Below are 110,500 nucleotides of genomic sequence, written 5' to 3' on the forward strand. Positions count from 1 at the left end.
AAAGTCTGTAATTTTAGCAATTTCTTGATGCAGACAACACATTTTCACAATGCCTTCAAATGCAAGACAACATATGCCATGTTTCCCACGCCATGAAAAACTGGAGCACATGGGTTACTTCTATGCACATGAAGATTTACAACAAATATATCGAGGTTCTACTCTTATAGGAGTGTGTTTGGGTTTAGAACCATGCTTCACCTCTTCAGTGCCATATTGTACTGTTCTTAAGGCTCCTTATCTGTACATGGGAGGGCCCCTGGGCATTCCTGGCTGCATCCCTGGGACACATGGATTTCCAGGTGGGTAGCCTGGTATCCCAGGCCTCCTGGGCCCCGGTGGCCTTGTCACAGCTATGGATGGTGGAGGAGGGTTTCCTCCTCGGCTCTGTGGAGGGTAGTGGCCATTCAGGACAGGGTCAGGGTGCTGGGGTGTCTGAGAGGAGTTGGCTTCATCTGGCTGGCCTGTCTTTGATCCATTGCCATCCTGTCCTTTCTTGCCATCTGGAATGTGTTCGGAGGACAGAATTAACAAACGGTTGTGCAAGTCCAAAGCTCCCTGACAGGGAAATCCAGCAGCTGTCTGACTATCCTTACCTAGCAGCAGAAATTCTGGGCTTCCCCTGCTCAAACCTGGGGTAATCCACATTCATGACCTTTGTGCTGTATTTTCCATCCACTTTTTTCTGCAAGGAACTCATGGGGGCAAGTGGGCAATTTCTCAAGATGCACTTAGATATCGTCTATCAATGGTGATGAAGGCAGTAATTACACTTGGCTCTTCCCAAAGACAGTCATCTCTCACCTAGGTTTCCCTCCTAGGCTTGAGGCAGTTGAGTGGCTGTAGGGCATGAGAGGATGACGAGGGAAAGGAAACAGCCAGCAAAATCCCTCAGGACAGACTGACACCCACCTGCCTCAGCCAGGCTTCCTGATAAGAATTCCTTCCTGTGTTCTCACTACCTTCTCCATGTGAACATGGCACAGATGACAAATACTTTCCTACGTATTTCTGGGGTTTTGTGATAGGTAAGAAGGATCACTAACACTTAGACCAAGCTTAAATTGCTTTTTCCCAGCAGGACTGTGATTTTCAGTTCATTATATTTAAGCTTTTCACTTTGGTGCCGCCAGGTATGGAGTAATGTTGCAATATTTATTAAACAAGTCAAAGAAAGAGATTAGGCTAATACTTGTGGTTTAGTATTGTGAAGGTGTTTCAGGAGATTATAGCAGAGGAAGTAGTCAAGGCAGTGAGAAAGACTAGGATCAAACATACATGAGTTCCTCATTGTGAGACTTTCAAACCAATTCTTACCTTTGTTTGGACTGTATTCTTCTTGCTTGTCTCCTTTAGGCTTTGCCGGTGGCTGTTCTGTCTCAAATGGATTTTCCTCTTGTTCATTTGATTTTTGTGCCTTTTGTTTATTTCTTCTTTTATTTTCTTCAGCTTGCTAATGATAGGAAGAAAAAAGGCAACTTTCAGTGACCCGAACCGTTTCTTTAATATTTAGTAAAATGCAAAAAATCAATAATTCTCTATTCTTACACTTTGTAACTTCTTTTTAAGTTCCAAGTTAGCTTCCTTGTAAGATTTGGATGTTGCGTTGAGATAATAAATGCTCAGGCTAAATTTAAAAAACAATAGTTTCTTGTTAGACAATGGAAAGACTCAGAACATTCCTTTAGTAACCATTACAGCTGATATAATATAAGGCCTGTATCCTTTTCTAATTTATTGTGCTTAACCAGTATTAATATTTTGATATGATCTATGTCCTTCCTTAGAGTGCGGAGAAAGCACTGTTATTTCAGGGGGGGAAATGAAAAAAATTATTCTATCTATTAATATTCTACATTCAATCTTAAAGTATTTAAGAAAGAAGTTTCATTAAGAAGTGTTAAACTGTGATGTGACTTCTATAAAATAAATTACAAATGTTAAGTTGCATGACATACCTTAAAAATGAGTAAATCATATTTATGAAAGCTTCTGAACAAATATAGTAAGAAATCTGACATACTGTCAAGAAGAAGAACCAGAATTATTTTCCTTTTTTTATTATTCTTTCTTCTACTAAGAAAAAACATAAGAACATTTTCATTTTTTAGTGTATGTAATTTCTATTGTGACAATGCCATTAAATTACAGTAATTTCACAATTATAAGCCGCACCATTTTGACTAAAATTTTGGTCTGAACCCAAGGTGCAGCTTATAATCAGGTGTGGCTTATATATGGACAAAGAACAAAAAGTTGCTGTTTTAGTTTGGAGGACAGGTGTCTGCTGAGAAAGGTAGGAGCTTCTCGTTGAAATGGAGAATGTAAACCCCCTCCCTCCAAATTATTACAATTTTGAAATCAAGGGGCTTTCAGGCAAAAATATGGGAATTAAGAATAACAGTTCTTTACTAGTGAAATTAAATAGAAATACAGTACTACAAAGAAACAAAGGAACAAACCCTGACAAAATCAGGCAGGGTGTTGGTAGCAGTCCCATTAAATGGTGGTTGCAGTCCTCTTGCAATGACAGATGTGGTTCAGTTGAAGCAGTGCTCCTGTAGAAGGTGCAGTTTCCCTCTAAAGGTCCAGTGGTGATGTGGAGAAATCCCATTTTCCTCTGGAGTCCAGTGGAGAAAGGAGTTCCCTTAGTGTCCCAAAACCTCTGTTTTTATCTTGGTAAGAAATGTTGGGCTCTTCCCCCTGGCTGGAGTATGTCCCAATGGGATGAAGTAATTTTATCAGTCCCACAGTAGGACTCAATGGGCCATTAGCAGAAAATGACTCGCTGGAGGAAGGATGGGTTGTGAAAAGATAAAGAACAATGCCCCGCCTGGTGTCAATGGATGGCCCATTAGCAGAATATTTGCCATGGAGATAAGGATCACTGCCCTCACCCTGAACAGATGGTGCTAGAATAGATACCTTTTATCACACTCTGTATTGTAACCCAAAACTGTTGCGGACACCCAGAGCTGCAGCTTATAATCAGGTGCGGTTTATAATAGTGAAATTACTGTAGTTGTTTTCAAAATCCTGATATAATAAGAAAAAGTCTGCTATGGAGTCTTTAACTGACATAAGCAGTAAATAATTACAGTAATTTCACGATTACAAGCTGCACCTGATTATAAGCCACAGCTCCAGGTGTCGCAATTTTGTTCACAGCGAGGATCCGTGTGCAACTTTCACAAAGTTACCAATTAGTAGCAGAATCGCGCGATCACAGGCTTTACTGGCTCAGCCTCGCTCAGGGCAGCCACCAGGGAGCAGCCCCGGCCCCGCTCGCCACTGCTGCCGGGAAGTAGGGGTGCGGTGTGCGTGGCCACTGCTGCCAGGAAGTGGGAGAGTGGCGTGCCCGGCCGCTACCACCAGGAAGAGGGGGTGTGGCATGCCTGGGTGCTGCTGCTGGGAAGAAGGGGTGAGGCGTGCACGGGCGCCTGGCAGCACCACCGCTGTTGCACTTCCAGGGACTGGGGAGCGCCACCACACTTCCTGGGGCCGGGCAGCACCACTGCCGTGCTTCCTGGGGTCAGGGAGAGCCGCTGCTGCTGCACCCCCCAGGACCGGGCAGCGCTGCCGCGGCGCCAGCGCTGCGCTGCCACCCAGGGCTGGGCGGGCTCTGGCTCAGCTGGGAGCTGCTGCAGGCTCAGCCTTCTGGGTTGGGAAATTTCCAAAATTTGTTCATATATTGGCCACTCCTGAGTATAAGCTGCACTTCCAGGTTAGGAGCAAAACTTTAGTCAAAATGGTGCGGCTTATAATAATGAAATTACTGTAATCAACATATGCTGTTTCTCTGCTTTGCCTGATTTTGCTTTGTATTTTCACTCTTTCTTTTTTTTTTTTTTTCCTATTTATCTTTAGTGTCCCTACCCTTTATAGTTAAGGGTTAAAATAGAATATGGCATTAAGTGAACCTCGGCAAAATTTCATCTCAGTATTTAATATTCCTCATATAAAATCTTTCAAAATTTCTATTGTGTTCTGTAATCTTCTCTACATTTACTTGCAATGCAAGTAAATGCAAGTGTAAAGTTAAATTCCAGCTTATCTCTGTATAGAATTAAATTTTAGTTCAGCAGCATGCTAAATTACCTGATATAATAACCTAATGAAGCAGGTTAAAATGCCTTGATAAACCAGGACTCAATACGTTCTCTAAGAGGAAATATTCCAGGGTAACTTTTCTTAACCAGTTACTGAGTCATTCACAAAAGCCTTTACTAGCCTTATTTCACAGAGTCTCCAAAACCCTGTCTCCCACCCCTCTCTCAATAATATAGAGTACAGTCTTTATCCATTGAAGGCACTGAAGGTCAGATTCACTGGAAATTACTGAGAATAACTCTGCTCCATGATGTTCATGTTCCTCTTGAACTGGCTAAGGATTTATGACGTGCTGCTCTGCATACTGAACAAGCTGATAAATGTCAGAGATTGCAGATTCTCTATGGGCCTTTTCCATTTTCTATCTTTTGTGGCAGAAACAACATGTTTTAAAAGTATAATTAAGCAAAAAAAAAAAAAAGTCATTGATCAAAAAAGACATATCAACCTTTCTGCAAATGTACGTGAAGTAAGCACCAAGAAAAGACTAATGAATTGTTCAAGCACTCATCACTGGACAATCAACACTGCATTTCTTAGATATTCAGGTAGTGATGATTCAGAGTGAAAGAAACTCAGCAGACCTTAGATACAGCAAGATTGAGTAAATGTTCTATACGTACACCATCAGTAATATAAAGGGTAGGATAAGTCCAGGGTTAGAGGCATAACCAAATACCTTCCCAAACCAGGAAGGAAAGTCGTGCTCCAAAGTTTCTGATATGACTTCATACATTCTAGTCTTCCCACTATTAAACAGAGAAATTGAAAATATATATCACATACAAATATTTTTGCAACTATGAATATATAAGCTAATCACATCACATCAAACCTGGAAAAGGGATAGTATACAGTACATTAACATTATTTAAAACTTTACTTTCTGAATATTGTCCAAAGTAGTACTTATGTATTCTAAGGGGGAAAATAGACATCAAAATTCCTATTGTAAGATAATAGGTTTTACCAGGCTACCACCCAAATTATTCTTCAGTGAATCTGTGTATGAGTTGTGAACTCCATACCATCAACCAATGAATGAAGTGTTATTTGTGCTCTATGAAGACATGGGGGAAAAAATTCAAATCCTGTTTTTTTATGTTTGACAAACAAAAAATGGTCTGCTTGCAATTGTTTTTTGTTCAGTCCAATTCTTCTCTCTCTTTGGTGTGAACCAATGCTACACAAGTCAGTGACTGTGTTTCAGGATATTTTTGTTGGTGGTGCAGCAATCTAGTTACCTTCATATGTAATTGTTCCAGCTTACTTAGAAAGTTATTTTCTCTTAAGATTATTTTGCTTCAGAAGTATATCAACAGATGTTCTGAAAATCCTTTTGTGTTTATTTTGCCTTTTTCTGTGCCTCAGAGCACAGAAGTTTGTCATTTTTAACTTGGACAAGACTGGCAAAATGGGTTTCTGTTTATCAATTGTAATTACAGTAATTTCACGATTATAAGCTGCACCATTTTGACTAAAATTTTGCTCCCACCCCAGAAATGCGTCTTACACTCAGGAGCAGCTAATATGTGAAAAATTTTCTGAAATTTCCAACCCCGGAAGTGCCAGCCAGGGTGCCGAGCCAAGCACCTGCCAGTAAAACCTGGGATTGCGTGATTGTTACAAATTGGTTACTGTGCTGCGCGGCCGGTGCAGGTGGGCTCCATGCTGGCAGCATGGAGGGGGGGAGGGAGGCAGGGGCTCCATGCTGCCATCCCCGCGGCCTGAGGGGGAAGCGGGGGGGCCCCCGCCCCCGCCTGCTGCCACGGGGGCGGGGGGGGCTCCTTCCCCTCCTTCCGCTGCTGCTGTGGGTGCCAGCGGGCTCCGTCCCCACCTGTCACCGCCAGACAGCGCTGGGCCGGGGTGAGTGAGCCCGGTAGCAGTGGCAGTTGGCCCCAAGTGGCCCCGCCGAGCTGGGCCAATCGGCCCTGTCAGCAGCCCCGAGCAGGCCGAGCCGAGCCAGTAAACCCTGTGATCTCATGGTTCTGTTACTACTTCGCAACTTTGTTGCACCCGGGTTCTCGCTGCGAATGACAGAGTGGCTTATAATCAGGTGAGGCTAATTTATGGACAAAGAACGAAATGTTGCCGACATCCGGAGATGCGGCTTATAGTCTGTGTGGCTTGTACAGTAGTTTCACGAATACAAGCCGCACGGATTATAAGTCGCACCCCCGGTGCCTCGACAATGTTGCTGTCTTTGTCAATAGATAAGCCGCACCCCGAATATTAGCCGCACTTTCGTTCGTCGCGAGAATCCGTGCGCAGCTTTCACAAATTGGCCAATTAGTAACAGGATCGCGGCATAGCGGGCTTTACTGGCTCGGGGCGGGGCCAGGAAGGCTCGGCCCGCTCATGGTTGCCGACGGGGCCGGGTGGCCCAGCTCAGCGCCACGGCTCGGCGGGGCTGGCCGGCTGGTGCTGCCGCCGCCGCCGGGCTCGCTGGCCCCCCTCTCCCGTCAGCACCGCCCCGCTGCCGCGTTCGCTCGCCCGGCTGGCAGGGCTGCCGCCGCCGGGCTCGCCGCCCGCCCCGCTGCCGCTTTCGCTCGCCCTGCGCCGCGCCTCGCGAGCGCCGCGCCTCGCGAGCGCCGCGCCCGCCCCGCGGCGCTTTCGCGAGCGGTGGCGGCGCTTCGCGAGCGGCGCTTTCGCGAGCGGCGGCGCTTCCGCGAGCGGCGGCGGCGCTTCGCGAGCGGCGCTTTCGCGAGCGGCGGCGGCGCTTCCGCGAGCGGCGGCGGCGCTTCGCGAGCGGCGGCGGCGCTTCCGCGAGCGGCGGCGGCGCTTCGCGAGCGCCGCTCTCGCTCGCCCCGCCGGCAGGGCTGCCGCCGCCGCCACCAGGCTCGCCGGCCGCCCCCTCCCGTCTGCACCGCCGCCGCGTTTCCTCGCCCTGGCCGGCACTGCAGGCCCCCGCACCGCCGGGCTCCCCCACGCTGCTGGCCCCGATTCTGCTGGGCTTCCCCCGCTGCCAGGCAGCCCCACCCGCCGGCCTTCCTGCTTCTGCCATGCTCCCCTGCACTGCTAGCCCCAGTTCTCCCGGGCTCCCCCGCCATGCTGGCTCAGGCTCTGCCACCCTCCCTGCCCCGCCCTGCTGGCCCCGCCTCTGCCAGGCTTTCCCACCTCTGCCGGGGCCGGCCGGGCTCCAGCTTGGCTTGGGGCTGCCGCGGGCTCTCACTTCCGTGTTGGCAGCTTTTAGAATTTTGTTAATAGATTAGCCGCCCCGGAATATTAGCCGCACTTCCGGGTTTCCACCAAAATTTTGGTCAAATTGGTGCGGCTTGTATTCGTGAAATTACTGTAATTGTGAAATTACTGTAGTAGTTTTACTTCGTTGCAGGAATTGTTACCAAATTACCACCCGATTGTCCACTCACTGAAGTTTCCTGTCACTACTTTTCAGTTCTGGTAAAGAATTTATTACAAATGGGTCTTTTTCTTAACTTATTCTCAATATTTACATGGTTTCAAGTAATGTAAAAATTTGGAAGGTTGAATTCTTCAGACCTGTTCTTTCTCTCTACCTACCCTACCCACTCACAGTTGATGAGAAATTCCATCGTCTGTTCTCCTTATGCTCTCCAGCATGCACAAAGCTTTTTCTACTGTAATATTGCTACTCCTGGCAGATCTCTGTTGAATTACATATGTTGTTTTAATGAACAGACTAAAATTAAAAAAAAAAAAAAAGCCAAACAAACTAAAATTAAACCCCAAAAGATTCACACATTTCAAAAAGGATGGGACACTGGTACCAATCTAGGTTACCAGGAAAATGTTTTGGTTTTTAAATGTAGTGGCATGCTCTACCAGTATTTATTCACTAGCTATTCAACTGTAGCATTACCTATACTGAGGCTGAATGAACCTTCATCAGTTTCAAGTGTATTGAAGGTTTCACTTTTTGATGAAGAGCAACATATCTCTGCATATGACAGAGTAAAAGTGACAAGCATTATCCTTCTCATTTTGAAGAGTAATCTCACCATTTAATTAATATCCAATTCAATAACAGCTGCTACTCAGATCTGACGTCAAATATTTCCCTCAATATATATGTACTAGGACTCAAAAAAAAAAGTTAATTTGTATCTCTTGTTTTGTTATAAATTCTTCTCTAAATTCAAGCAATTTTCTGTCTCATCAGAATTTTTGTCATGTCTCCCTTTTAGGTAGCTGGGACTATTGCAATGACAATCTATGTCATTTTGCCTTTGAACAAATTTAATGTGGTGATACTTCTTCTCCTTTACAAAGTGCACTGGAGATCCTACAGATGACATTTTACACACAACAGTAATGTATTATTTAAACCTTTCATTGCAACCAGAATGTCTCTTTTACTGTTCTACTCTTGCTTTGCTAATATTTTATTCAAAAGAAATGTTAAAGACTTTTAAAATTTTTAAATTTTTTATCTTGTCTGTTGTCATATGATACAACTCGTTGTACTTGTATCTTATGTTACCTGGCAGGTAAAAAATGTTGAAAATAATCCTAGATTTTCCAAGTACTGTGCACGGAAGGAGAAAGTGTAGCAAAGTCTAAACTACCTTGAATGCAAGATGTGTTTGCAGGGCAGGCCTAGGTGTTTAGAAAAGATTGATGACTATGGAGACCTTGAAGACTTCAGGAACAAATTCAGCTTCATATGGTAGGTAGTACAGACACATAAAATTCTGTGAACTGGAGAGAGGCATTCAAAGACAACCACAGTACATTCAATCACACCCTCACACATTCTTCCTACAGGGCACACAGACATTTCCTAAAAGCCATCTCTTTCAAGTCCAGCAGGTCACTACTCCTTAAAAATAACTTTTCTTCAGTGCAGCAGTAGTGATAATTTTTTTAGACTGAAATTGACAAAAAGAAAATATTTTCTATTCTACACCTCAGATAAAACTTTCTAAAGAATTAGTCAGGATTCCAACTTCAAGAATTATCTACAATGAGAAATACATCACAATCAAACACCCAGCATATCAGGTGCTAATGCTTATTATAGAGGCATTTTTTTCATTTCTGCATCACTCACTGTGATGTGAGGAGGCAGTTCATTACAACAATTGCAAAAAATGGAGTTAAAATGCAAAAAACCTGAAGGGACCACAGTCAAAAGATGGTGGGATGGAGACAATAGTGTACACAGCAGGTAGTGTGGAGAGAAAGAGGATGAAAAGCAGCATGGCCATGTAGAAGTTATTGGATCTGGAAGCCTTGAAGACCCGTTCTTGGGGGACATTGCAGCACATCACTGCCCAGCACTGCAGGTACATCGATGTGTGGAGGCGGAACACGTTGATAGCTGGGAGACATGGAGCATAAAAAGATCCCATCCTAGAAGACAAGCAAATAAATAAAACAACCACAGTGTTATGGGACTTCTCTTTTCCCAAGTATGCCACACATTCCCTCTAACAATGTGTTTTGCACACTGTGCAATCAGAAATTCATATAGCCAACTTTATGGTGTTTTCTAACTGTTTTGCTCTTTTTAAAAGAGGTTGAAGGTGTACAAAGAGAATTATCTGCACGAACTTTTTGTTTCAAAGTCTTCTTTCTCTGCAAATTAAATGACAACTTGGTAAAATATTATTAATTCTTAATTTTTCTAGGTAGCGTATTGCTTGTGTTATGTGAAAAAAGGATACCAATTCCTACAGCTAGGTATAAACAAATAATTTCATTCATAATTTATTATTTTTATTGATATACTAGCACTTTTTTTAAGAAGGATATTTTTGCTTAATTGACATTTATTTTAACTGCTGTTGCCAGGGTAATTTAGTGCCTCATGCCAACACTTTTATTGATTCTGTTGAACAGTTTTTTCTTATGAATGGTTACATGATTATGATGACACCAAAAGAGTTGTCATGGTTTTTTTATTTTGATCACACCCTATTTCTTGTCTCATGCAGTTATTTTCATGGCCCAATTGTAGAGAATACAAGAGATCAGGAACCTGTTTCTTCCTTAATCCTTGCCCTTGTGATCAGGTGACAAGGTGATAAAGCTGTGCTGCTTTGCCCCTGAGTGCTTCAGACATTTTATTTAGACGCAGGAAATAAATTTACATTAGGGTTGGAAACACCTTCTGAGTACAGAAAAATGACAGGCTTTATTATATTAATATATCCCCTTTCCTCTTTTCATGTATCTTAAATGAAAAGATAAAGGGCTTTGCAAAAGTGATGTTTTTTATGACACAAGGAGCCTGATCAACCAAGTCGTATTAAATGCAAAAACAGGCCTTAGCAAGAACTGAGAAGCCAACAGTGCTTGCAGAGAATAGTTCCAGGGGAAGACTGAGCATCTTGCATGAGGATTCTACTTGCTGGTGGTTTTTACCAGTCATGCGAAGACCTAAAGTAGAATGAAAACCTACACCTTTTCTCCTCTACATCTAAGGACTAATGCAGCAGCAGTAACATTGTTTACTCATTCATGTGACCCCACAGATAGGTAAAAATGCATTTGCTTTAAGGTCTTTTTGCACAGGAATATGGGAAAAGAATAGTAAAGTATGCTGGAAGGCTAAATTTCAAAGCAAAGCACTACAGCAAGCTGTCAGTGAACACAAGTATAAATTCAATCTGTGCGGAATTTTACTCGTTGGTTTTACCAACTCAGTGCAAAATCCTGATGTATGTGGTCCAATAATTTCAGACAATAACTAGTTTTGAACTCTTCCAACTGATTGCAGTGCACCAGAGTTTGGTATATATTGCATATGTTTCAATCAAATTAAAGAAATGGGACATGATCAGAATTTTAGAAAAATCCTTCACAGATACAGGTAAATCCCACCATCCTGCAGACACAACATGCTTGCCGCACCTACCAGATCATGCCTTGGTTAAAGATCAGTCCCAGCACATTTCCACTTATATCAAACTCAGAATATGATGGCTGAAAGAAATGACATGGGTGTTTTCATTAGGTTTGCACAAAGGTTTAAAAATTAGTTAGAGCAGATGAAAACTCTCACTTTGAACAGTAGCAGCACACAGGTATAATGTTACAAGGCCTTCTGTTGCATCTTATCAGTGAATCATGAAATAACATAATTCAAGGCCACAAGGCCATCTTGAATATATTTGCAGCATTTTACTGAAAATCTTCCTATACATTTGCTCAGAGGCAGGTGCTAATGGAGAACTAAAAATTGTTCTGAGTTCTTGGTAAATTTTAAAGAAAAAAATTCAGAAAATTTCCGTTGGAGTGGCTACTGGCTGTCAAAATATTGCATCATCCAGTATAGCACCAGCACTGAAATTTAATATGAGGAATGCAATTTAACTGAATAATACCCAATTGAACTCTAACACTATTTTTCTTTTTTCTTTTTTCTTTTTTTTTCATATTTCAGTTATTGTGCTTTTGAAATTTTTTTCCTAACATTGATAGAGGTTGCTAATAATTTTCTTTGTTTAATATGATTATCTTATTTCTAATTTGAGGGCTTGATTCTAATTTTTCCTTTAACATTCAGAACTTTAAGAGCTCCATGGAATCTCATTATCTCTTTGTTTGATGAAGAAAGCCCTGTATCATACATTTTTATTTTCCAGTGTAGACACGTAAATACCACCAAAATTGTTTATTCTTTTGTTTCTGAAGCAATAATTTGACCCTTTGTTCTGATTTTTCAAATCTTTAATCACTTACCCATCTCTTCTTTCACCTTAATTATTAATATCATATTTATGAACATTTCCAGTTGTGAATACACTGAATCAAAGCAACAATTTAGAAGCAACACATGTTAATTTGTATTCATGTGCACCAGATCAAAACTTTCTGCTAAGAAATTGGTGGCTTTAAACTTTTTGTTTTTACCTGAATGCCTGTTTCAAATATATTATTTATACATATATAAATATCATTTATATATTTATGTACTATAGCTGGTGTTTTGCCTGATTCATCTTAATGATGGACAGAAAGACCATCAATAATACACATCTTCCAAGTAGTAATTATATTGTTAACTGATAGAGGGTAAGAGGGGCATGAGATGCAAAAATAACAATTCCTTAAAGGCTGAAACAAGACAGGCATTCTACTGAAGTCTTCAGTTAAAGATACAATTTTGACTTGTACTGTGATGTGCTATTGGAGTATTTGAAGTTCCTGCACTCTTTCTGTGTAATTTGGTTCATATACATATACATATGTGTGCATTTACAGTGAACTGATCTCTTCATGTCATATGTATTTATGAATCTGCTTGTATAAGGGGAAAAATTAATAGGTTGCTAATTCAACACTTGAAAAGCAAAGAGATATGTACAGGATAAAAAGAGATATGTACAGGATAAAATATCAAACGCAATATGGAGATATTAATAAGATCATACATAATCAGAAAACATACGACTATTCTTTGTAGCATAGGTGCTAGAATTAACAGAAAAAATAATTTTAAATCAAATTTTTAAACAAATAAAAAGAAGGACTTCCCACACAACATGCAAGTTAATCCCTGGGATTCTTCACCAAAGAACATTTTGATTGCAAAAGCATTTTTTTGGTAGCAAAAGGCTGAAAATTAATGAATATATATCCATGGCCACTAACCAAAGAGACGTAAGTATTGCTACTTCCTAAGAAAGGTTTTCAGATGAGCTATTTCCAAAAATTCAATGATTTCCAGTTTCAACTTCCACTTCCAGCTGTTGTTTCAGTCAGCTTACTGGAGCTGAGGACCATAATGGACCAGACCATTACAGACATTCCTATGACATTACTGCCAAGTAAAAACATCAATTACAAAATGGTTTTCAGGATCCCTTACAGGCAGATGTGTTGTTACCAATTTTTCTGCTCATGCTATATTCAAGCTCCTCCATTTGATTTTGATATTGAAATTTGATATCATTACCTCTTTCACCGCAACCTGACTAGTTGGTAGTATTTGTCTCCATCTCCACACTAGTTCTGTTTGAGGCAGAATGTAAAGCCTAGAAATGGTGAAATTTCATGGGAGTCAGCAAGTAGGAATGAGATTGCTGTACCAGAAACGAGATGTTTTTAACAGAAAGCACAAAAATTTCCTCTGTCTCTGGAAAACTGGGATTTCCCAAGATGCAGGTCTTTGCAATGCAAGAAATTATTACAGTAATTTCACCACTATAAGGCGCACCCCTTTGACTAAAATTTTCCCTCAAACCCGGAAGTGCGCCTTATAGTCCGGTGCGCTTTATCTGATGTACAAAGTTGCGACATTTGCCACCCCAGAAGTGCGATCCCGCCGGCATTGGGGCGTCCCCCGTGAGGGGTAGGCCCGCCGGCATCGGGGTGGTGGCCCCGCGGGGCGGACCTGCCGGCATCAGGGCGCCCCCCCCGCACGGGGAGGGGGAAGGCCACTGGAATCAGAGCGGCCGCCGTGCGGTGGGGGTGAAAGCCACCAGAATCGAGGAGGTCACTGCGCCGAGAGGGCAAAAGTCGCCGGAATCAGAGCGGTTGCCACGTGGGGAGGGGGCAAACAGCCAGAATCGGGGCAGCAGCGGCACGGGGCAAGCCTGCCAGCATTGGGTCACCCAGAGCGCCAGGGGACTCCTGGAGTGTGCCAGCAGTGTGGGCTCCTGGTGCGCCAGGGGAGCGCGTGACACCCGGAGTGCCAGGGAACTCCCGGAGCAGCGGGGCCCTGGGGACACTGCACGGAGCGGCGGTGGGCATAGCCCAGGCTCGCCGGGTACAGGTGGGCCCCGGGGGCCAATGGCTGCCGGGTTGAGGTAGGGCCTCGGCCAGCAACCGCGTGGGGGAAGTTGGGGGTGGAGCCTCACTGCAAAAAAAAAGTGCACCTTATAGTCCAGTGCGCCTTATAGTCCGGTGCGCCTTATGGTCGTGAAATTACTGCACATGTGTGAAGACGAAATTTTGACAAAAGAAGGTGAAAATAACAATGACAATGACTGCTTATGCAGAAGTGCCCTTGATAGTCTTAAATTTTGTAGCTCTTTTCTGTACTTCTCAATAAGTACAGAAGAGGTTTCAGGAGCTTCACAAACTTTGACAATAGCATGACTACTATTTAAAAGATGTAGAACAGCATCAGACCCCTGGAAGCATGAGTAGCAGGTAAATTTAACCTGGATCAGGACAGTGTGAATCTCAACTCCCAAGTGAAGAGTTCAGAGCCTGCTTATGTTATGGGTCTTACTAACTTTATATCAGCTAAACTAATTCTAATGAAAAAATATAAAAATAAAAATAAAGATAGATAGAGATAGAGATAGATAGAGATAGAGATAGAGATAGAGATAGAGATAGAGATAGAGATAGAGATAGAGATAGAGATAGAGATAGAGATAGAGATAGAGATAGAGATAGAGATTAGAGATAGAGATAGAGTAGAGATAGAGATAGAGATAGAGATAGAGATGATAGAGATAGAGATAGAGAGAGATAGAGATAGAGATAGAGATAGAGATAGAGATAGAGATAGAGATAGAGATAGAGATAGAGATAGAGAGATAGAGAGACAAATTTCTAGAACAGTATTTTTCATATTTTTCTCCACAAGAACTATGTATTAAAGACCAATCAATGAGATTGTATTCTGTGAAATGCTCATATAGTAAATGTGTGAAAAATATGTGTTCTTACAACAAAATAAAATTTGCTCTTTCAAAATAAAATAAATTTTAAAATTCCTAAAGTTGCTGAAGTCCAAAGAAGAAGACAAATAATAAGACACGGGCAAAATGCAAGAAAATCTAACACCATGTAGTTCAGGGATTTTGAAGCTGGTGTATATAACCAAAAGTTTATTCTGTATCATTGAAAGGAAAATGAACTTTGTTACCCAAGTGTGAAGCAATGTATAGCAAAGACCTTCAAAATCAGATACTTACGAATCCATACTCTAAGTCCCAGCACCAGCAGTAATTGAAAAACCTGACAAAGACGGCTCTCAAAAAATCACCAATCATAATTGTGATGTATGTTGTCATCATGTCGGAGACTGTCAGACGCACAAATTCCTGTCAGAACAGTATTATCTTTTAAGAATACATTTAAGCAATTAATAGTTACAATAATAATTAAATACTGCACTAAATCTATATTTGTGCTTATCCTGCTTCAACATAGACAAAACTGCTAACCTTTCTACATTAACTGGTTCTGTAATGATTCTGTAACATACCTGAACTATTGCTCCTCATTTTATAGAGGTATCCTTTGTTCTAATTTGTGCTCATATTGTCAGGTGAGACTTCCAGGGTATGATTAAACCAGGAAAGGCTTACAGCCAAGATCACTGCTATAACAGAAATCTGAGCTGATATCTTAAACAGCTTTTGATCACTTTGAATTTGAGAAGGTTATTTTACAAATAAATAAATAAATAAATAAATAAATAAATAAATAAATAGATAAATAAATAGTGAATGGCTTCTTTCTCAAGGAGTTTCAGTGTCCAGTGGATGTGGAGAGGAAGGAATAAAATCCCAATGCAAATTTTCATGCCTCTATTTTTATTTCAGGTTTTTTACGTTTCACCGAAGCCTGTTGTAGCAGGCCTTACCCTGACAACCCAAAAAGCTATTACTCCTCCTAATATGAAACTAAAGGTAAAATTATTTCAGTTATGAACTCTTGTATTCTCAGCTTTTTATTCAGCACCAAGGAAAAGAGAGGTGCTGATTTTTCTACCTATGTTGTCCCTGCTGGTAATTTATTCATTCAGGAGGACAGATTGTCAGAGTGATGGAGAAACAGCAAAATTAATTCAGTGTTCAATTAGTTGTATGGACAAATCAGTAACAATGAAGTAGGACCAAATAGAGGGAAAAGGTATGTTAGAAAATTGTTTGGAAACCACACTTTATACTAGTGGATCAATAAGAATAAATGTTCAACTGAATCAAATAAAAAATAGAGCAGATTTTCCACTAAACTTTTATTGTTCTTTTGCATTATTTTGCTTGGCTAAAGACAGAGATGCCTTCTCAAAAGCATACTGCTGTAAGAGCTGTCTTGCATACATGTCCCTTTTTAGCTACTCCTTTATTTTTTAAAAATTAGTGGGCAAGCAAGGCAAAGGTGGCATCAGGAAGAGGAAGATAAATTCAGAGGATGGAGGAAACGAGAGGGCAAAAAAAATGCTTTCAATTCTGTCAACTTACAGAAGAAAGATTTTCTAGTAAGACAGGATTCAAAGAAAATAAAATTATTTTTGTAAAACTTTTAGGTCAAGAGGAAGTCTCACATTTGCTTCTCCTCACATTTTCTCATGTAAATGACACTTGTTGGCCAAAATAAAGAGGATTTAAATATCATGTCCTGTAAGACTCTGTATGACCTATTTTCAAAAATGAGTCCAAGAAGCTACATTACCTGTCCTACCATTGTTTCCCAGCATGGCCCTCTGGGGACATCAGCAGGATCCACCTGTATTGGAGGAGCAGTTGAATTCTCTGGAATAGTACCATTGTACAGACTGGCTTCCCATATTGTCATGTTATATTTGACAATCTTTTCCTCTTCCAACTAAGAATAGAAATAAATTGGGGGGAAAAAATCAACATGAGCTTGTTATCAACCCTCAAGCTTGTCTATTCCAAAATTCCCATTGGGAGCTTAGGCATGGATTTAATTTACAGCATGGAAGGAAAAGAATGTCTTTCTCTTATGTGTCTATGACTGACTGGAGGTTCTCAATGTTGCCCAGCTATGTGTCAAACATAGTGAAGGAAGGTAAATATCTTGCCTTGAGGTTGATTTCATCCATTAGGGCGATAATGAAAGTGTAGAGATTGCCAAGAAAAAGAGCAAAGATTCTTCCCAGTTGCCATCTTAGAGCTATTCGAGGGTGGTAATTTTCCAGAGAACTGATTACATCAAATAAAGTTGGACAGAACATTCCTAAAAGTGACATAACTGTGTTCACCTGAGGAGGGGAGAAAAAAGATAACAGTGAAATGTTAGAAATAAATTCTTCTTTTATAATTGATCTGTGTGGAAAAATACATTTCTGTTACTACTTTTTATTAAGGTTTTAATAAAAAGTCAAATCCACTCTGATTGTCACAAGTTGTTGAAAACCACACACCTCCCAGTCTGCCTAGTTTGACTAATTTTTTCATCTTCATGACATGCTAGATAATTGCATCTGAACTGTGCTCTAACAGAGCTAGGTACTGCTGATATGGAGAGAGATATAAAAAAATTTACAAGATTAAGAGAGAAAAGGGGAGTCAGAGAGAAAAAGGTGTTTTCCACAAAGTCATCAGCAGCTCTTTATTATGTTGTGCACTTCAGGAACAGATGACAAAAAACATATTTACCATGGATTTATCTATTGCATAATTGCACGTAAACAGTGTTCACTCTTTTAATGAATCTAGTGAAATGACATTTTCTACAAATGCAGTTTAATAAGTTTATGAAGAATAGCAATTTTTTAGATATTGCTTCTTGCCTTGTATGTAAGAGTTGCACTTTTTTTTACTCTAAGTTGTACATGAGGTGCTGGGATGTTTTTTCTGGTCAAATCCCCTATTGATATATTACAGTAATTTCACAATTATAAGCCGCACTGAGTATAAGCCGCACTTCCAGGTGCCAGCAACTTTTCATTCTTTGTCCATGTATAAGCTGCACCTGACTATAAGCCGCAGGTTCCAATACAGAGTGTGATAAAAGGTATCTATTCTATCACCATCTGTTGAGGGTGGGGGCAGTGATCCTTATCTCCACGGCAGATATTCTGCTAATGGGCCATCCATTGAAACAAGGCAGATCATTGTTCTTTATCTTTTCACAACCCATCCTTCCTCCAGCGAGTCATTTTCTGCTAATGGCCCATTGAGTCCCACTGTGGGACTGATAAATTTACTTCATCCCGTTGGAAGTTGCTCCAGCCAGGGGGAAGAGCCCAACATTTCTTACCAAGATAAAAACAGAGGTTTTGGGACACTAAGGGAGCCCCTTTCTCCACTGGGCTCCAGAGGAAAATGGGATTTCTCCACATCACCACTGGACCTTTGGAGAGGGAAACTGCACCTTCTACAGTAGCACTGCTTCAACTGAATTGCATCTGTCACTGCAGGACGACTGCAACCACCATTTAATGGGACTGCTACCAACACCCTGACTGACTGATGGGGTGTCAGGTTGTACTCTGACTTTGTCAGGGTTTGGAGTTTGTTTCTTTGTAGTACTGTATTTCTATTTTAATTTCCCTAGAAAAGAACTGTTATTCTTAATTCCCATATTTTTGCCTGAAAACCCCTTGATTTCAAAATTCTAATAATTTGGAGGGAGGGGGTTTACATTCTCCATTTCAAAGAGAAGTTCCTGCCTTTCTCAGCAGACACCTGTCCTCCAAACTAAAACAGCAACTTTTTGTTCTTTGTCCATATGTAAGCTGCACCTGATTACAAGCTGCACTCTGGATTTGGACCAAAATTTTAGTCAAAATGATGCGGCTTATAATCGTGAAATTACTGTAATGATGCAAACCTAAGAAAATTTGATCTATAAAATAAGAAAAATGTGTGAATTTCACTCAGAAGGCAAATATATTCATGCAATTAAATATTAATATCCAATCAATGTTTTTTATTCACAAATATGTTCCTTTTCTGTCAATAGGAAAATTTTTAGCCAAATAATGTCAGTGTTGCTTTACCCACTCTTTTAGAGACACACTTGCTCCATGTCTTAATTCAGTTGCCTTAAAAGTATACTTTTATTCCAGATACAAAAGTAAAACTATAAGCATAAAGACAAATGTTACCTACTTTCTAGATTATAACATAAACTAATAAAACAGCCTTTGGCAGCCCGGTTTGTGTTAGCACAAATCTTTTACTGCACCTTTAAACTGAGAGAAAGTGGAATTCCTCCAAACTCTGTCATTTCAGAGATGGTGCTGCCTTAAATCAAGAAATTTCTACATAGTTTTTCCTTTCCCATCAAACTAAAATGTGACAACAAGTAACTTTATCTGCTCTCAACAGCTCTGTTTCTCTGGATTCCAGAGTTGGATTATTTCATATTTTAATGTTATTTTCCCAGTCAGGCTTTGGTGTTGAAAATATGGGATTGATTTTTCTTGTTTTATCATTACCCACCTCATAAGCTTTGTGAGGCTAACACCTTTCTGCCTTGCTTTAAACTGGGTGTGCACTTTACACTCCAGCTCAGAAGATAAACTTGAAGTAACAAACTAGTGTTACAGCATGCGCCAGTAGCATTTTTGCTAAGAAAGTAAAACCTTCCCAGGTTTTCATACACACACTGACATACTACGCACTGTCATAGCAAACAAATTCACCATCTTCACTATACACCACTATCAGGCAGGCCGCATCTGCTTTTGGGGAAAGCATTAGGCACCAAAAAGAAATAGCATTGGACTTTTAGACAGGGCAAGTGGAACTGGAAGGCATCCATTTTAACCTGTTGCTACATGGCAGAGTTGTGTCTATGAGGTCCCAAATAACTTTCTCTATGACCATAGATAATCACTCTTCTTGGGCTAGTCTCAGGAGAAAAGCAAGAAGAGAGCAGGTTCCTTGAAGAGAACCACAGAGTGTCTGGAAAACAATCATAAGAGCACAGAAGAAGAAATGTAAAGACCTCAAATGAAAACAAAATACTAAGGGATATCTGAAAGAAGCAAAGAAGAAATTTGATGAAGTAGGAAGCAGAGGAACATAAGCAATTCTTTTGTTAGACATTTCCCACCTACACTCAGAATATTTCAATTACTGGAGGAAAAGGGCAACATGCAAAGCAGAAGAACACAGTTTCAAACCACATCTATTATAGAAGTAGCACGAACTTCATTTCTTTCCCACCACCCGTAGTTCTCCAGACCTTCCAAGGCAAATTGCTGGGATCTTCTGACAACAAAAAAGATGAGGTAGCCACTTCCAGCAAGTGTGCATAGGGCTAAGAAGTTAGCAAGAACCCTTAGGAATCGAGTCAAATGAATATTTTCTTCTTTCCGGCTCTCCTGCTCCTCTACGATTGCTTCCTGCACTTGTTAAAAAGAAAAGAGTATTATGAATGCTTCAATGGTCAAGGCCCCACATCACTTCCACAATTGTTAGAAATCAGTTAAACAAATTGCAAAGATGCAAAAGGACATCTGGGGTTCATATTATATATAATATATATATTCATATATATTATGTATATGAATATATATATCCTAATATGTATATTATCTCATAAAATCTTGTTTAGGTTCTAACACATTCTGGGGTTTTGGGTCCCTAGGGTTTCCTTTGCCCTTGTTGGGTGTGTCCCAATGAGTCTTGTTCCATGTGTACTCAGGTGTCAAAAAATCCCATCACATTCTTTCAGCTTGCAAGGTGATACAAGTTGAGTGATACAGCAGGATAAATGTATGATTGTCTGCCAGAAAAGGAAATGTCGTGCTTTAAAAATTTGTGTGAAAAGAGGAAAAAGTTTTACTCTGAAAGTCTGCAACTCAGAAAGAACAAAAAGGTAGGTGAGATGAAGGAATCTCCCAAAAAATGGACTGCAGAGCAACATGCTTGCCCCCTATTTACCTTTGATCATAATTGGTAGATATTAAGACTCTGAGGCAACGATAATCTCCATTTTTCACTTTTGCCAGGTGAAAGAGATTTTGGTCTGGAGTGTCCTCATTGTAGGAAGTTTTGCTGCAGCTTCTGACTTGGGTATAGAGATCAGTTGCCCAGAGAAGCTGAACTGCATTGTAATAATTGCCTTGCATGGCTCTGCTCCTTCTACAACCTGTGTTTGTCACATAAGTGACAGGAGACTGCAGCAGCTTTCCAACAAATCTCCCATGACCTCCCCCAAGCCAAGACTTCACCCTTTCTTTCTGAGGTTGCTTGCTTGTTTGCAAGAATTACAGTAAAGCTTCATGAGTTTATTTCTCAAAATTAAACCTGTTTCTCAACTGATTTGTATTCTTTCCCAAACAGCTTTCAGCATGTGCTCTTCATAGGCAGGCAGGGAAGCTCACACAGATTCAGCACCTTCAATCAGTATTTCTCCAGTATTTGCTTTCTTGAAATCTACTCTTGATGCCTTACACTTGAGGGTAGTTCCTTGTTACTCCTGCAGCTGAGGAGGCTGGCAAGGGAGAGGGTGTGTGGTGGCTGCAGCACTGCTGTGGACAGGAGAGGTGGAACTGAGCAGAGCAGCCACTGCTTGGGGCTCCAGCTCCCGGGGTGCCACACTTGTCAGTGTGACTGCAATCCTAGCGTCCTCTTCATTGTCTCACAACACTTCACCTGCGTATTGCTTGTACATTACTGCATTGAAAGTTAAATCTTGTCATGCTGCATGGGTGTGTCCCAGCCACCCTGCAGCACAAACACTTCTGTAACATTCAATACAGAATATATCCCCGCCCCGCCACTGTTTCCACAGCCCTGCATCTTACATCTTGCCCCAGATTCCTTACACAATTACTCTTGAAATCAGTATACTCTATGCACTGGAAGGAGACCTAAGAACATTGCCTTGCAAAATGGGCTATATTTTGTAATTAACTTGAAAATAGAAACATTTTCTTACTGGAAAGCAAGTATAAACTAAATTCTGGGGCTGGTTCTTCTGATAAATAGCCCTATACCGATTATTTTGTTACTTTGTCTTACGATATCCCTTTCCTGTAACAAGAGACATTGACAACGTGAGGCTGGCAAGAGGAGAGCAGTATTTTTAAAAACGTTTTTCACACAAACACCATAGAAACTGGAAGCCATCAGAGATGAGAAAGGAAAATACTATTTTTACAATAGAATCAGTTTTCTAAAACTGTTGCTGTCAGCACCGAGGATATAAAAGATGCTAATTTTATTTATTTCACAATTAAAAAGAAAAAAAATCTGATGGAAAGACACAGAGACCCAGAAAGATATACAGATGCCAGTTTGAGTATACATTTCTGAGCCTCAGTGCACCAAACTCTTGACTGTTATTCCATCTGATTCTTACCAGTGTGAAGCCAAATCATGTTGCCTCTCCTTAGTAAACTCTGTTTTACCTTAAAGCTTGTTGTGATGGAGGCAAACTTATTATCTGCTGTCTCGGGATTTCCAATCAAGTAGTCCCAGCTTGTGAACATTTTCCAGCTGAAATTAAAACTAGTATCATCCCCACCACCGTCGTCATTTGCATTCTTTGCCATTCTACAAAAACCACAAAGACACAGGAGGACTTTGTTAGCACAAAGTTCTGCTGTGTGGACATGACTTTGAAATGGTTCCTAAATTCTAACTTCTTTTCTGAAAAACTCTACATCATTTTTTCTGTCAGTTATGCTTTATTAAATCTTTTTTTTTTGAAACAAGATGGAGATTTTCATATTTAGACAGTTTATGAACCCACCACACATATTTTGATGAGAAAGAATGAATGTATTTCATTAACCCCTCAGAGAAACTCTGCTGGATAAGAACCTTCATAGAAAAACAATATTGAGAACATCTCTTAAATAGAAAGATGCAGAACATCCTGAACTGCAATAGACTTTATTAGAGAGTTAACAAATAGAAAAAGCAGAAAAAAAATCCGACATGCAAAATATTCCAAAATAACAATAAACAAAACAAATACATAAACTAAATAAAACAAAATTAATATAACAAAGAATATAAGGAATATTCTAAAACAACAAGACAGAAGAAAACATAAAATAGCACTCATACAGCTATCTTCCCTATCACCTCTGATGCACATACAAAAAGGTTTATTACAGTGTCCAGAAACATAGTATTATTTCTTCAGAAAAGTATTTCTTCAGATTAAACTTAATCTTGTCTTCAAAGTTCTCTGCTTTAGAGGGGTTTTATTCATGCAACAAGCATAGCATTGCTTTGCATACTTTATCACCTAATTCAAGTCATTAAACCCAAGGAAAGAGTGTTCTGAGAAGGTACAAATCATGTACCTTATGTGATAGTCTTCAGTATTTCTGGTCAGGAAAAGGCAACACTTATTTCAAATCTCAATAATGCAGCAGAGTTATGTTATTAATATTAATGTGTTCTACGTACCACATTTTTAAAAGCCCAATAAAATACATGCTTGGAAATCTAGGATGAGAATAGTGGTAAATAATACATAAAATCTTTCTGAGATGCCAAAAATCAATACCAGGGGTGGTCATACCCAGAAGAGTCAGAGATCATGAAAGGTTCTTGGTAAAGTCTGCCCTGCTTCTGGTTTATAGACTAAGACATTTCCTTCTCAAGATTTTCTTATGAAATAATTCACATCCTTGTGACTAAGAATATAAATTCTTTGAGATGAGGAATGTTTGAGTTTTATGTTGTATATTGCAAGAGCTGAAGAGGTGAGCCCTATATCTAAATATTTCCCCTAAATAAAATAATAGCGCTTATAATCCTTTCTATCTCTTTCCCATAGACCTTTCTCAGTCCTCAGCCAACAGCAGAAAAATTATAGCACCTCCTGTTATATTGCTTTTATTTTCTGTGCTCACTGTGCTTCTTTCTGGAGAAATAGAAAAGAGCAGAATACTGCAAGAACTCTCAGATGATTCCTAAATCTTGGCCATCATTAGTGTCATATGGCCAGATTGAAAGTTAGCACATGCAATGTAATTTTTTTCTAATTTTATTCCTTCATTTTGGGCTACAGGGTTTTCCCGCTATCAGGAATACATTTTTGTCTGAGAGAGTGTCATTGAAATAAAATTGCCTGAGACTAAGACATTTCTAATCTTGGCAGTTGTTTTATCAAAAATATTTTAAAATATATTTTTAAAATGAATCAATTGCTGTTTTATTGTACTAGTTTGTTTCCTCTCCAAAAAGACATAAAAACTTTTGACTGATTTTTTTTTTTCTCTCAAGTTATTCTCGCCTTATGCAGGAAGTCAATTTGAAAACAGATCATGAATTTATCTAGTGCTCATGAAAGTGAGAAATACTGGCATTAGAACAAAATAATGGAAATACACTGACTGCATTTTTCTGTATATTTAAAAGTGTCTTTGAATCCTGAACTGCCAGCTCCTTATTTCTTTTGCTATGAGCTTTTTATAAAATCACTGCTAGAGCTGGCTACAACTGTGTTAGGTGGTCATCTTGCTTGAATCAAGGGTATTAAAGATTATATTAACTGGCAGCATTTACTGTGGACTGTGAGCTACATGCAGAATTATTAGCCACATGCTTCCCTCTCGTGTTCTTCCTTCATACAAGAGTTTAACTCACATAAAGTACCACTAAAAGTAGAATTACTGATTTTCCTGGATTTTAGCTGAAAATCTACTGGATGCCAAGTACTATGAGAAGATGGGCTGACAGATCTCTTCCTCACTTCAGGAATTCATTTTTATTGTTGAACTTCAGGAGAGAAGTGTTTTGCTACTTTCATAGAGATTTATTCTCACTTTCACAACACTGTAACACAACTTCCAGTGCAGAAAGACAGATAAACAAACACAGGTTGAAGGAGTCATAACTTTGACCTTGCACTTGATCTTGCTTTGTCGTGTACTTAGAATTAGCACATTTTTAAAACAACAATCTCCAGGGTCAACAGTAGAATTACCTGCCTTTTTTAATGTACTTTTTTGCAGAGCCAAGGAGAACTTACGTTCGAGTGACAATCATAAAGCTATAGCCAATAGACCCAACTCCAACAAGGAAATATGAAAGAGGCATCCTGAACTTGAGCCACCCGATTGTCCTCTGGTTATTATAATAACCATAAAAGAGTACAGAATACTGTGCGAGGCCCTGAAAAGTCAGAAAAAAATATAATGTTACTTTTCTTAATTATTAACATAATCAGTAAATGTATCAATAGTAGTGTATAAAAACATTCATTTCACTGAATTCAAATCAGTTGCAGATATCACTGTAACAAGGATCACAGGATATAAAATGTGTCCCTTTACTTAAAAAGATGTTGAATATTTCTTAACAACTTTAAAATCTTTTAAAACTGTTAATTAATAATCTGTCTACAATTTCATGAGTAAAAACTTCATCAACATACTTCTTGTAAAGAAAGAAACATGGTTTTACAAAATAAATTTTTCAAATTACTAGCAGATAAAATTTCATATTTTTAACTTAATTTGCATGTTTCAAAAATTTATTTGCATTAATTTGATATGAAAATCTCATATGCTTTCTTTGTGTAATAACAGCTGTCTGCTGTTCATTGGGTGATCATTCAGTATATGTGATAACTAGTAGGAAGGGACATTTTATGTGTGATTATTCAGTACATAGATCTGCTCATATAGACTTAACTCCAAGGCTCTCTAAAATGCTATATAAGTTCACTATATTTCTCAGCATTTCAAAGCTGGTCTTCTTTTCTAAATATCTTAATATTAATTACCCTCTCTTTCACTGATTAGACAGCTGATTTTTCAAAATTGTTTACTAGTGCCTTATTAACTGTAAGAAATTGCAGACACCTACAAGGATCAAATAGCTATAACTTCCTAGTAATCTCAGGTTAGTGCAAGAACTCATGTCCTAGAAGAGGAACAAAGCCAGAGCCTTTGCCAGGACAGCTCAGCACATGCACAGCAGTAACAATCCTCCAGCGCAATATGTAGTATTTGACCACACAATTGGAGGACAGGCCATGCATAATTTTGACAGTAATACCACAAGATGAAGGGTTGGTGAATTAAAAAACCGTTTGCTTCTCTTCTGTTATTCAGTCTCCCAGTTTCCTTAAAATTAGTAACATCTTTCTCTTACTTATTTTTTAAAAACATGAACTTGATTTATTGAAGATTTTAGTATACATGAAATGAGTCACAGGCTTATTTGAAAAACTTAATTCACAATTCTAAGCTGAAAATCAAATTTTGATATATGGCAACACAAATATTATTCAAAATACCTTGATCCACATATCTCATTTTCTACATCTCTGACTAGATTTGAGATGGGTAACAGATAAAAAGGTGCTTGTCTCTAATAAGGCAAGTATTCTAACAGAACACATTTCTTGCTAAGTACTAGTAAAACTTCTACACCAGTTCAGGACACATTCAAATTCAATAGTATGCATATAGCATGTTTTGGGTCACTAAAGCATCCTATAATTCCGTTTTAGCTCGAGTTTCAATATAGCCTAATGCAGCTCTGGAGGTTAAAATGCTTTTTTAGTCTCTGTGTTCTGCAAATCAGGGATAATTCCTGCACTGTGTACCATTCAGTTGGTTGATTCCATAGCACTTCACCATAAGATTATGCAAAAGTAGGTGGTTCTGAGCCTAAAATAAAAGACTACTTATTGAAGGTGTTATTGCAAGACTTGAGACTCTAATATTTTATGCCTGAATTATAATCTGAAAACTACATGTTAAAACTGAATTCCAGGTAGAATATATCAAAATCCAAATATGTTTCCCTTTTCCATGTCAGTAACGTGAATACAATTTCAAGCACAAAAGAAAGCAGAATAGGCAGGCTGAGCTCATCTTTTCTTTACTTGTTTTAGAGTCAGGTGGGATTCATGTGGCATCCTGCCAGTCCTTTTTCACCCTCGTCTTCTCAGTGGTGGGGTCCCAAGATATTATTCCATGGTATCACCTTTATACAGTCCAAACTCCAGGGATCCATGAGATTCCTGTGACTTGGGATAGCATGTGGATAAACACTTGCTCCCCTTCTCACTGTTTGCCACAGTGGGAATTTTTGTCCAGAGACTTATAAAGCCTTCACCCTTGTTAGGCCTGGAATTACCTCCTTCCTACTGAAGCATCTGTGCTTATCTCAGGTTCCATTATGTTGGCTTATCCTATGGGGACAGAGTTTCCTGCTGCATTTTTTGCATCCTTTCATAGGGTTTGGAGTTCTTTAGGTTTTGTTTAGGATAAAATATTGATTGGTGGTGTGTGATCATTTATTTCTAACTTACCTGGCAGCACACAGATGTTACTAGCAGATGAAAGATTTCCCGTGCTGTTTAAACAAAGATGTCATTGCCTTCAGGGAATACCTGTCAGCTTGACATGCCTCAAGAATTTTTTTTCCCCTCAATATTTCAGCGGATCCATCTCTTTCATTGTCTTATTCAATATTTATTATGTTTGCATTTGCTCCTTCTGTTAACTGCTACTTTGTTACTTATTGTACCTTCTTCACAAGTCAGTTTCTGTTTCTGACAATTGTTAAAAACTCTTCCTGTCTTTCCACCATGCCTTTTCTCAAACACATTTATTCTACAAGCTCTTTTCTGATCTTTGGTATAAAGCTCTTCTAGCCTATTCTCTTTATAAAATCTTCAAGTTACTAGAATTCCTTTTTTTCTCCAATATTTCCCTGATGTTTTTATTTTTCATTTTATAATTTCATTATCACTATCTAACTTCCCAGCCACATGTTTAGATTTATTCTTACTGTCACTCAAATATACTTCTGATGCACTAGATGCAATGTTATTTCAAGAAATAGTCACTGCAAAATGTTACATACACATGTTTTTAGAAAGATCTTCCAATCCTTTATCCAAGGGGAATCCATCACTGGCACTGTATGTAATCAAAGGGATAAAAAGTATGGAACTCACTGTTATTTTCAAGTATTTTCTTCTTCTTTTTTTTTCCTAATTCACACTGCATTTAAAATTCAGAATCTCAATCATATAAAAGCAGAAGACCAAATTCACACTTAAGAAGTAGAAATCCGGCACCCCAGAATGGCAAACCAGCTTTGAGGTATTTCCTCATGTGTCTTTGAATTGCTACATACACTGAGACTTTCTTGTGAATATCAAGCTTCATTATGCGTTTTATCTGAAAGAAACATCTATAGACAGACCATGTGAAAAAAAATGTAAATAATTATCTTGCAAATTATGTCCTGAAAGACTTCATATTAAATAACTGATCATTAAATAATGATGTGATTGTGAAAAAAGTTATTTGGATATGCAATATTGCAAGATTATGCACTTACACTAAAATCCCAGAGAGTAGCAAAATTCATAGCAGTTGCTTCTTCAGCTCTTGGGACAGTTTTTCTAGGCAAAGAGCCATATGGCTTACCCATCAAAGCCTGAAAACAAAAAATGAGAGTGATTTATATTTGAAAGTAAAATAACAGCAAAGAACAAAATGGACAGTGGTCTGTCATTTATTTGAAAGACTGGCTTTATGCTCCTAAACACCTTAATGAGAAAGACCTACTTCTACAATTCCTTTCACTGCTTCTCCACGTTACTGATTGAAACTGCACTTAGCATATGCATTCAGTGGTGCGTTCTAAATTTAAAGTTCCAGTAGTATCAATGGAGTGCCAAAATGTGCTTCTTACATCCAAAGGCAACACAGAAGTCCATCCATATTTCTCTAATGAGTGGTGTTTATCTTACAAAGACTAAAATATTTTTTCTTGCATTACAGATTTTATTGGGATGTTTTAAATGAAACATACAGGAAAACGCTAGGGAATCAGGTTTTGGATTCTGACAGTTCCCCTGCTGCTGGCAAACTGCTTGTTCAGGTACATCTCCTCACAGGGTCCTTTCCAGGCTCACCCTGAAAACACTTGGACATTTATTCTGTTTTGGCTTGTAAGGAAGATCACAGAACGACAGAATACACTGAGCTGAAAGGAAAGCACAAAGACTATCGAGTCCAACTCCTGGCCCTGCAAAAGATCATCTCCAAGACTCACACCACGTGCCTGAAAGTATTGTCTGAGAACTTCTTCGATGCTCTGAGACTGTGGCATTGTGATCACTTCACTGGGGAGCCTGTTCTACTGCCACCCATCCTCTGGGTAAAAAACCTTTTTCTGATATATAACCTAAACCTCCCCTAACACAACTTCAGCCCATTCCCTTGGGCCATGTCACTGGTCACCACAGAGAAGAGAGTAGGGCCCGCCGCTCCTCTTCCCCTCACGAAGAAGTTGTAGATTGTGATGAGGTATCTCCTCAGTCTCTTCTTCTTCAGGCTGAGCAGATCAAGAGACCTCAGCTGCTTCTCATACAGCTCCTCCTTGAGGCCCTTCATGATCCTTTGGACACTCACTAACAGCTTCATGTCTTTTATTGTGGCACCCAAAGCTGCCCCCAGCACTTGAGGTGAGGCTGCCCCAGTGCAGAGTAGAGTGGGACAATCCCCTCCCCTGCCCAGATGTGATGCTGTCCCTGATGCCCCCAGGACATGCTCAGCTCTCCTGGCTGCCAGGACACTGCTAGCTCATGTTCAACTTCCCACTAGGACCCCCTGGTCCCTTTTCTTGGTGCTTCTTTCCAGTATCTCATTCCCCAGACTGTCTATCCATCCAGGGTTACTCTATCCCAGGTGTAGAATCTGTCATATTCCCCTGTTGAACTTCATGTGGTAGCTCATAATTTGCTGAGATCTCTCTGCAGGGCCTTTGAGGGAGTCAACAGGTCCTCTCAGTTTTGGACCGCGTGTGAACTTGCTTAGCATCCCTTCCACTCCCAAGTTCAAGTCATTTATGGAGATGTTGAAGACCACAGGGTTGAGGATGGAGCCCTGAAGAACCCCACTGGTGACAGGTCACCAGGTTGATGTCACCCCTTTCACTGAAACCCCTCGTGCCAGTCCAACGAGCCAGTTGCTCACCCATCCCATGATGTATTTATCCAGCTGTGTGCTGCACATTTCTTCTGTAAGGATACTGGGAGAGAGACAGTACTGAGAGCTTCACTGAAATCCAAAAGCAGTGCATCCACTGGCTTTCTTTGATCATCTGACTGGGTAACTTTGTAAACATATAAAAGGATCACAGGTTTGATGGGCAGGACTATCCTCTCATGAAGCCATGGTGGCAGTGAACCACTGAATTATTCTTCATGTGTTTTACAGTACCTCACAGAAAACTCTTCCCATTAACTTTACCAGACACTGAAGCGAGACTGACAGGCCAGCAGTTTTTGAGGTTCTCCTTCTTGCGTTTCTTGAAAATCAGAACAATACTTGCCACCATCCAGTCAGCTGGGACATCTCATTCCCAAGACCACTCAAAAAACCATTGAGATGTTTTTGCAGTGACATCAGATGATGAACCCCATCAAAGCATATAGATTTATAGTTGGAGGGATCATGCTACTGAAATGTTGAGCTGGGAAGTTGTTGGAAATTCTAACCTGACTCTTTCTAATCTGCTTACTACAAAATGAGAAAGAAAAGAGGCATATAGGATATTGAAATTAGGAAGATGGCACAATAATTTTTATTCCACAAAAACCCTGTGTTTAGAAGGCAAATATGATGGCTCAAAAAACCCATGAGGTATTACATCTAATAGAAGTAATTCATGCCTGAGTAGTCCAATATCTGGTCTAAGTGCCACTCTTAACAGAGATGTTGCACAGTGCAAAATATGAGAGGTCTCTCCTGACTTGACAGTCTTGTTACAATTTATCAGCATGTGAGTAGTGCATCTGAAAGAGTCCTCTGAGACCCAAGATGCATCTTTCTATTGCAGTTCACGTTTAATTGAGATAGTCCCCCTGGCTTTTTGTTAGTTTCAGCTCCTCCAAACTTTATTCACAGAACCACCAAAAACAAACAAACAAACAAACAAACAAACAAAAAACTCACTCCCCCAGACAAAAACACAACTCCACTCCTATGTCATCCCAGACTTCAAAAACAATTTCAGAAGACAAACCTAAATATATTTTACATTTTCCTGTCCTGTCTAATTCAAGACTTCTTTCTGGAGGGATAGCTGTTCACAAAGGAAGCCCTTCTTTACAGGCTTAGTACAGTCTATTACTTACAACTGGAGCATAAAGTGACTAAAAACTGTTTAAAGCTCCACTTTTTAAATCTCATTGCAAAGACAGACATCGACACAGCAATCCTCAAAGATAATTTAAAAGACTCCCACCTCAGGCACCATTACAAGACCAAAGGTCAATCCAAAGAGAATCATATTTATTCCATACATCCAACGCAAGAATATGAAGTAGGATGCTACTGATGAGCCAAAATGACCTGTAAAAACATGAGATGTGATAAAAATGCAGATAAGCTAGTACTTTGATGTTATTTTATCTAAAATTTATTTTTAAAAATTTGTGTAAAATAAATAAAATCAGGAGAGGTTTTTACACATTTGGTTGATTCTAATTTTAATTAATTTAAAATTCTAATTCCAAATTTATTTTTAATTTTAATTTTTTCTTTATTTCCATAATTCTAATAACTTTTTGCGTATTGCATATTTTTATGTCTTGATCTGGCTGAAAAAAAAGAGAAACAAAAATATAAAAGTATCAGTTAAATTGAGTATTTAAGGTCATATGAAAGCTGTGATACTTGCTATTATTAAGTAATATCTAGAAGTATGTTTCAATTATTTTCATTTTTTTCTCTCTGATGAGGACTTTAAGCATTCTTGTCCTGCTAAGCCAGAACCAGTCCAATTTTAATGGGAAGAAGTGTAGAATTAGTCAGAGGGGAAAGTGTTTCCATGGTGATAAAACACTTGTCATAAGAGTGCCCACCAGATTTTTTCCAATAGATAAAAAACATTATCTGCAAGTGTTTGTACCCTTTCTCCTACTTTTCTGTTTATATGCTCTATCTGTGGCCAGGTGTGCAGGCAGTCCCATCTCTAGGTGGAGGATTTGACCTCACACACTCCAGGCCCCTGACCCAGTCCTGTGCACAGATTAGAGGCTACAGAGAAAGCACTGAGAACCAAGGGCCTGACTTCACCCATGCAAGTCAGGGCAAACAAAAATAAAAGCTCAAATTCAACTCCATCTTGTTTCAGCACAGTTCTGCTGGCTGTAAGAGAGCTGTCGATTAGAAAAGTCCCAGATTTCCGTTCTATTACCATTCATTTGCAGTGTAAAAAATGAAAAGTGCTTTCAATAGGTTTTTCACACAGTCTAGCTTGGGACCCTGGAGCACAATGACAGCAAATGAAAAGCAAATCTCTGGTCAGAGAGACTTATTTATATTATTATTTCCAAACACTTTTGCAGATAAATAACAGATTCTTTCAGTCTGTAATATGAAGTTAATATATCTTGTGTTATTTGGGACACATATATGCATATTTTACTGTTAACAGCTCAATCAGCAGGAAATTTAATACACTTAACAAAATATAAAAGAGGCCAACTAAGACACATTTATCACAGCAATGCAAAGGGAGGAACAAGCCATTCTGTCAAGATTTCAGCATTTTGAATCTACTTTATTCACAGTTCAGAATTAAACCATGATTTTGAAATTTTTTGTGAAGTGGCCAATCTTAGCAGTGATTGACATACTGAGAAGTCTGGGGAGAGGTATAAATCAAGAGACTTTGAGTTGGTCTATCTGGTTGTGAGATGCAGATTACCCAGTTAGAAACAAACTACAGCCTTTGGGGGATGCTATTGACTCAAAAAATACAGTGTAGGAAATCATGAATATTTCTGATTTCAGGTTATTTTTGTAGACCTCTCCATGCTCCACTACTTCTTTTGATCAAATCCTAATATCCTTGTTGTATTGGGAATACCTTCTTTTCATGCACTGAATTACAGTTCTTTTATCAGCTATCCTGATGAAACCTCTGCTATGCATTCTTCTGGAACATCTGCAGTGAGGCAGTGCATTGGAATTACAGTAATAAGGCGCACCCTTTTGACTAAAATTTTCCCTGGAACCCGGAAGTGCGCCTTATAGTCCGGTGCGCCTTATCTGATGGACAAAGTTCAAAAAAATTGCCTACCCGGAAGTGCGAGCTGCGAGCCACGGGGGGAGCCGGCAGGGCCATGGCTGCCAGGTGGAGGTGGGGCGGAGCAGGGGCGGGCACACCCCGGCCCTGTGGAGGCGGAGCCGCCCCTCCAGAGGCACACCCCGGCCCCGTGCAGGTGGGACGGCCCCTCTAGAAGCACCCCCCGGCCCCGTGCAGGCGAAGCCGCCCGTCCAGAGGCACCCACCGGCCCTGTGGAGGCGGAGCCGCCCCTCCACAGGCACCCCCCGGCCCCGTGCAGGCGGGACGGTCCCTCTAGAAGCACCCCCCGGCCCCGTGCAAGTGGGACGGCCCGTCCAGAGGCACCCCCCAGCCCCGTGCAGGCGGAGCCGCCCTTCCACAGGCACCCACCGGCCCCGTGGAGGCGGAGCCGCCCCTCCACAGCCACCCACCGGCCCCGTGCAGGCAGCATGGAGGGGCGGCGGCCATAGCCCGGCCCCGGAGAGGCAGCACGGAGGGGCGGCGGCCATAGCCCGGCCCCGGAGAGGCAGCACGGAGGGGTGGCGGCCATGCCCCGGCCCCGCCGGATGCAGGCAGGCCTGGGACCCCACGGCACCGCCCCTGCCAGGTACAGGCGGGCCCGGGGGCCGATGACTGCCGGGTTGAGGCGGGGCCTCGGCCAGCAACCGCGTGGAGGGAGCTGGGGGCGGAGCCTCGCTGCAAAAAAAAAGTGCGCCCTATGGTCCGGTACGCCTTATCTGATCTACAAAGTTGCGAATTTTGCCAACTCCCGGCGGGTGCGCCTTATAGTCCGGTGCGCCTTATGGTCGTGAAATTACTGTACCTTCATCAGCATAGCTATTGCAAGCCAATGCTTGTACTCACGAGCTTTATTATTTTTCCCCAATCAGGCAAGAACAGACACTTCTGGAAAGTAAAAAGCTAGACTATGGATGAGGGCAATTTAGCCATGACTGCCCTCAGCTGCATTTTCAGAGTGGGCAGGTCCAAACAGAGACCTGCAACAGGGAACACAGAAAATGTCACAAATGGACTGCACTAGCTGCTAACAAAACCAATCCAAGTTTCACCATATTTTGAATCCACTCTGAGTTGCAACATGTTCTGTGTATGAATTAAATAGTTTAAAGTAGACTTTAGCCGTCCTTTCCTACATGCACAGCCTCAACACACTAGGCATTGGCCTGAAGATTGGTGTGCATTTTATAAATTTCATCAGTGGAATAAGAATCAGCCTGCCCCAACACAGCTCTGTGTGAGGTCCTTTTGCACAGATAATACTAAATATCTGTTCTGTAAGGAAAAGAAGCATCTATTTTCAAAATATAAATACTTCATATGTTTGTCAACTTCTCTCTTAAACATCAAAGCTCCAACATCGGATTCACCTATTGCTAGCATGGGGATGCAGCACAGCAGAGCTTGATACCCTTTGCTCTGAAGACAGTCTCCCTGTGCTACAAGGACTTGCATCTTGAAGAAGGGAGCCTACCCGAGATAGCTCAGTGCTTCAAACTCTTGGTCTTTCTAGATAGCTGGAGGACTGGAAGAGTCAGACTCAACTGAGAAAGGCTCTTTATGTTGTAGTGGGAAGCATTTGTTGTAATGAGAATCTAAGTGGCAGACCATCACTCAGGTATCCAAGCACTTAAGTCAAATCTCCTTCAAATAAAGGGCTGCAATTTAAATTTGTCACTGGAACTGCAACACAAAGCTGACTTGTGACAGACCCATACTCTCAAATACACCCACAGTACTAACTACACTGCCTCGCTTATATATGGAGCATTAAACACCGATATTGTTCTCTTTGTGTTTTATGATGTGGCTGACAATAAGAGAAATTTACATGAAGTTCAAGATAATAGAAAAAGTGGCAGAAATAATTGCAATACAGCCTATAGTGTATAATCTGCATAAATAAATACAGACAAAATAAAATGAAGGTGAATAAAGTGAATGGCTAAATCCCAATTACACTTTTCTAAGATTCATTTCAACACTGGCTTTTTAACTGTAACTGTATAATGACAATTTTTATCTGTAAAGTGCTACTCTGAAGAACATGTCCAAATAATTATATTATCAAGTTCAACAAATTAATGAAAAAATAAATGCTCATTGATTTTAAACTAGGCATTGAATACAGACACATATTTTGAAGAAATTTATAGCTTTGGCAGACATCAGAAATATGATACTAGATCCTATTCTTACTTACTTTCAATCTCCTTAATTTTCATTTCCCAGGGTATGCAGGCTGTCTTAAAATTTTCAAAATCTCTTTGAAATTTCATCCATTTCTGAAAAGAATCACAGAAAAAAAACCCCAAAAATAAAATAAAAAAAACCCCCACATCATGTCAGTGCCCAGATGCTCAGTTCTTCCTTGAGCTGATGTAATCCCTTAATCATCCACAAAATCCATTGGCAGACTCTACAAAGTAACTGTGAAGAACCATCTCCTTTTGCTTGTTTTGATAAGTCTTCTACAGGATTTATGTGAAGTTCCTATTTCTACCACAAGAAAAATTATTAGCTAATAATTTCCTTTCACGCCAATCTTTTTTTTTTTTCTATTTTTCTTTTTCTTTTCATTTTTCCTTCATCATTTACAGAGGGTTCTCTTGAGGGAAAGACTGGTCTTTGGATTCAGTCCACACAAACACCCAATCTACACCAAGAGAAATTAACTTTCACAAGCTTCCAAATTCCTGTAAAAGAGCTTAGTTTTGTTTTGATGAAAAGTTTCAAAAATCAAACCATAAGATTTCATTAGAAATATTTTCATGCAAAGCAGTGAAAATACAAATTTAAAATCCATAGAAAGACAAAGAATGCTATTGTGGAAGATGAGTACTCATGGCAATAAGCTCTAGAAGGCTTCCCATTAGCTTTACAGGAAGTTAGTAAAACAATTAATTTACCTTCATCATCATCACTTTGTATGCATAGAATTGTTTTCCTTTTCCTTTTCCAAGAGCACCTTCAAACTTTTCAACAAAAAGCTGTGCTTCCCTGGAAAATGAGGGCGAAAGAGACATATAGAGTATGTTATAGTAAATTTTATATTGTCTCCATAATATCAATGTAATTTCTTTCTCCTCACAGAGTAAAAGCTTTATAAATTCGTGTTCCCTTAGCAATGTTAGGAAAGGAAAACTCTGAGATTTCGTGTTTTGCAGAAGACTATATATGTACAGTAATTTCACAAATACAAGCTGCACAGACTATAAGCCGCATCTCTGGGTGTTGGCAAACATTTCGTTCTTTGTCCATAAATAAGCCGCACCTGAGTATAAGCCACTCTGTCGTTAGCGACGAGGACCCGGGTGCAACAAAGTTGCCAAATAGTAACAGAACTGCTGCAGGGCGAGTTTATTGGCTCAGCTAAGGCTGTGCAGGCTCAGCCCACTCGGGGCTCCTGACGGGGCCAGATGGCCCAGCCCGGCGCTGCCGCTCAGCAGAGCCGCTCGGGGCCGGCCACCGCTGCCGCTGGGCTCGGTCACCCCGGCCCGGCACGGCCCTGCGGTGGCAGGCAGGGACGGAGCACCCCCGCTCCCACGGCGGCGGGCAGGGACGGAGCCTGCCTGCTCCTGCCGTGACGGTGGCGGGCAGGAATGAAGCTTCCCCGCTTACCCCACGGGCCGCGGGGATGGCAGCACAGGGCCACTGCCTTCCCCCCAGGCCACAGGGTAGGCAGTACAGGGCCCCCCCCGTCTCTCCCCCAGGCTGCGGCAGAGGAGGGAAGGAGACAGCTCTCCCACCTCTCTCCCTGCCCCCTGTGCTACCTGCCGGGAGCCAGGCTCCACCCGTGGTGCAACAGAGTAACAATTTGTAACAATCGCAAAATGCCGGCTTTTACTGGCAAGTTGCTTGAGTCGGCACCTCTGTTTCCACTTCTAGGGGTGGAAATGTCAGAAAATTATTCACATATTAGCTGCTCCTGAGTATTAGCCGCATTTCCGGTGTGGGAGCCAAATTTTAGTCAAAATGGTGCAGCTTGTATTCGTGAAAGAACTGTAATGTATATGTAATGCAAAATACGAGCAACTTCAGCCACATGATCTAATACAAACAGATTTGGAGCTCTGAGATCTGCCTGTGTCCAGTCAAGGTTACCAAATATGTTTAGTCACACTAGGTCAGTAAATTGACTTTTGTAGTTCAGCTACTGCACAAACAGTTATTCCTGTTATTCCTGTTATTCCAAGTTATTCTGACAGAAGAAAGATGGATCTTTGTGGCACACTGTGTGTTCTTGGTGGTGATCATGTTTCCTGCTTTCTGTAATCCTTTGCTTTTTCCTACTCTTCTAATTTCTTCCTTGCTCTCTTCTTTGATGGTGAATAAAAGTGAATTATCATTTTGATTACCAATATTTGACCTCATTTGTGTCTTAGTCTTGCTCTGGATGCATTGAAAACACCCCCCTCTGTGTTCCCAGGCTAGGACGCATTGCCATGTTGGGAGAGATATGTGTAGACCACAGCTTTAGTTCCCTTGCGCCCACCTTTATCAATACTCCTTTTAATTTAGCTCTTCTGAAATTTTGCATGTATCTTCTCTAGCTGTACCATTCCCAGAGCAATTTCTTTGAAATGTAGTTTCACTGGTCCCCAAAATGCTAAAATTTTGCCTGTAGAGATGCATAAGTTAAATAATGTGAAGCTGAAAGGAAGACTTTTAAACTTTTTTTAAAATGCATAAAGTCCACAGATTAAAACACCAAAAAGATGAGATCTAGTGCATACTAATATTTCCTCCATTTAATCTAATTTCCATTTATGACTTTCCATTATGTTTTTCCTGAGAAAATGTGCTCTAAAGGCTAAATGTCCTAAACCACTGGAAAATAGACTAAGGATTCTTAACTGTCAGTGTATGCACAGTGCTGTAAGCTGTTTTGTTGTTACACTGAATAGCTTCAAAGCATTCTATATTATGTTTACTTTCATTATATTGTATTGCAAAAAGCACCTGGGAGAAGGTAGACTACCGGGAAAATACTAATTTTGATGCATATTGATTGATTGTGCATATTGATGCACATTTCTTTCTTCCTAGAACTACAGATAAGTTTACCAATTAAATTTAATTTTCATGCTTATATTTTCTGCTCAAGTATTTTATACAAGGGAGGAAAAAACATTAAATAGTAAAATCTGGCAGTGTTAATGACAGTATAGCAGCATGGTTGAAATAAAGGAGAATTAAAATTACGTGAGAAGATGGCCATTAGCCACGTCATAACTTTTCTAATTTAATGGTTAAAAATCTCAACATCTATGCAATTATGTATTTTTAGTAACTGCAAATGCATAGAGTGATCTTCAGTCTGAAGATCTTTTGAGGCCTGTCACGATTTAGACACCCATTGCAACAATTGCTTTAGCTTCCAGTACCAAGAATCCAAATAAGTGCACATAAGTGCAAAATTGAGTTATTGAATTTAATTTTCAGGGATTGAGAACTTTCCTTATTTGAGAACCCTCTGAACACTCTCTTTTCCAAGTGCTTTCACCCAAATCCAGCTGGTAAAACATCAAGGCCAGGGCAAGTTCATCTGACCTTCTCAGGATATCTGCACACGTTTTCCCAACATTTGAAATTATGTACTATAATCTAATCACTTTTTTATCTCTCTATAACATAAGGAAAGCAAAGATTCAGATTAGAAAAGATAAAAATACCCAGCCACACCCACAGCCATAGAGCCCACATATTCATCATCTCAAAAGTATTCCTTGAGGATCAAGTCAGAGTCCTTTCAAGGGTGTAAGTTCTTTATTTCTGATCCTATGCTTCTGGATTACATTTGTATTCTGGATTTTTAAGTCTCATCTCTATGTATTTAGCTAACATTGACACTGAGTGAGAATTCTTTGTTTTCCAAGTAACTCTGAGTCCTCCAGAGGTTTTACAGCACACTGCTCACAAAATAATTTTTTCATTTTGATTCCCAGAAAAATCTAGAATTAAATTCCAGCCCTTCCAAGTAAGTTAGAGAAAATAGATTGGTTCAGCTTCAGGAAACATGTCCAAGGATCTGCTTTAAACACAAGCCACAGGATCCAAAATCTTGCTGTTCTGTCAACAGCTATAAGGGAGTCCTGACAGCAGATGGCAGCTTCCTCTTAAATTCACCATTCAGTGCTGGAGCAGTGGCATAAAAGCACATAGACTCAATAAACTGCACACCTATCAATCTCTCAGGTCAGCATATCATATTCTGCTACCACCTCTATCACTGGATAATCCAGGCTTGTTTACAGAAATTTTCTGAAATCAAAACCTACAGAGTAGAAAACTTGTGTTTTCTGTCACTAATTATGTTATGCTGCAGAATATGAAGTTTTCAAATTTTTATTAGAGTTTTTTTCGGAGTGAAGCAATAAGCTAGAAATTTAAGGACATAATATTGAAACAGGAATAAATTCATAATTAAATTCTTTATAGCCTATAGGAGAATATTTAGCATCTATAGGTGAAACACTCAAACTCTCCACAAACTTGTTCTGATATAAAATAAAGTTAAGCCAAAATAGAAGGAATTCTTCATTGTCCCTTTTTTTCTATCAAATTCCTTAAAAAATATTTATCTTAAATCCTTTTTTTTTTTTTACTTGTTTTAAATTACAGTAAATTCACGAATACAAGCCGCACTGAGTATAAGCCACATTGCCGGGTGCTGGCAAACATTTTGTTTTTTGTCCATAAATAAGCCGCACCTGAGTATAAGCCACTCTGTCGTTCGCAGCGAGGACCCGCGTGCAACAAAGTTGCCAAATAGTAACAGAACCGCGGCAGGACGGGGTTTACTGGCTCGGCTCGGGCTGTGAGGGCTCGGGGCTGCCAACCGGGCTGGGTGGCCCAGCTCAGCGCTGCCGCTCGGCAGGGCCGCTCGGGGCGGGCCGCCGCCACCGCTGGGCTCGGTCACCCCGGCCCGGCGCTGCCCCACGGTGGCAGGGGGGGCACAGAGCCCGCTGGCACCTGTGGTGGCAATGGGAGGCGGGGATGTAGCCTGCCTGCTCCTGCGGCGGTGGCATGCGGGGACGGGAGGCCCCCGAGCCACGGGGCCAGCAGGAGGGAGCTGCCCCGCCTTCCCCACCCCTTGTGCTGCCTGCACAGAGCCCAGTTCCACCCGCTGTGCAACAGAGTAACCAGTTTGTAAAAACCGCGTAAATGCAGGGTTTTACTGGCAGGAGCTTGACTTTGCAGTTTGCACGGACTTGGTTTGCACTCCCAGGGTTGAAAATGTCAGAAAATTATTCACATATTAGCCGCACCTGAATATTAACTGCATTTCCGGTATGGGAGTAAAATTTTGGTCAAAACAGTGCGGCTTGTATTCATGAAATTACTGTAATTTTGTAAGGTTTTGCACTAGTAGAACTTTTTCTTATCCTCATCTGTTTCCTGGACCCCCATCCAGCAATTTTTCAAGTGTTATCTTATTTAAGCTTTTTCTCCAGGACGAAACAAAAAATTACTTTTTGAAGGTGGTGATCTGGACTTCCAGATTTTATGCTGCTGATGCTCCTGAATGCTTACCTGGATTCTGCTTTGCTGGTGGCTGAAATTTCCTCTCTTCTTACACCCCTTCTTCCCTAAATGTTTCATAATCTATATTTCACTAATTTTCATTCCATTTCCCTGCACTGGACTAAGTTCATCATTGCACCACAAACAACCATTTCTTATTGGGTGATTACAAGTGCAATCAACTGAGTTGCACAAGAAAGACTGGACCAAGAATACCGTTCGATCCATGTGTTCACAGTATTTATGTACACAGAAGTTATTTTCATGTTTCTTCAAAGAAACCAGAAGCAGCTCCTTTCACTCTCTTAGTAAATTGCTTTCCCATAGTTAAAAGTTTGCTGTATAAATCCTGTAAGAAATCAGCTAAGTCCAAGTGCTGGACTTGCAGTACTATTTTAATTTTCATTTACACTGAATTTTACTCCAGTCTAATAACAACACACTTTGTTTCAATTAATAGAATTGCTGGCTTTAATGCATTGACCATCAATGTACATTGATCATGACAAGAAGTTTCGAGCATACATTAAAAATTATGGCAATAATGTTTCCAGTTTTTGTGAAGTAATAACCAAAATCATCACACAGTTACTAATCACCATATAATTAATAAAAGAGTAGCCTATGCTATATGACCAAAAGAGTGGTGGTGAGTAGAATTAAATCCATCTGTCATCCAGTCTCAGTGGCATTCCCCAGGACTCTCTACTGAGGACAGTCCCGCTTTACTGATGATCTGGAGGAGGGGATCAAGGGTACCCTTTAGTCAGTTTGCCTCCTCAAAGGAGGTTGTAGTGACGAGTGAATCCTTTCTCCCAGGTACAAGTGACAGGACAAGAAACAGTCTCAATTTGTTCCAGGGTGTTACAAAAATTTTTTCACAAAAAAGTTGTCAGGCATTGGAACAGGCTGTCCAGGGAACTGGCTAAAACACCATCCCTGGAGGTTTCAAAAAGAAGCGTAAATGTCGTGATGAGGGACTTGGACTAGAAATCGACTTGACAGTGATGTGTTAATGACTGGACTCGGTGATCATAAGGTTCTTTTCCAATCTAAATTGTTTTGCATTATTGATATGCAATTGAAATAATTAATTTTTAAAAAAAAATTAATTACTTTGTGAAAAAATAGTGGAAGTATTCTTTCAATATGGGAATTTTAAAAATTTAGTTACCTTTGGTGTTCTACAGGGATTTCTTACATTTTGGTAATTTCATCAGTAACATTCTAAATAGCATTTTCGTATTGCTTATAATGCTGGAGCCATTAAACAGAATAGATATTCATTCTCTCCTATTCTTTTTTTCTCCCATCAACTCTGCAGCAGTTTAGTCCACTGACTAATTACTCCACCGACTACTTACTCCTGATCTCTGTGGTTTGTAAGTTATTTAAACCTCCTGGTCTCAAAAGTTCAGCATCAATTTGGCACCATTCAGTTAGGGACAAGGCTTGCTATGTCTTTTCCATGTCTGTGGCACATGTTCTTGTTAAATATAGTTCAAGACATTACTTAGTTAAGGTTTTTACCTTGGTATCTAAACTCTCTAAATGAAAGACTTCTATTTGTACATTCCTGAGGACTTCTGTCAAACTTTGTCCTTTTCTCAATTTCTTTTGAGCTATAAATAAAATGTGATAACAGGAGGACAGAGCAAGGTTTAGAAATACTTTAGAGACCACAACAAAAGCAAAAAGTACATATATACATATTCATGCCCACTTGGAAGTAATGAGACTTCACCAACACTGTGTCAAAAATTACACAGACAAACAAAAACAAGGTTTGTAATCACCGGTATCATGTGTTAGAGGTAAATTATCTGTATCACAAGATAGGCCAAAGTGTCCCCTACTAGCTAACTGTGAATTTAAAGAAGCTTTAGAGAAAGGTTATTAATTGAATCACAGATGTAAGAACTAATAAATGTTTCAGAGGGCCAGGAATTAATTCCACAGAGAAGCCTGAGTTAATTATTAATGCAAGGTGTGGAGTTACAGCTTCCAAACTGCTAGGTGTATGGTACCTCAGGCACTTCTGTGCCGCAGAGAGGATGCATTACAGCTCTTAGAGCTTGTTGCTAATGAATGCAATTTGAGTGGGTTGATCACATTTTCACAGTTCAGGAAGGTCTCAGACTCTAAAACTTAAAAGTTCAATAAAAACCTTTTGTTGATTGTCCAGGACTTTTGTAAGTCCTAGAACATTGGCTGAAAGCAGATTTCAAAACAAATATTGTCAGGCACAGCTCACCTGAAAAACAGTTCAGCAATAATAGTGGCAAATTATAGTGTTATTTAATACCTAGCTGTCCTCCAAGACAACCACTCTGGCCTCCAGGACTGTCAGTATGTGATATGTCAGTACTGATTGATGGGAGTACAAAGAGTGCAACAAAAGATGAGAAATTTCCATCATCTCACACAAGCACCTTATATTGGGTTTGTATGCTTATAAAATATCTTATTTCCAATTCATTTGTCTTGATGGGCAGTTTAAGTCCTGCAGGAAAATTAATTATGCCCCAAAAATACTGAAAAATCATCAAAATATATTCTGTCCCTAGCATGTGATCTGCTATAATGGAGTGACCACATCAGTGGAAAAGGGAAGCGCATCAAGCTGTTGGAGTTAGTCCAAAGGAGAAACACCAAGTTGCTCTTAGAGTAACTTGGTTAGAAGGATGAGGTGAGCTTCTCATAAGGAAAGCCTGAATGAGCTGGGATTGCACAGCCTAGAAAAGAAAAAGTTTCAAGGTGACCCAATTATGACCTTCCACCTCTTGAAGGGGCCCTGCAAGAAAGGGGAAGGACTTCTTACAAGAAGATGTAGTGACAGGTCAAGGGGGACTAGCTTTCAACTGAGATAGAATAAGTTTGTATTAGATATTAGGAAGAAATTCTTTACTGTGAAGGTGGTAAAGTGCTGACACAGGATGTCGAGAGAAGCTGTGGATACCCTATCCCTAGAAGTCTTCAAGGTCAGGCTGGATGGGGCTCTGAGCAACCTGTTCTAATGAAAGGTGTCCCTTCCAATGGCATATGGGTTGGAATAAATTCAATTTTAAGGGCCCTTCCAATCCAAACCAATCTATAATTTTAAGTGAAGAACAGATTCTGATTTTCCTAGGCCAAAAAAAGTTCTCACATATTTCCTTATGGTGTGTGTTTAATTGGAAGTCCTTCAAGAAGCCTAAACTTAATATTTTACAGTCTTTTTTTTTATAACTTGTTATTTCATTTGTTTTGGTAGTGTACTAACTGTCTTGTGGTATCACTTTAGAGAACACAGTTGGCACACCTCTGGATTCTTGTGTTCAATTCTCTAATTTCATGGCACAATAATAAGCATTGCTGTTGGATATAAACTACCCAGTTACTCATGGACTGTGTTTTTATAGCACAAAATTTATCTAAAGTGTTATGAGCACTAATAAGGGAAGAGAGATGAGTATACCAGAGGCAAACATGGCAGCACAGCTTTTAAACCCTTCTTTTTTCTTCATATTAGGGCAAAACTCAGGCAGAAAAATGCAAAAACAGAGATGCAGTTCCCAAAATCCAACCCTCAGACTTAATCTAGGATATGTTTTTCTGAAGGTTTTCCAGTTTGCAATAGCTGAAGCTCTGGCCCATCAGTTTTTGGGGTTTTTTGTACTTTCTTCTAATTCAAAAATCACTGAATGATAGAATGGTCAAGGTTGGGGGAGAGTTCTACGAGACCTTATGTGCAATCATCAACCCAGCACTACCACTGTGACCCCAAAACGCTAAACCACATCACTGAACACCAGATCCAGATGCCTCTTGAACAGCTCCAGGGATGGTGACCTCACCACCTCCCTGAGCACCCTATCTCAGTGCATGACCACCCTAAGAGTGTCAACTTTTTCCCAGTATCTAAACTGAATCTTCAGGCCATTTCCTCTTGTCCTCTCAGTGCAGGCACTGTAGCAGATACAGGCCCCTGACTCCCCACAGCCTTCCTTCAGCGAGTTGCAAAAATCAACAAGGTCGCCCCAAGACACCTTTACTTGAGACTAAACAACCCTAGTTCCCTCAGCTGTCCCTCATGAGACAGGTTCTTTACTCCTTTCAGGAGCCTCGTTTCCTTTTGCTGGACAGGCCCCAGCCCCTCAACGTCCCTTTTAAAGTGAGGGGCCCAGAACTGAGCCCAGTACAGGGACATGATCACCACCCTTATCCTGCCGGCCATGCTGTTCTTGACACAGGCCAGGCTGCCACTGCGCTTTTTGGCCACCGGGGGATACAGCTGGCTCATATTCAAAGAGCAACCCTCAAGTTTCTTTCTTTTCTGAAGAACAGCTCTAGAGCTGCTTCACCCCAAGACTGTAGCACTGCACAGGGGCTGCTGCAACCCCACTGCAAGGCACAGCACTTGGCCTTGTTGAACCTCCTGCAGTTGTCCTCACCCCATTGATTGAGCCTGCCCTTCTGCAGTCTTCCTGCCCTCAAGCAGACCAACACTCCCACCCAACTTGGTATTATCTCAAAATGTAATGAGGGAGCACTCAATTCCCATGTCCAGATCATCAAGAAAAATGTTAGACAATACTGACCCCAAAACTGAGCTGTGGGGAGCACCACGAGTGAGTGGTCATCACCTGGATGTAACTTCATTCACCACCACTCTCAGGGCCCAGACAAACAGCTAATTTAAACCCATTGGAGAGTGCACCCATCCAAGTCAGTTTTTCTGGAAGGATCCTTTGTGAGACTGTGTCAAATGGTCTACTGAAATCTAGATAGATGACATCCACGGCCTCCCTTCATGTACTAAGCAGGTCACTTTGTCATAGAAGGTAATAAACTGGGACAACCACAACCTGCCTTTCTTCAATCTGTGTTGGCTGGGCTTGATCTCCTGATTGTCACCCAGGATAATATTTTCCATAAATTGCCTGGAACTGACCATCCCAGATCTGTTCTGTTCCTTCTTGTAGACAAGTGCTAATTTCTAGTCAGCTGAAACTTCTCCAGTTAACCAGGACTGCTGGTAGATAATTGAGTGGTTTAGTTCTTTCACCGGTTCGCTTACTACTGTGGGGTGGAATCCATCAGGACATGCAGACTTGTACATGTCATATTGGCATAGCAGGATACTAACCATCTCCTCCTGGATTGTGGAGGCTTCACTCATTTCCCCATCGCCAACTTCCCACTCAAGGAATCATAAGGGGTATCATAAGGACAGCTGGTCTTTATATTGATGACTGAGACAAAGAAGACATTAAGTATCTCTTCCTTTCTCTTATTCCCTGTCACTCATTCAACAAGCGATGGAGACTCTCTTTGGCCTTCCATTTATTAAAAATGTATTTCTAGAAACTTCTTATTGTCTTTAAAAGAGGAAACCAATTAGGTTCTAGTAGGGCTTTGGCCATTCTAGTCTTCTCCCTATGTGAACTCGTGACACCCTGGTAGATCCCAAGTTACCTGTTCCTCCTTCCAGAAACAATAGATTATCTTTTTTTTCCTGAAATCAAACCCAATAGCCCTGTTTAACCAGGTTGGCCTTTTTGCCTAATGGCTTGTCTTCCTGGGCACAGCCTGTTCCTGAATATTTAACAATTTCTTTTTTAAAGCACATCTAGCTTTCCTGGACTCCTTTGCCCTTCAGGACTGACTCCCAAGGGTCTCTGTCAACCAATCAATTAATCAATCCATCAATTTACCCCACATTCTAAATCTCAGTCTTGCAAGTAATAATTAATGGTCATTATCACCTTGTGGTTCTTCATGTAACTTTGTGTTGACCTGAGCAGGCAGTGATAAGAAGAAATGTCACAAGTTCTCATCTCCCATAGAAAAGGCAAAGCAACACTATTCATAAACTATGTAAACCAGTAGAGGGAAAATTACTAAAAGAAAACTCTTCTGAAGAAGAATATTTGTCTTGGAAATGATAGAAAGTCTGGACTTGAGGCACACTCATATACTCTATACAGTATACACTCATATACCCATATACAGTAGCACAGACCAGTGTGTCCTCAGCACACAACCTAGCAAGTCTATTGCTTAAGGCCTAGGAGAGTGGGGATGATGTTGTAACATCTTTTCACCCCTCTCCACATCTTCTTTCTCTCTCTTTTCACATCTCCAGACCTGTGGAGATCTGACCATGATGTCTCAAGGTGAGCTTAGAGTCTGACAGAATCGATACAGCTCAACTTCAAAATACAGAGGGACACCATATCAGAGCAGTATCCTCACCAAGTCAGGTTCTTCAGAGAATAATCATGGGCTGTTTGAAATGTTTCATTTTAGAACAGGATGTAAATTAGAAGTTAGAGTTGATCTAAATTGCCAATGTAGTTCTACAAGAATGCCATTTCTGCAATGAACTCTCGGTCATGTTTTGGCAGAAGGCAATTTCTGCAGAGTGTTCTAAAATTATTGTTCATTCATGCATTTTCCAAAGAATGAAGAAAAATATTTACCATTTTACACATTAATCGTTGTTAACTATAAATCATCTTTCCCACCCTATACAGCTCAAGCCATGAAAAAATGTTCCTGTGAAAATGCTTAAACAATTTTTAAAATTTAAAATGTCATTTTTTTAAAAAACACGAGTTTCAGTAAAAATTAAATCTTTCCCCCAAAATTGTTTGTTCTCACAACACCTCTTTAAAAAAAATATTTAAAATGAAAAATCCTAATTAATGTTACTATTAACCATTCAAAATAATATCTTAAAAAGTACTTTTTTGGTCTTGTTTTGTCGTGTGTAGGAATATTACTGAATAGCACTTCTTTTCCATTCTTGGAAAAAAAAGATGCCAGTATATAACAAACATGGAAGCCGTGGTTGGCTTATACAATTATGTAACATTTACCATAATGCTGAGGAAAAATCTCTAATGAAGTATCTCTAAATTGTGAAAGCTAAAAGACAAAGAATAGGGCAATTTTCTCTTCTACCTGTAAGAAGATAGTTTTGGTTTTTTCAGCACACACCCCATGATATTCTAAATCCTTCACAGGGAAAGAAGCAGATGACAGGGAGAAATACTTGCTACTAACAATGGTTCACCAAGAGTTTCAAGAACCAGAAATGCTAACACAAGGTTATTCAAAAGTCACACTAATAATTTAAAAGTTTAAGGCACTCACAGCCAGCATGTGTCCGTTTCTCATTTGTACAAGAACAATGCAAACAATGCCAATCTATCAAACTAATGATTCTGTAATAAATCTTGCTAAAATACAGAACACAGATACCTTAAAATATACTGATACTATTGTTAAGTTATCATAATAAAGTGCCCATTTATAAGATAATTTTTTTACTTGAAGTAGCATAAAAACTCCAGTCTTGTCTTGCAATAAGCTGAACTTAGGCTCCAAAAAAAGAATTATGAAAGCAGGACCCTAGAAAACACACTCTATAACTGCTTCTTGGTATGTATGTCTTGGGATCAGAAAAGCATTAAATGGTTTAGGCTGGAAAGAACCTTATAGATCACTTATTTCCAGACCCTCTGCCGTGAGCAGGGACACCTTTTACTAGGCCAGGTTGAGCAGACCACCATCCACCTTGTTCTTGGACACCTCCCAGAATATCCCTTGGACAACTTCTCTGGGCAGCTACATCCAGTACATCTCCAACCTCACCATAGAGAATATCTCCCCTAAATATAGTCTAAATCAAAATTCTTTACGTTTTTATTACTGTTTTTCTTTAAGGTTTTATTACCACTTGTCTAATTACCACATCCTCTTCTAAAAATTTGCTCCCATCTTTCTTAAAAGCCCTCTTTAGGTCCAGAAAGGCTTCTACAAGGTGTCTCCAGAGCTTCTTTTCTCCAGACTGACCAACCCTACTCTCATAGCCTGTCTCCATAGGAAAGCTGTTGCAGTCTTCTGACCATTTCTGTGGTCCTCCTCTGGACCTGCTCAAGTGACCTTTCCTGAACAGACAACTTCAGATCTGCACACAGAATTCCAGATGGGGTCTCATTAGAGTGGTTTAGATGAGCAGAATCCCTTGCCTCACACTACTGGCCACTCTGCTTTGGATGAAGTCTGGGACACATTTGGTTTGCTGGGCTGTAAACACACATTACAGGCTTTTCTTTGACTTTCCACCCATCAGCACCCTCAAGTCCTCCAAAGGATTGCTCTCCATCTGTTCCTTCCCCAGCCTATATTGACAGTGGGGATTGCCCCAACAAAGTTAGAGCACTTGATCTTGTGAAATCTAATTAAATTCCCATGTGCCCACTTCCTTAGCTTGTCTATGTCCCTCTGGATGCCATCCTGTCTTTCAGATGCATCAACTGCACCACTCAGCTCGGTGTCATCTGCAAATTTTCTGAGGGTGCACTTGATTCCTCCATCTATGTCATTGATGAAGACATTAAATTGCCTTGATCCCAATATGAACCCCTGAATGACACTATTTGTCGGTGATGTCCAAGCAGACATTGACCCATTGACCACTAATTCTCTGGGTATGACCATTCAGACAATTCAGCAACCATACAGTCCACCCATTTAATCCATATCCTTACAATTTGGAGAGAAAGGGTTTGTAGTTTAACTTAGTTTAGTTCTTAGTTAAGGAAAAAAATCCATGAGCTATGGAAGTGATTCATAGTAAGGACCTTGTCAGCTTCCTTCAGACCTGACAGAACCAATCAGCTGGCTAGTTTTGAACGTTGACACCCTGTTAAACCACTTAAGAAAGCTGAATATAACTCTGTGAAAACACATCTAAAGATGAATGAGGCCCAGGAAGATCTCTTGATTCTGGCCTTTGAACAGGTAACTGGTCAGTAGCTGGGCCAGGCCCCTCTTTGCCACACGGCCCACAGGGCTTGGTAGGGCCAGGCCAGGTCCCACTGTGCTGCAGCACTGCCAGGACCTGGTTCTGCTCTGCCACACAGCCCAGCTGGCTCAGCCTGTGGCACCACTCAGCTGAGATTCTGCCGCCACTGAGTTCCAGCCATGGCCAGCAGGCCAGGCCAGCTCTGCTCGACTTTGGGCAGAGCCGAACCAGGTCCTGATCCAGCCATGAGCTGCCAAGCAATCCTGCTGGTACCGCAGAAAATCAAGCCGCTAAGAACAGAGGCAGCCCTGCAGCCCTGCATAGAAAGCAACCCCATGGCTGGAATTGTACATGGCAGGGTCCAGGAAACAGCCACGCAGGCAGAGTGGCAGAGGCCACATGGTCATCTACAGGCCCAGGCAAGATATCAACTCTTCTAGTGCACAGATGAAACCTGCAGACATCAATCCTCTCTTGAATGAGAAAAAAGGAAAGGTTGGAGACACATTAAGAAAACAACATAGAGACACCAAGGTCAGTAAAGAAGGAGTTACATCCCAAATGGCAGGAGAATGAGGAGACGCCTTAGTCTTGGGCTGAAATTGTCTTGTAAGGCTATGGTGAAGATATGATTGATACATCTGACTTTCTTAACCTGCAACTCATGGAATGCCTTGTGGGGGTGTAGCATTCTAACCACAGCCATGAGCAGAGGCACCCATGTTGAAGCAAGCAGCTGTTGAAGTAGCTGTGATCCAATGAGAAGCTTGAACTGAAAGAAATGAGATAGAAACCCTTGCCCCAGCAATAGAAGAAGAAAACCTCTCTTCCCAGAGATAAAAGAAAACAAATTTTGTTTCTATACTAAAACAGCTTGTCCTTAAAATTGTACCCCAAAAAGGTGAAATGACCCATGGTAGGTCATTTGTAGTGGGAAAACTACCAAACCATTGGATCTTCATGATGCCAGATTTCCCAGTGGACGCTATTCATGAAAAATCAAACCACAAGAGAACTGTTTCTTCTGGAAAAGTCTCCATGGAATGGCAGGAGACATTCCTCTGCCTAAGTGGACTGAAGAAAGATTATTTTAGAAGTGGAAAACTGATTGAAAATACCAGATTTGTCTTTTTATGTTGTTTGTGGAAAAAAAAAAAAGAGCTGGGGGCAGGAGAAGTGTTCTGAAGGTTTATTCTGATTTCTTATTATTTTTCTTTTAATTCTGTTAATAACATTTTTTAATATCCTTTAACGTTTTGAGTCTGCTTTGCTCTCCTCCTAATCCCTATCTCACAGCAGCAAATGAGTAAATAATTCTAGTAGGTGCACTGGCATTTGGCCAGCACTACACCCAGGACATGTATCAAAGACCTTACAGAGGTCCTCCCTAAATCCACAGCCCTTCCTTGGTCCACTGATGTAGAAACTTCACCATAGAAGGTTTGTTCAGGCAGTTCTTTTCCTGGTAAAGATGCGCTTATTGTCTCAAATCATCTCTCCATCTTCCAAGAGCCTTAGCAGAGTGTCTAAGACGATTTTTTTCTGTGAATTATTGTATTAATAGACAATAATTCTATTCAATATCACTGTCCACAACTGGAAATACAGAGGAAAAAATAGCCTCTGTTCCAGCTTTTCTTGCCAGATATCCCAAGACCCAAAAGAGTCTCTTGATCAAGCTTGAGCTACATGTTGCAGCATCATCACTGCCCACGTGGAAAAGCAATAATGGACAATAGTCTACAAGACATACCAAGTCAGGAAGGTTCCTTGGAATTTCTAGGAATTATGGGATAAAAGAATGGCTACAAAAAGCTTTCTCCATAGGAAGACTGCAAACGAGTTTATGTACATGGAGATCCTTCAGTTGAAGACTATACAAGATCTAATCTGCTCATTTATATTTTGTGAAATTTCTCTTACTTTCACAATGTTTCTACTCTACATCTCCTAGATACTGTTCCTTTTTAGACCTTTGATTATTTTCATTACCTCTTTGCAAGTTTACCCTTTCCAAAATTACCTTACCTTCTAAAAGAACAAATCTATAGACTTTCCACACCATCTTTCATGTCTGTGTTTTTTGCTCATATTAAAAACTCTCTGAAGAACAGACCATCCTTCATCTGATGCATGTTTGTGGGTGTATTGGCACTGCTGTACTGAATGAGTTACCTAAAACAGGGGAGCATAGCAGTTTTGTCAAAAGAATAAAGTTCTGTCTACTTTTGGTGGAAATTTAAATTTAAATGAATACTTAATTTTTGGCTTCCAAGCAAATATAGCAATATAGGTTTGCTAGAGCAAAATACAGTTTTCTATGCTGCATAAATAGAAATGCATGAAAGTACAAGTTCGGCTTCCAAAGAGTTTGCTTTTTCATGAGTTAATTTTTTTCCTTTCCTAAAAGGCAGACTAGAGAGAAAAATGCTCTCATCTATCTCTAGCAATCTTGAGGTAATCCTGCAATTGCATCATTTTTCTGAGAGATGTTAAAGAGATATTAATCTCGCCAATGGAAGAATTCATCAACATTGATCTAACTGAAGAAAAGATTTTGCACTGTGTTGTAATGGAAAATTTGCAAACAAAAAGATATTAGCTTTCCATATTTGATTTCAGCTCTACTGGGACAAGAAAGCCCTGATCTGCAACACCATTTGCCTCCGCTTGCAGTGAGAATACCTCCTGGGGAAGAGAGACTAGAGGTGGTCTGGAGTTAATTTTGTGAATAGGTGCAGAACTAAAATGAAAATTCAGAAAAAACAGTGCAAAGTAGGACAGCAGATACTCATTATGGAAATCAAACCATACTTCAGGACAGATAACTTCTTTTTCATCTTCCATGGTTTGTTTCGTAGTGTGGCAATGAGTTTCTTTTTTTCTTCTACCTCTTCTTTCAACTTGGCCAACTCCTCCTCTGTAATTGGCTCCTCCTCAGATTCAGAATCAGAGCTTCAAATAAAAACAGGAACAAAAAACATCACCAAAACTCAGATAGGGCAGAAGTTTTCACAGAAAAGCATACTTCATGTTAATTTCTGTTAAAGTTGAAACTAGATAAATGCCTTCACACTTGCACAGAAGGGAGGACACACTGCATTTAGACTTGTTATTAATTTTAGTATGAAAGGAATAGCCTGCATGCAAAGTGCAGAGCTGCAGGTGAACCAGCACTACACATTCAACATCACAGGGACAGTGAGCAGCACTCTTGGGGTAAAATCTGACATTATCTTATTGTTCCTGCAGCTGTAATCAGCCTCCTAAGAGTCCAACTCAAACTCAAAATGGTCAAGTGAGGATGCTGTAACTGTTGCCATAAAAGTGATCTCCTCCAACTTAGTGCATCACAGTAGATAGAAGAGATACCACAGCCTCAGTTGACCCAAATTTACACAACAAATGACAGCCTATGCACTTACCAAAGCATTAACATTTCATAGATGGGAAAAATTCAACACCATACTGCAGCAAGACCATGAGAAAGCAGATGCAACTGTAACGGTATCTTCAGGTATGTTGTGTCTGTGATCTGAACTTCTCCATACAACAGTTTTCAGTATCTTTGCAAAGAATTGCTGATTAAAACAATACTCACTTTCCTAAAATCTGCATAGATACCCTTTCCTGTGAGCAATCTTGCAGCTCATATAATGGCATGTAGAAATTCATTAGCAACAAGTGTCTCCTCTTTTCACAGCAGCGAACAGAAAAATGATAAAAAGGAAACAAATTGACTGACTTTCTGCCCTAAAAAGCTGACAGTGACAACTACCACTGACTGACCTCTTTGGTGACACTAGTTTGATGCATTTCTATCTGTTCTTGTGCTTTCTTTAGCTTCTTTTGTTTATTTGCTTTCTTGGTTATTTGTCTTCTGAATGTTTAAAACTGTACTGCAAGTTTGTTTGGGGTTTTTTAATGGTTTTGTGGCTTGATTGGAGACAATTCAGACTATATCAAACAAGTAGTTTCCAGACTTTTTTGCTCATACTTCACCTTTCTGAGAGTCTGATATCCAAAATCTGATTTGAGAGCTGAATGATTCATTACCTAATGCACAGGTTCTATCTCCTGAATAATTTAAAAATTATTAAACTTTTCTTCTACCAAAACAGATAAAACAGGTTTTTTTAGAGACCTAAATTATATAAATTACACAATAGTTTCCCAACAAGAATATTTATAGGGTTTAAAACAAACAAATAAAATAAAAGCAAAATACTTTTTGGAATACAGAAAAATACGTATTTCTTATTGGTCATCTAACTATAGTCTTCACAATTGTTTTTAAATTATAGCAAAAGATTAGGGGATGAGCTGAAAACTTTCAGACACAGAGAAGTTAGCAAAGGAAAGAAAGAGACTTCCACAGCTTTGGGTCAACCTGCTATTAAAGATTAAAATGCTATTTATTATCACAGAACCATAAAGGCACAGAATGGTTTGGATTGGAAGGTATCTCAAAAATTCTCTCTCTCCAACTCTCTCTGCCATATGCAAGTATGCCATTCACTAGATCAGGTTGGTCAGGACCCCATCCAGCCTGGCCTGGAACACTCCCCAGTTGCGGGGCATCCACAGCTTCTCTAAGCAACTTGATCCAGTGCTACACCATGCTCTCAGCAAAGAATTTCTTCCTAACATCTAAGCTAAACGTGCTCTTTTTCAGTTTAAAACCTTTGCCCTTTGTTCTGTCTCTGTGGCCATATGAAAAGTCTTTCTCCGTCCTTCTCATAAGCGGCTTTAAGGCACATGAAGGCCACAGTGAGATCTCCCCAGAACCTTCTCATCTCTAGGCTCAACAATTCCAATTGTCTCAGCCTGTCCTGCAGGAGAGGTGCTCCAGTGCTCTGAGCATCATTGTGGCTCATACTGAAGAGACAATCACCTTAGAAAGTTGTACCCATCAGTCTTACCATTTTGGGCTTCACATGGTAAAAAACAGTAACACAAAAAACTTAAAACTGCATAAAGAAAAGCCTCTACTAAACACCATATATCTATTTATTGTCATAATAGTATTGTGAAGTGCAAGTTGCGAATGTTATGAAAACTGAAGTCAAAAGGACAAAGGATAACAAAGTGACTTGCGCATAAAATTTTGAGGGAGAATACAAAGAGAGTCATGTCTTCATGAAGAACAGAAGGGTTAAAAGTCCGATTTGAGAGAGCTCAGAATCCATTGTTACAATCAGTTGCTTTGCATTTTACAAAGCAGAGTGGCATGCCTGATATTAAACATTTCCTTTGATGGAAGATTGCTGGGTTATGCAAAGCTGGAATTTGCTGGGTTATAATGCTGTAGTGAGAGGGTAGGAAATATGAGGGCTTTGTGCTAATGCAGTGAGCTTACTGGGAAAAGGAAGCTTAGCAGAGCACAAGAGGTCAAGTTGGGATAAAATGGGCTTTGTGCCCTTTGCCAGCTACAGCTTTGTTTGTCTTTACAAACATGTCTCATCTTCCATTCTTCACTTTCTTTTGGAACCATAAAAAAATTTTTAAAAATCCAAATTTCAGAGTTTCTTTAGGAATCGGTATTATCTAGTTGTGTTTACATTATGCAACCAAACTTGGTAGAGCAACAGCAGACTTTTTCCTTAGCTCAGCTGATGGAACACCATGTTATTCAAGTCAGGAAATAAAAATTCTGTCTTCTGCAACCAAAAGTATTAGACTTTCATAGAAGGTTTTTATTCATACATTTGAAAGTCAGAAGGGTTCATTGTGACCTGCAGGCTAACATCAAGCACCAAGTGTCAATAAATATCTTAACATCAAGCATTCATTCTCCTTGGCTCCAATTCAATACACATCTAAGTCAGTAGAACTCTTGAAATCAAGTACTTTTTCAAGTTACACACGTAATGAACTTCTTCATAGTATTCATCTGTAATTTGGTTTTACAACCTTATTATACATCTCTAACTTGGTCTTAGTTTCATCTCCTTTTTATGGATGCAATCTACTTTTTATTTCTGTGTATAGCATTAAAAATTAGGATAAATTTTTTTCTTTGAGCTGGGATGTTACAGGATAAGACTGGTATGATTTTGAGAATATAGCATGACAATTAAAAAAATTTTACTGAACTTGAAATCTTTCTTTCTTGTTTTTTGTGTAAATTCTATTTGTACAGATAATCCTCATAGCATTGCTGTCAGTTAGAAAAAAGAAGTAGTGTCTTAATCTTCCATGTACCTCCAGGCTCTCAGAGAAATTTCACCCTCTCGAGCAAAGCCAATTGAAGTCAGTTTATTTACTCACAGATAGAGCTATGCAGTAAGAAGAATATAATCCCATTCCCATTCCCATTTTGTTTTCTCATGTGACTGCATAGTTTCTAAAACCAATCTGAAAAAATGAAACAAGGCAGTAAATAACTAAATCTTTTTTTTTTTTTTTTAACCCATTAACAACTCTGACTCTCTCAGAGGAGAAACTTATGATCTATATTTGGGGGTTGATGATTATGGACAGTGTAGAGCAGGCCCTCCTCACCTGCTCAGTAACAGTTAACAATCAGCCTCATCAACAACCATTAACATCTAAGAACAGATTTAAAATTTACCCAGAAAGAACTCCTTTTACCATGTCATTAGCCTGGGAAACTCACTACCTCAAATGAACCAAGAGTGGAATATTAAGTTTTAAAAGAAACAAAACAACTAAACCATAAAATCAATGCAGAGTTCTTCTAAGATTCTCTTGTGACCTTTATGTAGAATAAGCAGTGCATGAAGAGGTTTTCCTGATGTAAATGAAAAGTACAGAAGGGGAAGAGGGCAACTGCAGTAGATTCTACTGACTAGTACTGTGCCCTCACCAAAATGGGCAATGCTTATCTAGAGTTTAGCAAAAGCCACAATGACAGAAGTAAATACAGTATTGTCTCTCTATCACATAGTTTCATTCTTCTTTAAGGGAAATGGTTTTTTGTGCTTTATTTCTCAACTTCTGATTTCACTCTTTTCATGATATTTCATGCTGAAATACCTTCAAAATTAAAAAAATTCATCAGCAAGGCCCATGTTTAAACAGTAGAGAGCATTTGTTGTGACAAGTCCTCACAGACTTGCTAGACTGTATTTCTACACTGCTAATCTTATTTTCCATTCTGAAGCCTCACAAACCCTTTATCTCAATCCCAGTCAAACTGATCACCAGTCTACTATCCTTCATTCTTACATTATTTCGTTTTTCTTTTCAAAATATTTTAAAGTAATCCTATTGTTCTGCAATCTTTTCAGCAGGTCCTCAAAGTCTACGAATAGTCTTGAGTTATTTTTGAGAGTGTCCTCAGTTTTTCCTCAAATGTTGTTAGGTTTACTGCTTTAAGAACAAAGCCTTGTTCCAGGTAGCAATTCCAAGTTATTTAACCCATAATTATGTATTTTAATATAAAGAACTTTGGAAGACAACAAAAAAAACCATTGTGCCATTGTTCAATTTTCTAGTTTCAGTGGTCTTTTAAAATTAATACTGATTGAATGTTTACAATGAAGACAAAAATAAGCAAAGGAGCATAGGTTTACACAGTCAGGACTGTTGGTATTGTGAGTACAGGAAACTGCACACAGGAGTATAATTGCCACCACAGTGAAGAGCCATCAGAAAGATTTTAGGCATTCTCATTCTCATTGGGAAGGGAAATGAAGTAGAAACATATAGAAATAGCATACAATACAATAGCATATCTCACTGTATGTTTTCCTTTCCTGTTACTCCTGCTGTGCTCTGCAGTGATGCCTCTGGGAACAAAAACAGCTGTAACAACAGCTGAATGAGGAATTTCCTTCTCCACTGAGATAAGTGTGCCTAGGTCCATTTGTCCCCTTATACATGGGTCCCAAGGAGCAAGATTTCAAAAGCACAAGAGACAAGGAGCAAAGGCATACTAGAGACTTAAGGCAGAGACTTAGAAATGTTTTTTCTGAAGTGGTCTCTGTCCCTGGAGTCTTCTAGAGACCTCAGGTTGCATTAGATACTTTGGGAAGTTGAAAAGTGACATTTCAGAGAAAGTGAGTGAGAGACATTTTGGAAAATCCCATCCCAGTTTTTGGTTCTGGGTTGTTAAAATTTTGGTATTGATCTTGAAAAGCTGGTTCACAAGAATATGATCTTCTGAGAAGCATCAGGATTTTAGTTCAATACTGGAAATAAAACTTGGCTTTCTTGGAGGATTATCAGCTTGGGGTTTGGGACTTTTTTTTTTACAAAAAGAAAAAGGCAGGACAGATCTCATCTGTTATCATCTCCCTCTGCCTCTTTCTCTTCTCCTCTGTCATTTGTCATCCCTTTCCCTAGAAAACAGCTCATAAACTTGGGATATAATTAGATATGACTTTTGGAAAGTTTTCATTTCACTCAGTGTCATTTTCCCATTTCAGGACAAAGAATATCTGACCAGGTCTAATTTGACTGTCACAAGTAAGGCAGTCATATTGACTCTTGGTATTTCACAGGTATAAGTGAAAACAGGTTTTATGTAAGATAACTATAGTTTTATTATAAGGAAAAAAAACCTTAATTACCCTGATCCTGATTTCTTTTTGTCCTTTTTCTTCTTGTTGGTCTTCTCTTTTTTCCCTTTTTTGTCAGGTTTTTTGTCTCCTTTCTTCTCATTTTTACCTTTCCTGCCTTTACCCCCTTTCTCATCTTCCTCTTCTTCATCATCTTCCTTGGATTTCTGATTTGCCTGATTCTTCCTGGTTTTTGCAGGCTCCATATCAGAATCACTGGCTTCATTTCCAGCTCGTCCTCGTCTACGGCTTCTGTGCCTGCGATGCCCAGCTCTCCTTGTCCCATCTTCATCATCCTCATCCTCCTCATCACCATGCCTGTCTCTCCCTCTGGTATGTGCCCTTCTGGTTCTTGGTGCTGCTCTCTTCCTCCCTTTATCTGTGATTTATTAAAAAGCATTGAAACACATAAGAGGAAGGTACGTGTTAGAAGGAGAACTTTCCTCCTCCTTCATTGCAACTAATAATCAGAAAGCATCCGTGTCTGGCCTCAAAGTAATCCACATTACTGACCTGCTCCTTTGGCAGTTTCTTCATTCTCAACTGCACTGCCTTCTTCATTGTCGTCACTGCCATCTGTTAGTGAAAAAAAAAGACCAGTACATGTGAAGGGTAGATCAATCATTAGGAATTTGTGGGTTTCAAGAAATTCTTGGCAATTATGGTTTTGTACTTCTTTACAATGTTTTATGAACCCAGCCTTTTGGAGCATGGCAAACAGTTTTCAAGAGGTAAGATGAAGACAGAAAAATCAGTTACACTTTCCTCCAGCAATCAAATAAATAAGTCTCAAAGGGACACCGGGAAGAACTCTCTCTTGTGGAAGCAATATATAGGAAAGGAGGATGCTAAAAATACCCTAAAATTTGGAGAACAAGGATGAAAATGCTTCTCAGAAAATTTACTGAGATTTTCTTAAACATGAGAGATAAATAACTCGTTGAGATTAAAAAATACTAAAAGAAAAAATTTTTATTTAACTGATTGGAGGGCATAAAGCTCCAGACCTGCAGCATAGATGAAAAGTGCAGTTCCAGAAGAAAGAGTAGACCTGCTCTCAGTTCCAACAAACAAATCTTTAAGCACAAGGACAAAATTCGATCCAACTCACTTGTATGCTGTACCACAAGCAAGGTCTATTCTACCACTCTATCACATAAGTTTTTTTTGACATTGAAGGCTTTTGAGGGATGGTCTATTTATACACGATAGTAGCATTTCTCCTTAGAAAAATCTTCAGTTTGGAGTGGATCTCTTGTTCAAGTTTTCATTTTCAAAAATTTCAAGAGACAATGTCTGTGATGCCCATCAATAAGCAAAAAAATATTTACTTCATTTGCCTGGTACACTTTGAAACAACAATCATGGATTTATAGAGAATAAACTATATAATAAAAATACCCTCATATCTAATATATCAATCATAATATCTAAATAGCGTGTTCTTTGAATATGTTGGTATGAACATATTAGTTAACATGCAAGTAATCTGAAACTGCTACTGATATTCCCTAGGAAAGTTTCTTCAGAAGCAGCACTTGAGAAACCAGGTTCTAACGTGACCTTTTGAGGTTTTTTTGAGCTTGTATGTGTGCGAAAACACTTTAGACACATGGGTGATGTTTCTAGAAATAGATAGTAGTAGGAAATGAATAAGATGACTAACAAAGATTACCATGAAATACTAGAAGGAGGTAGCAGTCATTCCACTCCTATATGATCTGTATGTTCTCTGTGTATATTGTTTCCCCTCTGGACAGGTGATAGGTGCTGATTCTCATAGTTGCATGTTTCAGGTGAGAAGCTGCAGATATCTTCCTTTTTCAATAATTTCTAACATTTCTGAAATTTCCCTTATACTCTTTCTTCACACATTCCCTGTTTTCCCAGTTTCTTTTATAAGTTTTACTAAGTCACTAGCGACTCATTGAAATTTATACACAAATTTATTTAGCGACTACTGTGGTTATTAATGAAAGTCAACCTCTTGGCTTTGCCCAGTATCAAAGAAAAGGAGCAAAATATGTCAGGTTGCAAACAAGAAGGAATCCAGGGTGTTGTCTCACTATGCACAGTAACAGGCAAAGTTATTAAGTTATTTACCAGAATTTAACTGGTGTATTAATCCTGAGTCTAACTTCCCTAAAACATCCAATTGTAATTAACACATTCTACCACTTCTACAGTATCTGCACCACAATTTTAAGATTATGCAAAAATATTGTAATTCAATATTATCATTGGAATGTGACTATAAATGCTCCTTTTGTGCCTCCTGGACGCGTGCCTTCTGCTGCTGAAAGTAACAGGATCTCCTTTGATAAAGAACATTATGCTGCTATTGAAAGCTTGCAAAGACGAAGTCAGATACCTCTAAAGAGATGCTTTTCATGCAACAGTAGGGCAATATCTCTTATTGAAACCAATGCTTTGGCTGATCTCCTATGGCCAAACAGAATTTCCCAGAAAAACACTTTATTGGTTAGATTGGCCTCCGTGCAGCGTGATGATACAACAAGCAAACAAATGCATACTGAAACACGCATCAACAGTGATCACCAAGCTTGTGTTGACATCATATTGACGTAGCTAAGACAGTGACAAGGGATTGGGAGACACAGAGACTTAAACAAGGTAGAAGATAGCTATTGGGGTCTGTTTAACTCTAGTCACATAAGGATAGCAAATTCACTACACTGAAAAGATGAGATAAAATTCTAAGCTAATTTACAGACTTCATACTGCTTGAAAAAAAGCATTGAAAATACTGCTATGGATGAGCCCATCTGAATATTAAGTTCTGTACATTAATGTTTTTTTAATCTGAATTTAATCTGAATGATAAAGAACAATTTTTTAAAAAATAGATAAGAAGATATCACCATAAAACACCATAAAACAAACCTAGAAAGCATGACCAGTGATTATATGGGATTATCAACTAGAAGTGGATACTGTAGACATGCCCAGCAAGCACTAGTCTACCTTCAAAATTTATGTCTGCAAAGATTTAAAATTGTCTCTTCAAACTGAATTTCATATGGAGATACAGTGTGTTAATAGAAAGACTGTTACAGGTGTGTCCTTCTCATTCTGGAGTATCTACAAAGTAAGAGACCTCTTCCTGGTCCTTGGGTATGACATAGATGAATGCAGAGAGCATTTTTCCAAAGTTGAAGATAGAGCTAAAAGGTATCGATACAGCTGTGATAGCAGCTGATATTCTTATTCTTATTCTTATTCTTATTACTATTATTATTATTATTATTATTATTATTATTATTATTATTATTATTATTTACGCAATTTCGGGTCATAAACTCTGTGACACTTTCCAAAGAGAAAAGGAACAGACTAGGTGGCTCACAATGCAGCAATTCAGGTGCTTGTGTAAAAGCCTGTCTCAATGAACTACAGGAGTAGCATTTCAACAATATTCAAACACAACTTACGCTTCATGATGACACTATATCTAAATGCAGTTTAGCACTTAATTTCAATGTTCTGTTGTAAACCACAACATCAACAAACAGTAGAGTGCATTCCTCAGGTACTGTATTAGCATCAAACAGAATGCCAAAATATATTTTTTATGCTTTGGTTTGTTAAAGTTAAATTGTAGTATTCATAGCAGAAAAAGAATCCTCACTATGTGGGAAATTCGTATACTAATCTTGAGAATTTTTAAACAGATCATGTGATCCCACTTATCAAAAGTTCAGTGAATCCTCCTGTAAACACAACTAAGTGTCACCAAAGCACAGTCTAGAATTACAAATTTTTCCAGAAAAGGGTTGATAGAACCTCTTATCTTCACAGTATTAATATTCATGGGCTAATAGCAGCCTTTGACTCACATAACTTGAGTTAGTGTGACCCGGACCAAAACCTCAACTGCTACACCTTCCAGGATAGATCATCTTGTCCTAATGACAGTTATTTGCATATGTATCATTAAATATATTTGAAAATATAGCCCATAACTCCTTTTAGTCTAGGAAATCCAATCATTTTCTTATTTTCTTTTCCAAGTAGTTTAAGGGAAACTTTCTCATCTTTCTAGATTAAGGGCAGTGATAGTGTAATCTAAGTAAGCTATTGTTTTACCTGAAGTGTTATTTAGACTATAGCCATAAATAAGGCTACAAGAGTTAAAGAAGATGTCCTAAGTAGGGCCTCAGACAACCTGCAAGTCACAAGGCAGAATACCAGAGAGCTCAGGAGAAGGTTTCAAACACTGACAAAGCTGTTGAGGAAACCATGGGCAGAAAAAACATGCATAGCACCACAGTCTTTGTTCTATGAGGTGTCTATTTAGCAAATCGTAAGGATTGTTTTACCTTTACCTTGTTCTCCAAAGTTGTTTGTACACCTTCTATCAGAAGCTATTACCCAGATTTCATGCTTTGGATTTTTTAAAAATTTATTCTATACTAATACAGTTTTATGGATCTTTCACTGTGAGAGAGAAAATAATTAATGAAACTAAATCATAGGACATAGTCCATTATTGAGATGTCTGTGCTCCCACTGCTACTGTGTCAAGTTGATTGCTGCTAAGCAATTCTGCATTTTGGTGCTACAAAAAATTAAGTGGAATGCAAATTAACCTTTATATCAAAAAATGCCATCTGACTTTTTGTATATGTTATAAAATAAATTTCTACTTTATTAATTGATTGTCAAACCCAATGCAATGGATCATCTGCCAACAGAGCCTTGTAAAGCAATTACTGTGTTTTCCTCTGAACTGGACCATGTCTTTTCAGTGCTGGAAAGACATCAGCTCAGATAGATAATAAATTCAGTGTTCAACAAGAGGAAATATCAGAAATGCAAGATTATATTTGACAATAAATGCCTGGCAAGCACTAGTCATAAAAAAGGAAGTGTTATGTAATAATCAGTTTATATTTACATACATTTCCATATTATTCTTTCTAATCATGGATATATGAGTCTATCTCATAACACTTCTGTAATAATAAATTACACTAGAAGTAACACTTGTGAAATACACCAGAAATAATAGATCAAGATATCACAGAAAGTCTGTTGGAAAAGTGAATTAGACTTCAACATTCAAGATCAGAGACCTTAACCAGAGATCCGATCCTCTCAGTCTCTTCCCAGACTTTGGGAAGAACACCTTGGCCCACCTTGGGCACATAAAAAGAAAGCTTGAAACCCAGAAACCTCAAATAAAAGTCATATTTATAGAGTAGCCATAATGCTCAATATTTCAGACTATGCTTTATTTTTCCTCTGTTTTTCCTGGTAAGTGTCACAAATTTTACTTCCAATGAACAAACACAAAAATCACACAACTCAAAAAGTGTATCCTGACTAGCGATAGCTATGAATTTATAAAGTAAAATAATAACTTCTATTCAGTTGCACACAAACTCACTAATAATATATTGTTCATTTTTCCCATCTAAATTGACAATATCATAAATACTAATAAGAATATTTATGCTTCAATATCATGAGGACACCTGGGTCTTGGAAGACTTACTAGTCTTAGTGTACAGTGCTGTGCCCTGCAGGCCTATATGCCTGAATTGTTTCCAGAAATTGTCTCTGGGGCAATGTGTTTTCCCTCTCTACTGTAAAGAAAATTCGCCCACCTAATATTTGAAACGTTTTAAATCAATATTTGAAAAATGCAGCTGGGGATCACAGGGAGTAAATTAAATCCATTCAATTCACATACATAAATAGAGCATTTCTTCTCCATTGGTAAGAAAAAATTACTGATTTTCTACTGAAAGGACAGAGGCTGAGGTCACATAGGTCACGTTGACACTGCGGCTAGCATGGGAACATCATATGATTGCACTCTCCTCTATCTGGTTTCCTGGCAAGGTTTGGTAGCTGTCTCACAATTTAAGGGTCAGGACTTAGGCTAATCCTCCCTTCAGGGATAAATAAGTTGTTTATTGCATGATTTTAAAATGCAGTGCAAGGATTTTAAAATCTGATATTACTATTATAAAGCTTACAAAAGTTAGAGGGGGAAGACAGCCCAGTGAGAAGCCCCTCAGTATTTCATCCTCTTTAGGAAAACACACAAAGAAGTTTCCAGACCTCTGTATCTTACTGCATCTCTGTGGATACACCTGTGCTCTCCTACCTGTGCCCTGCAAAGATCTAACCTTGGAGTGCTTTGCCTTATCCAAGGCTAGAGAGCTGACAAGCTTTCAGGGCACATTGGGAGCTGCAATAAAACAAGATACAGCACTTGCATTTGGTCTTCATCACACAATGGAGTTATGGTGGGATATTTTCCACTTTTATTGCAGTCTTTATGCAAGAATTAGAATCAGAATATTAAGTGTTCGGTGCACCCTGAGAACTCTGAGACTTCAGCAAACCATACCAATTTGGCCTTTTCTGGTTCTGAAATAGGTTTTATTTAGCTTATTGTGATTCACTAATAATGATGTTAAAAAGGGAAGAACACATGATAATATAGAGAAAAGACTTTATATTCAAGTTTAAAAAAAAGAGTTCTTAGTGGATGTGAAGTCAACTGTGTTTTTTACTTTATCATAAGAAAGCTCCTTTAAGGTTGATAACTAGACTTGATCGGCTCACTACATATTATTTTTACTTTCCTTAGAGGGTAATAGACACTTTCCAACTGCTCCCTTTTAAAAATCCACTCTTGATGATTTTTGCCCTAAGTTGACTTTTCTGGTATGAGATGCCAGGAGCAATGAATTCACATTAATGAACTCAGCATAATGAACCATACATGTTCTACTACCTGGGACTTTGAACCAGACATGCTGTGAAACAAGAAGAATCACCAAACCAAGAATTCCTTCACTAGAGATAAAGGTACCAAAAATCAAAAATGCATTATTTGAAAGTGTTGCAATATTCCACTGGACTGTGATGATACAAAACCTCCTGCAAAGAAACTGCAACTAGATTAGTTTTTGAACTCCATGCTACATAACTCCAACTCCTGGACGTTTTAAGTTAGAAGTGGATTGAGAACATTCTGGAAGTGTCTTATAGTTATCTGTAATGGAAGTCCAGTTTTTCTAGTGTTCTGAAATCATAATACAGTCCTAAGTTTACACACATGACCTCATCTCCAAATACATACATAACTGTCTTAAGATTGTTAGGTTTTATTGTAAATTATATATACAAGATAAACTTTCATGGAAAAAAAAGTGTCAAAGAATGATCATAATTCAGCAACAAAAATCTTTACCTTTTCCAGGTAAAAAGTGTGCAGTATTGGCTTACCATGGAAATGATATCTTCTATAATTCAAATTAATAAAAAAGTCACTGAATCACAATACAAGTCAATTCAGTCAGGTATTTTCAAGTAAAAGGCAGATGTTTAGAACCTTTTTAGTCTCAGAATTTGTTCATCATAAATGCTTAGAAAAATGTACATGTTTTATGGTCATGCTCATAAGGTTTCTTATGAAGATAAAAATTTTTTTTAGTCATTAAGTATTTTGCCTATTCTGCATTGAATTCTGTGATTTTCTTGTGTTAAAATGAGTTCCATTAGCATATACAGTTTGAAAATTAAAGTGGTCAGTAAAGTGTTTTAGAAAAAAAAATTGAGGTGAAGACTAATAAGAGGAGCTCAGATAATAAAAGGAAAGGAAATTGGATGGACCTTAAATATGAACTGCCTGTTATGTTCTGTCAAAATGCTCAGCAGTCTCTTCTTATGTTATACATTGAAGTAGAACATATTTTATTACTATTGAGTGTTATAATTATGGATTAAAAATCCAGAAAGTTCTGTTTAGTCGGCTTGTTACTTAGAAAGACCTAAAGGATAAGGTCCCTGGAAATTTTATTCCTTGGTGAAGACAAGAAACACTGTGTTTGTTGCATACAATTGAGATCCTTGCTTTAGAAAGAGTAGCACTGCCCATGAGAATTGAGAGCACTTCCCATACTAGACTTGCCTCACGCATTACCAGAAGAAGCCATTAGGCATTATTCTCCTAAAAAAAACCCATTTCTTAGATCTAGAAGAATGTAGCATTAGTATAGAAATACTCTTACTCTTACTGTGAAGAATATTTGGCATTTCATAATAAATATTGAAAGCAATAAGAAAAGGAGGCATTGTTTTTGTGCACCTTACAGAAGCCACAAAATAGCACTGTTTTCTTAGTCTTTCCCACAAACTCTAAGTGTGGTTTACAACATGTAAGTGTAAGAAAAGTAACAAGGCTGTAGTCACAATCTATTGATTTATTAATCAGTGGAAAGCCACACTACCATGTTACAACTCATCAACTTCCACATAAAACACATTTCTGAACAAAAGTTAATGAGTTGTGACTAACAAGATTTTATATTAAAAATAAGTAGAAGGAAACAGAATTTTCACACTGTTGAGCTACATGCAGAAAACGAATATGTGCTTAAGCTGCATAATTATATTTGTAATTACCATTTCCTTCTTTTGACTTGTCCTGTTTAGTCATCATGGTGCTTCACAGGGCTGCTTCAGGTGCTGGATATGCAGGAAAATGTCTGAAGGCTGAGTGGCTCAAGATGAAGCATACCACAATATCATCCTACTTGTCACTGAACGGATGGTGCTGGTGAAGTTTCACTCACTGAAATATAAGAAGATACTAATTTCGTAAGTGATAAATCTTTCATGAATATTTAGTTTGCTATTTAGGTTTGGCATGCTAGGATTAAAAGAATCGAAGTTATTCACCTTCATTAATATTATTACTGAAAAAACTCTTCTGCAATGTTCTTACTTATGACTAATAATAATGTTTAAGTGCTTCAGTGCCTTACTGAGGAAGGGGATGGCACAGTGTCCACACCAGCAGGTTCTCATGCTATATACAGACCTACAGTTCTGCACACGTGGAGGAAGTTATATGGATTATTCTCCTGTTACAAAAGTAATCTTTTACCATAGACATGCTTAAATTGCATAGCTTTAATACAACTGCCTGACACTGGTTTTAAATTCTTAGCAAAATGAGACAGATTCTGATATATCTGCTGGTTTACATTTGCATCTCCTTGCAGTTCTGTTAAGACTCTTGCTTCTGACTTAATATCCAGATATTACACCACTGGATTTACCAGTAAATGTGTTAGCCAAAATGTAGTTTACAAGACAATTTAGGCTTGAAGTAAAAATCTGAAAGAATATGCTACAAATAAAGAAATACGCAATACAATTCTTGCATTAAGTATTTGTATTTAACTAGATAATTCCATCATAACTCCTCATCTGAAATTCTTTCAGTGTGACCCAGCTGAAAAAGAGTGTAAGCATCTGCAGAATAGCCTACCTTCTCAGATGCTCCTTAGTGGTGTCTGGATCCTCTTACACACAGGGCTGTGAAAGCCTTTTTTTTTTTCTTTGAAGCTGTCATTCAGGTGTGTGAAAGAAGTTTATCTGAAAATTAATCCAGTGAGGCTGACTACCTTACTCTTTCATTTTCAAGATTTAGTATGGAGGAGTTTTTTTGTTTTGTTTTGTTTTGAAACATATTGCTATTTCTATTAGAGCATTAACATTGTATGTTGGAAATATCCCTGAGAGTTTAAGATAGTCTTTACAATTGTAAGAGTCCCTGTGCTATAAAATATGTTTTCTGAACTAGTATTTTTTCCTTTTGCTGCATTCTTATATTAGTCATTGCATAATATCCTAGATCCTGTGTTTTTATATACTTGGCAAAGACTTCCGATACAAAGCAAGAAATTTAGGAAAACATTCAAACCATCTCTGAATATCCCTAGTTAGACTATGTTTAAAATATTCAGAAAAGCAATAATCAAGCTCTAAAAATTCTGTTGGTGGACTTGTGTATTTCTTTAACAACAGTAAGAAAAATTTCTTGGGAAGAATGATGACCATGTTTTTGCAAGTACTTGCAAATACGAGCAGTGAAAAAATTCTAAGATATTTTGTAGTTGCAGCCAAAATGGGATCAAAGCACTGGTCTTATAAAGCCTTCTTCAGAATTTAAAGTTAATAATATGTCACCTACATGTATTAGCCACATTGAAAAATATTTTACTGGATATGTGAAAGGAAAGTGACAAATACTGAATGCTGATGTATCAATCTTACCCTAAAAAAATGCAAAACACAAAAATAAGAGATGCAAACGCAATACTTTTAAAAATACATAAATAAAAGTTACACATGCAGTCTGAATGTTGTCTGTGGGTGAATATTTGCTATGATGTATGTGAATTACACATTCCACTTTATGTGTTTCTCAAGGCCACCTGACTCAGTCAGAAATCAGAATTCATTAATTACTTTCATCACAGTTTATATTTGTGGCTGTAGAGTTAAATGTCTCTAAGTTCCACTACTTGCTACTTGGTGTTCTCAGCAGTATGTCACTGTGGGGCTGTGGTGCAGAGTGGATCACTAATCAAAGCAAATAATCAGTTTCTTAAGTCAGCTTAATGCAGTGATCTCATCCACAGCACAGTCCACAAACAATGGTATTAGCACAAGAAGAAGTAGCCAAATTTTTACATGATGTGGGAAAGGGCAGCCAGGGTCAGGAGACAGGAAGAGCCTGCAAACCTTTGAAGAGTGACTTGTCTCTGGAGCTAACAGAGCAAGGAGATATGTGCTAGACTTCCCTTTACCCTGTGAGTTCAAATACTAATCAGAGATCGAGAACAGTTTTTGTTTACACTAGGTTCTCTTTACAGCACACTAGGCTTAAAAGACAAATTCCCCAAAACCTCCCAAAAAACAAAACCAAATCAAACTGAACTAAAACCCAAGCAAACAAATAAACAAAAACCCTGAATCACATTAATTTAGATCTATACCATAGCAATGAAATCAGAACAATACAGAATTTTATTAACAAATTAAAAAATATGAAAATAGTCCTAGCACAGACAGGTTTAGAGAACTGGCCTTAGTCCTGACTGAGTTTGTTGAATACCACAAAAGCTTCTGTTGTTGGCAAACGTCACATTTTATTCCCTTTGTTCAAATCTGCATCTCTTTGTCAGAAACACTTATTATATATTCCAAGAGCTGAAGTATGTATGGTAGGCAAAAGCTGAGGATGGCAATACACAATTATCTCTACCTAGCTAAAAGCCCATAAGAAGAAGTGGAAAGTGCTGGTCTGAATACACTTCTGCATACTGCTGAAGTGATAGCCATCTGCCAAACAGATAAATCCAGCTGAGGGAAAAGAGCAATTGCACCAAAGAATGGTGACTTAATCATGTTATGCATAAACATTAATGCCTCAGTAAATCTGCAAACATCAATTCTGCTTGTGAACAGCTTTTAAGTTACAGTGCCACAACCTATGCTCAAAGAACCACTGTAATTCCTTCTTCATACTTCTACATAGCAGCTGAAAACCTTTTCTACAGCCATGAAATGCACCGAATGTTGACTTTTACGTGTGTCAAGGTGAATTTTTTCCTCTGTTTCTAAACTTAATGCAAAACATAAGGCAATATTTTCTGACAAACTTTGCTAAAGGTTACTATTTTCAGGATGGAATTTTAAAATGTCATTTTGTTTAGAGGCACTCAAAATATATACAGTAATTTCACGAATACAAGCCGCACCATTTTGACTAAGATTTGGCTCCCAAACCGGAAATGCGGCTAATACTCAGGAGTGGCTAATATGTGAATAATTTTCTGACATTTACAACCTCAGAAGTGCCAGCCAGAGTGCCGAACCGAGCAGCTGCAAAGCCGGCATTTTGTGATTGTTACAAATTGTTGCTCTGTTGCACCGTGGGTGGAGCCTGGCTGCCTGCAGGCAGCATGGGGGGCGGGGAGAGAGGAGGGAGAGCTCTCTCCTTACCTCCTCTGCCACAGCCCAGGCAAGAGACGGGGGCGCCCCGCGCCGCCATTGCCGCGACTTGGGGAGGAGGTGGGGTGCTCCTTCCCCGCCCGCCGCCATGGGAGCGGGGGTGCTCCATCCCTGCCTGCCACTGCAGGGCAGCGCCAGGCCGGGGTGACCGAGTCCAGTGGCAGCGGCGGCTGGCCCCCAGTGGCCCCGCCGAGCGGCAGCGCCGGGCTGGGCCACCTGTTCCCGTCAGCAGCCCCTAGCGGGCCGAGCCTGCACGGCCCGAGCCAAGCCAGTAAACCCTGCCCTGCCGCAGTTCTGTTACTATTTGGCAACATTGTTGCACGCAGGTCCTCGCTGCGAACGACACAGCGGTTTATACTCAGGTGCGGTTTATTTATGGACAAAAAACGAAATATTTACCAACACCCAGAGATGCGGCTTATAGTCCGTGTGGCTTGTATTTGTGAAATTACTGTATTCTGCCTGTTGAAGGACATGATAAAATCAGGAAGCTCTGGAAGTAGATACAAAAACAGTGTGAAGGCATGGCACTGTCAGAAAACCCTTTTCCATTCTAATGTACTACTTAATGTAAATCTTTCCCTAGCTTTGCATTCAAATGACTCAGATGAGAGTGAACAGCATTAACTGGTAAGTCTGCTCCTACTACCCTCATTATCCCACATCTTTTCACAGTTGAGTGGATGAGCAGCAGGAGGTTGCAGCAGGAAGAAGCTGAGGTGGGATGGGGGTCAAAACTTCCCCTAGGGCCACCAGCCTGCAGCAGTGCTAGCAGAGCAGGAAGTGACACTGGCACTGGGGGACCCTGGTAAGGGTAGGGGTGAAAGGCACAGTCCAGTGACAAATCAGATTGGTTAATTTCATGCCAGAAAATGCCAAAAGCTGACTTGCATTCTTTTTGAATATTAATTCCCAAGTCAACGAGTTGAACATTGATTAAGGAATACCATAAACAGAAACACAAGTAATGTTGTTCTGATACTATACTGGTATTGATTGAGAAAAGTTACAGCTTAAATCTACTTGTAGAGAGAACTTTATTTGTGCAGAGATCTCTGTGTCCCTTGTGGAAAGGAAATCTAACAACTAAGTTAGAAAAACTATAGGGAATGCCAACACAGTTTTATAATTATTGTTTCTAAAGCCATATGTAATTTCTCTGACATTTCTGGAATACTGTATTTCACATTTTTCTAAAAAAACCTGGAATTTTAGCTAAAAGTACAGCAGGGTGTAATTTTCATTAGAAACATCAAAAGCCTCTTTTTTTTTTTTTTTTAGAAAAGGACATACAGTAATTTCACAAATACAAGCCACACGGACTATAAGCCACATCTCTGGGTGTTGGCAAACATTTCGTTCTTTGTCCATAAATAAGCCGCACCTGAATATAAGCCACTGTGTCGTTCACAGTGAGGACCCGCGTGCAACAAATTTGCCAATTAGTAACAGAGCCGTGGCAGGGCAGGGTTTACTGTCTCGGCTCGGGCTGTGCAGGCTCGGCCAGCTTGGGGCTGCCGATGGGGACAGGTGGCCCAGCCCGGTACTGCCGCTCAGCGGGGCTGTTCGGGGCTGGCCGCCGCTGCCACTGGGCTCGGTCACCCCGGCCTGGCGCTGCCCTGCAGCGGCAGGCAGGGACGGAGCACCCCCGCTCCCATGGCGGTGGGCGGGGACAGAGCACCCCGCCTCCTCCCCGAGCCACTGCAATGGTGGCACGGGGCCTCCGCCTTCCCCCCGGGCCGCGGCAATGGCGGCGCGGGGCCCCCCCGTCTCTCCCCCAGGCTGCGGCAGAGGAGGGAAGGAGGGAGCTCTCCCGCCTCTCTCCCCGCCCCCCGTGCTGCCTGCAGGGAGCCAGGCTCCACCCACGGTGCAACAGAGTAACAATTTGTAACAATCACGAAATGCCGGCTTTTACTAGCAGGTGCTCGGCTCGGCACCCTGGCTGGCATTTCTGAGGTTGTAAATGTCAGAAAATTATTCACATATTAACCACTCCTGAGTACAAGCCATATTTCCAGTGTGGGAGCAAAATTTTAGTCAAAATGGTGCGGCTTGTATTCGTGAAACTACTGTATTTAGCAGAGTTTCTGCAGACCTGTATGTTCGCTCTTTGCGCCACTTCCGGAAATGTTTGGGAATTTCATGTGAAGATACGCATATATATATTTCCCTAATGACAATACTACTTAGAATTAAATACAGTAATTTCACAACTATAAGGCGCACCCTTTTGACTAAAATTTTCCCCCGAACCCGGAAGTGCGTCTTATAGTCCGGTGTGCCTTATGTGATCTACAAAGTTCGGAAATTTGCAAACCCGGAAGTGAGAGCTGCAAGTCGTGGCGGGAGCAGGCAGGGCCATGGCTGCCAGATGGAGGTGGGGCTGCGCCCCGGCAGGCTTGCCCCGGCCCCATGGAGGGGACACAAAGGGGTGGGCGGCAGAGCTCGGCCCAGGGAGGGGGCACGCAGGGACGGCAGGCATACCCCGGCCCCGTGCAGGCAGGGAGGAGCCCCAGAAGGCTTGCCCTGGCCCCGTGGAGGTGGGGCTGCCCCCCGGTAGGCATAGCCCGGCTCCGTGGAGGGGACACGGAGGGGCAGCAGGCATAGCCTGGCCCCGGGGAGGGGGCACAGAGGGGCGGGTGGGGAGGAGCCCTGGCAGACTTGCTCCAGCCCCCTTCAGGCAGGGAGGAGCCCCGGAAGGCTTGCCCCAGCCCTGTGGAGACAGGGAAGAGCCTTGGCAGGCTTGTCCCGGCCCCTTGGAGGGGACACAGAGGGGCAGCAGGCACAGCCCGGCCTTGGGGAGGGGGCACAGAGGGGCGGTGGGCACAGACCGGCCCCGGAGAGGCGGCACGAAGGGGCAGTGGGCATGCCCCAGCCCCACCGGGTTCAGGCGGGCCTGGGAGCCCGTGGTACCCCTCCTACCGGGTACAGATGGGCCCGGGGCCCATGGCTGCCAGGTTGAGGCGGGGCCTCGGCCAGCAACTGTGCGGGGGGAGCTGGGGGCAGACCCTCGCTGCAAAAAATAACATGCACCCTATAGTTCAGTGCGCCTTGTATGATCTACAAAGTTGCGAATTTTGCCGACTCCCAGGGGGTGCGCCTTATAGTCCGGTGGTGAAATTACTGTAATTCTCCTTAGAATCATATTCTTGTCTTTCTTCTAGTAAAATTAATGGCTGAATGAACAGTCATTAATACAGCTGGGGTTTTTTTTATTGTTATCCAGCAGCACACAATGGCAGCAGAGACTGCCTATGTGACTGCTTGTAACACCTGCTTTGCTGACAAATGGCCTCACTGCTCAAATAACTGCATTTACTACTTAGGTGTGGTTGCACCCAGTGGACGAACTCCAGATTTGTTTCCATTACTTGAAAAACACTACCATGTTCAAACCCTGGACACAAACTGAGGCTTTAAATACATGCTTGAAACCATAAAATCACATTCGTCTTAAAACCAAATATATAAATTTAAGTACTCTTGAAAAAATTACAGTAATTTCACGATTATAAGCCGCACCATTTTGACTAAAATTTTGGTCCAAATCCAGAGTGCAGCTTGTAATCAGGTGCAGCTTACATATGGACAAAGAACAAAAAGTTGCTGTTTTAGTTTGGAGGACAGGTGTCTGCTGAGAAAGGCAGGAGCTTCTCTTTGAAATGGAGAATGTAAACCCCCTCCCTCCAAATTATTAGAATTTTGAAATCAAGGGGTTTTCAGGCAAAAATATGGGAATTAGGAATAACAGTTCTTTTCTAGGGAAATTAAAATAGAAATACAGTACTATAAAGAAACAAACTCCAAACCCTGACAAAGTCAGAGTACAACCTGACACTCCGTCAGGCAGGGTGTTGGTAGCAGTCCCATTAAATGGTGGTTGCAGTCATCCTGCAGTGACAGATGCAATTCAGTTGAAGCAGTGCTCCTGTAGAAGGTGCAGTTTCCCTCTCTAAAGGTCCAGTGGTGATGTGGAGAAATCCAGTTTTCCTCTGGAGTCCAGTGGAGAAAGGGGCTACCTTAGCGTCCCAAAACCTCTGTTTTTATTTTGGTAAGAAATGCTGGGCTCTTCCCCCTGGCTGGAGTAACTTCCAATGGGATGCAGTAATTTTATCAGTCCCACAGTGGGACTCAATGGGCTGTTAGCAGAAAATGACTCGCTGGAGGAAGGATGGGTTGTGAAAACAACGCCCCACCTGGTTTCAATGGATGGCTCATCAGAAGAATATCTCCCATGGACATAAGGATCACTGCCCCCACCCTCAACAGATGATGATAAAATAGATACCTTTTATCACACTCTGCATTGTAACGTGCAGCTTATAATCAGGTGCAGCTTATAATCGTGAAATTAAGATCTTCTGAGGAAAAAAACACCATTACAGTAATTTCATGGCTATAAGGCGCACCCTTTTGACTAAATTTTTTCCCTGAAACCGGAAGTGCGCCTTATAGTCCAGTGCGCCTTATCTGATGGACAAAGTTGCGAAATTTGCCAAACCGGAAGTGCGAGCCACAATGGGGGGTCGGTGCCGCGGGAGTGCCGAGTCGCAAGGCGGGGCGGGAGCGGGTGGCCACAGCCGGCAGTAGCCAAGAGGGGAGGGAGGGAGCCAGCGCCAGCCCAGGCCCGGGCGGAACAAGAAGCCAGGCAGTGCTGGCCCTGGCCCGGGTGAGGGGGAAATGAGAAGTGCAAGCCCGCAACAGCCCCGAGCAGAGCCCGCCCAGCGGCGGCATCAAAGCAGCGGCGGCGAAGCCCCTGCAGCCGCCAAAAGGCGGTGCCGGCCAAGCCGCTGTGGCCGCCAAAAAGCAGCTGCAGCAAAGCCCCTGTGGCCACCGAAAAGTGGCGGCAGCAAAGTGGCGGCGGGGAAGCTGTGGTGGCGGCAAAGCGGCGGTGGGGAAGCCCCTGCGGCTGCCAAATTGTGGTGGTGGGGAAGCCCCCGCAGCCACCGCATCCCGGCACTAGCCGAGCCCCGCGGCCGCCAAATCGCGGTGCCACCCGAGCCCTTTGCGGTCGCTGAAAAGCGGCGACAAGTGGCGCAGCCCTGGGGAAACGGAGAGAAGCGGCGTGGCCGCGGGGAAGCAACGGGAAGCGCCGCCACTGCCGGCCGCAGGGAAGCCGGGACGCAGCGCGGTCGCGTGATGGGAGCCAGGTGCCGTGAGCTGTGCCAGCCGGCGCCGGGGGCGAGCGGGAGTGCCAGGGCCCGCTGCACGGGGACGGTGCCTGGGGCTGCATTTAAAGGCTACACTGATCTTTGAAAAATGTTTGCAAGTTGAGCACCTGCCAGCAATTCATTACTTTGTTGTGCGCCACGTGGCTCCTCGTTGCAAAAAAAGAAGTGTGCCTTATAGTCCGGTGCGCCTTATCTGATCTACAAAGTTGCGAAATGTGCCCGCTCCTGGGGGGTGCGCCTTATAGTCTGGTGCGCCTTATGGTCGTGAAATTACTGTAAATGTTATAGACACTAAAACCTGTCTTAAAGTTACTATGATTTGGACAAAATTCAGATCATCAACTAATATTCTAAAAATCTTAAAGAAAACTATACCGTTACGACATGTTAGTGAGCTTTTCTTCACTTTGGTATTCACTGGAGGGTAAAGGCAATTTCACAAGACTTTTTTCAGAATACTCTTGTCTCATCATTTAGCCACACAATATCCTTGAGAAAAACACCCCTCATGTTCCTAAGCACAAAGATCTCCATCACTTTAGTGATAAAATATCTCAATCAACATTTTAAGTCTACGGTGTTCCGGGTCCTCCAAGCCTCGGCTCACTCTTCTAATTATCCTCAAGGGGAGGTGAGACAGCTGAGTATGAGCCATGCAAAGGACTTTCTTGTCTTCCCGAAGTTTCTTAATGTCTCAGAGTATCCAGTTTCTGTGGGCAACATGCCATGTTCCACAGTCGTGGCCTCTCAGCCCAATTCTGGGAAAAAAATTTATAATTCTATTGGCACAAATTTGTTTTCATTATGTAATGCAACATTCAGTCACTAATTGCAGTTTTACACATACACAAATGTTCATGTCTATCAAATATATTAATTGACTTAATGCTCCTCATTTATGCTGAAATGGAGAAAAATTATTATTTTATTATTTCCATCACTCCTTGGCCATACATACATACATACATACATACATACATGTATACAACAGAGTTCTTTGAGGGCAGAAAGACCTTGGCAAACAAGAGAGCTGAGCAATCACCAACCACATGAAGTTTAACAACGACAGGTTGCAGATTTTGTACCTGGGACAGGGCAACCCTGGATGTGCAGACACACTGGGGAATGAGAGATGGGAGAGCAGGACTGCAGAAATGGACCTGGAATCCTGGTCAGTGAAGCTGAACATGAGCCAGCAGTGCCCTGGCAGCCAGGAGGGTCAAGTGTGTCCTGGGGGGCATCAGGGGCAGCATCACCAGCTGGGCGAGGGAGGAGATTGTCCCACTCTGCTCTGCAATGGAGCAGCCTCACCTCACGTGCTGGGGGCAGTTTTGGGTGCCACAATATAAGAAAGGTATAAAGCTGTTAGAGAGCATCCAAAGGAGGGCAACAAGGATGGTGAAGGGTCTGGAGGGGGAGCCATATGAGGAGTGGCTGAGGTGCCTTGGTCTCTTCAGTCTGGAGAAGAGGAAACTGAAGGGAGATTTCATAGTGGTCTTCAACATCCACACAAGGAGTGAAGGGTCAGGGTCTTGGGTTGCAATCCAAGATGTAACCAGAAGTATATATTCTGTTACCATCTGTTAAAACCAGGTGAGGTAGTGTTCTTTATCTCGTCCATGACCCGTCCTTCCTCCAGTGAGATATCTTCTGTTAATGGACCTTTGGAACTCACTGCATGACTGATAAAATTACATCATCCCATTGGGAGATGCTCCACCTGGGGGAAGAACCAAGCATTTCCTACCTAGATAAAAATCTGAGATTTAGAACACCACAAGTGTAGGAGAACAGATTATGGGACATAATAAGAATGGTGCTATGGCCAAGCCTCATCCCTAATGGGGTGCACCTGTACAAGACAGGTAAACACCATTGAGGGAAAAAGAAGCATGGAATGCTGATGTGTAGTGACCAATCACATAAGAGTAAAAGGGCACACAGGTGTTGTGCATGTGAGAAACAGGATATAAAAGGTTGTAATGGGGAATAATAAAGTGCTTATGTTTGAAACCATTCTTGGTGTCAGTTATGTGTCCTCTGTCACACAAGCAGCCTTTTTCCACTGGATTCCCAGAGGAAGACCAGACTTTTCTACACCACTGGACCTTCAGAGGAAAACTGCACCTTTAACAGGACCACTGCTTCAACAGAACCACATCTGTCACTCCAGGAGGACTGCAACCACCATTTAATCAGACTGCTACCAATCACCCTCACTGGCAGGTTGTAAGGTTGTATTCTGACTCTCTCTATATTTTTGTACTACTGCATTTTATTTTAATTTTCCTATTAAATTGTAGTTCTGACTTGAAATTTGCCACTAGTTTGCTCTCAAATCAGCACAGGCAGGCACTGATCTCTTTGCTCTCTCAGCCACTGAGAGGGCTCAAGAAAACAGCAGGAAACTGTGTCAGGGGATGTTCAGGATGGATGTCAGGATTTTTTTTTTCCCCCAGAGGGCTGTTGAGCACTGGAACAGGCACTCCAGGGGAGTGGTCACAGCACCAAGCCTGACAGAGTTCAGGCAGAGTTTGGGCATGCTATCAGACCCACAGCATGATTCTTAGGATGTCCTGTGCAGTGTCAGGAGTTGGACTAAATTATCTGAATGGGTTTCTTCCAAACCAGCCTATCCTGTGGTTCTGTCTTTCTATGACCTCCCCTGTGGATCTGCAGCTCTAGCTATCAACAGATGTCAATGCATGCAAACCAACTGCACCTTAATGCAAGGGCTCCTCTCACAACAAAACCTACATTAAAGAGAAATTAGTCTCATTTCGAAAGGAGTGGACCACTCAACAGATGTTTCACTTAAAAGCAGCAAAAGGGAGAACATGAAAATTAAACAGCATTAATCTTGCAACGTGTCAGTTATGTTCATTCTCTCTATGACCTGTTACATCTAAAATAATCAACTGTTTGGGTGGTAGAGATAAAATACCATTCTTGGTCAATCTGTCAGTGATATAAACAATGCACTCTTTTGTTGCATTGTATGGAAATAACCTCAAAGCAACACCCAGAGAGCAGCTAACTAGAGGAGATAAAGGCTCTGGAAACAGTCCACATTTGCTATGACATGCAAACTTTCCTTTTTAGCTGGTATTTGTAACAGTAAATGAATGCTTTCATGCACAAATTGTACCACTCAACAAAGCAAAGAAAAATTACAGAAGAAAGCAAGGAGATCTATATCCTTTATTTCATCCCTTCCATCCAAGAGAAAAAATAGAAATTAATTCTATCTCCATATACTCAAAAGGCACATGAATCACCAAACCTAAACACAGCTGCAAGACTTAACTGCAAATAATTTTGTGAACCCATCCCTAAAGAAACAACATTTACCAATAGTCTGCTACAGAGACAGACAGGTGGACATGTGTAAATAAATATCCCCAAATATTGCCATTCACCTGTCCCCTCTTTTTAAATAAAGTCCAGTTTTCCTCTAATGGTCAGTCACATAAATTTAAAGATTTCTATTCAAGTCTGTATAAGGAAAATGCAGGAGAAGGTAGAAGTTTTGGCCCAGTCCTAGAGAAAGCACATCACCAGCAAAAGCAAAACAAGGTGAGATGAATCCTGTAACTGGGGTGCCTTGCTGGAAGGTTACATCCCCATTTCAAAAGGCATAGGTGGGGCAGGTAATGTGAAAAGGTGGCATTTTATGTAATGGATGATCTGGAATGCATGGCTTTTGCAGCTGGAGGTGGCACTGTGAGACCCTTTGTGTAAGAATGAAGGGGAAAGAAAATAAAAAGATGCAGGAAGAGCAGACTTCAGGGTGCAGAAGGAGCTACTTAGTAAGGCTCTCTGAGGATCTGCTTTTGAATTTACTTGGGTCCCTGAAGGCTGGTTGCTTTTCTGTCAACTCCTATGAGTGACAATTTCATAAGAGCAGGTAATTTCAAAGCGTCGGAAGTCAAGCTAGCAGGGTAGAACACCAGCTTGACTGAGCAGGGATCTGCTTCCAGAACTGAGGCAGAAAATGAATGTGTACAGACACTGAAAACAGATTCAGGCAACACAGAACAACGACAGCAATGCTGTTCCCTGATGTACAGAGAAACTGTCTTTCTCCTACATACAGTTAAAATTCAATTGGAATTCAGGCTGCTCATCACTGTGAAGGGCAACAAAAAGGGCTTTACAAGTATTTGAAAAGCTGAAGGAGGATCAGACATAACACTGGTCCATTGCTTTACAAGGCTGGTCATAAAAAGGGACATAGACAAAGCAAAAACATTAAAGCCTTTTTCAGCTCTTTTCTCCAACACCACAAATGGGCCCTGATGCCGAGTTGGAAAACCATGACTGGGGGAAAGATACACGATATACTCTCTATCAACTCCAAACTTGTTCAAAACTTGCTTTCTCACCTGGATGCACATAAATCTCCAAGTGGGTTCTTTTCAAGTGGCATCACAAGATCTCTCTCCATTATTTTCATCATCCTGAGTGTCTGGAGATATACTAATGGACTGAAAACTAGCAAAAGTGGCCCCATTTTTCAAGAACGGAAAGAAGGAAGGCTGGTAATTACAGGGCTGTCAGTCTCACAGGGCCTGCTGAAAATATGGAGGAGGTTAATCTGGGAGATACCGAAAAACACTTGAGAGGCAACAAAATCATTTTTCACAGCCACCATGGCTTAACAAAGGGAAAGTGTTGCTTGACTAAATTAATTGCTTTTTATCACAAGGTCACCCAGATAGTTGTCTGAAGGAAGCCAGGAAATGTTTGGGGGTTTTAATTTTAGCAAAGATTTTGGAAATGTCTCTCACAGTATCCTTACTGATAAATTGGCCTGCACACAGCAGGGCAAGCCAATGATGCTTTGGGTGAGCAGTTGTCTGGTGGTTTGGGCTCAAAGGGTTGTATTAATTGGGGTTCTAACAGATCGGCATTTAGGGCCAGTGCTGTTTAACGCTTTTTGTAATCTATCTGGTCACAGGAATCAAATATAAATTCATTCAATAATTTTGCCTACCGTACTAAACTGTGAACTCCTGTGAGGTAGAACATCAAACTCTGGAGTATATTCAGAGGAGGGTGACCAAACTGAGGGTGAAATTACTCAAGGGCAAGCTTAAGAGGAACATTGAGGTCACTTGGCTTGTGCATCTTGGAGAAAACAAAGCTGGGGGAACCCATTGAAGTGAAACCGTGTAGGGGAAGATGCTTCCCCCTCTGAGAGAGACTTCCTCTCTCTGGGAACCAGAGTTGCTTAAGAGGAATGAAACTGCTTAAGAGGAAGTTCAGACTGGTCTTTAGGAAAAGGTTCTTCACTGAAAGCGTTGTCAGTCACTGGAACATGCTGTCCTGGGAAGCAGACACAGCAAGTCTATCAGAGATCAAGCAGATTATGGACAGAATTCTAGTTGTATGGTTAGTCCTGCGAGGAGAAGTGAGATGCTTTCAATGATGCTCCTGGCTATCTTCTGATCTGAAATATTCCACGTTTCTGTGATTCCATGATTAACTGTTTTGCTGTTACTTATGTGTACAGTGCTCGGATGTTTCAGTGGAGGCACTTGAGCTTATCTCCCAAGACACCTTCAAAGAAGAAGAAATTTTAAGGAGTGGAACAAACCACTACAAGGGAAGAACTAGGATGCTAAGATATGTATAGTGTTGGCCTGGATACCAGCATGAGGACTTTGAAGGTTTAGGAGGTGAGTGAAGGTCTCTGAGGGTCTGGGTCCTCGATGCAGTGGGAGAAGTGAAGGATCCTTCTTGGAATGCAATATCCTACAGTCCTGGATAAAGTAACATATATACACAGAGCTGGTACTTTTAGCTACCTATCGCAGAGGAAAAGAGCCAGTAGATGGCACTCCAGTATACGTAACACTCTTCTTGGGGTTGACAGGGAATGTAACACCTGCTGTTTTACTTGCGTACGGGATGCTATGAGCTGCCCATCATTTCCAAAGGAAGATTTAAATCTCTTAGTGATATTGCAAATGCACGTGCAGGAAAGAGACATCTCCCTAGCAGTCAGCAGAAGTGTTCCTGGACGTCTCCACAGTCCCCAAGGTGCTCGTGGACCTTGTGGCCTCTAGACTGAGCCACAGAAGTTTTTTCACTTCAGCTGGATAAGCTATTGAAATCAGTTAGTCAAGATGTACATGTGAACCAGAATCAGCAAGGATTTAACAGAGAAAATTGTTTCAGAAGAATGACAAGAAGAGGATGTATGTGCTGTGAATGTACAGATCCTTCTTGTCTTCTGACAGGATTCAGTATTTCGACACGCTTCCTTGAGGAGTAAGTGTACTTTTACAAAAATCAATGAGTTCAGAATTACAGCTGACCATTATTTTTCTCCTGTGGACCAGTGCTGGTTGGGCTGTACTGAAGTAGTTAAATCGGCAGAAGCAATGAAGATTCAGATACAGCCTGCAGTACCTGGCCACATACCTAGCCAAAGGTAGAGAGCATTTCCAGGCTTCACTAAACCTTTCCAATGAGTTCTGATACCTTTAATGAAGAAACTGACATTAAAATGTTCATAAAATTCAATTAATTGAATTTTGCGCTTCAGGTAGTGGGTCAATAAAAAATTTTGGGAGGGGATGAGGTTTTTTTGTCAAGTATAGTGTTTCTTCTAACACTTTTACACAACATATAATGTCTTATCCTTTTCATTTTTTAAATTTAATAATGAGATGTTGCTGAAGGCTTAAATCCTCTTTAAATTTTTGTCTTATTTTAATTGTAAAGAATATGTTTCATTGCCTTCAATTAAACACAAGTTATCAATTTAAGACAGAGAAACAAAGAAGTGTTGTGGAAAGGAGTGGCATTGCTTTAAACTAAAGTTGCCAGAAGAGGGGAACTTCAATCCATCCCATTCCCACCAGTCTCATGCCAGGACCAGCAACAGATGCTCATAATCTAGAGAGGGATCACAGGTGAGCAGGAGAGCTCAGACAGTCCGAAAGAATTCCAGCCACTTCAGTTAGTAAGCCAGCTTCACAGGGAGTCATATCTAAATGCCTCCATGCAAGTGCACACAACATGGGGAATAAACAAGAGGAATTAGAGACATGGATATACCTATAGGACTATGATTTTACTGGAATCACAGAGATGTAGTTGGATGATTCCAATGATTCCAGTGTTGGAATGGATGGACACAGGCTGCATAGGAAGGACCAGCAGTGCAGATGAGGAGGGGGTGTCTCCCTTCAAGTCAATGATCTGATGGAATGCACAGAGCTCTCCATGAGATGGATGGGGGACCAACTGAGAGTTTATGGGTCAGGATTAAAGGGAGGGCAGGGAGAGGTGACACTACATTGTGGGTCTGCTACAGACTGCCTGATCAGCAAGACCAAGAGGATGAGGCCCTCTATAAACTGATAGGAGCAGCCTCATATTCAGAAGCCCTGGTCCCCTTGGGGGACTCCAAACACCCTGACATCTGTCATGGAGACAGCACAGCAAGGCACAGGCAATCTAGGAGGCTCCCAGCATTAAATGATGACTACTACCTTCTCCAAGTGACAGAAGGTCCAGCAAGCAGAGGTGCTGTGCTGAACTTTGTTCTCACCATGGAGAGGCTGACAAGGAAGGTGAACCTCAAGGGCAGCCTGGGCTGAAGTGACCATGAACTGGTGTTGTTCAAGATCCTTGCAGTAGTGAGGAGGACAAGAAGCAAGCTCACTGTCCTGGACTTTAGGATGATGCATCCTTACAAAAAGGAAGTCTGGCAAAAATTCCAGGAGGGCTGTGTATATGAACAAGAAGCTCTTGGAAAGTCTCAAAGACAAAAAGGAAACCTACAGAGGATAGAAACAAGGATAGATAACTCAGGAAAAATATGGGTTAGGAAATCTACAGCCATGATAGAATGAAACTTTGACAGGGACATCCAGAACAACAAGAAAAATTCCTACAGGTATGCTGGTGGCAAAAGGAAGAGCAGGGAAAATGGTGGACCCATTAATGAACGAAACTGGAGACCTGATTACCCGGGATGTGAAGAAGACTGAGGCACTCAACAAAGTTCTGCCTCGATCTTTACATGCAAGTACGTTCCCCACACTGCCTGAGCTGCAGAAGGTAAAGGTGGGGGCTGGGAGAACAAAGAGCTGTGGAAGATGAGGCTCAAGACCACCTAAGGAAGCTGAAGGTGTACAAGTGTGTGGTACCCAATGACATGTATCCACAGAACCCAGGGAAACTGGCAGATGAGATGTGTAAGCCACTGTTAGTCAGGTTTGAATGGCTAGTCAAGGCATAGTCCCTGATCCTACTCACTCAAAAAGGGATATAAGGTCTCTTTTTAAAAAGGAAAGAAGGAAGACCCAAGAAACACAGAACTCCCTGTCCCACCTCTGTGCCCAGCGAGATCATGAAGCAGATTTTCCTGCATGTTAAAGGAGGTAATAATTGACAGTCAACAATATCCACAATACATCTCTAAGGGCAAATCATTTGCATCAGGCTGGGGTGAGCTGGAGTTCCTTTTCCCACTCCAGCCCTCTCAGTGCTGTTCTCTACATTGGTTGGAAGGTAATTGATAACACAGCAGTTCTTTGGCTGCTGCTGAGCAGGGCTGGCACAGCCACACTGCTCCATCTCCAGCATTCCTCCCTCACCAAGGGGCTGGGGTGAGCAAGATCCTTGGAAGAAACACAATTAAGCCAGCTGATCCAAACTAACCAAAGGGATGTTCCATACCAAATTACATCTGCTCAGTTATAAGAACAAAGGAAAGGGGAAGGAAGGTAGACATTCTTTATTTACAATATTTACCTTCTGGAGCAACTGCTACACATGCTGAAGCCCTGCTTCCTGGGAAGTGGCTGAACATTGCTTGCTGATGAAAAGCAGAGACTAAATCTTTTTTCGTTTTCCTCTTTCTTGTGCATGCATAAACTTTCACTTTGCTTCAGTAAACTCCCTTATCTCAGCCTATGACTCATTTTCTTATTTTCTCTACCCTAGCTGGGAAGAGGAACAATAGAGCAGCTTTGTTGGCACATGGCATTTGGCCAAGGTCAACCCACCACAATCCTTTTTGATTCCCCATGTGGGGCTTGAGGGGTTTGAGACAATAGAATATTTGATTGGGAGGTAATAGATTGAATTTACATTGCTGGTGGTGTTCAGCTGAAAATGAGCAGGCTCCTGTGCTTGCCATGGGCCTCTATTTCCTGACTCAATATTAGAGTCTAATGCTTGCCAGTGGCCACTTTTTGCTTTTGCTGCTGCTGCTGTACTGCTCATCACCTTCCTGTGCTCTGCCTGGGAACACTTTGGTTACAACCATGGTGAAGCACCTCTGCTGGCCAGTGCTGCTGCTGCTTTCTGTCCTGGGATACGGGACAGGATGCAGCTCCAGTGTGAAGAGTAGAAGGAACTGTGACGAGAATGAGATCGTGATGCAGCGGAGATCCACCTGCAGCCATGAAGGACTAGGGTGTGGACTGTGCACTCTGTAAGGAGCCCCTCATTGTCAGCCAAGCTGAGAACAAGGGGAAGGTTTGTTGCATGGTTAAACCAGATAACCTGATCTAAAAGGATCAGGGGTGGAGATTGTAATGGATTTAAATTATTGTAAGCCATTATTTGATTTGCACGTTTCAGGACTTATGATAACAGAAACTACCCAAACCAATGGAGGAGAAGCCTTACAAGAAGCAGTTGCAGTGCAGCAGAGACCCAACCTGATGTGGTGCTGGTACTCAGTAAATCCATGAAACAGAGCACCTCTTCTGTCCTGAGGGACTCCGTAACAGATAGAGCCCAAAGTCATGGACTAATTTAACTTAACAGACATTGACAGACATTTGGTGGACATTTTATGCACACTCTTCAGGGGTGATCCATAGGCTGAGACTACAATATGTATGTTTATTATATGAAAGAACAGGAAGTGGGGTGGTCATTACTGGGATTTTGTGGGACCTGTGCATGAGCAAAGCATATGGAGCAAGGAGTGGATGTGCTGGTTTTAGCTGAGGTAGATATTAGATTTAGTAAACCTACTATCATTTATACTGCTGTCAATTGTGTATACTCAAAAGTAGTAAATAGTGCAAATAAAACCTTGAGATACTGTGACAGGAAACTGCATCTGTACAAGCTGGGTTCTGTATACAAACTGTAGGCAGCATTCTTCATCCAGCAAATTTCTAGCCTGGTTGTAGTGGTGCAAGTGATTAAGAAAACATTGCAATTCTTCTGTTCCTTCTGTTATTTCTATTTCTGCATCTTTATTATTATTTCATAGTGTTTTTCTAGAAATTAACTGAATCATACAGCAATGTAATTTTTTTCTGAGATTCTGTGAGCATAAAATGAAAGTGTATGAAGCTTCTCAAGGACTAAAAAGAATCACTGTTGACCAGAGCCCCAGACTCCTGTAGAGGTTGTCCAGATGACTCGTGGAGACCCTAGCTCAGGTGAACACCAAAGCACATGCTCATGTGAGGCATTACAGCAGACTCATCCATGAAAAAAAAATTAGCCATTAGATGTTTGAGTGACTAATCATGTTTCTTCCTATCACATGGCATAAGTATGAGATGCTTACTTCTCAGCAAAGCCAGAGGCAAAGCCCCTATCAAGAATAGACCGTGTCAAGCTCAGTGACTAGAGAGCACCCTGCACCATTTGCTTCAAAGAGTGTTCAAATCAGACACTGGAGATTCATGGAAGTTCCCACATAGATAACAGGGTACTATTGCAGGTCACATGTCATTATTCTGGTTCTGGACATCTAAACCCATTGAAATACGGTTTTGAATCTATACAAGTTATGTACTTTAGCAGCAAAAAAAGTCAGATCTTTTGTGGCAATTATTTTTTCTTTATTTTAACATTTTACTCAGACTTTATGATCAACCTAATATATATATTTCTGTCTTTACTGATTTACAGCTTAGTCTCTTATAAGAGATCTACTCCTGCTAATTTTCACTCCTTTTTCTTCTCTTATAATTTAGTTATAAAAAATGCTATACACATTAAATATTTTCAATCAAAAAATTGACTTTTCATGAGATGAAACCAGAATAGATTTTATTACTGTATTTTTTGTACTACTACTTTTTAAGGGTTACTTATTAAGGTCAAATTTTCTTTGGCATAATTATATAATGCAGATGAGAAAAAATAATACAAAATTCCATTATTTTGATGATAATGGTTAAATACTGTGTGTATATATATAACTCAAATTTCAGTATCTGTATTAATGAGCTAACATCATCACTTTATCTTTTTGTGTTCTTTCTGTACAGTAGGGAACAGAGATGGTCCTCCATCAGCAGAAGCCTTATCACCTTGTACAACTATTGATGATAGTTTCTCTACTCCTTGGTTTTACACTGATCATTAAAAACCAGTTTATTCATATACAAACACCATGTGCAACCTGGATTCTGTGGCTGTCAGAGTAATTAAATCATTATTGTCAGCAGGTCAATCAAACCAGTACAGGGCACACAGGTAGTGCAAGATTGTCAATGATCAAACCTCAGTTGTTTCTATAGAAGATACACTCAAGAAACTGCTGTTTTCCTAATTGGCAGCAAGCACCAGAACAAAACCAAAACCAGAAATATGGTTTGTACTCTGTCTCTGGTTTCTCGTGATTAAGACAGCAAACAATCCAGCATTTAGGTTTTGCTCTGTCACAACAAAAAATTTATGCATTTTGTATCATGTCTCTCTTTGTATGTGCTGGTTTGTTATGAATCGATGTAAAGAGAACAACCATAGTAAAATGTGTTTAAATTAATTACAGATCATGACCTTATGCCAGTTACATCATCTAATTTCACTCATCACTACTAGATTTGACATGCACACATATCCCAGTGTTTATAGAGCACCCCATCATTTAAAAATGGAAGCTGACCTTCCTGTTTTTAACCACACTGATCTGTCATGTGAGAGCTGTGCCACTCTTGTAGAGGGTGCCAAGTGCAGCTAAGCTACTCATTGCCTCATGAGCCAAGAAAACACTGTGCTGGACTGGCCGTGCCCTGACAGAGACCTCACCTAAATCAATTTTTGGTGAGCTAAGGCTATGGGGACATTCTGTGGACAGTTTCCAGCAGAGGAAAACAAAGTCCTGTAGACACATTTGTTTGTTTTCAGGACAGAACAGAGAGCTCAAATGAAAATATTCATTAAAATGCAGAACAGCCAATGAGATTCACATGTTTATGTACAGCAGCTCTTAACATCCACTGAAGGTAGTGGGACTTAATTAGAGGAAGTTTCCAATGACATCCTCATCTGACAACCCAAACATGGAGCCACACTGAATTAGTGGGCTCTCATGAAAACATTGCACTACCAATTATTATCACACTCCAATGTGAGTCGTAAGTACTAAAACATGTGTAGGGAAGGTTTCCTGCAAGACTGAGGTCGCCTCTGGAAGCCATTCCACCTACATTTCGTAATTTCCTTCTACCTCAGAGAAGTCTTAAAAAATAATGTATGACGTACTGCTAAGAGCCCATACAAGAATTCTGAGTTAAAATGTTTCCCTTGACAAAGGGGGAAGTCACCCATTTGCAATGGACATCCCCTCACTGTTCCCAGCAATGTCAATACCCCTGACTATGCATGAACATGTTAGAACCATTTTAGATGAGTGAGCAGAAAACAGTACTTTTTTAAAAACTGGGAAAAACAAGAGCCTGTGTTATATCCCTGTAAAAGGAATATTTTTGCCATCTTCAAAAGTATTCCTAGGATTATTCAAAGTAATACTCTTCTATTGGCTTGCTACTTCAAATAATTTTTGCGCTTTTGCATAAACAAGAGCAGCTCTCCTGGTGTGGACTGAATGTCCCTCCTGCCTGCAGCTATAAACTCTATGGTCACATAAACACTTCCAGCTGTGGAAGACAGGCATCTCTGACTCTTCCCTCCCTTGCCCTCCTCACAGCCTCTTATCCCAGTTCACAGAGACCTCCCAAACCTGATACAGTCACTGTGCATTAGCCAGTCATCAGCAGAATTCTTTTTCATTAATTTGTCCATCGAGCCATGCATGATTTAGGTGTCCTTTCACACCCTGACTCCTATTACTCTGATGAACCAGTGGCTCTGCTTGTTGATTCCTCCCAATATTCATTTTGGAAGAGACAGCAAACGGACATCCCTGCCTAGCCCATTGCATTCATGATTTGATAGATCCCTCAGCAAAAGCCTCACCAGCTTTCTCAGATATCTGTGCTGAGCCCTGACACCCACCATGCCATGCATGCCATACACAGGCCAGTTGAATGTTTACCACTGAGGAATTAGCGCCAGTTTTTCCCGAGGTAGTAACAGCGAGATTCTGCGGGGACACAGCAGGACAACTCTCCACAAGTTACAGTGAGAGAGACCTGTTGGAAGGTGGAGCAGGGGCTGTTTGGACCCTTGGAATCTCTCTGTAGAGATAAGTGGGATTCCCAATATAAAAGTCACACACTGCCACTTGGAATTAAGAATATGGCTCTTGTTTTTTGCTTTTGTTTGTTTATTATATATTTGCTTTCTTCTCCTCCTCTTCACATCTCTCCACCTCGGATAGTCTCCCTGGCTAAGATTCAGTGGCAGAGTACAAAAACAAGTTCCCTGTCTGTCTGCATGCATAGATGCTGTCCCTATGTATGCCTCAGGACTACAAAAATATTTTTGAGCCACCAGAGAATCACTGCACTATAAACAAAAAATCCTTGAGCCATTCCTGAGATTAACTCTGTTCTCAAACACACAGAAGCATGTCTGCTTGATTAGAGCTGGCACCTTTTGTAACTCCTTAAATAAAGTGTTCAACAATCCCACAACTGATTTTAAAACCAAGTCATCATAGAAGAAGGAGAAATTGGGTGCTCAAAAGTGTGTCAGAATTTCAAAACAAATATTAAGCAATGTAAGAAATGAGTCATTCATGTTATTACAGGGCTTCTCATTGGTGCAGTCGAATTAAGTGAACAAAAACAGGAAGAGAAGTATGAGCTGCTTTCCAATGATTTTTTCAACTCCAACACAATAGGAGTGTCTGCTCCATCACAGTGAAGCTGCCATCAGAGCCAAATCTTGCAGGATCTTCCTCACCAGTGAGAAATCATCCTCTACAGCAAACTTCTTCCCCTATCTGCTCTGGATTAGACAAGAAATAATTCATATGTTTATAACTGTGGCTGAAAAGCCTGAGAATTTTTATTGTCATTGAGGACAAAAAAACCCAAAAAAAACCAAACAAAAAACACCACAAAAAACGGTGAATGAATTTAGCACAATAGGTCTTCTACTCCTTTGACACTTTTTTATTTCTCACTTCCAGATTATATTCTGAACTCACAAGCAAAGCAATCAGGTATCCAAGGGAGTGTCAGGTTTCCTACTGGCCTATTTTATAAACAAAGGAAATAAATTTCCCTGGAGCTGATATCAGAAGATGCTCTCAATTAGTCTGCATATTAAATAAACCTGTGGAGGTGGAATACTGAAAATATCTGCTTTCCACACACTCTTTAATTACCTATTATGTCTTTGCTAGCAAAATACATCTTCTCATGCTCTAAATTGCTAAAGCTGAGCTCAGGATTAGCCTGGAGAAAAGTATGGTCACTGCTGTCATCCTTCTCTCCCTCTCTAGACCACATCATTCTGATTGCAGGGTCTCTGGGAGCATTGGATAGGACAAGGCAGAGGCACCAGTCACACCTGCCTGCTTTGTATCAGGGGTGAGCATAAAGGTAACTAATGCAGAGCTATCTCCAAAGCAAGTTACTTGTTAGTAGCTTAAAGAAGAGGAAAAACTAAGACATTTTACTACATTATATGGACATGGAAAGGGCTCTGATGAAGTCACTACTCTTGATGTGATTTAGTTTAGCTGAAAAGTTAGTCCAGCTGAATTAAGCAAAACTAATTCATTTTGCAGGAGCCGAAGGCTTTGTGCTCATTCCACTAAGACCAGTCCCTCATTCCACTAAGACCAGTCCTGCAGCACAGGACACCACACACAGCCAGGGCTCAGGCAGTAGCTCTTGTTCTCAATACACCTGAGTTAGACAATTGCACTCTGTGAAAAGCCCAATTTCCCTCTTTTTTAAGTATTCATGCTGAATATGGCTATTTGTTGTCATTTGATGCACCTTTTTCTTCCTGTGTCCTGTTCAGTGTGACTCTTAGAATAGCAATTTCGATTTGCTGACCTGATAGCATTTAGTAAACTATTTTTAGAAAGCCTGAAGAACCCACATGCTTTTGGATTTATTCACTAGATCTTCAGCTATCTGATTTAAACACTCTCTGTTAAGATAAACAAGAGATAGTAGTTTGTAATGTGGCAAACTTAATAACACAGAAAACTGTTAAAATAAAACTCTTAAAAATAAGCCCAAAGCAAGCCTTCTAATAATGTTCTTAAAATACTGTCTGGTTTCTCTGAGATAAAGTATTTGCTTCTTAGGCAGAAGGTTGAGCACTTGGATTTTACTCTATAGTGTGATCTGTAAAAAATCCCCAACTGCAAGCTAGATTAAATAGAAAAAGAAAAATTACAAGGAGAGTGAAGTTGAGACCTTTATTATATTGCAGAGATATTGTTGTGAAGGGAGAGTGTAAATTGAAAAAGAGAGCAAAATGCCACATGGTGCTCTAGGCACAGGCATTAGGAACACACCGATCTGTCCTAGATACTTGTGTAGTTCAGAATCCATCTTATCCTTCAGACCCTTTTCCATTGTCCCTCATCAACTAAGCAGGAAGACCTAAAATTCGCAACAGTAATTGACATTTCTGAGCCTGGGAGAAAAATATATTTAAAGTTTCACTTCACACTGTCTTCCTTCCCTTTTAATAAAAACAAGAAAATACAAAAATTATCAAGCTATACTTGTTTGCAGCTTCAAATAAATAAACAATTCCACTGGTAAATAGAGGTATGGTTCTGTTTTCCTTTCATTCACTCAGCCTCTTAAAGGAAATTATTCCTTCTATTACTAATTTTTTATTGCCTTTTTTGTGTCATATTGTTGAAATGCTACCCATATGCAAAATTGGACCATGCCCTGACTCAGATATCCAAAACCAAAGTGTATCTTCATTTCCTTGTTTTTACCAAGTCTGAGTTAATTCAGGAGAAATTATGCCCAAATTGTAAGTCTGTTTAAAAAATGCATATAGCTACATCTCCAGGAATCCTCCAGTGGGTATAATGTTCAGAAAAACAACTTGTCAGATTTCTCTGGATTGGATTTCACCGAAATCATAGCAAAGATTAAGGCTTCATCTATTTTTCAAAGCCACACAAGCAGCACCTCACTAGGACAGTAGTAGGGAAAGGCAGTGGTCCTCAGTGGTGAACCTACAGCACACCTGGGCCATACTGGATGATAATACCAATTCATAAAAGCACACACATCACAGGGTAGGAAGTCTTCCATCCCTGACAGTAAGCTAATTTAATATCAAAGCATCTCATCTCTTCCCCATCATAGTGTTATAGTACCATTGGCAGTCACATCAAATGGGACTTAAAACTATACTTTTAACTTACCAGCATTTAAAAAATTAAACTTACTCAGAATGAAAAAAAAACAAAAAAAACAAAAAAACCCCCAAAAAAAGGGACTATAACCATTATTTAGAGAATGGCAATGCTGGATACAGGAACAAGTAGCTGTTCTTTTAAGTCAGCAGAGAAGAACAAATAAAACCACATGGCACTCTTGTGATTTAGGAAGCACAATACATTTCCTATCTTCTCTTGTCAAGAGCCATCTGAAATGTCTTCTTGTATTATAGCTTCTGAGAAGTGTACCTTCAGAAAGTTTTTCTCTCAAGAGCAGGATCACCTCACTTGGTGAATTGATTTTCAACTACAGGACAGGTTTTAGAATTGCTACTTTGCTGTGAGAGTTTTTTCTGAATGAGGAGACAGTCTGTGATTCAAACTGATAGTAGCCTTTGTATTTTTGGATGTTTACAAGTTTTCATCTTACAAAAGATTGTCTCATTTCTGTGTTTGAAAACACCAGATTTCCTGTTTCTTGTTGATCTTCCTTTCACCAAACACATTCATCTGCTGAGAGGCAAGTAAATCCATTTGAAGAATAAACAGAAATATTTCATAAATACTGTCCAGACAGACCACAGAAATAAAATTACAAGAGCAAGTGAATTACTACAAGATAAAATTGCACCTCCTGAATATTAAATATCAGTTGGATATTAGGCACCAAAAACCTCTCCAAAGCTGGTTCATTCATGTTTGTCTATATAAACACTCGTGGTTCCCACTACTCCTTTATCAGTTTCCCCACTTTGTGAATCCTGCTCAATAAGTACTCAAGCTAGGGACAGTATGGAACCACTTCAGTCCAGGTTGAAATCTGTGTCATAATTTTGCATACTGAGTTTCAATAGTTGTGTACCACATGCTAACAGAAATTCCATGTTCTCATCTGCTGCCTGATAGAAGGGGAGGACAGCACTTATTGAAGTGCCTGGTCAGAAAGGGGATGAAAATTAATATGGCTCTATTCTTCACATACAGAATACCTTTAATAGTCTTCATTAACATGATGAGAATAGCTGTGTTACAAGACTTCCAGCCTAGGCCCAGCCACCACAACATCCTTGTTTCAGTTCTTCAATTGATACAGCTCATGAAGGTAATTTGCTTGTGAAATATTTTTTTTCTGTCTTTTTTCCAGCTTTTGTCACAGATGAGCTCTCTAAGCCACTGTGTGATCTCACAATTTGTATCTTTACAACTGAGAGTGTATGTAACTAAATTGAGCTAACTCCATTTATAAAGGCAAGTTCGGTTTGGAAACTCATTTTGCCAGTAACAAAAAAGGGTGGAGTTAAACCTATTCTAGTTTAGGCTGAGAATAAAGGCAAGGGGTAATACCCTTTAACAACAGCACCACTGCTAAAAGAAAAGCTTGTTAAGTAAAAGTTTCTTTATGAAAAATGAACTTCATTAAATGTTTTTTTCCTTCTTTTCCAAAAACTAGTTATGGAAAGTTCATGCTATGCAAATGTAGCCATGATCTACTGATAAAGAACTACATAATATATTTCTATTGTTTCCTGGGAGTCTGTAACAGGTGGTATTAAAAAAGCAGAACAAAACTTAAAATGCAATGTGATTACAAACTTACAAAAAACCCCAGCAGTTTAATCAGCTCCAGTCAACAAGCTGAAAAATGTTCTACACGTCTTCTGGAAATTGGTACATGTTTCCTCAAGAGGGAAAACTGAATAGCCTCAGGGATTCAACAATATGGCTGTCTGGGGGAAAAAAAAGAAAATCAACTGGATGGATTTTTCAAGTTGAAAAAACAGTACAAAGTTGTTTAGGTGCTCAAGCTCCTTCTAAATATCACACATAGGACAGGGAGGGAAAAATACACTGCAGGTGATCAATTTGTCATTTACTCTGCCAGAAAGAGAACTGCTACATAAAAAACCAGTGAGGATCACAGTAGGAAAACAATAAACCAATTACTAGCTTCTTGAAGAGGAGGACAGTTACACAAACTGGCACTACAATTTGAGGGTTTGACCTCAATAGATGCCTCTGTCTACTGATCAGGAATTAAACCTAACACCAGAGAAAATGTGTTCTTCTCATAACCTAGAAAATACAACAATGTAAATGAATTGTTTTTTTCTATAGTTAGGCATCCAGTAAAATCTTCTGCAACAGTTAAAGATGTCCTTGTGTTTTGTACTTATTTTTCTCCCTGTAGAGTGGAAGTGCAGTGATGATACTCACCAATCCCATTGCCCTTCCTGTTCTAAAGGAGTAATCTTTATCTTCCTCATCTTTACTCACACTTGCAACACCAGCTACAAGTGATGATAGACTAATTATCAGGTCTATCGAGTAATGCATCTGCTTATTAGCACTGACAAGAAGAGCAGTGGTGATAAAGGGGCTTTACTGTACGCAAACAGAAATTATTTCTTTTAAATAGTACTGCTTTTGAACCTGTCTGGACACTCAGAAAGCCCAGTCTTGAGTCTGATGGTCATTCAGCTAGAGGTTGCTTGGTAAAAGTATGTTTGATTCCTTGTGGACTACGTTTCTCTTTCCATCATCCTTCTAAGATTTCAAGGAAACAGATGACTAGCCTGTATTTAATTTATCTAAGAGTTGTTTTGGCAACCAAATCTGTTGCAACTTACCTGAGCATTTTAACTTAGATTTCATTCTCAGCTTGGCTGAGTATGGCAAATGCAATTCAATATTAATAAACTGTCAGGAACACACCAGAGAACTGACATCATATGAGGATTGTTCATATACAGAATTGTTTTGTGTGGTATTCCTGATTCACAGGTTGCTCAGGGAAAACAAAAAAATTCAAGCTAGTTATTCAGGGGACAAGAGAGAGGCTTAGCTGGCAAATGGGTGTTTTGGTTGATGGTTGGTTGTTACCATTCTCTGCCAGGTATAAACAACACTGGAAAATGGATTACAGGAGCACTCTCCTGTCCATTCAAAATTGGTTTATCCAGACAGACAGTTTGAGTTGATCTACCTGATTTTTCCTCATGTAGATGATTCACAGCTAATGAGTTTCCTTCAACTAGAACAATCTTTTCTTGGCTGATGGCAGCAAAGCTGGCTTTTCATCTAAGAGAGAAATGTCCAGAGATGATCCAGATCTTTTGGGGATTATGGACCCCAGCAGTTGCTGACTGAAGTATGCTACCTACCATGAACGCCAAGAGAAAGCACTGGTAGAAAGAGAGATCCTCTCCAATGATATAAATCCACATTCTTTCAGATCTAAATAGACTAGGCAAGTCCTTAAATGAGCATCTTGGAATTATGAGGACATTGTACGGCAGGCACCTCCAGAGTCACAAAAATTCTCAAGCAAATTTTGTTAGAACATTACAATAGAATACAATATAAAAATACAAGGAGATAGGTTTACCAGGTTCGGTTTTTTCCATTACCCAGAAAATGTTATCAGTTATTGTTTTTAATTATTTGTGGGACACCAAATATTTGCAGTCCTTAAATCTGTCAATTCTGAACACTGAATTCACTACAGAATAGAAAAAGTCCTTCCCAGGGCAGGGTATATTTTTAGGGTATCTCAGACAATTCTTTAAGGAAAAAGTGTTCAATAAACTAAAAAGAGATTATGATTACATGCATTTTGATAGCATTACAAGTAAATGTTGCTCTAACAAGGCTTCTTCAGGCAAGCACTACACAGGCCATAAAATTCCTCCTTGAGGAGACTGCAGACGAACTTCACTCCTGAAAGCAATTGTGACACACTATTGTTCTTTACAGAGCTTAAAAGATGTACTCTAATTACTAGAGTAAATAAATGGCTGATTTGGTAGTCCTTTCTTGTCCAGAAAGCCATACAGCTGGCCATCAGGATATACAGCTTAGAAATACAGTGGGTACACAAAAACATCACCAAGTATTTTCACATAAGTTTAAGAACCTTAACAACATTGAATTAGTTGGAACTAGTCTTTTTTTCCTCATCTCATTTTCTCTTCTCCTCCAAACAACTTTTTTATTACAAAAAAAAAAAACCTATTACTTTCAGTAGATATTTGTAATATCTCAATGTTTCTAGAAGAATTCATGATTTTGAAAAAAAATATAAAATGTGGGGCTAGTTATAGATGGAGTCAGCTAATCCAGGAATCCCATTCTGCAGCATTTTTGAAACAAGTAGAAGCAAGCCCACCATGGAAAGATGCAGTAAAGTCCCTGCAATGATTCCTCAGTGGGTTCTACTCCCCATCCCTCTCTCACTGAGACACCAAAGGGTTTCCAGTGTATTTTTTCAGTTAGCACTTCTCACCCATTGACATGACCTCCACTTCCACACCTCTGCTTTGCCCCCACAGTGATAAGTCTTACTCAGACACCCTTTTCTGTATCTTGAGCTACTGTCTTGAGCTATAGGAGGAAGGTGGACTGCTATATTTTTGCCTTTGTTCTGGTTGTGTCTGAAAAACAAAAGCCTCTCCTACACCCACACTGTCCTTCATCACCATAAATTGGTTCCCTGGTTACAAATGTAACCTCACTGTTTTATTTGTTTGAAACTTTGAGCTTTGCTGTGTGATGTTCAAGTACATGCAACCCTTAGTTTCTGTTCTCTTTTTAATTTGCTTTTGTGACATTTTTTCATTTCCTTTCATGTAGAAAGGGATTACCACTCTGACAGCTCTTCTATGACAGTCCCTTCAGGCTGCACAGAACACTTTCTCACATAGATCATACCACTCCAAATGGTGCTGCTGTGGTTGCTGCGTGCACCGACCAGCACCCACTCACCATGGAAGGCACAACAATGTCTGCAGAATAAAGTGCCAGGACTAATAGGACAGAAATAAACTTTGCTTCTGCAGGTACATAGGCCACAAGGAATAGGATCAAAGCAGCTGAACATTGAAACAACTCCTACTGCATCCAGACTCCAATTCATTCTAAACAACCAAGACTTTTTTCAAAGAGCGGTAGAAAAGGATGAAAAATAAAGGGAGGAAAAAGTAGGCTGGAGACATCCAGAAAGTACTTTTAAGAGCTTTTGAAACAAATAAAGATCCTTGACCCTGGCTGTTTGACATGAACACCTTTCCTCTATAGACTAGGTCCACACAGACGCACTTGTAAAGCTGAGGAAGACACAGATGACTCATCTGGAATAGAAACAGATGTGGTGTTGGGGGTTGGGGGAGTTTTTACTCTTTCCCTCAGTGGAGAAAATTTTTCCCATGAGCATGTTAAAGGAACCTGGCCGGGAAACTCTCTGGTTTCTAATCGCTCAAGACAAAAGAGGGAGTGGGGATGAAGTTCTTTGTCCTTGCGAGGGGCCACTCGTGCTCGCTGGCCCGAACGTGGGGGAGAGAGGTTCCTTTTCTCCATGATGCAACCAGGCCCTGCACTCTGGCACTGCTACAGCTTCCTCCTTCTGAGAACAGTGCTGAGAACCGGGATGCAAATGGTGAGCGGAGGTTTTTTCCTTCACCCTTCTCCCACCTGGGATGGACCAGCTGCTGCCGCCTGCCTGGTCCTGCAGTTGCTGCGACTGAGAAAAAAGCCACTCCGCTCCGCTCCACCAGGACCATGTGGAGGAGGAGGGCGTCTGACTGGACAAAGGATAGAGACTGAGTTTCGTTTGTTTTGTCACTGATTTTTTTTTTTTTCATAGCTGATGTTGTTCTTGTTTTGTCTTGTAGATATATCAGTAAAGAACTGTTATTCCTAAACCCATACCTTTTGCCTCAGAGCCCCTTAATTTCTAAATTATAGTAAACTGGGAGGGAGGGGATTGTCACTCTCCATTTTGGGGAAAAAGCTCTTGTGGTTTTTTTTCTGGCAATACTTCCCCTAAACTGGCTTGTCGTCAGTGAGTTGTTTATTTGGCTTCACAGCTTCCTGCCTTTTTTAGTTGCAAGGCCTATCCAGGTCCTCCCAAGGTACCACCCACCCCTTCACATGTCTATGTACTGTATATGAAAACAGAGAGGAATTTTACAGCAGTTTTAGTGGTGCATTGCTTGCATTGGTACTGTACAAGTGGGATAGGACTGAAAATGAAAATGTGCCATGGCACAGAAGAAATGAATGTGTAGGCTCTACATGTAGGCTATATTTTATTTGCTATTTACCTTTGTAATGTGTCTTGCTGTTCTCTGCCCAGTTTCTCCTTGAAATTAAAGGATTGTTTGGGTTTGCATTTCTTTTGTAGGTGTGTCTGTCTACATTCATTGTCTCTCATGACACTCTGCTACACAATCATCCATTTCTCTGTGACTGCCAGTTTCTCACAGAGCCATTTATATACCTTTATTAGTATTTCTTCTCCATCTAGAACACATGAATTTCTCTACATTATTACTTCCACTTTTAACTTTGGTTTTAATCCCCAACATCAAACAAACTACCAAGGTCTTTGGGGATTTTTGTCAATCTTAGTTTTTTCTTGTGGAGAATTTTATTTGTTTCAACAGCAATTAGCTTTTAGTGTCCTATTTCCCTCTGCTTTTTCACTTGGTCTTCCTCCTAGATGTTATTCCATTGCACTACAACTCTTCTGTGTGTTTGGAGAGTACCTAGCATGTCATTGCCACTGCACATGATTATCACTGCTGAAGAAATAGATGTTCATTTATTGCTTAGGAAATATTATGCCATATTATTTCCTGAAATTTCTACGATCATATGGTCACCTGGGTCTTAACCAGTCAATCCACTAAAATGCAGAGGAATTGCATAAAGGACAAATTATATTTGTATAAAGTTCATTCAGTCAAGTAAATATGTTAGTATCATAACCATCTGAACTTGATATCAAGACTCTACCCTTTGATATTTCACTTTTAGGATTAGGCTATCCAAACAGAAAGATTTGTAAGAAACATCAATATTTCTATAGGGACATACCTAATCTTTCCTTTTCAGTTTCATACAGGCCTATTTACAAATAAAATCTGAGAAACAGCTACTAACTGTACCTCCTTAGTGGAAACAGCCTGTCAGAGGTAACTTAACTGGAGAACTTTGGCTTTGGTTTAGGAGGATGTTGTGAGTCCTCAATTTACTTTGAACAGAAAAGTTTAGCTGTATCCAATGACTTGGATCATCCTTTCTACGAACAGCCCAGGCTAATAACAGTCAATAATATCCCAATTCCTCATCCCCTCACTTGGTGTTATTCTCCTACAGGAATTATCTTTCTAAAAAATTCATTGAAGAGCAACCTTTTCATGTGTCTGAGTGAATCAGAGCAAACAGAATCATAGAATGGCTTTAACTGGAAGGGACATTCTAATTCCAACTCTCCTACCAGGAAAGGGACACCGTCTACTTGCCCAGGTTTCTTAAAGCCTCATCCAGCCTGGTCTTGAATACTTCCAGGGATGGAGTATCCACGTCTTCTCTGGGCAACCTGTGCCTGCGTCTCATCACCCTCACAATAAAGAGTTTCTTCCTAATATCTCATCTAAACTTGTAAAAAGTCCCTCTCCAGCTTCCTCCCTGTAGGTCCCCTGTAGGTACTGGAGTACCAGTACTACTACCCCTCTAAAACCTTGCCAGCCTGCATGAGAAATCCAGCAAGTGCTCCTCAGCAGCAGAATGACTTCGTAGAAATCTGCTCATGACAAGAACATGAGTCCTCTTCCTGCTCATGTGCCCTGCTCCTGCCAGTTCAGCAGCTCGTGTCTGCTGGACTGAAATGGCCCTGCATGCTCAGCAGGTCAAGTTGGACTCCTACCAGCCAGTAGCTCTGGAGCAGACACAGTGCTCCCCCAGTGTCTTTTATTGTGCCATTTATAACTCTTTTTTTTTTTTTTTTTTTTTCCTTAGCTGCTCATGTATTTTAACTGCAATTGGAAAATACTGAAGGGATAGAGTGGAAATTCAGTATGGAAATTCTTGTCTGCCTGGGTTCATCCACTCCTCACACACACACTGGCGAATTTTGTCTCAAGTGTTCAGCAAAAGATTACTCACTTTTAGACCCCAGCTTGTCCATACCCAAAACTAAATGGAATTTGGTACCTGTTTGCGTGAAGCCTTTCCATGCATAAATATGTGATAATTGGAGGAAGAATGTGATGGATAAGGGCTCTAAATGATGGGTACATTGAGTTCAGGCTGGGTACATCCTTGTCACTGTGACTGACCAACTTTTCTTTTGTTCCTTTTGTTTGGGGAGAGAGGTTTGTTTGGGATTTTTTTGTGAGATTGGTGGGGGAGGGGCATTATATTTTGGTGTGAGTTTTTTTTTTTGTTTTTTTGGTTTGGTTTGCCTTAAATAAATGCTTGGGAATAGAAGAGATAGAACTCCCTGAACAATTCCAATTCCTTCTTTATCAAGTGCCGTATAGGCCTGAAGCAGCATGTATTATTGTTATTTTAGCACAACATGGCACTTCCTTTGCTTTTAAACATGTGCGATTTAATTCAATAAGTATTAATAAAAGCTGATATTTTAAATGCCAATTGAAACACACAAAGATGCAGCAAAATTCTTTGCTCTGACAAGAAAATGCTACAAGAACTACTTTCATATCAATCTAAATCAGCGGAATAGCAAAAGCATCAGACAGGTTTTAAAATATCTGGGGCATAACTTTCAAATATGGAATGTTACCTAATTAATATTGAGCAAGATACCTTTTTTCCCAAAATGTGACTTAACACTGCTATCAGCATCTAAGATTCAAACTAGATTAAATGTGGGTGAAACTTCATTACAGCTCCTGTTTTGTGAACACTGGTATTCAGTATGTTTTGGAGAAAGCAGCTGAAACTTCACTTGATTTTGTCAGTGTTTACTTAACAGGCCTATGATATCTGCAAAGCAAGAACTGAAAACTTTGGCTGATTGGTTCTTGTCAACTGCAATGTAAAAATTGAAAGGAATTTACTGGCTCATATTTTGGAACAAGAAATGATAAAGCAGTAGCTGCAGTAAGTGGAAAGGCAAACATTCTCAGTATAATTGCTTTTTGATTTTTGGATGTCAACAAGAAAAAAAGTGTGCCTTTTCTTAATTACCTGGATTACTATAGTTTTTAAAACAGATTAGGATTTAGAAAACTGAGAGAACAGTTCTTACACAAAACCAGTTTATGTGCCTGGAATTCCAGCAAAGGCTTAGGACCCTTTCCAGATAACTGCCATATTGTTACTGTCTGGCTGACACAAGGCAGTGTGAGCCTTATTTCATCTTCTGGCACTGGTTCCAGACTAAGTCACTTTCTCTCCCTTGTCTGCAGGATCCTCCATATTACATGGAATATTACATCTCCACATACTCAGACATTAAAAAGAAACTGCACAGAAGTCCTCTTAGTCCGCTGTGCCCCCTTGCTTTTTCAGATGAATAGGTGACTTCAGCATGTTATTCTTTTGTGTTGAAATTAATTAACTTTTCCACATACTGTGACACAATATCTTGACCACAACATTGTAGACCTCCACACAATCCTGATAATGATCGTGTCCCTGTGAACAACTCAGCAGGATATCAATATCTTTTGAGGTGACACCAAAAGGGCAGAAAGAGCAGAAATAGTCATGCACATGCTGGATGGAGAAAGACTCTCACTTCAGCCAAGTACAAGAATGTAGACACAGAAGAACATAAAGTCCCAGGGATGTCTTCAGTCCCTGATCCTGAACTCCTGCTTAGATCATAGTGATACCCATCACCTCACACCCACAGGGACCTCTCCAGGGATTAAAGACAGTTCCAGGGCTCCTTTGCGCTTCCCCAAAGACCTCTTGCCAGCTATGAGTACCTACCAGGCCCCAACCTCCCCTTTCTGTTGGACACGGGTGGGAGACACATGGATGGTCATTTTCCAGTGTTTGCAGTTTCTCTAATGTGTCTCCTTGGCGTAGTTTCCCTGCACTGCCTGCCACCAGCCGACCAGACAGAAACCAATGGTATTTAAACCAGGGCTAGAACTGATTAACTAGCTTTATTTCCTTGCACTATAACACTTGTAATGGAGGTGTAACACTGGGAAGTCTTTGGGTAAAGACTAGCCTAGACAAGTTTAACTGCAACAACAGAAAATGTTTGCAACTGTTCTCTCAACTGATTTACACTCACAAGTAGAAGGATACAGTCTTCCATTTTAAACCTAAATACAATAATTCCTTAACCTCCTCCTCTGTTAACTACCTGTGTGCTTATCTTGATGCGCATTACCAAAAAATTTGATGCCCCACAAGATTATAATAACAATAATAAATCTCTCATTTTTCTCATCATGTAGTAGCTGGAACTTCATTAGGAATAATTTTAGGCTTTGTTACTCCTGTGTTCCCCTCAGGGAGCAAGCAAGTCTTGTTTACTGAAACACTAGTAAACAGGGTTATGATGAAACAAATAGCCAAAGTAAAAGAGTTGGGGTGTGAAACCAAAAGCATTTAGAGAAATGCATTAGTCATACCTTGGAAATTAATCAAGAATTTGGGGAAGGGGGGGCAGAAAGCTAGTGAGGTCAAAAGGTAGGCAGAACCAGCTGTAAATAACTTCCCTCAAGATATCTGACTATCACAACATGCATGAACTGAAACCTATTTATTTGAACCCCATGAACCCAATACACATTTCTGCTGGTTAAACATCTTGGAGCTGGAGGCAGATGGAAGATGTGAAGGTTACTCCCTTGTTACTAACACAAAGCAACCTGCTCTCCCACACCTCTCCACTGAGGGCTGGAACGGGGATGATCCAACAAAAAAACCCTTAATCCCTGGGAAATAGATTCCCCTGTGACAGCTGGGAATGGTCCTGAAAAACAGCAGGCACATCCACCTTTTTTACACAACACTTGTTTGGCACAGCCCAGGACTAATAAAGGAAAGGAAGGTGGGACAGACTGCCTTGGAATTTTCATTTATTTTTCTCAGCAACTCTTCTCCCTCTTGTTTTCTTTCTCTACCCATATCATTCTATAACCTTGACACTTTGTTGCTGGAAATACATATTTTGGCAAAAACTGCAGAAAAAATAGCACTGGGCACAGTGAAACCACCCTGAACAAATGTGGAAAAAAGCCCAAGACAAAAAAAAAAAAGAAAGAAAAAACACCCTCCTGGAAGGAAAGCTTTAAACAATCTCTAAAACAGTAGGGTTCTTACTATTTTATTATTCTTTTTTCCGTCAGCTTCTGGATAGTGGTTATTCACACATTTCATCAATGAGATTTACTCATCCTCAGGCATCTGTATTCTAACATGTTTTCATCATAAATTTTAAGGAGGGGAATACTAGAAACGAGAGCAAAGAGAAAACTATGTCACTGCAATAATAAACTTTTCAAATCCAAGTGCTAAAGCCAAGCTGTAATGAACACATAAAATTAAAACTCCTGTAGCCACCCTCATGGCCTATTCCTGCTGCATCTCAAGTCACTTAAAATCATTTTGGTGATGTCTGCCCCATTTCACAACTGAACTCAGAAGCTATCTAAAACTAAAAACTGAATGAAATGTGTTTCCAGCTACCTGGGGCAGATCTTTTCTTGCAACCAGAATATGTCAAAATTCCCCAGTTTCACTGTTAGAGTGAAAAGACTATTCATATAGTCAAAATCATGACCAAAAAAAATTAAAAGGAGGAGGATGAAGGCTGTACATAATTGCCAGCTGAAGTGAGAATAGTTTGTGAGTGCAGTTCATAGCAAGGCCACTGCAAAACCATACTTTCACAAAAACACACCTATCACAATGGTAGTGCTTCCTTTCCATTACTGCCATAGTTATGTACAGTATTGGAAGGAAAGAAATGCTCCCTGATGCCCATTACTCTCTGGAAGGGGAGGAAAAAAATAATAACTTTGCTATTTTTAGAGCTGATCCAAATTTCTTACTGTAATCATCACAGATTAAGTAAAATGTTAAATTGTCATTATCTCCAAATAAAAATACCTACTTTTTCCAGAAGAAATGCCAAACCGGCATTTTTCTGTTTGAACTGCTACTCATATGTATAGTAATTTCACCACCATAAGGCGCACCGGACTATAAGGCGCACCCCCGGGAGTCAGCAAAATTTGCAACTTTGTAGATCATATAAGGCGCACCAGACTATAGGGCACACTTTTTTTTGCAGCGAGGCTCCACCCCCAGCTCCCCCCGCACGGTTGCTGGCCGAGGCCCCGCCTCAACCCGGCAGCCATGGGTCCCCGGGCGCGCCTGTACCCGGTGGGGCTGGGGCATACCCGACGTTGCTCTGTGTCGCCTCCCTGGGGCCGGGCTATGCGTGCTGCCCCTCCATGCTGCCTCTCCAGGGCCGGGCTGTGGCTGCCGCCCCACTGTGCCGCCTCCATGCGGCTGGGCTGTGCCCACCACCCCTCCTTGCCCCCTCTCTGGGGCCAGGCTGTGCCTGCCACCCCTCCGTGCCGCCTCCATGGGGCTGGGCTATGTCTGCCGGGGCTCTGCCCTGCCTGCGTGCGGCCAGGCTATGCCAGCCAGGACTCCGCCCCGCCTCCACCCGGCAGCCATGGCCCTGCCGGCTCCCCACGCAACTCACAGCTCTCACTTCCGGGTAGCCAAATTTCCGAACTTTGTCCATCAGATAAGGTGCACCGGACTATAAGGCGCACTTCCGGGTTTGGGGGAAAATTTTCATCAAAAGGGTGCTCCTTATAGTCTTGAAATTACTGTAATTATATTTTAATATATCCAAATATCAACACATAGGAGCTTCAGTACAGCAAAAGCAATAAATCCAACTATAAAAAAAAGATGTTTCAGACAGTAAACAGGTGCTTCAACAACATCAATTGCAAATTAACGTTCATGACAAAACTGTAACTTAGTTATTGTTATTTCAAGGGATTATATTAAAGAAATGATAGGTTAATATTACAGTGTAGGATAATTCAATGAGCTGCTTCAGGATGAATATGATAAGGCATAAACAAGTTTTGACTAACAACTGGGTTAACATAACATGCTGTGCAAGTGTGTTCTGTGCATTGGATGACACTTATACTGCCATGAATGTGTCAGATCTCCAATACTGAATACTCATCTTTGCTTGCAGACAGACTGAAAGTACTTGCTGTCAAATGTGTGTACCACTTAAGTCATAGAATCACAGAATATCCCGTGCTGGAAGGCACCCATCAGGATCACCAAAGTCCAATTCCTGGTCCTGCACAGGACATCCCAATAATCCCACCATGTGCCCAAGATTATTGCCCAAACACTTCCGGAACTCTGTCAGGCTTGATGTTGTCACCACTTCCCTGGGGAACATGTTCCAGTGCCCAGTCATCCCCTGGGTGGAAATCCTTTTTCTGAAACCCAACCTAAACCATGGATTAACTAGAGAATATTGTCATTCAAGGTAACGGTAGTTCAAATATTGCTGCTTGGTGAATGAATTTTGTTGAGTTTTTAACAACTTTCTGTTCCCTTGTGTTACAGCATCTTCACCATCCTACAAAACTAGAGCATAAACTAAAAAAAATTGTGTCTACAACTTAGCTATTTTTAGCCAAGATTATACCAGAAGAGTTCTGAGTTTCTCCTCAGTGCTTTCTGTGCAAAGTTTGCAGAATGAATGACTTTGACAACTCTCTGATCCCAGTTGCTCTTCCAGTTGTACTTTGTGGTGTTTATCCCGTAAAGGTCAAGGGATGCCATACATCTGCATTCACACTTGTTCACTGTAGAGCTGTGCCATCGTCCTCTGCAGTTACTAAGTTAAACCTAAGCCCTACATGCAGCATGCCCCTGGTCCCCCCAGTCATACCCTGGTGCTAGGTCAGACACAATCTCTTTCCTGACACCACTACCAGTCAGGAACTACAACTGGATACAGATCATTTACACTCACTATTTTGGAAATACTTTCCACTTAACTTCCACTAACAGTTTGTGGAACCACAGAAACTGGTTAATACCATGGTTTTTACGTTATCTGTTGCATGGAAATAGCCACACTTTTCAACACTGTTTCAGACTGTAGTATCATGAGTGTACTCTATCCATGCAAATCATCCCACTAACCTCAATGGGACAACTCATTTTCTAGGTTGATCTATATTCTCTAGTGTTTCCACAGTTTGTATTAAAAATATCTGTTGAGGGAGAAATAAATGATTAATGAGTTATTAGCGTCAATTTGCCTTCTATATTTGTCAAGCAGAGCTGTGTTCAAAGACTTAGCCTTCCACTTTGCTTATGGATAGCACATATCCAGGACTGTAAAATGCAGAACAGCCTTCTACAGGAGAAGGATAAAAGGGGGAGGAAAAAGTTCTCTTTCTTGTAGAAAAGGAAATAACACGGATCTTAGCTATCAATTTAATGAGAAATTTCTTACAGTAAAGTTTCCTCATGCAATTATTTTCACCTTTATCCAGATCAATTTAATAACAAGACCATAATTTCAATTTCTTAACATCCAGTTCAGTTCAGCCTGGACAACTGGAATATTTTGACACATGCATTTGTTTTGAGATTAACGGAAGAGATAACATATGCATATTGGGGCTTACAGAAGACTAAGAGTAACGTTTACTTCAAAACCTGGAAAGGCAACAGCTTGATGGAAGGGTGGAGCATGAATCATCACCTCCTTAATGACACTGATTGCTTTGCTTACTTTCTTGCCTGGCATTTGTCCATTTAAACACCCTGTCACTGCCAGGTTATTTTGCAATGAGGAACCTTGGATCTGCTGAGAAAGAAAAAACTGCTCAAGCATGCACATTTTCTCAGTATTAACAGATGAGAATTTCTGGACATTAGTGAATGACATTGCTCAGGAGAAAAAAAAAAAAAATTATTATAGCATGCTCGTCTCCGCTGTCTTTAGCCCCAAAAGTTACAACACTCCCTGTCTGGTAGCATCTCACAGCAGTAGGCAACAAGAAAGCTCTTGACAGTGGGTTGACCTGCAACTTAGCTACCCAGGCAGCCAGGACCCAAGCCATGTCACACAGTGTCCCCTACAGCAGAACGGCATGCCCAGCTGACTCTCAGGAGTATTTCAGTCATTAGGCAGCTGTGGTTAGACTCCTGATCCTCTGAGATGCCATGCAGATTAATGTGGGGTGACAACGGCTTCTCTGCTTTGAACTAAAGGCGCAGATGTACACATGCCAAGCAACTCCTGCAGACCCTTAGCCCATCCTGTGACTTAATTCTTTCTTTCCAATGCCCTGGTGGGCTCTGGGGATCCACAATAATGCTGTTCCTTGCCATCAGGACAGTTTAAAATAATATGGACTGAAATGGTCTATGTACAAAACTGGTCCACACCAGGGGTCTTGTTTTAGCCAAAAGTAAAATTTTTGTTCATGCAGGTAACTGAACTGTGCACCCAGAATCATGCCTGATATAATGATGAACATTTAGCTCTTTGTGTATGCACTTATTACAGGGGATCCTTGATTTTTTGAAAGAGATTAACTTTTTGTTCCTGAAGAAGAAAAACAACAATAGTGTAAACATAAGGAGTTTAAAGCTAGAACAAACATTCAAGAAAGCCATATATTACAGTTGTGCTGTTACTGAGAGGTCTTTTGGTTTTTTAAATGCAAGAAGTCAGCACTACGGTGCTGGCACAACCATTTTGCCTACAAAAGGCAGCACCATTCCTCAGTGAGGAAAACAATGAGTCCTCAAAAAGGTGGATTTCTTTTTCCCTTAGTGTTAATAAGGCTCTGCAGGCTGAAAACCCATGTTTGATGGGTTAAGGACTTTACCCAAGGGGTTCTCGGCAGATGTGAAATAACTACTGAAAACAATCTCATCTGTAAAACCGCACCAATTTGGTTGCACCACATTTTCTCTCCATATATAACCCACTGACTGATAGAGTGTGAATGAAAAGAATTAAAGATAGAAAGCATCTACAGTAATTTCACGACCATAAGGCGCACCAGACTATAAGGAGCATCCCCAGGGAGCTGGCAACTTTCGCAACTTTGTAGATCATATAAGGAGCGCCGGACTAAAAGGAGCACTTTTTTTTTGCAGTGAGGAGCCGTGCGGCACGCAACAAAGTAACGAATTACTGGCAGGTGCTCAATTTGCAAACGTTTTTCAAAGATCGGTGTAGCCTTTAAATGCAGCCCCAGGTGCCCTCCCCGTGCAGCGGGCCCCGGCACTCCTGCCCGCCTCTGGCACCAGCTGGCATGGCTCGCGGCTCCCATCGCATGGCCACACTGCATCCTGGCTTCCCCTCGGCCAGTGGCGGCGGCGTTTCTCAGTGCTTTCCTGCGGTGCTTTTTTGCCACTTTTTCACCGCTTTTTCGCCGCTTTCCTGCAGCGCTTTTTTGCTGCTTTTCAGCATTTTCCCACGGCACTTTCTTGCCGCTTCTCAGCGCTTTCCCGCGGCACTTCTTGGCACTTCCCCACAGCCACACCCCTTCCCCCCACTTCTCCCCATGCCAGTTCCCGGTTTCCCCCACCCGGTAGCCGCGGCTCCCGCGGTTCCAGACTCCCCCCGCACAGCCGCAGCTCTCACAGGTCCCGACTCAGCTTACAGCTTGTACTTCCATGTTCACAAATTTCTGAACTTTGTACATCAGATAAGGTGCACCAGACTATAAGGTGCACTTCCGGGTTTGGGGGAAAATTTTAGTCAAAAGGGCGCACCTCATAGTTGTGAAATTATTGTATTAGCTCATCCATCCTTTTGCTACCAGGCCAGTCTTATTCTGACATGTATTCAGTGCGATCTCCAAGTTTTTTTATGAAAGGTGCATGCACACTTCCACCAACTCTTTGCCAGTGTACAAGCCTGATGCTTGCCCAGTTAGGAAACCCTTTTTTAAAATGCACCTTTTGCTTCATTTCACAGCATTATCTCCTTGGCCTTCCCTTGGTATACTTTTAACTCTGTTTCCTTTTATTTCCATTTTTGCCACATCATTCCTGTCAAACCACAGCAAAGGAGCAGATTTGCAAATGCAGCATTTTTTAGCATGCTCAAAATTTTTCAGAGTACCTCTGTATATAACCAAATGGCTGCTGGTGAGCAGCTATTAAAAGGAAATTCAGAATTATACAAAAGTGCAGCAGCAGACTTCTGCTAGTGGAGAACTATTGCTGACGTACAGTGAGCTTTCCTAAATGTTGCTACATCTCGTGCAGTCTGTTTATGAAATGCTAAGAAGACTGTGTTTAAAATCCTCAATAAGTCCAAATTTGAGGTTTTCTCTTGCTGTTTATGCCTTCCTACAATGAAAACTGAAAGATTTCTGTAACTGGACAAGTCTTCTGCATTCTTAAAATGTGAGTTTCATCCATGGGTAATCGCATGTGTTGGTTTCAAGTACAGGTAGCTTCCTGTATAATGCATTTTCTGTTACAATCTGTACCTGCTGTTCAAAATGAAATTGCATGCCCTGGAAAAAAATCCACTTACATCATGCCAGTTGTTCAGTATGCTGAAGCTCAGTGTAAAAGACCAGACTCTGGATCCCTTCTTACCTGAACCTCTTTCTCCAACTACACAGGTGACAATGCCTTAGATACCTGAAGTACTTGCGTGGTTTAATATTTGCCCTGAGGTGATTCAGCATTTTATTTAACTAAAATTTTCAGTTGCCTCCATCCTTTCTTCATGAAAAAAAATGCCCCACCTGACAAAAAGGAGGGTAGGAAAATCATACTACTCAATAGGTACCTTCTGAATTACATGGTGGCCCTGGGGACAGGCTCAGAATCAAGACTGATCATTTTCTGACCCTGTCAGGTCACAGTACACCCACTAGTGCCAGGCAGCAGTCTGAGCCTGAGTAGTGACCCACATTTTGCTATTTCTGAATGTAGAGCTGGAAATTGAAGGTGAGCACTCAAAGATTTTTTTAATAACTTAATAGCACATGGTATCATTTCACAGAATCAGAAAAACAGAAGCTAGGAAAGCCATTTTTGTTTGTCCAGTCTTATGCTATTCTCTATTAACAAGTCCACTGTACATATGAAAGCAAGACAGCATTGTTATCATGAATCTCAAGAACACTAGAATCACTGAGTAAGGACCACCACATCCAGCTCTTCAGTGAATGGCCTGTATAGGGATCAAACCCCCAACCTTGGCATTATTAGCAACATGCTCTGAGCAACTGAGCTATATTTTCTAGTTTGTAACTGTCTCAAATGAATTTCTTTCACTTTCTCTGAAGTGCTATATTTGATCTGTTATTTCCACCAGAGCTCTGTCAGTAAAGCAGTCATCACTAGCACTGTACAGTGGCAGTTTTATGAAGAATTTTCACTTTTTTATTCTTTTGAATGGCCAACAACCCAAAATTTCAAAATTCTTGAGAAAGGAAGTTCCATTACCTGCGGTGAAAGTGTCGGAATGCTATCTTAAAATATTACTGTGTTGCTGTCAATTTTTCAACTGCTGTGTTGAATTACACGTAATATATACAATACATTGTATGAATACTTAAGAGAGAAAAAGGTATTTATTACACAGTGCAACTGTTCCACTTAAATATTGATGGGAATTCTTCATGAGATTCAAATATTTTCCTGTTCACTTTGTGTAAGAGGAATACCAGCCTGCAAAATAGGTTGATTTTTTCTGAACTTTGATATTAACACACTTTTGCTGCACATTTTCTAAGAAAATCCTTGTCAGAAATGTAGTCTGGCCCCTTTCACGTTTACTTTGTTCAACCACAATAAATGACACCTAGGCATATGCCAAATAGATTCCCATTTTGTTGCTTTCATGTATACTAAAGTAGGCATAATGTACGCCCCTCCATGGACTCCAGCATGTTCTGAATGTAAGTACAAATATTTTCTGAGTCATCAGACACACAAACTTGATGTGCACACCTTCTTAATATAAATTTTACTCAAGAGAGGGAAAACCACATTGTGTTCTATTAAAAAGCACGGAAGAGATATGAGCAGAATTTTTTAAATCAATTTTGCATGGAAGAATGAGGTATGCTCTGCTGCCTTTCAATAGACACTTGTGCAAAACTGCCTGTAATTTTATGGTTCTGCAGAGATTTGTCACGTTTCCAAGTGTTAAGAACTGCTTTTGTTTCAATGCAGTTCCCTAAGGAACTATGAGCACTGGTAAGGGTCACAGAAGAGCTGCACTGACAGCTGTAAAAAATGTTCAGCCATTAGCATGAGTTTAACAGTACTGATATAATAGGTTAGGCTCCACTTTTAGTTGTTTATACTTACAACTTTTTTATAAAGAGTCCAAGCAACTTGTAGGTTCCTGAGGAAAGAGACAGAGTAGCCTTGGAGGGCAAAAAGTGCCCAGGATTTTGTTGTCAGTTCAAGGTGATGCCTTGGGCAGTACAAAGCCCAGAACTTTTAAAATGTGT

At 40.5% G+C, this 110,500-nt stretch overlaps 1 protein-coding gene across 1 annotated transcript; it reads right to left on the minus strand.

The window, feature by feature from the left end:
- Positions 1–237: 237 nt before the first annotated feature.
- On the minus strand, positions 238–66,160 carry TMC1 (transmembrane channel like 1). The gene is made up of 20 exons (XM_033085034.1): positions 66,090–66,160; positions 58,158–58,220; positions 57,657–58,023; positions 51,934–52,074; positions 35,705–35,795; positions 34,999–35,080; positions 30,951–31,057; positions 28,035–28,133; positions 24,700–24,842; positions 22,118–22,262; positions 19,910–20,104; positions 16,829–17,008; positions 16,456–16,608; positions 14,970–15,098; positions 10,952–11,019; positions 9,205–9,444; positions 4,734–4,859; positions 1,549–1,627; positions 1,318–1,453; positions 238–503 (listed from the first exon to the last, which is right to left on the minus strand). Exons 1-20 carry the CDS (start codon positions 66,124–66,126, stop codon positions 238–240), a joined length of 2,847 nt encoding a protein of 948 aa, XP_032940925.1. The 5' UTR covers positions 66,127–66,160.
- Positions 66,161–110,500: the final 44,340 nt, after the last annotated feature.

The sequence above is a fragment of the Catharus ustulatus genome, chromosome Z (assembly GCF_009819885.2).
Source record: "Catharus ustulatus isolate bCatUst1 chromosome Z, bCatUst1.pri.v2, whole genome shotgun sequence".
NCBI classification, from domain to species: Eukaryota; Metazoa; Chordata; class Aves; order Passeriformes; family Turdidae; genus Catharus; species Catharus ustulatus.

Excerpts from the sequence above, each read along its gene's own strand:
- TMC1 (XM_033085034.1), bottom strand. The coding sequence starts at position 66,126 with ATGATGACTAAACAGGACAAGTCAAAAGAAGGAAATG. Across the intron at positions 28,134-30,950 it reads GTCTTGTAATGGTGCCTGAG|GCTTTGATGGGTAAGCCATA; the intron begins GTGGGAGTCTTT and ends TTTTGTTTTCAG. Across the intron at positions 4,860-9,204 it reads TTTGACTGTGGTCCCTTCAG|TGGGAAGACTAGAATGTATG; the intron begins GTTTTTTGCATT and ends TCTGTTTAATAG.